The sequence below is a fragment of the Malaclemys terrapin genome, chromosome 18 (genome assembly GCF_027887155.1).
Source record: "Malaclemys terrapin pileata isolate rMalTer1 chromosome 18, rMalTer1.hap1, whole genome shotgun sequence".
NCBI classification, from domain to species: Eukaryota; Metazoa; Chordata; order Testudines; family Emydidae; genus Malaclemys; species Malaclemys terrapin.
The window spans coordinates 1,517,264-1,637,327 of record NC_071522.1 but is presented as its reverse complement, the minus strand read 5'-3'; the positions used below and the strand labels follow the sequence as shown (position 1 = coordinate 1,637,327).

General features: G+C 57.9%; 6 protein-coding genes across 8 annotated transcripts; all 6 read left to right on the top strand.

The window, feature by feature from the left end:
- Window positions 1-5,821: 5,821 nt before the first annotated feature.
- On the top strand, window positions 5,822-30,498 carry BLTP2 (bridge-like lipid transfer protein family member 2). The gene is made up of 39 exons (XM_054008433.1): window positions 5,822-5,919; window positions 6,804-6,933; window positions 8,629-8,678; window positions 8,993-9,155; window positions 9,251-9,369; window positions 9,873-9,933; window positions 10,329-10,539; window positions 10,791-10,914; window positions 11,303-11,427; window positions 11,616-11,683; window positions 11,838-11,986; window positions 12,818-12,936; window positions 14,684-14,847; window positions 15,060-15,324; window positions 15,758-15,963; window positions 16,397-17,483; window positions 17,772-17,963; window positions 18,490-18,692; window positions 18,772-18,890; window positions 18,970-19,190; window positions 19,466-19,656; window positions 19,989-20,088; window positions 20,173-20,375; window positions 20,678-20,960; window positions 21,477-21,634; window positions 21,829-22,035; window positions 22,337-22,436; window positions 22,784-22,966; window positions 23,502-23,623; window positions 23,704-23,859; window positions 23,957-24,078; window positions 24,316-24,496; window positions 24,595-24,681; window positions 24,822-24,932; window positions 25,124-25,259; window positions 26,301-26,425; window positions 26,818-26,919; window positions 27,687-27,821; window positions 29,850-30,498. The coding sequence occupies exons 1-39, from the start codon at window positions 5,861-5,863 to the stop codon at window positions 30,036-30,038; spliced, it is 6,726 nt and encodes a 2,241-aa protein (XP_053864408.1). The 5' UTR covers window positions 5,822-5,860; the 3' UTR covers window positions 30,039-30,498.
- A 1,530-nt stretch (window positions 30,499-32,028) lies between these two features.
- RSKR (ribosomal protein S6 kinase related) lies at window positions 32,029-37,382 on the top strand. Of its 2 annotated transcripts, XM_054008653.1 has the most exons (12): window positions 32,029-32,180; window positions 32,329-32,580; window positions 33,082-33,165; window positions 33,256-33,324; window positions 33,829-33,898; window positions 34,454-34,561; window positions 34,829-34,869; window positions 35,387-35,414; window positions 35,637-35,726; window positions 35,816-35,904; window positions 36,520-36,630; window positions 36,761-37,382. In XM_054008653.1, the coding sequence occupies exons 1-12, from the start codon at window positions 32,133-32,135 to the stop codon at window positions 36,974-36,976; spliced, it is 1,206 nt and encodes a 401-aa protein (XP_053864628.1). In that variant the 5' UTR covers window positions 32,029-32,132; the 3' UTR covers window positions 36,977-37,382. The 2 variants fall into 2 exon arrangements, with proteins under 2 accessions (XP_053864628.1, XP_053864627.1); XM_054008652.1 differs by lacking the exon at window positions 32,029-32,180 and having other exon boundaries at window positions 32,239-32,580.
- A 209-nt stretch (window positions 37,383-37,591) lies between these two features.
- SPAG5 (sperm associated antigen 5) lies at window positions 37,592-59,018 on the top strand. 2 transcript variants are annotated; one of them, XM_054008649.1, is made up of 24 exons: window positions 37,592-37,699; window positions 37,800-37,946; window positions 43,038-44,272; window positions 45,257-45,449; window positions 46,653-46,772; window positions 47,617-47,709; window positions 48,121-48,255; window positions 48,924-49,043; window positions 49,419-49,511; window positions 49,923-50,057; window positions 50,845-50,959; window positions 51,418-51,511; window positions 51,759-51,840; window positions 53,087-53,220; window positions 53,629-53,794; window positions 53,944-54,037; window positions 54,973-55,047; window positions 55,510-55,633; window positions 56,191-56,302; window positions 56,976-57,056; window positions 57,236-57,388; window positions 57,911-57,964; window positions 58,136-58,216; window positions 58,777-59,018. In XM_054008649.1, the coding sequence occupies exons 1-24, from the start codon at window positions 37,655-37,657 to the stop codon at window positions 58,891-58,893; spliced, it is 3,798 nt and encodes a 1,265-aa protein (XP_053864624.1). In that variant the 5' UTR covers window positions 37,592-37,654; the 3' UTR covers window positions 58,894-59,018. The 2 variants fall into 2 exon arrangements, with proteins under 2 accessions (XP_053864624.1, XP_053864625.1); XM_054008650.1 differs by lacking the exons at window positions 37,592-37,699; window positions 37,800-37,946 and adding an exon at window positions 40,349-40,784.
- Window positions 59,019-62,130: 3,112 nt separating this feature from the next.
- Window positions 62,131-69,812, top strand: ALDOC (aldolase, fructose-bisphosphate C). Its single transcript, XM_054008546.1, has 9 exons — window positions 62,131-62,222; window positions 64,307-64,434; window positions 65,056-65,267; window positions 65,608-65,662; window positions 65,904-66,064; window positions 66,618-66,701; window positions 67,052-67,226; window positions 67,755-67,954; window positions 68,950-69,812. Exons 2-9 carry the CDS (start codon window positions 64,323-64,325, stop codon window positions 69,043-69,045), a joined length of 1,095 nt encoding a protein of 364 aa, XP_053864521.1. The 5' UTR covers window positions 62,131-62,222; window positions 64,307-64,322; the 3' UTR covers window positions 69,046-69,812.
- A 2,157-nt stretch (window positions 69,813-71,969) lies between these two features.
- Window positions 71,970-81,606, top strand: PIGS (phosphatidylinositol glycan anchor biosynthesis class S). Its single transcript, XM_054008444.1, has 12 exons — window positions 71,970-72,043; window positions 73,026-73,165; window positions 73,801-73,912; window positions 74,877-74,966; window positions 75,545-75,636; window positions 76,253-76,463; window positions 76,896-77,038; window positions 77,132-77,246; window positions 77,654-77,799; window positions 78,222-78,322; window positions 79,007-79,217; window positions 80,084-81,606. Exons 1-12 carry the CDS (start codon window positions 72,025-72,027, stop codon window positions 80,357-80,359), a joined length of 1,656 nt encoding a protein of 551 aa, XP_053864419.1. The 5' UTR covers window positions 71,970-72,024; the 3' UTR covers window positions 80,360-81,606.
- Window positions 81,607-85,455: 3,849 nt separating this feature from the next.
- On the top strand, window positions 85,456-119,485 carry UNC119 (unc-119 lipid binding chaperone). Its single transcript, XM_054008336.1, has 5 exons — window positions 85,456-85,684; window positions 104,467-104,580; window positions 107,934-108,036; window positions 110,303-110,475; window positions 112,807-119,485. The coding sequence occupies exons 1-5, from the start codon at window positions 85,507-85,509 to the stop codon at window positions 112,917-112,919; spliced, it is 681 nt and encodes a 226-aa protein (XP_053864311.1). The 5' UTR covers window positions 85,456-85,506; the 3' UTR covers window positions 112,920-119,485.
- Window positions 119,486-120,064: the final 579 nt, after the last annotated feature.

Below are 120,064 nucleotides of genomic sequence, written 5' to 3'. Positions count from 1 at the left end.
TTCTGGGATTCCAAAGTCTGACCATGTCTTCCTCGGGGCTTTCCAACCTGTACAGGTCAGGGCAGTTCAGCACCAGCTGGGGAGGGGCTGGTCTTCACAGACTAAAGCTGTTGTGTTGCTCAGGCAGAGCCCAAGCTGCCACCAATGCCCGAGCCCCCCCATGGCAAGCCATTGGTTAGATGAACTAGGCCTAGTTGATCCCAGCAGGTGATCCACAGCCCATGCTGCAGAGGAAGGTGAAAACCGCTGTCAATCTGACCTGGGGGGAAATTCCTTCCCCACCTCCAATTAATTCCCTCGTCTCTAAAGAATTCATGCTTCTGGTGAACGGGTGGGTGCGCTTGTCCCAGCTGGAGCTATAAGTGAGCCAGAGTGTGGGTTTGTGCTCAAGACTTGCCACTGCCAAAGGCTCTGATGTGTGGGGAAAGAACTCTCTGTGTCCTGCACTAGCCTTTCCACTTTCCCTTTGCGATGGACACTCGAGTTGCTGCAGGCTTGTGAGGGGCTCGGTTTCTGCTTTTTCAAGCAGGTTCCCTCTGGCCTCTGCCTGTGCATGAGTAGAGAGGGAGGGCCCAGGGAACAGCAGAGATGTATGAAAATAAAAGAACTGCTTTGACCATGACCCTGTAACTCCCCACAGCATCACCCACCCTTTCAGGCGGGAGCTGGGGGACTCGGGTACCCCAGGGAAGTGTGCCTCAAATGGACAGGCACATTCTTAATTAAAACAGTCCAGCTCTATTGCTGTAAATCACCTTTTGAGGTGAGTTTGGATAAACAACTCCTGGGTTGTTGGTTCAGATCCCGCCTGGAGCAGTAGAAACTGAAAGGCATTCCCTTTGGATGGTGATTTCTTGGCTTGTGGGTAGGTCTCAGAGCAGTTCCTAATGCAGGGCTGTCCACAGAATAAATCCACCTCCACCAGTTCTAATTGACTTCTCAGGGGCAATCCCTGCAGAGGCCCAGAGGTGAGTGAGCCATGGACACTGACCAACCCTCCTACCCAACTAATGCTTCCTCCAGCAAAGGGCCGAGGCCCATGGGATGGTGGCAGGGCATGGAAGGGGAATTGCCCTGCTGTTCCCTGGCCTGTTCTTATAGAAATGAATGGAAGCCGCCCCCCTGCAGGGCTGTTGATCCCTCAGCTTTCACCAGCCACTCAATTCACGAAGCCATGCCCCAACCCTGGCTGTGGGGCTGGAGTTCTAGGGTGGGAGAAGTGCAGACTGTTGCAACCTGCTGTAATATTCTTTGTACTTTCTAGCCCAGGCCCTCCTGTCATTTCTCCAAGCAGCATTAGCTTGTGTTGGCTCCCCACACCCTGCCTCCATTAATAGCCAGCTGTGATTGCCTCAGGGAAAGGAGAGCTGGGAAGGGTGGAGGCAGGATGCTGCTCTAACCCCTCTTGCTTCGGTTACACAGAGTGCTGCAGACCACTTCCCTGGAGCTTTTCTAGGCACTTCCATGGTGTGGAAAGCACTGAGTGTGAACAGCCCTTCGCGGAGTCCTTGAAGGCAGCTGTTGATATTCCTAGGGCATTACCACTGTCCCATCCTCTTAGCTGGGTGTTGCTTACTTGGTCTGGTCTGGTCTGCTCTGTGAACTCAGTTGGCATTCTGAATATTCTGATGCAGAACTCGACTAGACACCGGAGAGGGAATGGAGTGATCCTCTACGCCAGTTCTCTCCCCGCTCCAAGTAAAGGCAGTTATATAACAGAGTGCGTCTCCAACTGAATAGAAACGGTGGGGATGTTGGGGGACCAGACCTGCCCCATTCTGTAGCTCAGCTTCAGCTGAGACATGCTGGCATCAAAAATGCGGAATTGTTGGGTGGACGTTTAATGAAATGGGGTTGGGGAAAAGTTCTCAGCCCAGTTCTCAATGGGCAGGTGCCAGTGTCATCAAAATCACATGTGGAATTGGCATTTATTGGTACCTGGTTGGCAGCCTCAGCAGAGGCCAAGGACTACGAATAGGGACTGAATTTCCTTCTTCCCTGAAAGATGGTTCCTCCAGGTCAGGGAGAGACGCAAGCTTGCCCTGTTCCCCAGCCTGGGTCTATTCTGTGAATAAGCAGGATTCCAGTTTTCAGCCCCAAATTCCCATGAAGTGGAGAGAGAATACATGCTCCAACTATGGGTTAGTGCACAGTTGGCCAGACACAAAATGCAGACTTTTTAAAAGGGTAGGGTCCCATCAGATTAAACCTTGAGTTTGGGTGAAAGAGGTGCCTGCATCTCATGGTAGTGGGTGCTTGGTCCTGGACAGACGCTCTATGCTCAGACCCCATGGTGACTTGGATGCCATGGTGATGGGTGTTCTGATGTCATGGTGATGGGCACTCAGATGTCACAGTGACAGATGCCTGGACATCATGAAGAGTGCTAAGATCCTGTGGGGACAGGTGCTCAGACACCTTGGCAATAGCTGTTCATATCCCATGACGATGGATGTTCAGGTACGATAGGCACTAGGACACCATGATGATAGTTGCTTGGGTGCCATGGTGATGGGTGCGGTATTGGACCTGTGCAGAGCAAAGTTGGGATCCATGCACCCTTGTTCCCGGTGCTGTGAATGCCCGGGCTGGACGGGACAGCAAGAGGGGGGCCACAGGCTGGTCTTTCCCTCCTGGGACACTGGGTTCTGGGGGGTGACATGATGAGGGAGGTGGCCGAGCTGTACTGGGGCTCACAGCCCAGGTGGTGCCCCAGGCACAGAGACCCCCCCCGCCAGCCCACAGCACCCCTCACCCTGTCAGAGCAGATCCCCATAGCCCACAGTGCTCCCAACAGCGCCCCCCTCGGAGCCAATCCCCCCAGCACCCTCCTTGGAGCCGATCCCCCCTCGGAGCCGATCCCCCCAGCACCCCCCTCGGAGCCGGTCCCCCCTCGGAGCCGATCCCCCCAGCACCCCCCTCGGAGCCGGTCCCCCCTCGGAGCCGATCCCCCCAGCACCCCCCTTGGAGCCAATCCCCCCTCGGAGCCGATCCCCCCAGCACCCCCCTCGGAGCCGGTCCCCCCCAATACCCCCCTCGGAGCCGATCCCCCCTCGGAGCCAATCCCCCCAGCACCCCCCTCGGAGCCGATCCCCCCTCGGAGCCGATCCCCCCAGCACCCCCCTCGGAGCCGATCCCCCAGCACCCCCCTCGGAGCCGATCCCCCCTCGGAGCCGATCCCCCCAGCACCCCCCTCGGAGCCGGTCCCCCCCAATACCCCCCTCGGAGCCGATCCCCCCTCGGAGCCGATCCCCCCAGCACCCCCCTCGGAGCCGGTCCCCCCCAATACCCCCCTCGGAGCCGATCCCCCCTCGGAGCCGGTCCCCCCCAATACCCCCCTCGGAGCCGATCCCCCCTTGGAGCCAATCCCCCCAGCACCCCCCTTGGAGCCGATCCCCCCTCGGAGCCGATCCCCCCAGCACCCCCCTCGGAGCCGGTCCCCCCCAATACCCCCCTCGGAGCCGATCCCCCCTCGGAGCCAATCCCCCCAGCACCCCCCTCGGAGCCGATCCCCCCTCGGAGCCGATCCCCCCAGCACCCCCCTCGGAGCCGATCCCCCCTCGGAGCCGATCCCCCCAGCACCCCCCTCGGAGCCGGTCCCCCCCAATACCCCCCTCGGAGCCGATCCCCCCTCGGAGCCAATCCCCCCAGCACCCCCCTTGGAGCCGATCCCCCCTCGGAGCCGATCCCCCCAGCACCCCCCTCGGAGCCAATCCCCCCTCGGAGCCGGTCCCCCCAATACCCCCCTCGGAGCCGATCCCCCCTCGGAACCAATCCCCCCAGCACCCCCCTCGGAGCCGATCCCCCCAATACCCCCCTCGGAGCCGATCCCCCCAATACCCCCCTCGGAGCCGATCCCCCCTCGGAGCCGGTCCCCCCCAATACCCCCCTCGGAGCCGATCCCCCCTCGGAGCCGATCCCCCCAGCACCCCCCTCGGAGCCGGTCCCCCCCAATACCCCCCTCGGAGCCGATCCCCCCTCGGAGCCGGTCCCCCCCAATACCCCCCTCGGAGCCGATCCCCCCTCGGAGCCAATCCCCCCAGCACCCCCCTTGGAGCCGATCCCCCCTCGGAGCCGATCCCCCCAGCACCCCCCTCGGAGCCGGTCCCCCCCAATACCCCCCTCGGAGCCGATCCCCCCTCGGAGCCAATCCCCCCAGCACCCCCCTCGGAGCCGATCCCCCCTCGGAGCCGATCCCCCCAGCACCCCCCTCGGAGCCGATCCCCCCTCGGAGCCGATCCCCCCAGCACCCCCCTCGGAGCCGGTCCCCCCCAATACCCCCCTCGGAGCCGATCCCCCCTCGGAGCCGATCCCCCCAGCACCCCCCTTGGAGCCGATCCCCCCTCGGAGCCGATCCCCCCAGCACCCCCCTCGGAGCCAATCCCCCCTCGGAGCCGATCCCCCCAATACCCCCCTCGGAGCCGATCCCCCCTCGGAGCCAATCCCCCCAGCACCCCCCTCGGAGCCGATCCCCCCTCGGAGCCGATCCCCCCAGCACCCCCCTCGGAGCCGATCCCCCCTCGGAGCCGATCCCCCCAGCACCCCCCTCGGAGCCGGTCCCCCCCAATACCCCCCTCGGAGCCGATCCCCCCTCGGAGCCGATCCCCCCAGCACCCCCCTCGGAGCCGGTCCCCCCCAATACCCCCCTCGGAGCCGATCCCCCCTCGGAGCCAATCCCCCCAGCACCCCCCTTGGAGCCGATCCCCCCTCGGAGCCGATCCCCCCAGCACCCCCCTCGGAGCCAATCCCCCCTCGGAGCCGGTCCCCCCAATACCCCCCTCGGAGCCGATCCCCCCTCGGAACCAATCCCCCCAGCACCCCCCTCGGAGCCGATCCCCCCAATACCCCCCTCGGAGCCGATCCCCCCAATACCCCCCTCGGAGCCGATCCCCCCTCGGAGCCGGTCCCCCCCAATACCCCCCTCGGAGCCGATCCCCCCTCGGAGCCGATCCCCCCAGCACCCCCCTCGGAGCCGGTCCCCCCCAATACCCCCCTCGGAGCCGATCCCCCCTCGGAGCCGGTCCCCCCCAATACCCCCCTCGGAGCCGATCCCCCCTCGGAGCCAATCCCCCCAGCACCCCCCTTGGAGCCGATCCCCCCTCGGAGCCGATCCCCCCAGCACCCCCCTCGGAGCCGGTCCCCCCCAATACCCCCCTCGGAGCCGATCCCCCCTCGGAGCCAATCCCCCCAGCACCCCCCTCGGAGCCGATCCCCCCTCGGAGCCGATCCCCCCAGCACCCCCCTCGGAGCCGATCCCCCCTCGGAGCCGATCCCCCCAGCACCCCCCTCGGAGCCGGTCCCCCCCAATACCCCCCTCGGAGCCGATCCCCCCTCGGAGCCGATCCCCCCAGCACCCCCCTTGGAGCCGATCCCCCCTCGGAGCCGATCCCCCCAGCACCCCCCTCGGAGCCAATCCCCCCTCGGAGCCGATCCCCCCAATACCCCCCTCGGAGCCGATCCCCCCTCGGAACCAATCCCCCCAGCACCCCCCTCGGAGCCGATCCCCCCAATACCCCCCTCGGAGCCGATCCCCCCTCGGAACCAATCCCCCCAGCACCCCCCTCGGAGCCGATCCCCCCAATACCCCCCTCGGAGCCGATCCCCCCTCGGAACCAATCCCCCCAGCACCCCCCTCGGAGCCGATCCCCCCTCGGAGCCGGTCCCCCCCAATACCCCCCTCGGAGCCGATCGGGCCCGTCACTCCGGGAAGGCCGCTGTCGGCCCTGCCGCTCCGCCTTGCCGGCGCCGCCCTCCGGGTTCGCGGCAGGTCGGCCCCGCAGAGGCGGCTCCTGGCCCGGGGCGCGGACGGGGAAGGGCCGGGGCCGGGGCCGGGGCCAGGAGCCGAGGGACCGGGGCTGCGATGCTGCCGCTGCTCGCCGCGCTGCTCGCCCTGCTGCTGGGCGCGCTGGTGCTGGGCCGGTGAGCGGGGGGCCGGGGGGTGTGTGTGGGGGGGGTGAGCGGGGGGCCGGGGTGTGTGTGTGGGGGGGTGAGCGGGGGGCGGGTGAGCGGGGGGGGGTGAGCGGGGGACCGGGGTGTGTGTGTGGGGGGGTGAGCGGGGGGCCGGGGAGTGGGTGTGGGGCAAGCCCGGGGGGACAGAGGACTTGGGGAGTGAGTGGGGGGCGGTGTTAGGCACCAAGGTGAGCAGGGGCTGGCGTCTGGGTACCCCAGTCTGTAGTTGCCCCACTGGAGCCGCTGTCATTTCTAGGTGCTGGGGTGGGTCCCCTGGGGGCCCCCATCACCCCAAGAACCTGGCCCTCCAGCCTTGAGGCCCTGGCACATTTCCCCAGAGGTGCATTCGGGGCCAGGACTGTGCAGCTGGGGAGTTTCCTATTGCCCCAGACACCCTGGAGTGGGCTTTGTGTGGGCCCCCCCACAAGAGACCGATAGAGGCTCCCCCAAGCACCCTGACTGGCACTGCCCAGGCCATTGGGTGCCTGGCTCTGGGCATGGGCTTCGTGGCCCCCCTGCTTCCCCCTCTGCCTGGCACTGCCCAGGCCGTGGTGTGTTCAAAGGCAAACTCTGCCACTCCCGCATTGGCGCACAGTATTTGCTCGTTCTATGGTGGCAGGGCCCCGCTCAGGATTAGGCCCTGTGGCAGTGGGTGCTGCACAGACTCTGTGATCCAGTCCCTGCCCACGGCCTGTTCCATGGGGCTGTGACTAATCCAGCTGCTGCTGGACCTGCAGTGAATTTGAGTTGTTTCCTGAGCTGCAGGCAGAGGGTGGGACAAGTGTTTGGCTTGGGAGGCCCCCGGGTGCTCTGAGAGCAGGCATTTACCCGATCTCTCTTTGACTTGCCTGCAGGTGGCTTGTGTGCCGACTGGCCACTAACTGGTGCCGTCAGAGGCTCCGGGCAGAGCTGAAGATTGGTTCCTTCGGGTTCTTTTGGCTCCAAAATATCAGCCTTAAATTCCAGCAAGAGCAGCAGACAGTGGTGGGTACTACACTCCTGAGGACATTCTGCGCCAACAAATTCAAAATTCTGCGCACAATATTTTAAAATTCTGCAAGTTTTATTTGTCAATAAATCAGTGCAGGGGCTCCAGCATGGCAGTGGGGAGCACAGGGCACTGGCTGCATGAAGGTGGGAGATCACCCTGCAGCCTCCCCACCCCCGGGACACAGAGTCAGCGGTGAGGCTGCACCCAACCCTGACACAGCACAAGGCCTGGGCCTGCCCCAGAAACACCCTGGGGCCCTGCCCCTCTGCACCAGGCACGCCAGGTGTGGGGCAGGCAGGCTCAGCCAGGCAGGATCCAAGTGGGGGGAGGATCCAGGTGTAGGGTGAGAGGATTCTGTGTGGGACAGTCTGGGTGCAGGGAGCTCATTGGGGGGTTTAGGTGTGAGGGGATCTGGATGCACACAGGCTTGTTGGGGGGTTTCCAGGTGCAGGGGCAATGGGACTCTGCAGGAGCTTCCAGGTGAAGGTGGTTGGAAGGCTCAACAGAGGGGTCTGGGTGTGGGGGTCTCAGCAGAGAGGTCTGGATGCTGGGGGCGTGGGGTTTGGTGGGGTGGGGGGTCTGAATGCAGCTAATTGGGGGTCAGTGGTGTGGGAACTCTGGCTGTGGGGGCTCAGGGTAGTGCAGGAGGGTGGGGCTTATCAGGGTGGGGGTTTGAGTGCAGGGAGCTCAGTGCGAGGTGGTCTGGGTGCAGGGGTGGGGGTCCTGAGGCAGGGGGTCTGCGTGCAGGGGGCTTCAGATGCAGGGGTTGAGGTTCAATGGGGTGGGGTTCGGGTATGGAGGGCTAGGGGGGTTCAAGGTGTACGGGGTTAGGCTTGGCAGGAGTGTCTGAGTATGGGAGATCTGGATGCACAGGGGTTGGAAGGATGGGGGAGCAGCTCCCCGTACAGTGACCCCCTCCCCCGGCAGCTGAGGAGCAATGGGGGCAGGAAGGAGGGGAGGATGCTGAGCTTCCTGCAGCTGGGGGACGTTTCTGGGGGTGGGTCTGACACAGCCCCAGCCACTCCTTGCAGGGGAAGAGGAAGTCCCGTCCTCTTCTGTCTCCAGCCCAGCTTGGACTAGCAGTTGATCCTGGCTCAGGGTAGGAGCCACTGCCTGGGGTGTCCCCAGCCCTGTGGTGATTTACCTCTCTGCTGGCTGCTCCAGGTGCCTGAAACGATGAACCTGCTCTGCTAGGGAGTGGTGCGTGACTGCTCTTGCAGCTTCCCTTTGCTTCCCCATCAGAAAGTAATTTTTCTGTGAGGAAGCAAAGAAATCTGCGGGGGACATGAATTCTGTGCACGCCTAGTGGTGCAGAATTCCCCCAGGAGTAGTACTAGAAGTGCTTGGAGTGACGGGGATCAGCTTCTCCAAGTGCACGAGGCCTCTGCCTTCCCACCACAGTGACCCGCTGAGATCTCAGATCCCATGGCAACTGCTCATGCAGCCACTGGAGTGAACCCCCACATGACTAGTCCCTTCCACCTAGCCCCATAGCTGGCCCTAGCCCCTTCCTCCCCCCATACTAGAGCCCCGATGCTCCCCCATGTGGACAGTGTGATGCCAGCTAGCCCTTGTGTTGACAAGCTGGATGGGTGCTGGGGGTGGAAGGAGAGAACACGGGATGGGTGAGCATTACAGGGTGGGTCTAAGCTCTGTAGCTCCACTGACTTTCTTGTGTGTCCTTGCAGGAGATTGACAGCGTCTGGATCTCCAGTAAACTCCTGAGTCATGAGCTGCCGTAAGTACCTGCCCTGGCTCTTTCCTCGCTCTCCTTTCTGTGCTTGGGAGCATGGCTAGACCCTGACCCTGCCTGCTTGCCAGGATGCCCCAGCTCTGCCTGTGGGGCTTGGCCTGCTGCTTTCTGCCGTAAGGAGAGACCAGCTGTCTCTGGGCACAGGAGTGTTCTGCTCAAACTCCCCTGGCTGTGCAGACTGTGCGGGGGGCAGGACACGGGGGCACCATGGGTGGCTGGGCTGATGTAAGGGAAGGACACATGCCATCCAGGCTGTGTTGAGCAGCAGTAATGCCTCCTGTCGCTGTTCCTCTGTGCAGACGCTACCTCGCGCTGTGTTTCGGCGAGGTGCGGGTCCGCGTGGATCTCCAGAAGGCACCGGCAGCAGGGCCCCCATTCCCTGAGGCTCCAGCTGAGAGCGGCAGAGAGGAGAGTGAGGGGGACCTGCCCATTAAGCCCTCCCTGCTGAGAGTCCTGAGCCAGGTGAGTCTCTGTGTGCTGGATCCCAGGAGGAGGGTGGGCGGGGACCAGGCCTAGCTCCCGGCATACACTCCTCACTGTGGCCCCCTTGCTCCCAGCTCGTCTCGATTCACGTGGAGTCCATCAACATCATGGTTCTGCACGTGGCCACCTCCGAGTCTCTGTGGCACATCCAGGTCACCAGGACGCGCCTGCTGTTGGACAGCGACGGGAAGCGGTAACTCCACCTTGCTCTGGCCTGTGGGACCAGGGCTGGGTAACAGCCACGTATAGCTCCCTCGGCTCGGGAGAGCTTTGTTGTGGCCTTTGTCCTGGGGGACCATTCCCACCCTGTGCCTTGTATATCTGGGCTGGGGGCCTGCCACTGGGACTCCTTCCTGGCAACATCCTTTCCAGTCACTGGCACTACCCAACCCCCGTCCCAAAGGCTGTTCAAATCCTGATCTTCTACCCCCCTCTCTTGGTCAGCAGCTCTCCGTGGCCAGTGGAGGGCGCCCCAGGAGCATGGCACCCTAACCCTCTCCCTCCAGGGACTGAGACCATCCCAGCCCCTGGGTGATGCCTGGTTCTTGCAGAGGGCAGCCTCCTGCTGCATGGTCCAGCTCTAGGGTGGATGCTCTGTCTGGGAGCAGGGGCTGTAGCCCAGACCTGGCTAGGAGGGAGCAGGGCCCCTCTGGGCCTGGCAGGTGTGGTCTGAGCTTTCTTCTGCTCTCCCCCCAGCCTGGACTGTGAGCTGACCCTGTCCCAGGTGAACAGCAAAGTGCTGAAGAGCAGCCAGTTGGTGAGTATTCGGGGGGGGCCCTGCAGCAGCCAGGCCCCAGCGCCTGCTCTTGGGGAGCTCATGCTGCCTGTCGCCTGAGCCCAGCGGGCGGTGCTAGCAGGTGGGGCTGCAGCCTGGGGGGGGGCCTAGGGCACTGCAGCCTGGGGGGGAGGGCCTAGGGCACTGCAGCCTGGGGGGGGGGCGCCTAGGGCACTGCAGCCTGGGGGGGGGGGGGCTAGGGCACTGCAGCCTGGGGGGGGGGGGGGGCCTAGGGCACTGCAGCCTCCTTCTCTCTGCACTGGGACCGGGCTGCCCGTGGGCACTGCTTGGGGCTGCGCCCGATGCACATAAAGGGAGGGGCTGGAAGCTGCCCCCATCACCACCGCGCTCTCCTTGACCCTCTGTCCCCCCTACAGGATGACACGTGCCTGGCAGAGCTGGCGCTGGCTCTTGCCTTCTCCATGGAGGTCAATGTGAGCAAATGGCAGCTGGTGGGCATCACCCTGGGCGTGTGGACCCTGCACGCCGAGCTGCACGAGGGGCTGTTCTGCAGCGAGCTGCTGCGCCGGGCAGCCAACGGAGCAAGACACAGCGGTGCAGGGGACCAGCCAGGCTGCCAGGCCCCAGGTCGGCCAGCCATGTTCCCTGGGAAGTCTCTGGGGCTGTGGGGAGGGGAGAGGGTGCCCCAGGGCCCCCATGTTCCCTGCGCCCCATAGAGAGAGTCTGGCAGATTGGGCATGGGGGTGGTTTATGCTGTCTTGGGTCCCAGCCGGGGGATCCCCTTGGGCAGGGCAGGCCATTGCTGCCTCCTGCTGGGGGGAGTGGGGAGCTCTGGGGCGAGACTCCTACCTGTGACCAGGTCTGTCCCTTGCTCCCAGGCCCCGGGGAGGCCCCGAAGTCTCTGCCTCTGCTGAGCTTGCGCACTCTGCAGCTCATCCCCAGCAAGGCGAAGGTGGAGCTGGAGAACACCAACGTGGTGCTGTCTGTGAACAGCCAGCAGAGGTAATGGGGAGAGAGGGCTGGCACCATGACAGGCCCGAATGCCCAGCCCAGCTGCTCGGCCACCCCGCCCCCCGCAGGCACTCTCCTGAGGCCCAAGCCTCTCCTCTGGCTACCCTCGGCTGGGCATCCCCTCCCTGAGGGTCTCCAGGCGTGAGTGGCCCCTGGGGGAGGCAGGATTGCTGTAGGTGAGAAGGCCATGGGCCAGGCTCCGGGTGGCTCTGGAGTGAGGGCGGAATGAGCATGGCCTGGGCTCCCTTGGTCGCCCCTCCCTTCTAAGGCCGTGAGGAGTGCTCTGCCCCGGCTGGGCTTGGCAGTGTTGGGGCAGGAGGGGCTGGCTCCCTTCTGGCTGTCCTGTGACTCGGCCTGGCTCCGGTTCTTGTGGGTTCAGGCACCTCACGTGGACCCTGAAGCTGCTGCAGTTCCTGTATCAGCGAGACGAGGAGCAGATCCCGCTGCGGAGCTTCACGCCCACCTCCGACCTGGGCCAGATGAGCACAGAGCTGCTGCTGGAAGGCGAGTGCGGGGGGGCTGCTAGGGGAGGAGTGGCTCTGTCCAGGGGACCCCGGGAGGAGGAGGGGAGACCCACCCCACTCTACCCACTTGGATGGGGCTACTCCAGCTCCGCAGCATGTGCGTGGGGGTGGCTGGCTGGCTAATGCCCAGGGCCCTGCTTGGTGACTCTGCCGCCCTTCTCCCCACAGATGGCCTGCTGCTGTCCCAGAGCCGCCAGCGCATCGTGTGCCTGAACTCCCTGAAAGCCAGCGTGCAGGTGAGTGACTCCAGCCGCTGCGTCCTGGTACCTACTGCACCCGTGCCACGCCGCCCATCGGTGCCCGCAGGCCCTGAGCTGGCTGGGCCTGTTTCCGTGCAAATGGGCAGCGGGGAAGAGGTCTCGCTCACACCTCCCGCGTCCCCATCTCTAGGTCACGGCCATAGACCTGTCAGCTGTTGTGCTGCTCAATACCTGCATCGTCCACTATCGCCACCAGGAGTTCTCTCACTGGCTCACCCTGCTGGCCCAGGAGTGCCGGGCTACTGGCCTGCCGGCCCCCCTCCAGAGCCGCAGGGGAAGGTACGTGTGGGCCCCGGGAGGGGTGATGGCTGCTCTCCAGCTAGGGCACTCAGCAGCCACGGTTGCCTCCCTCAGAGCTTGGGCACAGCACACACAGTGCCCCGGTTTCAGGGTTAACTGCACCTTCCCTTCCCCGCCAGCTTCCTCCAGGGCATCCGCTTAAGGCTACAGGCTCCCAGCCACGGGGAGGCCCGGGTCTCACCCTCCAGACGGGGCTACGCTGATGTCTGCCAGTCGCCAGGCAGCCCCCACAGAGCCAACACCTTTCTTCATAGGGGAAAGCCGTGCTGAGAGAGTGTCCACCCACCCCAGGGCCTGGCCATGCGCCCGGGTCAGCCAGCAGCCTGAGGGGCCCTAGCCAAACCCTTCCCAGCCCCGCCACACTGCGGGGCCCTGGCTGGCTGCTGAGTCACAGGAAGGCCTGGGGAAAAGCGCTTTCTTTGTGTGCTGGGCTCCGGGAAGCAGTAAATGCAGCCCCCCGGGGCCTATCGCCTGAGGGACTCACCTCGCCGAGCCCCGTGGGAGGAGCCGTGGTAACTCGCCCCGCAGAGCTGCCTGCCAAGCCTGGCCAGCGGTGAGCCAGGAACCGTACCGGGCGGGCCCCAGAGGTGCTGCGCCCCGTGGAGCGTTCCTGCCCTGGCCCAGAGCACGGCCCGGCTCCCTCCACTCAGCAGGAGCTGCGCGGCTTGGCCTCTCCGCAGGCGAGAAGCAGGAGCTGGGCTGGCCGTGCGGCCTGCTGAGGCCCTGGGACAGGAGCTCCCTCCGGGGCCTGTTCTGTAGCAGGGGAACTCGGGCTCACTAATGCCATGGCCCCTCCTCACCCTCTGGCAGGAGCTGCCCCCAGATCTTGGCTCCCATCATCCTCTGTGCCTCCCTGTCCAACGTCAGCATCTCTGTGCAGCTGGGGGACACGCCGCCCTTCGCACTGGGCTTCAACACCGTCTCTGCAGGTAGGAGCCTGCGGCATGACCGGGCGAATGCCATCCCAGCCGGGGCAGAGCAGGGCCTGGGCTTTGGCTGCTGTCATGCCCAGGGGCCCCTCCTCTGCTTTGGAAAGGGCTCTGTGGCTTCTGGGGCAGTGCCAGCAGCTGCAGCTGATGGAGAAGGGGCAGGTCTGGGCTGGGGCGCTCCAGCCTGGCAGGGAGGGGCGGGAGAGGCTGGGAATGGGCGCTCCAGCCTGGCGGGGAGGGGCGGATGGGGATGGGCGCTCCAGCCTGGCGGGGAGGGGCGGGAGGGGATGGGGATGGGCGCTCCAGCCTGGCGGGGAGGGGCGGGAGAGGCTGGGAATGGGCGCTCCAGCCTGGCGGGGAGGGGCGGGAGGGGATGGGGATGGGCGCTCCAGCCTGGCGGGGAGGGGCGGGAGGGGATGGGGATGGGAATGGGCGCTCCAGCCTGGCGGGGAGGGGCGGGAGAAGCTGGGAATGGGCGCTCCAGCCTGGCGGGGAGGGGCGGGAGGGGATGGGGATGGGCGCTCCAGCCTGGCGGGGAGGGGCGGGAGGGGATGGAGATGGGTGCTCCAGTCTGGCGGGGAGGGGCTAGGGATGGGAATGGGCGCTCCAGCCTGGCGGCGAGGGGCGGGAGGGGATGGGGATGGGCGCTCCAGCCTGGCGGGGAGGGGTGGGAGGGGATGGGCGCTCCAGCCTGGCGGGGAGGGGTGAGAGGGGATGGGGATGGGCGCTCCAGCCTGGCGGGGAGGGGTGGGAGGGGATGGGCGCTCCAGCCTGGCGGGGAGGGGCGGGAGGGGATGGAGATGGGTGCTCCAGTCTGGCGGGGAGGGGCTAGGGATGGGAATGGGCGCTCCAGCCTGGCGGCGAGGGGCGGGAGGGGATGGGGATGGGTGCTCCAGCCTGGCGGGGAGGGGTGGGAGGGGATGGGCGCTCCAGCCTGGCGGGGAGGGGTGAGAGGGGATGGGGATGGGCGCTCCAGCCTGGCGGGGAGGGGTGGGAGGGGATGGGCGCTCCAGCCTGGCGGGGAGGGGCGGGAGGGGATGGGCGCTCCAGCCTGGCGGGGAGGGGCGGGAGGGGATGGGCGCTCCAGCCTGGCGGGGAGGGGCAGGAGGGGATGGGGATGGGAATGGGCGCTCCAGCCTGGCGGGGAGGGGCGGGAGGGGATGGGGATGGGCGCTCCAGCCTGGCGGGGAGGGGCGGGAGAGGCTGGGAATGGGCGCTCCAGCCTGGCGGGGAGGGGCGGGAGGGGATGGGGATGGGGATGGGTGCTCCAGCCTGGCGGGGAGGGGATGGGGGTGGGGATGGGGATGGGTGCTCCAGCCTGGCGGGGAGGGGCGGGAGGGGATGGGTGCTCCAGCCTGGCGGGGAGGGGCGGGAGGGGATGGGGATGGGCGCTCCAGCCTGGCGGGGAGGGGCGGGAGGGGATGGGGATGGGCGCTCCAGCCTGGCGGGGAGGGGCTGGGGATGGGTGCTCCAGCCTGGCGGGGAGGGGCGGGAGGGGATGGGTGTTCCAGCCTGGCGGGGAGGGGATGGGGATGGGGATGGGTGCTCCAGCCTGGTGCGGAGGCCTGGGGGGCACACCTCTGCGGCAGTTCCTCAGCTCCTGGGTTTGAGTCAGGATTGTTTCTGGGGGTGAGGTAGCAGCTTGGTCCCCAGCTCCAGGGGAGCACGGCTGGCCCCTGCCTCGCACACTGCAGCGCGGGGTCAGGAGAGCACTGGCCCATGCTCACCTCCTGCTCTGTGCCCTCAGACTACCAGCACCTGCGCCCCCAGAGCGTGCACCAGCGGGGCCTGCTGGCCATCGACCACCTGTGCTGGCGTGTGGGAAACGACTCGCATATCCAGAGGGCCCCGCACCCGCCCAACATGCATGTGTGGGGAGAGGCCCTCATCCTTGACTCCTTCAACTTGCAGGTGAGGGGGGCTGCCAGCCAGAGTGGGGGTAAGGGGGATCAGCTCTCTCCCCCCCCCCGCCCAGCAGGCATGGGGGCAGCGGGGGGCGCTTCCTTCCCCCCGAGCCCTGCAATGGGCAGTGGGGAGGGGCTCTGCCTGGGCTGGGCTGGGCTGGGCTGAGAAGGTGGCAGCTTCCGAGCTGCCAGCCAGTGACTGGACTGTGCCCCCTGCAGGGCAGCTACAACCAGCCCCTGGGCATGTCCAGCACCCAGGCGGACACGCTCTTCCTGGACTGCACCATCCAGGGGCTGCAGGTGGAGTCATCGGACACCTGCACCAAGTGCCTCTCCAGGGTTCTGTCCCTGCTGCACCCAGGGGCCAGCCAGGCAGAGGTTCCAGTGGAGCCAACCCCCTCCCCGAGGGAGTCCGCAGGCCTGCTCTGGAAGGTGGACCTGAAGGTGGAGGACGTGAACCTGTTCACGCTGTCCAGCCTGGTGGGTAAGTGACCAGGTGGGGCTTCTGGGCAGGGGCAGCACTATGGGCGGGCAGCCATCCCGCAGGATCTGCGCGCCAGCCAGACGGAGGCAGTAGCCCTCTGTGCAGGCGTCTGATGCACAAACCCACAAACTACTCCTTCCTTCCCTGGAGATCCTGAAACCCCTGGCCGGGCTCTCAGCCTCCCGCACTCCCATGCTGACTGCCTCATCCCTGCACCTGCCCCCAGCTGTCCACAGTCCCTCCCGGGGCGTCCTGCCTTCCGGACTGTCCTGGCTCTCGGCAGCCCTCGCTCCCTGGGCTCCGGGATGTCACCAGTGCTTTGCTGCAGGGGAGGGTGTCGGCAGCTGCTGGTCCTCCCTGCACTGCCCTGTGCTGGGGCCTTTGCGGGCTGTGCCCTGTCCTGCCCCCAGAGGTAACCTCCTGTCTCTGCCAGGTGCCTCGGAGGTGAGGCTGGACACACTGACTGTCCTGGGCAGTGCCGAGAGCTGCACGGTTAGCGTCCAGGGCGTGGCGCTGGCCTTGGTGAAGAACATTTCCGAGAAGATGCAGCCCTGCTGCAAAGCCCCATCCCTCCGTTGCCCCATCCTCAGACTCTCCATGCTCTCCTTCACCTACCACAGTAGCATCCACTCCCTGGAGGTAGGTGCTGGGCCCGCTGTGCTGGCATAGTGTCCTCTGGGACGGCAGTGCCAGGCAAAAGATGTGCCCGTGGGCTGAGTCCGAGGTGGCTGAGTGACCCAGCGGGTCAGGGCGCCTGCTGGCGTTCCCACTCGGACTGGGCCATCAGGTGAGGGCGAGCGATGGCCTCTCAGCCAGGCCCTGTCCATCCGTGTCACACCCTGCCTCATGGCCAGAGGCCTCTGCTGCAGCACTTAGCAGGGCTGGAGTGTGTGTGGGGGCACTGGGAGGAGGGGCTGGGGGGTCAGGAGCAAGGTGGCTGGCAGAGCAGTGGGGGGAGCTCGCTCAGCCCCTGCCTGCTCTGGCCCTTGCAGGCTCTCTCGGGCCCCGGGGCATGCTAAGGGCTGCTGGCAGAGCAGAGACCCAGGCCCGCTTGCCCTTTTCTGTGCCCTAGGTCCAGTGTGGCGAGGGCCTGACTTTGCTCTGGAGCCCACCTGACCACATGTATCTGTATGAGCACGTCCTCGCCACGCTCCAGTGCCATGAAATGCTGCAGAGCACCCTGGGCCAATGGAGTGCTCCCAGCCTCCCCCCGGAGCGCCAGGCGGCTGAGCCAGCGAGCCCCAGCGAGCCCCCCAGCCCAGCCCAGGGTCCCCCAAAGAGAGTCCTCAACCTGACGCTGGAGATGAGCTCCGCCAAGGCCACAGCCTTTGTCTCTGAGGCCAGCTACATCAGCCTGGTGGCGGAGCGGGTCTCGGTGAGCCACCACGGCAGCGCCCTCCACGCCTACTGCCCGGAACTGGCCGCCGGCTTCGACAGGCACAACATCTTCAGCTTCAAGGAGGTGGAGGTGCAGCTGCTGCCGGAGCTAGAGGAGATGATCCTGCATCGCAGCCCCTTCCCCACCCTGCGCACCCTGCGCAACCGGGTCTGGGCCTTCTCCTTCGCCAGCATTGTCATCGAGCTCCCCTACCAGTACGACTTCTCCCGCACGCTGGACGAGGCCGTGGGCGTGCAGAAGTGGCTGAAGAGCCTGCACCGGCGGGACCGCCCCCCCAGCCCGGCCCTGCCCCCGGACCTCCTGCTCAAGGTGCAGCACTTCTCCTGGGTCTTCCTGGACGACGTCTTCGAGGTGAAGCTGCGGGACAACTATGAGCTGATGAAGGACGAGAGCAAGGAGAGCGCCAAGCGGCTGCAGCTGCTGGACACCAAGGTGGTGGCTCTGCGCAAGCAGCATGGCGAGCTGCTGCCTGCCCGCAAGATTGAGGAGCTCTACGCCTCGCTGGAGAGGAAGAACATTGAGATCTACATCCAGCGCTCCCGGCGCCTGTATGCCAACATGCCTATGCGGAAGGCCCTGCTCACCTGGACCCTCTCCAGCCTGGAGCTGGTGGCCCTGGCCGACGAGTCCTTCCACGGCGTGGAGCGTGTGCTGGAGCAGATGAGGGACCTGGACAGCGTCAGCCCCTTCCCACCCGAGGGGCTGGAACTGGTCACCCAGTGGTGCCGCATGCTGAAGGGCAGCGTCAAGACCTTCTTCGGTGAGTGTGTCTGTGGGCTCCTCCTCCCCCATGGCCCCGTCAGCTCTGGGCTCTGGTTCCCTGGCATGAGGTGCTGCTGGGGGCATGAGGGGCACCCGGGCCACATGCAGTGGGAAGCACTATGGTTCCCCCCGTAGGGTCCCTCTGATCTAGCAGGGGGTGTAGCCTGCCGGCCCCCTGCCAAGAGGCTGGGGAGAGTGAGGAGACCACCCAAGCCCCCAGGGACGAGTATAAGGCTGGCTTCCCTCCGGGCCGGCAGTCAGCGCGGTCTCTGGCTCTGCCCCACAGTGCGGATCCGGGACTACCCACGCTACCTGTTTGAGATCCGGGCCTGGCAGCTCTCGGGCCGGCTGATCGGGACGGAGCAGAGTGGCCAGGCCTGCTCTCGCCGCCGCCAGCTACTGAAGCTGGGAGCGCCATGGGGGGATGCTGCTGTGCAGAGGAACATGCCTCCCTTGAAGTTCTACCACGACTTCCGCTGTAAGTGGGCTCTGGGGGCCGACCCTGCAGGCGGGCACGAGGCTGCGGTCCAGACTGGGGCTCCTTCCGGCACTTGCTGGGTGACCATGTGGGCTCCAGCTGGGACTGGAGGAGCACTGCTCTCTGCCAGGGTCACGCTGATTTGGGGGTGGCCTTATCTCTGGCAGCCTGGACCCTCAGCTTGGGCCAAGCTCAAGACACCGGGAGTTTGGGAGAGGGGTGCAGGTGCTGCCCTCCTTGGGGCTGGTCAGTGCGAAGCAGGCTTGTTCCCCTCTGAGCTGAGTACGGGGAGGATTGGACATGGGCCCAGGTTCCCCCCCGCTTCCCCCAGGGACTGGGCAGTGCCTGGGGTTTGGGATCCTGCCCCCTGGGGTCAGGATGCTGGAGTGGGGCAGTGCTGCGCTGGGTAGCTCTGGGGGTCCTGGGGCAGCGCTGTGGGGGGGGTGCAGAGGGTAACTTTGGGCCAGGCTGTATCTGGTTGGGGCAGGGACCAGGAGCTGCCCTGAGCCGCTGTCTGTGTCCCTAGCGGAGATTTTGCAGTACACCATCGTTTGGGGGCCATGCTGGGACCCGGCCTGGACCCTGATTGGCCAGTCTGTGGATCTCCTCACCAAGGCCTCGGAGGATCCCAGCCCCTCCCTGCCCTGGTGGGATAAAAGCCGCCTGCTCTTCCATGGGAATTGGCACCTGGACATCGAGCAGGCCAACCTGCACCAGCTGGCCACCGAGGTGAGACTCGCGTGGGGTCGCCCAGGGCATCCGGGCCCCCCCCAGCCTGGCGGCCTCACGCTCAGCCTGTCTCTTGCAGGATCCATACAACACCACCGAGAACATGCACTGGGAGTGGAGCCACCTGGCCTTCCTCTGGAGACCTGGTCAGTTCGTCTTCAAGGGGGACTTGGACATCAACGTCCGCACGGCCTCCAAGTGAGTGTCAGCCCTGGGGGTGGGGGGTGGGAGGGGCTCTGACCCTTGGAGAGCAACCCAGCACCTTCTCCCTGAGCAGGTACGATGACTGCTGCTTCCTCCACCTGCCCGAGCTCTGCATGACCCTGGACTTGCAGTGGCTTTGCCATGGGAACCCCCACGACCATCACAGCGTGGTGCTGCGCTCCCCAGAGTTCGTGCCCGAGGTGCCCATGGGGCAGCACCATGACTCGTACCGGGCCTTCCGCTCCGAGAACCTCAACCTCTCCATCCGGATGGACCTGAGCCGGCCGGGCGGGGGTGAGCGATGCCCCGCAGGGCACTCCAGGGCCCGGCTGCTGCTCAGCCACTGACCGGAGCGTGGCCGTTCCCGCTAGGCGCTCTGGGGGCTGCTGGGATGGGGCTCCGGGTTTGGGAGGCGGGGGGGTCCTTGGGGATCCCCGTGTCCCTCCCCCGCTGCCTCCCTTGGCCAGGTGCCGAGCTGAGTGCTCCCAGGGAGGGAGGAGGAGGGGTCGGGGGGGTCGGGCAGCGGCCGTCAAGGGCCTTGTCACAGTGCTGACGCGTGTCGCTCTCAGAGCCGTGCCAGCCCCGGATCCTGCTCTACAGCAGCACTCTGCGCTGGATGCAGAACTTCTGGGCCACCTGGAGCAGCGTGACGCGCCCCGTCTGCCGCGGGAAGCTCTTCAGCAACATGAAACCCAGCAGGAAGAAGCTGGGGCAGCACTACAAGCAGCTCTCCTACACCGCGCTCTTCCCCCAGCTGCAGGTGAGGCCGGGCCTGGGCCCTGCAGGGCTGGGCTGGGGCTGGCGAGGGCTGTCGGTCGCCTCCCTCCCCCCCACCCCCCGCGCCCCCGTCGGCTGCTGTCCTGCATCCCACCCACCCCCCGCTCAGCGTGGTGAGGTCCGTTGGGCCCCCTCCCGCGCCCCCATCGGCTGCTGTCCTGCATCCCGCTCACCCCCAGCTCAGTGTGGCGAGGTCCCTCGGCTGTCCCCTCCCTCCCGCCCCTCCCCATTGGCTGCTCTCCTGCATCCCATCCCCCCCCCCCCCCCCCCCCGCTCAGCGTGGCGGCTGGCTCAGCGTCCTGTGTGCTCCCCCAGGTGCATTACTGGGCCTCCTTCGCCCAGCAGCGGGGGATCCAGTTGGAGTGCGGCCAGGGGCACATATTCACGCGAGGGACTCAGCGGCTCATCCCCCAAGGTGAGGCTGGGGGCCTGGCCTGGGCAGGGTGGGGCGGGGGCGAGGGGCAGGGTCCCCTCGCTGATGCCTCTCCCCTGCCCCCAGCTGGCACGGTGATGCGGCGCCTCATCTCGGAGTGGAGCATCACGCAGATGGTGAGCGACCTGAGCTTCGTCACCGTGCACCTGATGGCATCGACCTGCGACGAGAGCGCTGACCACCAGCTCGGCTCGCTGGTGAAGAAAACCCACCTGCTGAGCCTGTCCTCCCTCACCTACCAGCGGCACAGCAACCGTACAGCCGAAGAGGTACCTGTCGACTCGCCAGGTGGGCGGGTGGGCGTGACTAGCTCTGCCTAGGCTGTGGGGGCACGAGCCTCTGGCTGTCTGCAGGGTGAGCCCTGGACGGGGAGCACACAGGGCCCCACTGGCTGCAGGCTCAGCACGGGCGGGGCAGCTGGCCCAGACGGATAGTGACATGACCAAGGCCACCCCACTGGGAATGGCGTCCGGGTGTCCCCAACTGGCCATGGGGCCTCCCTGCTGCTGGGCGGGTTTGAGCAGGGAGTCGCTGTGCCCTGGCCATTATCTGACCCCCGGCTCGGCTGCAGGAACTGACCATGCGGGATGGGGCTGATGCCTTCCACACGCACCAGCTGCAGCTGGTGGACCTGCGGGCATCCTGGACCACCACCAACCGGGACATCGCCTTCGGCCTCTATGACGGCTACAAGAAGGCGGCCGTGCTCAAGCGGAACCTGTCCACTGAGGCGCTAAAGGGGTTAAAGATCGACACGCAGCTGCAAGCCAAGAAGCTGAAACGGCGCCTGCTGTCTGCTACCCTTCCCCCGCAGAGGGTGACTGGGACCACCAGCGAGCGGGGCTCCTCGGGGGGTGAGTGTCCAGCCACCTGGGTGGGGCCCTCGGGATCCCGCTCGGCACACAGCCCCCTCCCCTGGATCTGCACAGCTCGTTCCACGCGTGTCCCACCTCGGTACTGACCCACTTCAGCACCCGTCATGGCCAGTTGGCCAAGGGCTGGCTCCCTCTCCCCCGACCCTGACCCTCCGTCTGCTTCCCAAGGCCTCCCCCCGACTATACTGACCCACCTCGGCACCCGTCACGGCCAGCTGGCCAAGGGCTGGCTCCCTCTCCCCTGGTCCTGACCCCTCCCTCCCCCCGTCTGCTCCCCAGGGCCTCCCCCCCCAAGATACTGACCCACCTCAGCACCTGTCACAGCTAGCTGGCCAAGGGCTGACTCCCTCTCCCCCGACCCTGACCCCCCGTCTGCTTCCCGAGGCCTCCCCCCGACTATACTGACCCACCTCAGCACCCATCATGGCCAGCTGGCCAAGGGCTGGTTCCCTCTCTCCCGTCCCTGACCCGTCCCTTCCCCCTGTCTGCTCCCAGGGGCCTACATGCTGCAGAAGCTCATTGAGGAGACTGATAAATTCGTGGTCTTCACGGAGGAGGAGTCGGGGGCCAGCGAGCAGCTGTGTGGGATCGCCGCCTGCCAGACCGACGACATCTTCACCCGCAACTGCCTCGTTGAGCTGGTCAACTGCCAGGTACCCAGCCAGAGCTCCTGCCCCACTCCCTGCAGCGCCCCTGCTGGGAGAGGTGGTGACTGAGCTGTGTCTTTCTTTCCCTGGCCCTGCCACTGGGGCAGACACTGCAGGCCCTCTGTGCCCCGGTTTATCTCCCGGCCCGGCTGCCCCATCCTGGAGTTGGCAGGGTCACTTAGGGGCCTGTTCTCCCGCAGATGGTGCTGCGTGGTGCAGAAACGGAGGGCTGTGTGATTGTGTCTGCTGCCAAGGCCCAGCTACTGCAGTGCCTGCACCACCCCGCCTGGTACGGAGACACCCTGAAGCAGAAGACCTCGTGGACCTGCCTGCTGGATGGCATGCAGTACTTCGCCACCACTGAGAGCAGCCCCACTGAGAGGGAGGACGGCCAGCTGTGGCTGGAGGTTGGTTGCTGTCGGCTGGCTGCTTGGCTGGGGTGAGCTCAGGTGGGATAGGGGGCCCGGGGCTTTTAGTTCCCATGCGGGAGGAGTTTGTCACAGCCACGGCCCCAGGGTGCTGAGAGGCAGAGGCCTGAGAGTGAAGGCAGCCCTGGAGCCCCCTAAATCCATGGCAGGGCGGGATCTCAGTGCCAGGCAGTGGGAGAGAGGGGGCCAAGCCAGCCCCGGGGACCAGCCCCCCAGCCTGCTGGCTCCGGCTGGGCTGGGCCCGAGGCCTGGGGAGTCACCAGTGTCCCTCCTGCCCCAGGTGAAGAACATCGAGGAACATCGGCAGAGGAGCCTGGACTCGGTGCAGGAGCTGATGGAGAGTGGGCAGGCCGTGGGTGGCATGGTCAGCACCACCACAGGTCAGCACGTAGAGCCCTGCTTGCCTCGGGCCCAAGAATCGTTCACCCGGGGATTGCTGGGCCCTCGGTCCTTGTGCGTCACCCAAGGGACAAGCGGAGCCAGCCCAGCTGAGAGCTTTGTCCCCCTGCTGGGATGGGCTTGGGGTCCCTGCCCAAGGAAGCATTCTGGGATGACTCTCCAGAGGACTTACGTGCATCCCCTTCCCCCACCCTGTGTTCGGATCCCAGAGGTTCCCCCTCCCTGCCCTTGCCCCGGCACCCTGAAGCCTCAGACTGTCCGAGAATCGGGGGCCCCACGCCTGGGGGTGGCAGCACCGGCCCTGACAGCTGCCCATGTTGGCCCCCAGACTGGAATCACCCCTCGGAAGCCCAGCAGACCCAGCAGGTGCAGAGGATCATCTCCCGGTGCAGCTGTCGCATGTACTACATCAGCTACAGCCACGACATTGACCCGGAACTGGCCACGCAGATCAAGCCCCCCGACGCCCCAGCCGACCAGGAGAAGGAGGACCTGCTGAAGAAACAGGAGGGTGCGGCCCTGCAGCCGGCTGAGTCATTCTGCTTTCCTCTGCGGGGGGAGGGGGAGCTCCTGGGGGACAGGCCACGACCACAGGCCTCGAGGTGCCGGATTCTCCTGTAACCTCCCTCGGATCACAGCAAGGCAGCTGCAGTTGGCTCTGTTCAATGGGGCCCTGGGGTGTCTGGCACCGGGCGTGGTCTCTGCTGTCCCTTCTGGGCGCTGATCTCTGGTTCGTTCTGCCCGGCTCTCGGAGGCCAGGGAACGGGACTCGCAGCCCTGCTCCAGCAAAGCCCGGCACACGGGGCAGAGCATTGTGGGCTGGAGAGCCGGGTTTGTCTGTGCCTGCTGGGGCCAGTAGCGTCTCTGAGCTCTCATTGCCTGGGGGGCGGGGGTGGGAGCGGACTTGATCTCCCCAGCCCTGGCCCTTGTTTGTGTGTGAGCCCCACAGGCAGTTCCCTCTGCAGCTCCCAGGGACTATCCCAGCCCCCCAGGCGCTGGCTGTCACAGGGGCTGCCCCAACGCCCGTTCCTCTCCTCTCTCCCCAGGAGCCGTCGACACTTTCACGCTGATCCACCACGACCTGGAGATCTCGACCAACCCGGCGCAATACGCCATGATCCTGGACATCGTCAACAACCTGCTGCTGCACGTGGAGCCGAAGCGCAAGGTACCGTGGGCCTGAGCGGCGCGCAGGCGCGGCGGGCTCCCCAGAGACCCCTCACCTCGCCTCTCTCTCTCTGGCCTCAGGAGCACAGCGAGAAGAAGCAGCGGGTGCGGTTCCAGCTGGAGATCTCCAGCAACCCCGAGGAGCAGCGCAGCAGCATCCTGCACCTGCAGGAGGCCGTGAGGCAGCACGTGGCCCAGATCCGCCAGCTGGAGAAGCAGATGTACTCCATCATGAAGGTGAGGCCTGGGCTGGGGGGGGCGCAGCGTGCGGACTGCAGGCCCCTGGTCCTGGCCTGCTTGGGCGGGCAGGTGCTGACTGCTGCTGGCTCTTCAGTCCCTGCAGGACGACAGTAAGAACGAGAACCTGCTTGAGCTGAACCAGAAGCTGCAGTTGCAGCTTAGCCAGGAGAAGGCCAACCTGCAGCTGGAGAGTGAGGAGTTGAACATTCTCATCAGGTACCAGCCCCCACCAGCCTGATGTGCAGAGCAGGGAGGCAGCTTGCCCGAGACCTGCTGCCCAGTCCCACCGCCTTCCAAAGCCACTGCGCCCCTGCGCCTCCACTCTGCTTCCCTGGGGCTCCCAGGCTGCCTCTCCCCCATGCTGCTCTGAGGGGCTGCCTGCCCTTCGACTGGCCCTAGCCCCGGGGCCGCCCTGGGGCTGCTCTCACGGCTTTCCCTTGCCCGCTTGGGCAGGTGTTTTAAAGATTTCCAGCTGCAGCGGGCAAACAAGATGGAGCTGCGCAAACAGCTGGAGGACGTCCGGGTGGCCCGGCGGACCGAGTTCTACTTTGCGCAGGCGCGCTGGCGCCTCACCGAGGAAGACGGGCAGCTGGGCATTGCGGAGCTGGAGCTGCAGCGCTTCCTCTACAGCAAGGTACCGGGCCCAGCGGGGGCACCTAGGCTCGGGCTCCGCCCTTGAGGAGGGGGGCAAGGGGTGCGCTGGGGACCGTGGGCTGATGGCTCTGTTTGCAGGTGAACAAGTCGGACGACACGGCAGAGCATCTCCTGGAGCTGGGCTGGGTCACCATGAACAACCTCCTGCCCAACGCCATGTACAAGGCAAGTGCCAGCCAGCGGGAGGCTGCAGTGGGGCCCTGCAGGGGGCGGGGCAGCAGCCAGCCTGTGGGTGGGGTTTTCAGAGGCGTAACCAGGCAGAGCTGGGCCCCCACCATCTCTGCATTCCCATCTCTGCCCTGCAGGTGGTGCTGCGCCCTCAGAGCTCCTGCCAGTCCGGCCGGCAGCTGGCCCTGCGCATATTCAGCAAGGTCCGTCCGCCAGTGGGAGGCATCTCTATCAAGGAGCATTTTGAGGTGAGGCTACAGGTGGATCCCAGGGGTCTGTAGGCAGGCCTGGGGCTGGTGTTCTGCTCCTCCGCGTCCCCAGTAGGAGGTGCTGTAGGCAACAGGGCAGGCGCACCCATCCGGCTTGGATATCTGGGCGATGCAGGGCCGCCCAAGGATTCCAGTGCTGGCCCCTGACGTACGTACGGCTCCTCTTGCAGGTGAACGTGGTGCCCCTGACCATCCAGCTCACGCACCAGTTCTTCCACAGGATGATGGGCTTCTTCTTCCCCGGCCGCAGCGTGGAGGAGGAGGAGGTGGGGGATGAGGAGGACAAATCCAAGCTGGTGACGACGGGTGAGTGTGCCCTGTGGGGAGGAAGGGAGGGGCCAGCCCGACCCCCCGATTGAACTCAGTGCAGTGATGGGGTACATGCTGGCTGGCCAAGAGACCCCCAACGGGGATCGGAAATGGGGAACCTCGTTGTGTGGGGTCCCCCGAATCCATTCTCGACCCAACGCTACTCAGTCGTTGTCAATGGTGTGGAAGAAAATATAAAATCCCTGGGGGTGAAGTTTGGAGCTGAGGCCCAGACTGGTGCCTTGGTGGATAATGGTGGGATAGGGCAGTTCTCGAGAGCAGTGTGGATCACCAGGGAAGCTGGGCGCCCTTGGCCAACCTGCATTTTAATGCAGCCAAAGGCTCCAGCTAGGAGCCAGGAATGCAGCTCTAACTTACGGGTGGGGGCTGTGTTTTGGAAAATGGGGGCTCTGCTAGGGCCGTGGGGCCATGGTGGAAACCGGCTGAAGCGATGGGCTGGCTAAGAGGGCGAATGCAGTCCTTGGCTGTGGAGCAGGAGGAGGGAGGTGTCCCCACTGCATCCGGCCTGTGGGAGACCGTTACGGGGGTGGTGCTCAGTGCTGGTGTCCACACTTCAGAAAGGACGTGGGCCAGCTGGAAGGGCTCAGAAATGAGCTGCAGTGATTCGAGGTCTGGAAAACCTGCCTTCCGGTGAAGGGAGAGACGCTCAGCCAGTGCTAGCCAAGAGAAGAGGAAGAGGTGACTTGATCGCGGTCTGTAAATACCCACCTGGAGGAAGATCTGTGAGCGGAGAGGGCTCCTCAGTCCAGCAGACAAAGGCTGAACGAGACCCAGGGGCTGGGAGCTGAAGCTACACTGGGAATACGGTGCCCATTTTCAGCAGTGAGGGTCACTGACCATTGGACCAGCCGCAGGACCTGGTGCACTCTGTCCCATGGAGTGTCTCTGTCGGGACAGGGGGCCTGTTTCTACCAGCTCTGCCCCAGCCCAGCCAGGGTTCTGGCAGGCTGCAGGGATCAGTGCGGGGGTGCTGCAGTGGGTCGGGCAGGATAACCGCAATGCTCCCTTCTCTCTCAGGGATGCCGGTGGTGAAGCCGAGGCAGCTGATAGTGGCTGAAGACTCACTGGGCCCAGGGAAAGGAGTCGCTCAGGGACTGAACCGGACATCAGGGGTCAGGAGGTCATTCCGGAAAGCCCCCGAGGTACCCACCCCGCTGCCTTTTGGGGCGGAGTCTCCTTTAGAGCCTCCCCAGGAGCACCTGTTCCACTCGTCTCGGGGATCAGACAGTCTAGAGCCAGCGATTGCTCCCGCAGTGCCTGGGGGCAGTGGGCTGGGCTGTCCTGCCCCAGGGCAGTGAGGGATTCACCCACTTACCCGCACACGCGTCAGCAACGCTGCCCCTTGCACGCTGAGCAGCTGGTGCAGACCAGGGGGTGCCATCCTGGGTCCCCTGGCACGTGGCAGGGAAGAGAATGAGCCTTGGCTGCTCTCCTGAATGAGCAACGCCCCCTTCCCACTGGCCCAGTGCCCAGCTGTGCATCTCTTCCCCCCTTCTCTTGCTCTGCTGATTCTGTCGGGCTCCGTCCCTCCCAGCACCCCGTGGACGACATTGACAAGATGAAGGAGCGTGCGGCGATGAACAACTCCTTCATCTACATCAAGATCCCACAGGTTCCGCTCTGCGTCAGCTACAAGGTCAGTGCCTGCCTCCAGCATGGCGTCTGGGGCAGAGCCAGCCCCGAGGGTGCTGGAGAGGGAGGAGACAGCCGCAGGCGTATGCTGGGGCAGGGCTAGGGTCACCAGACAGCAAGTGTGAAAAATCGGGACGAGGGTGGGGGGTAATAGGTGCCTATATGAGACAAAGCCCCAAATATCTGGACTGTCCCTATAAAATTGGGACATCTGGTCACCCTAGGCGGAGCCGGCCCCGAGGATGCTGGGGAGGGAGGGGACCGTGTGCTCGGGCGGGGTCGGCTCCGGAGGGTGTAGGTGTAGGGGTTGTGTGTGAGGGACTGCCCTGCCCTTCAACTGGCCCTATCCCTAGGGCTGCCCAGGGGCTACTTTCACGGCTTTCCCTTGCCCGCTTGGGCTGAACTGCAGTTCATTTTCTGCCTCTCCTCTCTGTGCCCCATGGGTGCTGTAGGTTGCCTGGTACTTCTGGGGGCAGGAGGCCTGCCTTCTTCCTATGCACTGTCCCTGCCGTCTGGCTGGCATGACTCTTCTGAGCCGTGGGGCAGAGGGGAGGAGGCCATTCCTGGGTCACAGCACAGTCCCCACCACACTCCCCTCAGCAGAGGGCCTGTGTCCCCGTTTCTGCCCTGGGTCCCTGCCCCATCTCCTCTCCCCTGAACCCAGGGGTTCTGCTGCTGTGTCTTGCTCCGAGCCTGTAGGAACATGGCCAGCGGAGCAAGCCCGTGATTGGCTGGCTCTGGCCGCGGGGTCTGATACATTGTCTGGCACAGGGCGAGAAAAACAGTGTGGACTGGGGTGACCTGAACCTGGTGCTGCCGTGCCTGGAGTATCACAACAACACGTGGACGTGGCTGGACTTTGCTATGGCCGTGAAGCGGGACAGCCGCAAGGCATTGGTAGCACAGGTAAGGGCCTGGAACCTCCCCCTGCTGAGGAGCAGGGGAGAGATCTGCCCCAGGCACTTGGAGTGCTCTGGGTTTAGCTGTTAGCACTGGGGACTGAGTTATAGCCCCTCTCCTGTCAGTCATGTTGGGGAGCCCCGATGCTCTCCTCATCTTCCCCTGAGTGGTGCTGGCCCTGTGCCCGCGGTGAGTCTCTCTCTGGGAAGGGCAGAGAACATAAGAACGGCCCTACTGGATCAGACCAAAGGCCCATCTAGCCCAGTATCCTGTCTGCCGACAGTGGCCAGGGCCACGTGCCCCAGAGGGAATGAACAGGACAGGTAATCATCAACCGATCCATCCCATGTTGCCCATTCCCAGCTTCTGGCAAACAGAGGCTAGACACTATCCGTGCCCATCCTGGCTTATAGACATTGTTGGACCTATCCTCCATGAACTTATAGTTCTTTTTTGAACCCTGTTATAGTCTTGGCCTTCACAACATCCCCTGGCAAGGAGTTCCACAGGTTGACCGTGTGTTTTGTGTGGAAAAAATACTTGCTTTTGTTTGTTTTAAACCTGCTGCCTATTAATTTAATTTGGTGACCCATAGTTCTTGTGTTATGAGAAGGAGTAAATAACACTTCCTTATTTACTTTCTCCACACCAGACATGATTTTATAGATCTCTGTCATATACCCCCTTAGTTGTCTCTTTTCCAAGCCGAAAAGTCACAGTCTTATTAATCTCTCCTCAAATGGCAGCTGTTCCATATCCCTAATAATTTTTGTTGCCGTTTTTTCCAATTCCAATATATCTTTTTTGAGACTGGGTGACCACATCTGCACACAGTATTCAAGATGTGGGCATACCATGGATTTATATAGAGGCAGTATGATATTTTCTGTCTTATTAGCTATCCCTTTCTTAATGATTCCCAACATTCTGTTCACTTTTTTGACTGCCACTGCACATTGAGTGGATGTTTTCAGAGAACTATCCACAATGACTCCAAGATCTCTTTCTTGAGTGGTAACAGCTAAAATTTAGACCCCATAATTTTGTACGTATAGTTAGGATTATGTTTTCCAATTTGCATTACTTTGCATTTATCAATATTGCATTTCATCTGCCATTTTATTGCCCCGTCGCCCAGTTTTGAGAGATCCTTTTGTAACTCTTAGTTAAGTCCCAAGCACATTGCGATCTTGAGTAGTTTTGTATCATCTGCAAATTTAGTCACCTCACTGTTTACCTCTTTTCCCAGGTCATTGATGAATATGTTGAATAGCACTGGGCCCAGTACAGACCCCTGGGGGACACCACTATTTACTTCTCTCCATTCTGAAAACTGACCATTTATTCCTACCCTTTGTTTCCTGTCTTTTAACCAGTTACCAATCCATGAGAGGACCTTCCCTCTTATCCCATGACAGCTTACTTTGCTTAAGAGCCTTTAGTGAGGGATCTTGTCAAAGGCTTTCTGAAAATCTAAGTACACTCTATTCACTGGATCCCCCTTGTCCGCATGTTTGTTGACCCCCTCAACAAATTCTAGTAGATTGGTGAGGCATGATTTCCCTTTACTATAACCATGTTGACACCCCCCCCCCCCAAAAAAAAAAAAAAAAATCATGTTCATCTGTGTGTCTGACAATTCTTTTCTTTACTATAGTTTAAACCAATTTGCCCGGTACTGAAGTCAGGCTTCCCGGCCTGTAACTGCTGGGATTGCCTCTGGAGCCTTTTTAAAAAATCAGCATCACGTTAGCTATTCTCCAGTTGCTTGGTACAGAAGCTAATTTCAATGATAGGTTACAGGCTGCAGATGAGCGGTCTGTGGGGCTGCTGGAAATGCCTGGGCTGGAACGGGCACCGCTGTCTCTGCCAGGCTTGCCCAGATTGCTGCCAAGTCCCCGGCTCTGGGGCAGGCTGTGCAGAGGAGCCCCAGGGAATGAGCCCTAGTTAGATCTTTGGCTGAGCTGTTGCAGCCAGGGCAAGCCTTGGCCATCCCCACCCCGGCTGTCTCCTGACCCTCTCTCCGCTGCGCAGGTGATCAAGGAGAAGCTGCGCCTGAAGCCAGCTGCTGGGACTGAGGCCCGAGGGAAGCTGGAGAACAAATCGGACGGGACCATCCAGCAGCAGCAGCAGGAGGAGGATGAGAAGGCGCGGCTACTCATCGGCCTGAGTGTGGGCGAGAAGAACCCCAGCAAGAAGTCCATCTTTGGCAGGCGCAAATGAGGGCAGCACCCGGCTGGCCGGGAAGGGACTCAGGCGGCTCCTGCCACCTCTTGGGCACATGGCCCCTTTGCAGGCCTGAGCTGGCACAAACAGCCAGTGACTTGTCTAGGTGGGGGGCCCTTGGTGGCACAGCCCAGTCATGGCACAAGAACTCGATGGACCGATGGCACGGGCAGAGCCCCTGTCCAGGCAGGGAGCGGCATGGCGGTAGGGGGATGGCACGCAGTGTGAAGCAGCTCCCCAGCAGCGGGAGCTGGGGAGGCTGCGTCACCCAGGGCCAGGGCCCAGGCTGCTTTCATTTGCACAGAGCCTGGGTGGTGGTGAGCACTCGAGTTGTTATCACTGGTGTGTCCTGCGCTGGCGTCACTGGGCCAGCGACACTGTAACGCGGCTGCTCTAGTCTGGTTACTGTTGGGAAATGGGCACTGAGGAGAATTTAAATAAGAGTTTTTAATTTGGACCCATCTCTGTCCTGGTGTTACTGAGCAGTTCCCCAGCAGGGAGAGGGCCGCAGCCAGGGCCCCGCGTCCTACCAGCACCTGGGCCCAGTCTGAGCCTGCTCCCCCACCCAGAGAGCTACCAGCACTTGGTGGCTACTGGAGCCTCATGGCCCGCTGAGCTGTTTTCCCCTCACTCTCTGGTGCAGCTGGGCCTGCTCTGTCTCTCGGGGCCCCTGGCAGAGCTCTGCTGTGCAGTACAAGGTCTGTGAGTCTCAGCTCCCAGGACAACGTGGGGGCTGCTGGGGCTGAGATGCAGCTGGAGGTGACGGAGCTGATCTGTTCCCCCTCCACAACACATACACTTTCATGGATTGTTTATCCAGCCCAGGTCCAGATTATTGCCTAGGGGTAGGAACCTTTCCTGGGAGCTGCCCCCTCCCCCTGGTTAGGTGCCATGAACACCCCTTGGCTTCACCCTGTTCTGCGTGTAACTTCTCCGTGCTTCCAGCTGTGGTGCTCTCCCCACCACCTGCCTCTGCTCCGGTGGCTTTTTTTCAGTCCATGCCCCCCGCTCTGGGCTGGGCCGGTCAGTGCTGTTCTGGCTAGGGAAGCCCCATGCTGCACTGTGGGGCTGGGTCCCGGCTGAGATGAGGTCCAGCAGCAGACCTTGCTGGGCCTTTTTCAGTGGCACCGGCACTGCGGTAGTCAGAGGCCCTCCTTCCCCCTGTATCTTCCTGGCAGCAGGCGCCCAGGAGAGAACATGAGAGCCCGAGGCTGGTTAGTGTCTGTGGGCCGGGGGCCCTGGCTGGGTCCTTTGTCCACAGGGGCTGAGACCCTCGCTGAGATGAGCAGCGGCAGCTGCTGGCTGAGGGAGGAGGATGAACCATGGAACTAACTCCGGCCAGCATGACCTGAGCAACGTCCCAGGGCCTTGCTTGCTGCGGTGCTTGGGGCAGCTACCGGCAGAGCCAGCAGGGCCCGTGTCTGCCCTGGGGCCCATCACTCCGGGGCCCCTTACGGCCCTGCTGGGCCTGGCTCCTGATCGATATCCAGGAGGTGGGCGTAACCTAGGACAAATTGTCCTGAATAAAGCAGCATTTGGGTGTGTCCTATGAGGAGGAGCAAACAAGCAAATGGGCGGGACTTGCATGGCACTGAGGGAGTGGGGGGTTATTTGCATTCTGCATGAGGGGGCGGGGCTCGCGTGGCAATGAGGGGGTGGGGTTATTTGCATTCTGCATGAGGGGGCGGGGCTCGCGTGGCAATGAGGGGGTGGGGTTAGTTGTTAGGCATGAGGGGGCGGGGCTCGCGTAGCAATGAGGGGGTGGGGTTCGTTGTTAGGCATGAGGGGGCGGGGCTCGCGTAGCAATGAGGGGGTGGGGTTATTTGCATTAGGCATGAGAGGGCGGGGCTCGCGTGGCAATGAGGGGGTGGGGTTATTTGCATTAGGCATGAGCGGGGCGGGACTCGCATGGCAATGAGGGGGTGGGGTTATTTGTTAGGCATGAAGGGGCGGGGCTCGCGGGGCAATGAAGCGGGGACGGGATCGAGCCTGTTTATGTAACCGGCCCAGAGGGGGATTAGCCGGGCCGGGCGCAGCGGGTTCTGCTGCCGGGACGCGATGGGGCCGGGGCTGCCGTAGGAAGGAGACGCGATGGGAGCTGCCAGCAGCGAGCCCGAGCCCCCGCCGGGCCCCCTCAAGGTGCGTACCGGGGGTGGGGCCGCAGGGGGGCGCCCGGGTCTCGCTGTGATGCGGGTCCATGGGCCCGTTCCACACAGCTGGTTTCTGTGCCCTGCCCCAGAGCTGGCTGCAGCCGGGCCAGGGGCTCATGCTTCTGCTGGCTCTGCAGGGCGGTGGCTTCGCAACCGAGGTCTCCTGGGTCCGGAGCTGGAAGAGGGTCTTGGCTGGCATTGGGGTGACGGTGTCCGGGCTGGAGCGCAACTTGGCCACGAGGAGGCGCCTCCAGCAGCGGCGAGGCCCGGGCGAGAAGCTGCCCCGGCTGGGCGAGAAGGTGGTGACAGGGTGGCCAGTCCCGCAGTTCGTCTCGCTCTTCCTCCCGGAGTTCCCCATCCGGCCCACCCTGGGCCAGCCGCAGCTCAAGGTGCAATGCCCAGCACCAAGCCGTTGGGGGGTGGCGGGGGCGGGGAACAAGCCATGACCAGGGCCCATGGGTGTGGACAGGCCTCTTGTGGCCTGCATGGTCCTTTGGGAGCCCCAGGGCTGAGTCGGAGTCAAGGAGCCCAGCAGTGCTGGCGCACGATCCCGCGTGCAGGAGTGTCGCCAAGCTCCGCTCTCCAGCTGGGACTCGGGCAGCATCTGTTCCCTGGCCTCCAGCTCTCCCCCCGGCCCTGTGACTACTTGCCTTTCCTCTCTGACAACCAGAACGCTGGGGAGAGGAACGCCCCTGGGCTGGGAGTCACCCCCCATCCTTTGGGAGCAGGGGGCAGGAGGCTGGGATGGTTCCCCCCACGCTCTGTCCAGCCTGGCCAGGAGACACTGCCCTGGGTAGTCCCTGCTGAGTCCCGTGCTGCTCTCGCGGGTCCTGGCTCTGCTGGTGGGCGCAGTCACACCCTGGCCACACTTACTGCTTCCTTCCTTTTAGATTCTGGGCTTTGTTGCTAAAGGCTCGTTTGGGACAGTCCTGAAGGTGCTGGACTGCGGGCGGGAGAAGGTCTTTGCTATGAAGGTGGGTGCCTGTCTGACTACCCCCCTTGCCCAGGGCGCTGCCTCGTTCTCCTGTGCTGACTCACTGGGGCCATGGCTCCTTCTCTTGTAGGTGGTCCCCAAAGTGGAGGTGCTGCGGCGTGACACCCTGAAGCAGTGCAAGGAGGAGGTCAGCATCCAGGTAGCTGCCGCTCTCCTTGGGGGCATGGGGCGCATTGGAGGGGTAGGGGGAATCCCCTAAGGGAGGGGTGGCTTGGGGAAGAGACTAGACTCTGGAAGCTGCCCCGCCCCAGGGGCCTGGCCAGCTGCCCTGAGCTCGTTCTATCACCAACCTTCCTGGCTCAGAGACCCACGCAGGCCGTACTGGCCACGTCGGCTCAGTGCCCTAGGAGCACCGTCCCTTCCTTGGCACCACAGCTTCAGCATCTGGTTTGCAGATGTGCCTCTTAGCCAAGTTGCCGCCAGCCCCATTGGGGATCTGGGTGCAGCTGGCTCTCCTGAGATGCCATGAGGTTGGGGCCTGCCCCGGGTGAGGGCTGTATCCCAGGGAGGGTTAGGGCATGTTGGCAAGAGGGACGTCCTGAGCCTTCCTGCTCCTCCCCTTCTCCTCCTCCCCGATTTCTCCCCGTGAGTGTCCCCATCCCCATCTCAGATACTCATGAGTCCTGTTTTTCTTTGTCCCCAGAGGCAGGTCAGCCACCCATTTGTTCACTGCTTAGGGGACAGCTGGCAGGGACAGCGGCATCTCTTCATTAGTGAGTCACCATCTGCCCCCGGCGTCTCCCTAGAGTAGGGGCCCCGCCCGCCATGTGCGCGTACATGGCTCTGTGCATCTGACCGACATTAAACCTCTTGTCCGCCCGCCCTCAGAGCTCTGGCAGCTGGAGTGCAGCCTGGCTCTGCCGCCCGCAATCCCCTGTGGATTAGGAGCTGCTTTGCGGCTCGCTCCCCTCCCCTATGGCCACCCATGGCTGGGTCATGTGAGCAGGATAAAGGCAGTTCCCTCTTGCAGGCCTGGCTGGCTCCCCTACCCTGGGCTGGCACAGTTCTCTTGGCCCTTGGGCAATGAAGGGATCAGCAGCAAAGGGAAGCAACCCCACTGCAAATATCAGCCCGGGGGCCATGCCCACTCTATGCCCTGTCTCTCCAGCAGGCCCCTTGGAGGCAGGGTCTGTAGAGGGTCTCTGAGATGTGATCTGTGGGGAGGGAATCACATTTGCCTGGAGTCCTGGCTCTCCCCCTGGACTGACTGTGTGTGCTGGGCCCCCCTAAGCTGTAATGTCTGTCTGTCTGTCCTGCTCCCTCTGCAGTGTGCACATACTGCAGCACCGGAGACCTGCACACACTTTGGGCCTCTTCGGGGCGCTTCGCGGAAGCCACCATTCGCCTGTTTGCAGCCGAGCTGGTTCTGGCGCTGAGTGAGTGACCTGCTGAGGGGCACTTGCATAGGGACCTGTGCTGGGGCAGAGTCCCTGTGGGTTCCCTGGAGCCGTGTGGCTGATGCTGCCAGCATCCTGGGCCCTGGGGAGGAGGCTGTGTGTGGGGCAGAGGGGCCAGGTGTGGGCTTCTCCCTGCCTGCCAGGAGCTGATGGTCAGACAGCGTCCCCTGTACTGGGGCAGGTCTATGATCCTCCTCAGCATGCCTGGTGGGGCTCTGGTGACCCTCCTCCTTTCTCCCCTTCCAGGTTATCTCCATGACCTGGGCATTGTGCACCGAGATGTGAAGGTATGAGTGCCCTGGGAAAGGGGGTCTGACCTGCCCTGCCCCTCGCTGGACCGAGTCAGTGACACGCTCGGGGTGATGAGCTGTCCTGCTGCCGGCTGCGAGTCAGTGTTGGCTGTCAGGAGCGGGGGGGTGGCAAGTTCCTCTGTGATGGGGGGACCTCACCTCCCCCCAGGCCCCAAACTCACATCCAGTGGGGTGGGAGCTGGATTCAGCTGCTCCGCTCAGTGAAGGGAGTGGGCAGCTGCTCTTTCCCCCACTAGTTTGGGCGAGTCCTGCCCAAGGCCTGATCCAGCCCATTGTGGACCCTGGGCGGCTCTTAGAGGAGGGACTGGTCTCCTCACACAGGCAGACATGTTCGGTGTGAGGCGCAGGGGGGCCTCGCGACCAGCCTGATGGGAATATGGCCCTTTCCAGGCCTGCGAGGCCAGCTGGTGTGTCCTGGACAGGTGGCCTCGCTTGGCTGAGTACACCCTGGACAAGGAGGTAATGTGAGTTCTGACCTCTCTCTCCTTTTCAGATGGAGAACATACTCCTGGACGAACGCGGTACGTGCAGCGCTGCCCCCTCCACACTAGGCTTGAGCCGCTGTTCCCTGGGTGGGGGGAATGCTGGGCTGGCAGTGTAGGGTGCGGGGGGGAATGCTGGGCTGGCAGCATCGGGGGTAGGGTGCGGGGGGGAATGCTGGGCTGGCAGTCTGGGGGCAGTGGGCTGACTCCATGTGGGCAGGGCTCTTGCAGAGGAGTGATACAGTGTGTGTCTGTGCACAGGGCACCTCAAGCTGACAGACTTTGGCCTTTCCCGCCACCTGCGCCGAGGGGAGCGGGCTTACACCATCTGTGGGACCCTGCAGTACATGGGTAAGGCTGGCCCAGGCTGCCGCTGGGCAATGGGGCTGGGGGTCGGGCACTGCACAAACCCTGACTCTGCTTTCTCTTGGGATTGACAGCCCCAGAAGTGCTGAGCGGAGGCCCCTACAGCCATTCTGCTGACTGGTGGTCTCTGGGCATCCTGCTCTTTACCCTCGCTACTGGGAAGGTGAGGTGACGGGGCCAGGGGAGATGCTATGGGATCAGATTCTCTATCACTGGGAGGCGAGGGGCTGGGGCAGCATCCCTATTGGTCTGGGCACACAGCCCTACTATCCCATGGAGCCACACTGGCGAGTGGGAGAGTCCGGGGGCAGAGGAGACACCTGTGTTCTCCGTCTCTCCCAGATCACATGTGAATGGGTCACTGGGCCACCCTTCTCTTTGTTCTGAGGCTGCCTCCACTCGGCAGCACTTCCGCCAGCACTACCGGAGTCTGCTAGCGGGTTCCCGGCTTCCCATCACCTGCACGATGCATTGGAGCCTCCGCCCGGGCCATGGTCTGGATTGTGGCTCTTGTGCAATAGATCAGGGAAGGGCTTGAGCCCAGAGGGCTGTGGCCTGCTGAGGGCTGGAAGAGGGTCTGTCTGATGGGTACCTGCAACCAACCTGTGGTGCTCACGCTGCAGTCTGGCTCCTCCCCTAAGCTGCTCCAGCCTGGACCTTGGGCTGGGCTCCTGCTGCAGCTGCTGGGCCTGCGCAGAGGCAGTGGTCAGTGGGAGGCAGCATCCTTTTCGGGAATGCTTCCTTCCGGGGGACTAACAGCCCTCTCCTGTCTCCCCAGTTCCCAGTTCCTCCAGAGCGAGACCACCTGGCCATGCTGGCGAGCGTGAACCGCTGCAGCTACGAGAGCCCAGGCTCCCTGAGCCGGGGGTTGTCCCTCCTGCTCAGCGAGGTAACTCCTTCTAATCCCTCCTGCGCCCCCTTCCCTGGTCCCAGCCATCCCCTCTCCAGCAGGGCCGTGCTGGCTGAGTGTGTCCCCTGTACACGTAGCCCGTTCTCACGGTCAGGCTCTCCCTCCCCAGCTCCTGTGCCGAAACCCCCTGCGGCGCCTGCGCTACCTCCACCACTTCAAGAGCCACCTTTTCTTTCGGGGCGTGACCTTTGACGCCGAGCTCCTGCAGAAGCACCCGGTGGACGTCGTCGTGGCTGCGCGGCAAGCGGAGGCGGCGGCCCTGGAATCGTCCGTCACCTTTACAGACTTTGACTGTGACCTCCTGGCCTGGCTGCGGCAGAGCTGACCCGCTCCTCTGGCCCTGCTGCGGCCCTGGACCCATTTGCGGCTCTATCTCGTCACCGTTTGCAGGCTGTGACCAGGACCCCCATGGCCAGCCAGGAGCACCATTCGATCTGCTCAGGAACCCCCTCTCCTGCACCCCTCCAGCCACCTCAGGGAGAGCAGCAGCGGGCACCGGCCCCCGCCCCAGCAGTGGCTCTTGCCTGGGCCGGTAGATAGGAAGCGGCTCCCCACATTGGCACCCCCTATTCCCAGGCCAGGCTGGGCCCCCCCCCGTTAGACTCAGGCCGCCCCGCTGCAGAGGCTGCCCTGGCTGGGCCAGGTCCCGGCAGGACCCCCCCGTCTGTACGGGAGCCGCGCGGAACGGGACTACGCAATAAATGGCATGTCCAGTGCTCGGCGTGGCGTGGCCGTGGGCTGCGTGGGGCGGGCGCGGGCTGGGGGGATCCAGAGCGAACCGCTAGGGGGCGCCCCAGGCTCTGAGCGCCGGGATTGGCGATCGGGGGGATCCCGATCCCGCCCACACGGCTACGTCAGCCGGGGGGGGTTTGGGACACGGCGTCGCCCCGCCCCCTCACGTAACGACGCCGCTGGCGGCTGCAGCCAATGGCATTCGCGCGCTCTGTTCAAATGGCGGGTGCGGCGGCGGGCGGCGCGCGGTAGCGGAGCAGGTCGGGTCCCCATGGAGACCGCCGGGCCCCCCGCGGAGAGCGCGGCCGCGCGCGAGGTGAGGGGGGCCCCGGGGGAGGGCACCTGGGCGGGCGGGGCCCCGCATCCCCCGCCCCCGCGCCGCCTGCCCGGGTCACACGCGGTGTTTTTGTGTCCAGCCCCGGAAGGCCGCCGGCCGGGCCCCGCTCCAGGACCTGTCGCTGCAGCCGCCGGCGGCGCCCCCGAAGCCGACGTTCCCCGGGAGCCGGATGGAGCCTGTGACGTGCTCGAGTCTCACGCCGCTGTTCCGCCGGCTGCGGCTGCAGGTGCGGGGGCGGGGGCGCGCGGGGCCCGGGGGGGCCGGTCCCGCTGGGTGGAGCGGGGGGGGCGCGACCCCCAACCCTGCCGCGCTCGCCTGGGACGGGCGAGGTGTCCCCACTCCGGGCGCGCCGCACTGGGCACCTCCCTGACCCCTGGGTGACGGGTCATGTCCTACCACGTAAAACAAATACAAGTTGTTTAATCAACAATTAGTTTTCAACAGAAGACGGAGAACCCGTCACCCGGCCCTGTGACAGGGAACCTCACAAACCGTGGCTGGCACGTCGGGGCACTTCGCACTCAGTTCCTTGTAGGTCCCCGGCCTCCTGCTCAGGCCCTGGCCAGGCTGCAGGGATGCTGCCGGTTGGACACTTGCAATGGTGGTGGCCACTCACCTCTGGGCTTTGGGTGGTGGGACCCTTCTTCCAGCGTCAGCCCCCCGTTGGGTTAAGATCCCCCTCCCAGCCTGGCCAGCAAGGACCCTTGGCTGGGGGCATAGGTGCCAACTCTGGGGGTGCTCCAGGGCGGGAGGGTTCTTTTCCCACGGGGAAAAATTAGTGGGTGCTCTGCACCCACTGGCACCAGTCAACTGTTTACTGCCCCTGGCCCCATCAGCTGTTCGGCGGGGCTCGAAGGGCCTATCCGCAGTTTTTTGCAGAGCCCGGAGCCACCGCCGATCAGCTGTATCGGGCTCTGAGCTGCTGTGCTGATCAGCGTGGCCAAAACAGCTCTTTTGGGCCGTGCTTTTTAGCTGTTTTTGGCCACCAGCCAATCAGTGATGGGGACTCTCCTCCTGGGGCAGGGGCTGAGTGACCCCACCCCCACCGGTGCTGTGCCCCCTTCCTTCTCCTATCTGCTTCTTATGGGCAGCAGGCTGCTTTCTGTGCAGGGCCGGCTCCAGGCACCAGCCCACCAAGCATGTGCTTGGGGCGGCACCTGGAGGGGGGCGGCACGGCGCGGCGCTCCAGCCCGAGAGCTGGGCCGCGGCTGGGCTCAGCCGCCCTCCCCCCTGGCGCTCTGGCCCGTCGGGATGAGCGGAGCCACTTCGGGCTCACCGCCCTCCCCCCGGCGCTCCGGCCCATTGGGGAGAGCGGAACCCCGGCTGGACTCTCCGCTCCCTCCCGGTGCTCCTGCCGGTCCGGGAGAGCGGGCCCGCGGCCAGGCTCCGTGCCCTCCCCTGCTGCGCTTGCGGGGGCAGCGGGAGGCTTTTTTGCCTGGGGCAGCAAAAAAAGCTAGAGCCGGCCCTGTTTCTGTGGCTCTGCAGCTCCCAACCTCGCTTCAGCCAACTAAAGGCAGCAGCAGGTAAGTGTATTTCAAAGAGGGTCTTGGGGTGAGGGTGGCGGGGGAACGGGACTGAAACCTCTTCCCAGCCCCAGGTGGCTGTACTGAGAGCTGGCACGTGGCTGTCTGCATGGGGGGGCACCGACTACAGCCCAGCTCTCTGCATTTGGCAGGGGGCTCAGTCAGAGGCGTCTCCAAAAACATCCCCTGGGCCCCCGCAGCACAGAGAGACTGAGAGCACCAGCCCCCGCTGGGCAGCTGGACCGGGATGGGCATGGGGGGGGAAACGACGCGTCTCCTGGGTTGCTGCGGGGTGTGGCGCTCCCTGCTTGCCCAGGCAGAGACGCCTGCCTCTTGGAGACAGTGGCCACATGTCCATGTAGTGTGTTTGGTCCCCCTCCCTGGCATCTGGGTGACTGCCTCTTCCCGGGGTGGGGGATAGAAGGGAAAGGGGGAGGCAAGGGGCTGCGGGGGGGGGGGAGAAACTCAAGTTATCAGGGGAAACCTTCCAAGCAGTGCAATCTCTGCCTTGGGGTGTGGCTGGAATAGTCTCCCAAGGGAAGGACTAGTGTGTGACCCCTGGGATACAACCTGGGCTGGCACTGTCTCCTGTCTAGTCCATGTGTTCTGGAAAACACATGTCCAAGCATCATGTTGGGGGGAGGGGGGATTGCTGAGTCCCAGGGTTGAGTAATTCTCTGGTGATGGTCATTGAATTGCTAATTGTCATTCACTTGCTGCACAATGGCTGGTGATGGTTGTGTAACATCCACCCAGCCATTTGGTCAAGTGCCTTGTTGTTTCTGGGGAGTTGCCTTCTGGGCTACTCCCAAATTTGCAGCCTATTTCAGTAACACCATGCAGCACAATCTCATAATTTCATACACTTTAATGATATGCTGTGACGAAGAGGGACTGTCCTTAATGTTTCCTCTGAATACTGTGTGGGTGCCTCAGTGTCCCCTATGTCTTAAGTCTCCAGTGTGCATAAATGGCCAACAATCTGTCTCCTAGCAACTAATGGCCAGGGCCGCCCCCCCCCCCCCCCCCATAGCTAAAGGTGAACAAAAAGATCAGGTGACTTCCTGGCCCGGGAAAGAGACAAAGGCCAAAAAGGAGGGGCTGGAGAGGGTTTCAGTTTGGGCCGGGATGGGGAAGTGAGGGCAGACGGAGTTATCTGGCTCGCTGGGCCCCAGAATGGACCCTGCTGAGGGATCCGGTTCTCTGGACCTACAAGCTCTGTTTTAGACCGTGTTCCTGTCATCTAATAAACCTCTGTTTTACTGGCTGGCTGAGAGTCTCGTCTGCCTGAAAAGTGGGAGTGCAGGACCCTCTGGCTCCCCAGGAGCCCGCCTGGGGGGATTCGCTGTGGGAAGCGCACGGAGGGACATATGATGAATGCTCCAAGGTCTGACCCGGGAGGTGAAGCCGTGTGAGCTTCTTGCCCTGAAGACAGTCTGCTCCGAGGGAGAGGAGGCTCCCCAAAGTCCTGACTGGCTTTGTGAGGAGCAGTTCCAGAGCATCGCCCGGGGACTCCGTGACATACATATTTTGACAGAACAGTGGGTTTCAGCAAATCAGAACCTTTCCCATGATACCTTACACGGCATGCTTTATATGAGCTATAAAGAATATATACAAATGATGAATATGGGGCTTACAGAGCACAGCACGCTACTCCCCTGAGGTATAGAGCAGTGGCTCTCAAACTTTTTTACTGGTGACCCCTTTCACAGAGCAAGCCTCTGAGTGCGACCCCCCCGCCCCCTTATACATTAAAACCAGTTTTTTATATATTCACCACCACTATAAATGCTGGAGGCAAAGCAGGGTTTGGGGTGGAGGTTGACAGCTCGCGACCCCCCATGTAATAACCTCGCGACCCCCTGAGGGGTCCCGACCCCCAGTTTGAGAACCCCTGGTATAGAGTGTCCCAGCTAGAAACTCTAAGGCTTGGGACTTTTAAAAGGAGACTGGACAAAACATGCAGTAAGGATCAGCCCTGCGTTGGCAGGGAGATGGACTGAGCCAGGATGATCAGAGGGCTTTTTCCCCTGTAACTTCTATCATTCCATCCCACTCTCCCGGGAGTACAAATTCTGGTACTAAAGACCTGGTGCCTGGATCCCATATTGCCTTGCACTGGGATTGGGATTAGTGCCCTGATGTGCAACTCCTCCTATTGGGCCAGTGTCGATCCTGCTGTTAGTACAGGTGTTTCCAGGTGCCCTTGTGTTTAGCTGAACTCTTGGACTCAGTCCCTGAGTGTATCCATACTAAACTGAGCGCTAAGCTGACACCACTCTCCTGCTGTGTGGATCCCTGTGTGCCTGTACTGTGAAGTTTTGGCATGCACACGTGGCTGTATTTATCTCAATGTGCTGGTAGTGCTACTTCCTTGGTGTGATGATGATGTTCTGCTAAGATGAATCCTGACAATAGTGCCCTGGTGTGATGGTCACTCTGTGCTGTTCATGTGGGTCCTGCATTTTTGTATCTGTGTTGGTGGAGCCCTGTTGTTCCCAGGACATTAGAGACACCAGGTGGGTGAGGTCATAGCTTTTATTGGAGCAACTTTTGTTGGTGAGAGACAAGCTTTGGAGCTTTCATAGAGTTCTTCTTCCTGAAGCAGAGTTCTGTGAAAGCTCAGAAGTGTCTCTCTCCCCAGCAGACTCTGGTCCAATAGAAGATATGACCTCACCCCCTTGTCTCTCTGTGAACAGCCTCCCTCCAAAACTGGCAGAGGGGGCGGAGAGGAGAGAGCGGTGGGAAGGGGTGGAGTGGGGGTGGGGCCTCAGGAGGGCACCCACCTGCAAAACCAAAAGTCAGCACCGCTGGCTGGGGGTGTCTTCCTGTGCTGGGCCCTTTGCCCAGAATCCCCCCTTGGCTGGTCCCAGTTGCTCACCACACCTGGCTCTGTGGCTGCAGCTCTCTCCCCCACCCCCACCCCGGACACGTCTGCTCTGTGGCTGCAGCTCTCCCCCCCCCCAAGGACACGTCTGCTCTGTGGCTGCAGCTCCTCCCCCCCAAGGACACGTCTGCTCTGTGGGCTGGCTGCTTCTGTGACTCTGCTCCCAGCTCTGACCTGTTCCCTGGGCTGCTTGTCTGGCCCCTCCGGCTGGCACAGCTCTGTCCCCTAGCTCAGCTCCACTCTGTCTGACCCAGGCAATTCCAGCTCACAGGGAGGACGGGACCCCCCTGGCCTTCTGATTCCCTGATTAGCCTGCCCGCCCTGTCAATCAGGCTGACCTGGAGCACTGGCCTCTTCCCATTGTCCGTGGGGACTGTCAGTCTCAGGGTCCTGATTTCCCATTGACCCCTCCCCTTTCTTTTGGCACTGGGAGCTAGCCGGCCAAAACACCCCCCTGAATGTTAGTAAGGGCACAACAGTCCCCTTGCATTGGCACTGATCCCACTTGCGAAGGGAGTCTTCTCCTGAGTCAGGCTGGCTAGTTTGAACCTGTCTGAGCCGTGGGTCAGACTCCATGACTCCTGCTGACTGGCGCTTGCCTCTTGAGTGCAGGAGAGGGAGAAACAGCGGGGGTAGCCTGACTGCAGTTGAGGGGGTTGGTGTCTTGCCGTGGAAGAACGCAAGGGGGTTCCTCCACATAAGAGAGCCCCACAGCTCTCTAGGGTACCCTCCCTTCTGCACTGAATGCAAGCATGTTCCCTATATGCTGGGAAAGGGGCCTTCTGGGTCAAGCTAGTCAAAGCCCGACATGCAGGATAGGCGTCTGCATGTGTCGAAGGGGTGGAACAGCAGTGGGCAGGGGTTCTGCAGTTCTTGACCTTGTTATTTTTCCCTCTCTGTGCAGGATGGCAGAAGCACGTTGCCTGGCTCAGAGATGTCACCAGCTATAAAAATCTGGGCAGACTCCCTGCCAAGCACAATGTTCAGCCCCAAAACTGTGGAGGAAAACAAAGCTTGGCCCAATACAAAAGAGCAACAGCTGGATCTGGCTCCAAATAGCTCCACGCCGAAGGCTTCTGAGGCCGCTGGTAGCTCCCAGCAAATGGGCCAGGGGGAAAGTGCCATATCTGCCGGTTCTCTTCCTGGGGCTGAGTCTGGGGAGGAGCTCTGGGCCCTGCCGGACAATTTTGGGGGGAGGAGGGCAGACGCTGCAGACTCTTCCCCGTTGGAGAGAGAGGTGGAGAAGGATGATGCAGACGGGCCATGTGCACCTGAGACATCTCAGGTTTCTAAAGTAACAGTGAGGATGGATGAGGCTCACACCCACGTGACAATGGCCGAGAACGAGCCCTGCCTGGACAGTGACCCTTTGGACACCAGGGCCATCCAAGACACTGCTGCTGAGCTGGGGGTGCAGGAGAAGCAGAGCCATGCTGCTGTAGCAATGGTCTCATTGGTCCCTTCTCTGTGCTCTCCTGAGAGGCCGGGCCTGCTCCTAATGGGCTCTGCAGAGGGGTGTGACCCTGAGCAGGTGTCCGCGACACAGGTGCTTGGAAGCCCGCCTCCATCTGAGGAGACGGGCATCTGGGCCGTGATTCCAGAGCCTGATTCTCTGGAGCCTCCCAGCAGCCTGGCCACCCTGAAGGAAATGGAAGGACATAGTAGTGCCATGCCTATCCCGGGGGGAGCAGTGTCGGGAAGTTGCCCCCTGCCTTTTGCTGGTGACCAGCCCAGCTTGCTGGTGACTGAAGAGGGCTCCCCTCAGGCTTCTGTCTGGAAGGATGTGGCTTCAAGTTCTGCTCAGAAGCCTTCCCTGCAGGGAGGAGCAACAGCTCTCACAACCCCAGTGCCCTCTTGTGAGGTTGGGTGCAACGTGGCCGGTACCATCTCCTGGATGACCCCACTGGCATGGCTGGAGAAGAACATGGGCACCTCTGCTGTGATGGAGTCCTTGAGGCAAAGCCTGCCGCTGCCAGCTCTGCAGCAAGATGCAGGCACAAGTGTCACCCCAGTCTCCGCCTGCTCTGCGGGGACCTGGATGACTCCCCGAGCGCTGCTTGAGAAGAGCATGAACACCTCTGTGGAGTGGCCTGCCTGCGCAAAGGACAGTGCTGCAGAAACAGATTCTCTGCTCTGGCAGTAAGTTTCCCTGTTACCCACACAATTCTCTGTTACTCTCTCACTCCAGGGGCACCCACCCGTACCCAATTCCTAGGGCTCAGGGTGTACTCTTTGTGGGTTTGCAGGACATTTTAGCAGTGAAAGAGCCTTACACGGTCATACCCTTATCCTCTAGTTATTAACAATAACCAAGGCGAATACACATGCTAAGCATACAGTGCTAGACTCACCAATCCTGATCAGGTAGGCAGACTTTCTCTGTTGACCAGGCAAGGTCAGGCTCACCTGGATTCTGGTTGCTGCATGTCGTGGTCGTGCAGAGGATTCTTAGCAGCTTTGATCTTAGGCTGAGTCTTAGAGGTGAGTTCTTCTTCCAGGTCTTTCCTTCTTTTTCTTCTGTTCTTTCTCTGCTGGTTTCCTTGGACCCCAGTTTATATAGTGAAACTTGAGTCCTGCTTAGCTAGACCTTAACCAATCGTTTTACTAACCAATCCTAACATATTGTAACACAATTCTCTAACCTAATCATACCCCACCACCTTAATTTTGCTAGGTGTAAATTAATTATGTAACAGACAGAGATTATGCAGACAAACAATAGAGAAGAGGGGACCATAAAGATAAAACAATGAAGAAATGAGGATTTCACAACCACAACTGTTAAATGATTTCTTGCCAGACAGGCTGCTATCAAACTAAGTTTTCTTTAACCATCGTAAGATTTGTTTCTGTATCTGGTGATGGTGGGGGCCATTAGTACAGGAGTCTTCTGAACAGCCTGATCTGACAGTGTTTTAATGTAATGTAGATGGAATGTGAGGATGTGACTTCCTGCTTCTCAGCTAACGGCTGCTTCTCTCCTAACATGGCTGCAGGAAAAGGCCTGATCCTGACATCGCCAGGTCCTTGGGGTTAGTCGGCGTTCCTAAGCTGGGAGCCGTTTCTGTAGTTCACAGGGGGTCTGTGCTCCTGAAGCCCCTCACAAATATCTTCTCCCACCAGCTGTTCCCGAGAGCACCTGAGCACCCTGTCCCGGGCGGAGCTGGAGGGGCGGCTGGAGAGCACGCTTATCATCATTGAAGCCCTCTCGTGCCAGCTGCGGGATTGGCAGCAGAACCAGTGGCCAGTTCCTCGTCTGGGGCCGGCAGACCAGAGAGACGTGCTCACGCAGACTGACGTCACCCACCCCAAAGCAGTAAGAGGCCCACTGTAGTGATGAGACCACGTGCGTCTGGGGTTGCAGTGGGATGGTCCCAAGCAGAGGAGGAGGGCAGGTGTGGCCATGAGTTGTGCCCGCCTCCCCTCTGGCTGAGTAGATCAGAAACTTCCCCAGTTGCCTACCAGTTAATTGCACTAGATAGTGGAGCCCGTGACTGCAGTCAGGCAAAGGGATGCTTGGCAGCCCCCCGTATGCAGTGCCAGGCAAGATGGGTGGAAGGGCGCTAGCCTAGAACTCTGGAGACCCAGGTTCTATTCCCTTTCTGCTGGACTTCCTGTGTGACCTTGGGCGAGTCACTTACCCTCTCCGTGCCTCTGATTTCTAGCTGTGCCATGGGGACAATAGCCCTGCCTGCCTTCCAGGAGAGACCTGCTAAAGGTTTGGAGGGGCTCAGATGCTGCAGCGGTAGGGGCCGTAGAAATCCTAGCTAGCTAGTGGGTCTGCAGTACTGGGGTGTGTCCAGAACTTCCGCTAGGTATGCAGCGGGGCAGTGCTGCGCTCTCCCTGGCCAGCGCTGCAGCTAGCGCTTGGACTCCAATGCTCCAGATCAACAGGCCCCTCAAAGTACATAGGTCCCACTGGGGGTAAGTGGAGCAGAAGTGATGTGGGCTGAATGGGGATTGTTGAGTTCAGAGCTGATGAAACCTGGTCCCATGGTCGCCTGCTGCTACAGCACGGGCTAATCAAATCATGCGCATGGCTGGGCTGGCTCTCGCCAAGTTGGAGAGCTGCAGCAGTCCTTGCTGTTCCTGGCCTCCTGGTTACACTCGCCTGACTGCACCACTGACCACCAGCTCGTCAAGGAAGGAAGCTGCAAGCGAGCATGTCTGCAGCCAGTGGGTGGGGGAGTGGCCGCATCCCTTGGCATGCGGGGCAGGGGGGTCTGGGGAGGGGCAGCACCTGGGGGACGCTTGCAGCTGTTAAAACTAATGGTGATGCAAATGTCATGGCAACTGCTTAAATCTAGCCCTGCTGGGCAGAGATGCTGCCCCAGGCGCCCCTTCTCAGGCTGAACCTGGTTCACGTGTCCCTGGGGGAAGAAGATGAGGTGTTCAGCCTGTCTGGCTCTGCTGAGCCCCAGGCATGGGCAGAGTTGGCTCAAGCCCTGCCCACCGTACCCCGTGAGAGACAATTCTCCTAGCCCTGTGAGTGATGGCTTGGGGATGGAATATCTTCCAGGAGGAGCAGCTTTATCATGACTTGTACATGGCAACCAGAGAGAGACTCAAGGCCCTGCAGCGGACCCGGGAGGACGAGCGGGCTCTGAAAGAGGAGCTAGAACAGGCCAGGGAGGCAATGGTAGGCCCTGGAGGGGTTTGTGTTCAGGGAGGGTAAAGTGCCTTCAAGGGGATGGGTGCTTCCACGGCTGGTTGTCCAAGTGTGGCTTCCAGTGAGAACAGCTGGAGCTGGTTAAATGTCCAGGACCATCTCTCAGGCTACGTCTTCACTACCCGCCTGAAATCGCTCTCTCGGGGATTGAATTATCGTGTCTCGTTGGGACGCGACAATCGATTCCCGAATCGATGCTCGTACTCCACCAGCATAGGTAGGAGTAAGCGCCGTTGAGGGGGGAGCCGCGGAGGTCGATTTGCCGCCGTCCTCACAGCGGGGTAAGTCGGCTCGGATACGTCGAATTCAGCTGCGCTATTCGTGTAGCTGAATTTGCGTATCTTAAATCGACCCTCTTCCCCCCCCCCCCCCGGTAGTGAGGACGTAGCCTCAGAGGTTAAGCAAAATGGACTCCTGACTCCTCCTTGTGCTCCCCAACGAGTCACCCGCTAAAGGGAGGCAGGGCCAGACCACAGGGGGGACGTTCTGCTCCCCATCCCAGGTGTTGTAACAAGCGGGCCCCCCGCTTTAGGTATCGATTCCATGTACAGTGGGTCCTCTGCGAATGGCCACTCTAGGGACAGATGGCTCATCTACACATGCAGACGCTTGGGCCTGTCTCTGAAGGCAGGAGGCTGCCTAACAAGGGTCATCACTTATACAGGTTCCTCTGCTACGCTGGTGGCAATTTGGTTACACCACCAGATGGCCAGTGGGTCCTGGACCCTTGGCTGGTGCCCAAGTCCCAGCGGTGGCCTTTTGATAGGGTTCACAAAGCCACATCTGCGGTGTGAATGCTCCTCTTGTCTTGCAGAGATCCTGGACTGTGGAGTCTCAGTCGTTCCTGGACACTGCAAATACTTCCCTGCAGAATCTGCAGGAAGACCAAGGAACCCTAAACCAGCAGGTGAGATTGTCCGGCTCTGCGACGCTCTGTGGCTGAGCCTCTGAGCGCTAGCACGTGTATGTCGGCCCTCGGAATGTGCCTTCGATTCTTCCGACAGCCTCTGGAGAGGGCCGGGCCTGGCTCGCGGGGCCCTGGGTTCGTTGGAGCACTCAGCGGCTGGGATGTCAGATGGCTCTAATTTGTGAGACTTGTCCCTGAGGAGCTGGTCACACATGCGTTGCCAAGGCTCTGGGTGGGGTGGGTCCCCCAGGGAGGTGGCCCAGCCTGGTGACCTTGGTCCCCAATGCACGGGCTGGGTGAGCGGCACCTCTGGAGGAGCATGGGGCAGTCCTGCGTTGGGCTGGAACCTCTGGGATTCCGTGGGGACTCCAGGCTGTCCTCAGGGGCACTCTCCTCCTCCTCCTCTTGTAGCAAGACCAGATGAGGGCCCTGCTCTCCAGGAACCGGAGCTCGCTGGACAAAGTGGCGGCCAAACTGAAGAGCTGCCTGGCAGAGCGGGATGAGATGCGGAGCCGAGCCGCCGAGGCCCTCAAGGCTAAAGACACGGTAAGAGGCTGACCCCTGTGGGATGCTGTTCAGAGGGCAGGGCTGGGCTGTGGTGGTGCTGGGCCCAGAGCGTGACCTGCCCCACTAGTGGGGTAGGAGTGAGAGCAGCTGGCAGCACTGCCTACCCTGGGACTGGTGGTCGGGGCTCTGCATGCCAGGGCTGACTTCAGCCCCACTCTCGCTGCTAGCTCTGCAGTGCTGGGGGTGCTGCTGGTGTCTCCGGGGGGCGGGTGCCTCACAGCTCAGCGGCAGCCATGCCAGTGGATAGGTGGGGTTGCCTGTCTCTGCGGGAGCCCTGGACAGCCCCCCTCAGCCAGTCCCACTGGCACTCGAAGAGGGTGCTGGATGACCTGTCGGCAGGGAACTGCGCCCTGGGCCAGCGAATACAAGGGGGTGGGATTAAGGACTCGGCTGAGGCCTCCCCAGTGCTTCAGCAGAGGGGCACGAGGGAGAGCCCTGCCCTGCAGCTTGAGTGTAGCACTGGTGCTTCCTCTGTGACCTCAACAGCTGAATCTCCCACGTGTGGGTCCTGCTGCTGCTGTGTGCTGGGGCTGTGCCGTCCCTCGGCAGTGGGGATATCAGGGCTCCCTGGGGCACCTGGCAATGGTGGCACTAGGCTGGTGGGTCACTGCTAAAATCCCCACATGCACGTGTCTCCCCCTCCCCAGAGTGATCTGGTTCTGGAGGCCTTCCGTGTCCATGCCAGCGCTCGGATCGGGGCCCTAGAGCAGGGATTGGAGTCCCAGCGGGAGCTCTGCACCCTTATTGAGGAGGCTCGTGAGCACCAGGTAAGGAAGGGTAGTGGGCTCTGCGTGCGTGTCTGGCCCTGCTCTTGACCCTGTGGGCCCAGCCAGCTTGCTGGAAACCTCGTGTTCTGCCCACTGCACAGGCTCAGCCTGGGGACTGCTGAACTTGTGATTCAGTCCGATCTGCTGCAGCTTGGGGCAGCGTTCTCCTGTCTCTGCCATTAGTGATGTGGGGAGTTCCCCTGCCAATACTTAAGCAGCCTCATGCCTTGAGACCAGGCCAAAGACCGGTTCCTCTGCACTTCCATTGGGGGCGACTGACTACACCCTCAGCTCTCCAGAAGGTCTTGGACTCTTGGCCGCTGCCCACGTCCCAGCACCCGCATCGGCAATGCGAGCGCTCCTCTTGTCTTGCAGAGATCCTGGACTGTGGAGTCTCAGTCGTTCCTGGACACTGCAAATACTTCCCTGCGGAATCTGCAGGAAGACCAAGGAACCCTAAACCAGCAGGTGAGATTGTCCGGCTCTGCGACGCTCTGTGGCTGAGCCTCTGAGCGCTAGCACGTGTATGTCGGCCCTCGGAATGTGCCTTCGATTCTTCCGACAGCCTCTGGAGAGGGCCGGGCCTGGCTCGCGGGGCCCTGGGTTCGTTGGAGCACTCAGCGGCTGGGATGTCAGATGGCTCTAATTTGTGAGACTTGTCCCTGAGGAGCTGGTCACACATGCGTTGCCAAGGCTCTGGGTGGGGTGGGTCCCCCAGGGAGGTGGCCCAGCCTGGTGACCTTGGTCCCCAATGCACGGGCTGGGTGAGCGGCACCTCTGGAGGAGCATGGGGCAGTCCTGCGTTGGGCTGGAACCTCTGGGATTCCGTGGGGACTCCAGGCTGTCCTCAGGGGCACTCTCCTCCTCCTCCTCTTGTAGCAAGACCAGATGAGGGTCCTGCTCTCCAGGAACCGGAGCTCGCTGGACAAAGTGGCGGCCAAACTGAAGAGCTGCCTGGCAGAGCGGGATGAGATGCGGAGCCGAGCCGCCGAGGCCCTCAAGGCTAAAGACACGGTAAGAGGCTGACCCCTGTGGGATGCTGTTCAGAGGGCAGGGCTGGGCTGTGGTGGTGCTGGGCCCAGAGCGTGACCTGCCCCACTAGTGGGGTAGGAGTGAGAGCAGCTGGCAGCACTGCCTAGCCTGGGACTGGTGGTCGGGGCTCTGCATGCAAGGGCTGACTTCAGCCCCACTCTCGCTGCTAGCTCTGCAGTGCTGGGGGTGCTGCTGGTGTCTCCGGGGGGCGGGTGCCTCACAGCTCAGCGGCAGCCACGCCACATCAACAGCTGAATCCCCCATGTATGGGGGGTGCTGCTGCTGTGTGCTAGGGCTGTCAGGGCTCCCTGGGGCACCTGGCAAGGGTGGTGCTAGGCTGGTGCTCAGCAAAGGCCGAGGAGCTGAGAGTGAGTCAGCACCTCCTTCCTCCAGGATGGCCCTGGTGCAAGATGGCCATGTGAGCAGTGCCATGCTTAGCGGCCAATGGCTGGAGTGTAGCTGCAAGGAGGCCTGTCCCCCAGATGTCTGGCGCAGACCCGAGGATGCCAAGAGGCAGACGATTTGAGCACAGTGGGCGTTTGCCATCCAGGGGTCAGAACACGGCCCCTTTTCCAGCATTGCCATCTGGTGCGGAACTGCTGCCCTGCCCCCTCCTGTATCTTTGGCAGGGCATTAGAACCCCTGAGCACTCGTCCCATTTGGGATGTGGGTGCCAGCAGTGTCCAGCTTTTGGTCCCGTTGGGCTGGGCCAGAGAAGCCCCCAAGGGGCAGGACTGAGCAGTGAGCCGGGTGCTGTGGTCTGTTGCAGGCTGCCAGGGAGCTGGAGGCGGTTTCTGGGAGGCTGGAGGAAGTGACTGCAGAGCTGCAGGGTTCTGTAGCCCAGGTGGATCAGCTGACTGTGGCAAACTCCCGGCTGGGAGCAGGTATGTCTGCATGTGAGGCTGGGTCTCTCGCTGTCTTGTGTGGATGTGCAAAGGCCCAAGCGGTGGAAGCTGCTGGCCCTTCCTGGGGTGAGAGCCTGGGAGACGCTGTCTGCTGGTCACATGCTGGGGTACAAAGCCCAAACCATGTCTTGCTATGCCAAGGACTGAGCTGAGCATCCGGCGCCTCTCACGTTGGCTAGAGGGCCCCGCCTGTAGCAGTAGCTGCCTGTTCCGTTGGCATGTCAGTACCCTGGAGATTGCTTGGAGGGCATCTTGCTGACAGCTCCAACGGCTGGATAAGACTGATGTGCCCCCCCCCCCTCTACTCCAGTATCTGGGCGGCTGCTTAAGACCTGCTCTGGGGGGTGGGCAGGCAAGGGCTCCTCTACTGTCTCAGCTTTGCACATCCACTGATGCCAGCTGTGCAGCTAACCTCCGTGCTGTGCTCCGTGCCCTAGATCTCAGCACACTGTTGAGAGACCTGGCCAGCCTGCAGTGTGAGCGGGATGAGCTGCAAGAGACGCGTGCAGACCTGTCGGAGGAGACGGCACGGTGAGTCTCCAGCCTCCGGGTGCTGACGCTGGGGGGCGTGGGCGGGGCCACAGAAGCAGAGCGCTGCGCAGTCCAGTGACTGAATAATGAGGAACAAACTGATGCCCTAAGGGAGGCTCTTGGACAATCCTGGTTCTCCTGCTTCCGCTCCCCTGAAATTCACTTCTGTTCTGAGTGGGTCTCTTGGGCAGAGCCTGCAGCTGGCAGCCAAGCGACACACTCATTGCTTCCTTCCTTCCTGTCTCAGGTTGACCAGGGAGCAGGAGCTTCTCCGGCAGCAGCACGACAGGGTGCATCAGGAGCTGCGTGAGATGACCGAGAGCCGCGAGGTAGAGGCTGGGTGGGGTGGGCTAACCCTTCTGTTAGGGGCACAGGACACTCGCTGTGCTAATGGCCCCTATGGCAGCCTGCACAGACCAGGACAAGTTAACGTCGCCTCCTCCCTGCACGTAGGCCCGGAACTGGAGCTGCCAGGCCCCACTGACTGCTCAAATGTCCTTTCCAAAACCCCTCCCATGCCCCAGAGCAGCACTGAGGGACACCGAAAATGCTGGGCATCCTAACTGTGCAGGTGCAAATCCTACTGGCCCTGGGCTTGCCATATGTGGTGCCAGACCCGTGCCATAAAACCTCCTGTCAGCCAAGGGGCCAGTGTCCACTTGGCAGCTAAATCTCTCCAAGGAACTCTCTCTCTGCCTTGGGTCCTAGCCCTCCTCACTACTCTGAAGGGCTGCGATGGCCCATCCTTCCCTTGCTTCCACTCCTTAACCTTCTGGCATCTGATACTCAAAGTGCATCAGTTAGAGAACGATGCTGTTGTAGCCTGTGGAGGCTGGAATCCCAAGGCAGACGTCCCGCTCCAGTAGTTCTTGAGGAAAGCCATGGCTGAAGTCACGTAAGAACTGGCTGAGCGTGGAGAGCAAGATGGGTATTGGAAGGTCTGGTATTTCACAAGCTGCAAGGGCTGAACAAGTTCATAAATGCCGTGGGGAGCAGTTGCCTGTTGCTGACCCTGTGCTCGGTCTTTTGATCCCTGTGATCAGCTCTTCCCCAGCCATCTCTGTGCAGTTACCCCTGGGCGTGAGACTTGGGTGGGCCTTTCCATGCACTTGAATGCCTGACTGGTCCAATCCCCCGGGAATCGGACTGGCTGCCGCAGCTCTGGCCTTTGCACGCCCCAGTGCAGTGAGTCATCCCATCCCGTACTTCCCAGCAGAGTCTGCTGGCAGATGAGGACCTGGGGGCGGAGCGAGGTGTGAGGGTGGGACTCTGATTTTTCCAAGCACTCTGAGAAGGGGGGAAGACTACCGAGCTGTTGCTGGGCTCTGAGGCCTGTTAGATGAAAGATCCCCTGATACTGGGGGCAGGCCTCACCAGTCCCTCAAGTGAGAATGGGGTGAGGGAGGAGTCTCAGCTTGGGCTCCTGCAGGAAGGTAGAGTGGGAATTGAGCTCCTGGTATGAACATGGCCCTCCTTAGCCGTTCCTGGCCTGCATGCGCTGAGGATCCCAGGCTGTACCAGCTCCCGCTCCTCACTAGTAAATGTTCACAGGCGTGTCTCTTCCCTCCGCTCCAGTTCATTGACCAGGAGAACCGTGTGTCCCGGGAGCAGCTGACCGAGACAGAAAATGAGCTGAGAGCCACCCTTGCAGTCCTGCGAGAGCGCAGCATGCAGTACGAGGACCTGAAGGATGCCTACCAGCACCTCCAGTGAGCCAGCAGCTCCGCTCTGCCCCTCTGAGCCCTTTGTGTGTGTCGTGCCCAATGAACAGAGAGCCTGTGCCGGGGGAAGGAGCTTGGCATGTCTCTGGTCAGCTGGCGTGCAGGGTCCCCTCCCAACTTCACTCACGGCTGGGAGGCAAAGGGCGCCAGTGAACGAGCCCCTCAGTGCACCCTAGTACATCCCTGTGGGAAACCCATGGGCACTCTGGCTGGGCACAGCTGGTCTCATCCTCTGCTTATTCAAATGGCACCTCCACATGTCCCTCTGTTCTCTGGCCATTGAACCCAGCCGTGCCACGAGGCTGCCTTGACGTGCCTCCCATCTCTCCCCTCCCCACTCTGAGAGGATGGGACCTGGGTGAGCACTGAGCGAGCTGACTCCCCTGTTCTCCCCAGGAAGGAACGGGACACCCTCTGTGAGGAGCTCGACTGCAGCAAGGCAGAAGCCCTGGGCTTGCAGCTCATCAGGGACAAACTCCTGAAGTCCTCCCTGGAGCTTGCTCAGACCAAGGAGAGGCTGCTGGACCTCACGGACGTTCTCCAAGCTGCCCTGCCAGGAGAGGTAGGAGCCCAGGGAACTGCCCTCTAGCTGTTGATCACAGCAGCATGGGTTTCTCCAGCCCATCTGCCCTGGGGAAGCAGAGCAATGTCTGTAATGCTGCCTTGGCATCTGTGTGGTCCAGCCACTCAGACATTCTCTTGTCATTGAAGGCTGCTGATGCTGCATCATGGAGCAGAGTGTGTACCCCTCGCAGCGGGCCCAGCTCCTTCGTGGGCAGCGTCTTGAAAGCTGTGGCAGGGAAAGGTAGGATGTGGCTGCCAGAAATTGCTTATTGGCTCTGGTTCTTGTCTGCTGCTCCAGAAACCCTGCCTGTGTGGTGGGGGCTGGGTTAGTGCTTCACAGATCAGGAGGGGCGTGAAGTGCTCTGTACACCAGGGCCGAGTCTCCCTCTGCAGGCCTGTCATGCAGGGACCCTCCCCTCGGTATTGGAGATGTCGCCATTGCAGTGAGTGGGGTGCACCTTCCCACAAGGCTTTGCTCTGCCGCTTGCTCAGAAGTCACATGGTGACACTGAAGCAAGGCGGAGGTGGTTACAGCTGCCCAGCCTGCTCCCATGTCTGGGAAGGAGCCATCAAGCTCCCAGTGCCCCCGGCTCTACCGCCGAATCCTGCGGCTCTGCTCTCCCTTCCCGTGACGGGTCGGGCTGCATTAGGCTTTGGCCAGGGTGGTGGATGAATTCTGATGAACCTGCCACAGAAAACCAGCTCTGCTTGAGACCCAGAACACCACAGCCGTGGGCTGCCTCTGACCCCAGAGACAGATTGCTCCAGTGAGGAGCATCGGTGCTTCTGTGGCAAACAGGCCCCTCGATGCCCAGGGCTTCCTGCCTGGGGTTAGGCCTCCTTCCCACGCTGCCTGCAGACGGGATGGTTCAGCTCTTCAAGGCTGGTGCCGTTCCTCTCCAGGGCTGCCAGGATCACCCACCACAGGGGTCACAGCCAGAAAGCCCAGAACCATCGCTGCCTTGGGATGGCCTGGTTCTAGGACTCCTCGCATGGGGCGCGGTGAGGGGGTGCTGTGAATGGGGCCTCAGCACCAGCCCCAGGGACTCCCCAGAGGAGAAGGGAAGTTCCCGGATCTGTGCAGGCACCATGGCCTAACAGTGGGTCAGGGTCATAGAAAGGGGTAACCTGTGCTGATCACCCAGCACCAAGCCCCTCTGACCTGCTTTGTTACAGGCATTGATGAAGTAGCTGCTGGAGGCTCGACCGCATTCACCAAGGTTGAACCTGCTACTCCTCCGATGCCAGCAGGTAACGGCCTGGTGTCTGCCCTCTCCTCCCTTGCCAATAGGCATGGCCTTGCTGGGCCCCAGTGTAAAGGGCGCTGGTCTGGTCACAGGAGGGGTCCTGGAGCAGGGCCGTGCACTAGGCTTTCCCAGGGAGCCAGGCCTGTTCCTTCATCCAGGTTTGACTCTGCGACTGGTTCCCTCTGGTAACTGCTCAGCACCATGAGGCAAAGGGGCTGGGGGGTGGGCTGGGGGCCTTGGCTATGCAGGCGGGCTAACACTGCCTGCTGTTCCAGGCATAGCATCTGGTGTCTGTTCCTGGCCTGGCGCTGCCCCAGAGCTTGCTGGGTAATTAGAACCTGAGCAGGGTATAACACATGGGTTTGTTTCCTTTCTGCTTGCGAGGGGTTCTCTGTTAACCCTGGCATTGAGGGCTAGCTCCGTGCACTGTGAGCCATTGCTCGCCTGCCGTCTGCTCTGCCCCCAGAGATCGAGGAGAGTCTCCAGGAGATGGTCTTGGAGCTGAGAGCTGCTGTGTCTCATCTCATCACACTGAGCTTCCAGAGCCAGAAGGCGGCACAGCACGAGGCTCAGGAGCTGCAGGCTAAAATGTAAGTTCAGCATCTGGCCCTCGAGTCAAAGGAGAAGTGATGGGGGTGCCCAGCGGGCTCTAGGCAGTACCACTGCTACTTGCTGGCCTGTCGCTCCCCCTCTGCCATTGGCCATGGAGCAACGCCTCTAGGACTGTGACCCCCAGGAGCTAACCCGGTCAACCTCCAGCCCGAACATTACCCTGGGTGGCAATTCCATACACAGAGTCCTTTCCCTGCCCAGCTGGCACCCCTCAGCAGGACTGGCGGGTCCTCTTGTCATGGCCCCAGATGCCAGGCAGAGCTGGTGTTGATTGATTACTCTCCCCTCATGTCCAGTCCTGAGGCCAGGTCCTTGGAGGGGGCAGATTGGAGCAGCGGGTGCATGAGCTGAGCCCAGTGGCTGCTGGGCAGTGTCAGCCAGAGAGCAGCACTTGGCTCCCCAGGGAGGCAGGTTGACCCCTGTGGTGGGTGATCCTGGCAGCCCTGGAGAGGAACGGCGGCAGCCTTGAAGAGCTGAACCATCCCGTCTGCTTTGTGCCCTCTGAGGAGACTCAGTTCGGCTCTTCCTCTCATAGCTGTGACCATCAGCACCAGCTGGAGAGCCTGGAATCCAGGCTCCAGGCAGAGATCGATGCCCGGGATGCAAACCTTGCCAAGCTAAACAAGACCCTGGGAGTCAGGTTTCAGGTGAGCAGGCGCCAGAACTGGGTTAGGTGTGAACTCCAGGGCAGAGCTGATCTGGGACGTGGACCAGGCAGGCTCAGATTCTAGGGCATGGGAGAATCTGGGTAACTGTTTTTTTCCATCCCCTGCAGCCGCTCGCTAGCCTGATCTAACGTGGCACTTGTGTGGCTCCCCAGCGTCCCTGTCTGGGGGCCTGTTACTGGCTGGGTCTGGAGTATTCCTGGGTCAGGACTTGGCAGAGCACAGGGAGCCTGGCACAGGACTGCTCCAGCCTAAGAACTACCCTGGTCTGGCTGTGCAGGGCCAACTGTAATGTCTGCATTGGGGCAGGCTGGGATCCTGGTGTGACTGACCCCTCGCTACCTGTGGAGATGGGGCAAGATAACCCTGGTGGCAGGGGAATGGTGTTGGGATTCACCTGACTGAAGCTGCTGGTGAACTGAGGGCTTGTGCCTAGCCCGTTGCCCGCCTCTGACCTGTGCTGAGTGTCTGCTAGCAACTTTGTCACAGTGACTGCAACAGACACAAACCCACAAGCTGCCTCCCCTCAGGCCTGGGCCCGGGCCCCCTCTTTGCCTGCTCCTTTCCTGGGAGAGTGGCATGTCCAAGACTCTGCTGCAAGGGAGGTGCCACTCAGGGAGACCCTATCCTAAATGCTGCCACCGTCTCTCCTCAGACCGAGAAGGAGCTGCAGGACATTGTGCGCCAACAGGAGGAGAAGATGCTGCAGCTCATTGACCGGAGTGGAGAAGTCACGGTACCCGCCTCTGCAGGCTGGGGGCATGTTGGGTTAGATCCTGGAATGGGCTCGGCCCTGCTGCCCGCTGCTGTCCTGTACATGGCACCATACTGAGCAGCAGCCCTGTGGGCACCTAGAGGCTGGGGCTGAGTCCTTTGCCCCACTCCCCAGCATCTCATTGGCTTCTCTCCCCTTAGAGTCTGAAGGCAGAGGTCTCTCACCTGAAGCACCTGCTCCGGCGTGCGGAGACGGAGGCTGAGGTGCTGTGGGAGGAGGTGAGGGGACGGGAGCCCGACACAACACCACTGGATGCTGACGCTGTCCAGGAGAAAGTCTGGCTACGGCAGGAGGTGAAACCAGCGGTGCTCGGGCAGGGCCAGATTCTGGTGCAGGATAGAAGGGGCTCGGGGGAGGCGGGAGAGCTTGCTCTTGGCCTAGGGCACTTGCATAGCATGGGGCTGACTGCCAAGAGACAGGCGCCCCAGGGCTGTTGGCATTCATTTGCCCCCTACCATGTGCCCTTTCTTGCTACGTTGCGGCTCCTTTCTATTCATGCTCTGGAGAGGGAACAGGGAGATGCCCCACAGCCCTGATGGGGGTTAGACAGTGGGTGCTCCCAGCCTGGCCGTGGGAGGGGGAGAGCTGGGCATGGCTAGGCCCTAGATGGTCAGCATGCTGGGCATGGGCTGGCCAATGGCAGAGAAGGGGAGGCAGTACGTGCCCTGGTTGGGAGCGGCTGGCACAAGGAGAGAGCCAGCTCTTCGGGGGCTGGTGGGGTCTGTTCTCTCCCCAGCCCCGAGTCAGGCTCAACTCTTGGCTGTGGGCATCCAGCTGCATCGTGCCCCTGCACCAAGACTTGGCTTGTCTTGCAGGTGAACAAGCTGAGGGAGCTACTCCTGGAGACGCAGCGTGACTACCAGGACCAAGTAAGGGCAGGGCCTAGGTGGCTCATCTGCGATTTTGGGGGGGGGGGGGGGGGGAGTGTGTGTCTGGCTGCTGGTTCTCCTGCCCAGCTGCTAAGCCGTTAAATTGCAGCTCTGGGGTTTGCTCTGCCCCCCCTCCCTCACTTCTGCACAGCTCTGTGTTCTCCTTTGCAGAGGAGAATCCTGGAGGGGAAACTCCATCATGCCCAGATGGTGCTAAGGAGCCGGGAGGAGATGCAGGAGAAGATCAAAGAGGTGAGGCCCTTTAGGGAGGAGCTCTCCCTACAGCGGTATGATCTGGCTGATCAGGCTCCTGGCATGGCTAACTGACAAACAGCCAGGGCTCCCCTCCCCCCCATCACACTGCCTATTTCCACACTGCCAGCACAAAGCCCTCTGGAGAACAGCTGCATCTTGGGGAGGGGCCCAGCATCGCAGGTGAGGCTGCCTTCAGAAGGGCCTGGTCTGGCAAAGGACCATCCCCTCCATCCTATTCTGCTGCTGTCCCTGAGGGGCTCCCCACCTGCTACCCCATGCTGAGGGCAGGAAGTGGCTTGTGTGCCGTCACTGCAATGACCACGGCTGCTCCGTGTCCTGCCTTCTGTAGTCAGGAAGGTTCTGGGGCCTGCCCAGGCCTATATGCTGCCCCAGCTGGCAGGCCGGAACCGTTCACACAGTTGCCTGGTGTTAAGCTTGAAGGCTATTGATGGAGACCTCACTCGGTGTGGCCTGCCTGTCCCATTCCTAGCTGCTGGAGTCCTGCTCCCCCACCTCCAGCTTGGCTGCAGCTCCTCAAACTCTTCCTCCTTTCCCAGATACTCTCCTCCATCCCGGATGTGGTGACTGCCGGCTCCCGGGAGGTCCAGAACCTGCTGCGCTACCTCGGGCTGAAGCTGGCGGATGGCGACAGATGCTCTGGGGACGCACTGTAGCCATGAGCTGTGATTCGCTCCGTGTTTGGAAGCCCCTTTGCTTAGCGCCCCCTGTATTTTAACTGAGCCCGGTTGTGTTACTGTTCCTGTCTGGAACACAAGTGGCCTGGGGTGTGTGTGTGTGTGTGTGTAAATTAAAGTTTTGACACCCTGTAGTGCTCTGCCTCTTGCCTGATCCGAGCTTGGGGCTCACTAACGGCCCAGGTAGGTGCTGTGCTGCCTCTGACTGGCTGGAGTTCATTCCTTGGGTTCTCTGCTGCCTGCTAGGGGCGCACCTGGCATGACCCCCTGCCCCTGGTCAGAGCAGCCTGACTCCCCAGCCCCATTCCTTTGGACTTAGCATGGGGAAGGTGCCTGCTCCTCCTGGAGAGGAAGTGGGATCCCTGTCAGAGCAGGGCCCGCTGCCTTCCCCACCACCGCCTCCTCTCCCTGCGTTGACAGCCCCCCTTCCTTGGCAGGAGAGCACTTCCCTGCCTGGGGTTCCGTAGCTAGTACGCAGCCTTGCTGATCTTAGCATTCCCAGGGCTCCTGCTAACTGCGCATGCATGAACCCAGCGAGGCTGGGCTGACCTAGTTTCCCCTCAGAGGCAGCTCCCGCTCTTGGTGTCCTAGATTCTCAGTTCCTTGCTCCTCAGATCTAACTTCCAGTGCTCCTTTCTGAGGGTGAGAGCCTCCTGTAGAGCCGGTAGCCTGAGGCCGCTTTCTCCTTGGCCACCCTGGCTCTTGGGGGTGGTGTGAGAGATTCCCAGGGCCAAGCAGTAGTGGGGTGATGTGGAAATGCAGCCTGGCCTGGGTGAGAAGGGGAAGTAGTCTGGGGGTGGGAGCATGCAGTACAGATAGACCACACAGCTGGGACTAATCTCCTGTCACTGTCCCTCTGGCCAGCAAATGGTCTTGCAGAGCCTCCTGCCCTGTCCCCAGCAATGCTGCTGGGGTGTGGGGGAGCTCATGGGGGGAGCATGCATGCTGGGCCTTCCCTGAGCACAGATCTGCGAGAAAGGGCTTACTTTGAAAACCTCTTTCTATTTCATTCAAAAGTTGATTCCTCCCCTCTCTGTCAAACATCTGCAGGATCTCCCTGCCTTGCAAGCTTGAGGGAGGCCCTGAGTTGGACATAACCTCATGCTGGCTCCTATGGGCCATGCTACCCTCTGCCCTGGAGACATGGGTTGTAGCTGCAGGGGTCTATTGATTTCCTCTCAGGGCAGAGCTGTGACTTCACTTCCCATAATGTGCCCAAAAGCATCTGTATGGAAACAAACCCCTGCTCTGGTTTTTAATGGCTTCACTCCCTGGGGCTGTCCCCACCTCTGGGCTAGGTGGCAGGGTCACCTTGCCTGTCTCTTCAGCCGTAGAACAGCTGCAGCTAGGGGAATATGTGAGGTGCTCACTTCCCTATCCTCCCCCTACTGTATTCAGCTTAAAGGACAGGTCTGATAAACAGCAGCGGCTGAGCAACTGCGCTCTAGTGCCTAGACCCCCTGCCTCGGAGACTAGTACGTGCTGCACCCACCACTTCTGCTGCTCCTCAGCCCCCTCTCCTGGAAAATTAACCCTGCTGTGTCCATTTGAGCTGCAGTGTGGGGTACAGAGCTGATGGCCTGGTCCCTATCCCATGCCCAGACCTCTTCTGCTGCTTAGGGAGACAGAGCAGGGAGGTAGGATTTCACTCTCTGTAAAGGCTGAGTGGCCTTCAAGGGCACGGTGGCAGCCTGCCCCTCCACCACCTCTACCTCCCTCTCAGAATTGTACTCTCCTTCTGACCCACCTCTGTGCCCCATGGTGCTGCACACTACCAAGGGCCCCACAGAGCCCCTTCTGCCCTACCTAGGACAGCAAGTAGAGACCCATTTTCATCTTCGAGCCTAGGAGCTGCTGTAGGGCACCGGCTGCAGCTCTAGAGGAAGGTGGAGGCCCCATGCTGCATGTGGGGCCGTGAGATGCCCGACTGGCCAATGGCTGGCTCCTGGCTCAGGTCTGCAGCATCAGGGAGAAGCTGTGAATCTTGGTGGGGAAGAGCTCTTCTCCCCCCCAGCTAAGCTGCGCTGGGCAGTGCGTGCCAGGCAGGGCGTACACCTCTAAACTTCCCATTTGCTAAGAGGAGCCATTCAGGGCTGAACAATGGGAGACAAGCTTGGCAGTGGTTCCTGGAAGGGGGGAAGGCAGGGTCGGCCTGGCAGCTACTGAGGGGGGCCCACTGGGGGCCTGGCCAGCAAAGGACACAGTGAGTGCCTGGCCTCCCGGCCTTGAGTGCCAGGGCCCTTTGAGTGCGAGGGCCTCAGGCCTCCCCGTGGGTATTCTGCAGAGATGCCCTGGCAGCCAGGCCCCGTACTCCCTCCCTGCTTGTCACGTACTGGGTCATGTGCTTTGGCCTGCCAGGGTGCTGGAGCCCAAAAGTGTTCTCCAGCCAGGCCCTGGCTCTCCCAGTGGGTGCAGCAGTGCCTGAGACCCTGCACCCCCAGCCATGGCACAGGTACCAGCGCAGGGAATGCCTGAGATGGCCCTCTGCTCCCAACTTGGGCATGGCCCCCTGCTCCCCCTTGGGCACTGCCCCATGGCCCCCTGCCCCCCCCTTGGGCACTGCCCCATTGCTCCCTTGGTCACTGCCCCATGGCCCCCTGCTCCCCCCCTTGGGCACTGCCCCATTGCTCCCTTGGGCATGGCCCCCTGCCCCCCCCTTGGGCATGCCCCATGGCCCCCTGCTCCTCCCTTGGGCACTGCCCCATTGCTCCCTTGGGCACAGCCCCATGGCCCCCTGCCCCCCCCTTGGGCACTGCCCCATTGCTCCCTTGGGCACGGCCCCCTGTCCCCCCTTGGGCACAGCCCCATGGCCCCCTGCCCCCCCCTTGGGCACTGCCCCATTGCTCCCTTGGGCACTGCCCCATGGCCCCCTGCTCCCCCCCTTGGGCACTGCCCCATTGCTCCCTTGGGCATGGCCCCCTGCCCCCCCTTGGGCATGCCCCATGGCCCCCTGCTCCTCCCTTGGGCACGGCCCCCTGTCCCCCCTTGGGCACAGCCCCATGGCCCCCCGCCCCCCCCTTGGGCACTGCCCCATTGCTCCCTTGGGCACAGCCCCATGGCCCCCTGCCCCCCCCTTGGGCACTGCCCCATTGCTCCCTTGGGCACTGCCCCATGGCCCCCTGCTCCTCCCTTGGGAGCCCCCCGGCGCTGCGGGCCGGGCCGGGCGGGGCGGGGCTGAGTCACCGGGCCCCGCCCGCCGGAGTCACGTAGCTCTGCGGCACTTGCTCCAGCCTCATTTACCGGCGCCCGAGCCGCGCAGCCCGTAGAGCCGCAGCGCCAGCACCGGAGAGAGCCGAGCCCAGCTGCCGGTAAGGGCCGCCCAGGACCCGGCCCCGGCGATGGGGCGGCTCGAGGAGCGGGGCTGCGGGGTTGGGGGGGTACGGGCGAGATGCTTGGGAGGGTTGCTGGGGGAGACAGTGCAGGGAAGGAGGCTGGGGAGGCTGGTTGTTTGGGGGGGCCAGTGGCTTGGGGAGGCTGGGGGGGTTGCTGGGGGGGCAGTGCGGGGAAGGAGGCTGGGGGGGGCTGGTTGTTTGGGGGGGCCAGTGGCTTGGGGAGGCTGGGGGGGTTGCTGGGGGGGCAGTGCGGGGAAGGAGGCTGGGGGGGCCGGTGGCTCTCAGGGCCAGGGGGTTGCTGGGGGCCTTTGCTCAGAGGCCACCTGCTGACACCAGCGGAGTGCACCCAGATGCCCAGAAGGTACCAGGGTCCGTGGTGACTCCCAAGCGGCCGAGTTCCATGCTTGGCATGTGCTGTCCCCCTGGCAAACCCTGGTGCCAGGCTCAGCGGACAGGCTGGGGACCCTGGCTCTTGCCGCTCTCTGGAGGGTCCATCCGGCTCCGGGAGCAGGGGGCTTGGCCCCAGCTGGCTGCAGAGTGACACCCCAGCATGAGCTTAGCCGCAGAGCCCAGCTGACAAGCCTGCCTGGGCGCTGGGAGGGAGCAGACTGGCTCGTGGCATTAACCGGCCTTAGCTGGCTTATGTGGTGCATTGCAGGCTTGTGCCGACCAGCCAGTCCCCGCTCGCAGGGTTCCTATGGGCCGCACGTGGGCTTCATGGGCGCCAGCGAAGGGCTGCTCTGCTGGAGCAGCATTTCTGGGGGTTGCAGGGGAAGGCGGCTGCATGCCCTGGGGCCCCTGTAACCCCGTGACTGGGCCTCCATGCGGATTACAGGGACCTTGAACTGGACTCATGCTATTACGCTCCCTTCTCCCCGGGATTTGAGCTCTGGGCTCCTGTTTCTGGCTCTGCCTCAGTCTGGCTTTGTGTGTGAGCGAATGGCTGTCCCCGGCCGGCTGATACGCGGCCCCTGGCCTGGAGCACAAGAGCTGGTGCGAGGGCTGGGCTGGGGCTTTCCCGCACCTGCTCTGATTGTGGTGACCCAGGGCTGCGACCAGAGACTGCCCAGTGCTCTGTGCAGGGGCGGGGGTGGCCCATCTCCCCTGCTTGTCGTGCCAGGAGCACCGTGGGCCGGTCTCTAGTGCTGGCTCTAGACGTGCGCAGCAGAGCCCTGAGATGGCTGCGGGGAGGGGGAGGAGGAGGCTGGTGCTACACGAGGCTGGGCCCGTGCCGTGGTGGCAGCACTGCACGCTGGGGCCTGCGTGCCTGCCTGTTATGTAACGGGCCCCATGCGGGTTAGGACAATCGGTGGATGGGTTCGGCCTTTTGTCTGGGGGACAATTCAGAGAGAAGCCTCTGGCCAGACGGCTGCTGACGGAGGCAGGGTGGCAAGCGGCTGCTTCCCCGTGCTTGGTGTGCAGACCCAGCTGTACCACAGCCGCGGCGGAAGGGGATGGGACGGGCTTTCCCCCCGCCCTCCCCTGCTCCCAAGGATGCCAGGCTGGGGGTCTCAGCTGGTTTTGGGAGCCCGGATGGGCTCAATTCCCTGACTGGTGGGGGGAGAGGGTAGCCAAGGGGTCACTCCAGACTTGGTGCCCCTGCATTGGGGGGGGGCACTGGGTTTAGCAAATGACCTTGGAGTTTTGGAAGCAGCAACACTGCAGTGTTTGGGCGGCAGCCTTCTGCGGTGGCTTGAGATGGGGCGGGCAGGTGCTCCCAGCCAGCTCTCTGTCCACGCTGCTCCCTACACAGCGCCTCTGGGGGAAGGCTGGGACTGGCACAAACATACCCCCCACCCCCCCAACACTCCTGCATGGAGAGCCGGGCCTGGAGTAGGTGAGCTGTGGCAGTGCCTCCTGGTGGGCAAGTGGGTGTATTACAGCAGGGAAGCTACTGAAGAGGGTCATGGCACATACTGACCAGTGGGGAAGGCAGTTGAGTGCTCTCAGTCCTGGGTGGGGGAACCAGGACTCTGCCTTAGTGGCAGAGGTGAAGACTTCCATCTGTCCCTGCTCCCTAGAGCAGGGGGAGGGCTAACTTCTTCCTCGCCCTGGTTCAGGAGACTATCCGTAACGATGACGCACCAGTATCCCGCGCTCTCAGCTGAGCAGAAGAAGGAGCTGTCTGACATCGCGCTGCGAATCGTGGCCCCGGGCAAGGGGATCCTGGCAGCGGATGAGTCCGTAGGTTGGTCTGAATAAGTCATTGTTGGGCAGAATGACCCCGTTGGGCTCCTGCAATCCCCAGGGCTGGTCTCGGGTCCAGCTGGGAGTTTGGCCTCGCACATCAGTGACGGGTGGCGCCGAGGTTCTAGAAATGGCGCTGAGCTGGCAGCTCCACCGCTGACATCCCAGGCTCGAGCACAGCTGGCTCAGGAAGAAAACCGTGTGTGTTGTGCTGCGCTGGCTCCCTCTGTGCAGCTCCTGCTGCAATCTCTGGCCCCAACGACGTTCGTGATCCCAGAGTCCAAGGGTCACGACAAGGGGTCCTGGATTGGGGTGGCCCAGGGATCACTGGGGGGTTGTTTATCTCCCCTCCCCAAATGGTGATGTTCCCTTCAGAACCACGACAGCCTTTGCGCCTGCTGCTCCTTCCTGGCTGTTCGCAGAGCTACAGCCTGAAAGTTGTTCCCTGCTCTGGTGTCCCAGGCAGCTGCTGCCCCCACGTGCCACTTGCTCCCCTGGCATCAGGTGTGGGTGGTGGCTGGCACTCGGTGGCTCAACGGCAAATCCTATGTTCCTCTGGGCTCCCCTTTCCCCCAGGAAAACTCATCCCATGTATCATCCATGCTCCCCTCTGTCCCTGCAGGAAGCATGGCCAAGCGCCTGAACCAGATTGGGGTGGAGAACACAGAGGAGAACCGCCGGCTCTACCGCCAGATCTTGTTCAGTGCCGACAACCGGGTGAAGAAGTGCATCGGAGGTGTCATCTTCTTCCACGAGACCATGTACCAGCAGGGGGATGACGGCACCCCCTTCGTCAGGATGATCAAAGACAAGGGCATCGTGGTGGGCATCAAGGTGAGTGGCTGGGGGCTGCCAGGTGGGTGGTGCCGGGGCCCCTGTGCCCCACGGTAGCCGATGCCGTAGTGCAGCAGGCCCTGTGTGCCGGGACGTTGCTGCCCTGGGGGTGTCTGGACTCAGCAGGGAGGTGCACTAGCTGCTCACGCTGACAGCTCAGAGGCTCTGCTCCCGTTGTCATGGCTTCCTGCTGGTTGCCATGACTTCCCTCAGCTCAGGCAGGGGCTGCTTTCCCAGACACTGAGGCTCCTGTCCTGTTCCCGGGCATGTGTCTGGGTTTCCAGCCAGTCCCAGGGCTCTGCGGTCTCGCCTCACCTGTGCCCTGCCGTTCCCTTTGCAGGTGGACAAGGGCGTTGTGCCTCTGGCTGGGACTGACGGAGAAACCACGACCCAAGGTATGCGACGGCTGCTCCGTGAGTGGGCTGGGGGAGCTGAGCTCTGTAATGCTGAACAAACCCTCTGGCCTGTCTGAAAACGGTGGCGATTCCCCACCTTGGTGGGTGGAGCTGGGGCAGCTGCCACGTGCCCTCAGCATGGGGATTCCCACCTGCCCAGGGAATGGCTGGCACTAGAGGGCGGGTGGGGTCCGTAGGCCGCAGCTGAGCCTGGCTGAGGGTAACTGTGTGTTGGGGGCAGGTCTGGACGGGCTGTCCGAGCGCTGTGCCCAGTACAAGAAGGACGGTGCGGACTTTGCCAAGTGGCGCTGTGTGCTGAAGATCAGTGAGAACACCCCCTCGGCCCTCGCCATCATGGAGAACGCCAACGTCCTGGCCCGCTACGCCAGCATCTGCCAGCAGGTGAGGGCAGCGCGGTGGGGCACCGGCCTGAGGCTCTGTGCGGTGGAGCCGAGTGTTGCACTGACTGTGCCAACAGTACGCGCTGTGCAGTGCAGGGCCGTGCCCCAGGTAGCTTCCACTCGGGTCACACGCGGACCCCATCCCCCCTGCGGGCTCTTCTCCCCCCATGTTCAGCACTGAGCAGCCCCTGTGGCGCAGGGGCTTGCCCGGGGGAGTCAGGAGGCCTCTGGCTGGCTGGCAGGCCAGGCGCTCAGTCCCTAGGGCAGTGAGGGGTCCCCGGCACCAGCTGAGGGGTGGTTTTGGATGGCATCTTTCCCATGGATCCCAGGGCCCAGTTGCGTTACGCGCTCCATGGCTCTGCTAGACCCAGCTGCGGGGCCCCTCTCTGACCAGGGAACGTGTGCGTTGGTGTCAGGGGGTGAAACCTTGGCGAGGCCGTTGTCCTGCTCTCCCCATCGTCCCCTGCAGAGCACCCTTGGGTGGGGAGGCCTGTCTGGCACGTCCTTCCCGCTCTGCCACGCAGGGTGCTACCCGTAACACCTTCCCATTGCAGAACGGCATCGTGCCCATTGTGGAACCAGAGATCCTGCCCGATGGAGACCATGACCTGAAGCGCTGCCAGTATGTGACCGAGAAGGTGAGCCCTGTCCCAGCAGTGCCAGGGGCGTTAGGGGGCATGGCACACAGCGAGACCAGGGGAAGGGTACCCACCCCAGCCGCTGTTCTGCGTGCCCCGTTATCCCCCATGCAGGCCGCCCGGCACTCAGAGGGCTCTGCAGTCTTAACTGCCACCCTGATGGGCAGAAGGCGCCATGCTGGGATGTCACCACAGCACTCCAGGCCCTGCCCTGCACCTGGCACTGGGGCACGTGGGATGTCCCCAGCAGCTTCTTGGGCTCCGGGCAGGGCTGGGGGGAGACCTGGGGGCTGGGCTCCCCGGGGTGCAGAGCAGATGTGAGAGCTCAGCGCTTGCTGCCTTGCTTTCAGGTGCTGGCGGCCGTGTACAAGGCCCTGAGCGACCATCACATCTACCTGGAGGGCACGCTACTGAAACCCAACATGGTCACTCCGGGGCACGCCTGCCCAACCAAGTACAGCGCCGAGGAGATTGCCATGGCCACGGTGACAGCGCTGCGCCGCACCGTGCCTCCCGCCGTCCCAGGTAGCCAGGGCACAGAGCTGCCTTTGAGCTCCCCACCCCCAGGTGCTGGAGTCTAGCTGGGCTGACGTGTGTCGCTTGGTCCCGGGGTGTCCCTGCCTGGGGAGGGAACTCTCTGCATCCCGGCCACTGCTGGGACAGCCACGCTCAAGCTGTAGCACCCTCGTCCGCTGGCAGAGCAGGGTGTGTGAGGCTGTCTACACTGCAGCGGCACAGCTGCACCCATGGAGCACTGTGTGGACAGAAGCAGTGTCTGTTGCTGTGGTAAATGGCCCCCTTGAGGCGGTTGCTCGGGCGAGCCCCGGGCGTGACACTGGCGGTGCCCTGGGCGACGGAGCTAGGTCGATCTGATTTGCAAGCGTAGGCCAGGCCCGGCTCTCTCAGCTTGTGGGTGCTGCACAGTCTGCTCTGCAGTGGAGGTTCGGGCTGTGCAGGAAGTGGGGTGTGGGGGGCTCTAGGTGTCCACACATCTGGGTTTGAGCCTAGGATGGGCGCTGAACCCCTCCCTCAATGTCCTGGCCTTGTTTTCAGGTGTCACCTTCCTTTCTGGGGGGCAGAGTGAGGAGGAAGCTTCCATTAACCTGAACGCCATCAACAACTGTCCCCTGGCCCGGCCCTGGGCTCTGACCTTCTCCTACGGACGTGCCCTGCAAGCCTCGGCACTCAACGCCTGGCGCGGCCAGAGGGAGAACGAGAGCTCTGCCACCGATGCGTTTATGAAGCGTGCCGAGGTACTGAGCTGGAGGTCGGGGTGTGCTGCGAAGGGTCCTTTCCCCGGTTCCCTGCCCTGGAAACTCCTGGGCAGCAAGGACCAGGAAGTGCCCTGCCCCAAGCCTGAGGGCGTCGCGGTGAAAGATCTGCTTGGCCACTTTCAATCTAAAGCTTCCTGAAATTGTCCATTCAAGCCCCTGTGTCCAGGAAAGTGTTGGGATGAGCCCCGTGTGTCCTGGCAGGGCTGGCCAGAGCCAGCCCTGGCTGCTGGGAGATACCAGCAGGGAGTACATGTGTATTGCGTGCCTGGAATCTCCAGTTGTCACCGAGTGGGGGGAGACCAGGCCCTGCACCCCCGGCTTACTGCAATTCACCGTGACTCTCAGCCAGCCAGTAAAACAGAAGGCTTATTTAGATGCCAGGGACACAGTCCGAGACAGGTCTTGCAGGTACAGACAACAGGATCCCCTCAGTCAGGTCAATCTTGGGGGGGCCAGGGAGGCCAGAACCCTGTCTGGGCTCGCCTTCATTTTCCCAGCCAGCTCCAAACTCTGCAGCCCCTCCTCTGGCCTTTGTCTCTTTCCCGGGCCAGGAGGTCACCTGATCTTTGTTCCCCAACACCTTCAGTTGGCACCTTTGCAGAGGAAGGGCCCAGGCCATCAGTTGCCAGGAGACAGGGTGTCGGCAATTCTCTGTGCAGACAGTATCACACTGGCCCCCTAGGGCTCTGCAACAATCACACACCCCTAGACACTGGAGAAATGCATAGGGGAAACTGAGGCACTCACAGCACTCACAGAAAATATTAAGAACATTCCCACTTCGTCACACCACGTCTAGGCTAAAATGGCATCTGGCGCACGTGGTGAAGAGAGCAGTGACTACGGGAATGGTGTGGCACTTGGTATGATTCCTAGCCAGTCTCCTGTTGTGCTGGGGGGTGGAGGGTGCCAGGGCCATGGCTGGGGGCACAGCCAGTGACGAGGATGCTAACTGGTCTCTCCCTGTGTCGTAGGTGAACAGTCTGGCTGCTCTTGGCAAGTACGAGGGCAGCGGAGACGACTCTGATGCTGCTGGGCAGTCTCTCTACGTGGCTAACCATGCCTACTGAGCCCTGGCTCGGAGCCCCGGGCGGGCTTTCCAGCCCCACTGACCAACCAGTCTCCCACTCTGCCACGTTCCATATCAGCCACAAGTCACCCCCAGCTTTCTACTGTAGCCACCGACAGGAGCCAAGTAGTCGCCTCTGGTGCAGGGGAGAAGAAGGGAGGAACAAGCCCCACCTGGATGTACTGCCCCAGTCTCGTGTTTTCTTTCAATTGCTGCTGACTTTGTGCCTGTGAAAGAGGAGGGAGAGGTGCCCCGACAGAGGCTCCCGGGAGGGACTGGCCAGACAGTGCAGGCTGCAGACCCCATCCCTTCCCCTTTAATTCTCCAGTTCTCCTTAAAGGGTATTGTTTAGAGGTGGAAGAGGAGCTAGGCTGGCAGGAGGTGGGGAGGGGCGATGTCCCCTGGGCCCATGCCTGGCTCTGGGGCAGGAGGCCCCTGTTCCCAAGGGGTTTTTGTGTGCAGGAAGCGTTCCGTTTTGTTGGTGCCCCAGTGCCTGTTCTCCGCCTGCCCTGTGTGGTCTCAAGGCCCTGGCCGTGTGGGACCCCAAGCTGCATTAGACTGCACTGTGGTGTGAAGCTGTAGCTTTGCAGTTCTGATTGTGTGCTCCCCGCCCCGTAGTGCCGCGCCTCTGCTGCCACCGCTCTGTGTCTGCTGAGTCGGGTGTGAGCAGCCGATGGTAGGGGAGCCAGTTCCTGCCGTGTGTTGTGTTCCCCATATGCACCTGATGTACCAAATAGTCTAACAAATAAATCATAGAGAAAGTGACAAGCGACTGCTACTTCCATCTGGGGGTAGGGATGGGGATTAGCTGTTTTCTCTCCCGGGGGGCGGGGGGGGAGGGAGGGAGTCTATTTAACATGGGTATTCTGAGTTGGGGTGAAGAAGACAAAGTAGCTGCTTCCAGCCACGCACTCTGGAGTGACAAACCCACATGGAGACTTCTTCCAAATCCAGCCCTTCCCCTCCCAAAGCTCCTCAGGTCCAGGTCTCTGCTGTCCATTACAAACTTCCTCTCCACATCCCCCTACTGCTTCAGCTGGACACGGGTGCTTTCCTCCCTTCCTCTGCTGAACTGTCTTATGCTGCTAAACAGCTCCCATGTTCCACCCCAGAGGTGGCTGTGCTTCAGTAGTGGGTGAAGCTCCTCCATTGATTGCCCATGACTAGCGATACCGACCTCTCGCTGTGTGCTCAGTTCAGTAGAACTTGTCCAGCCCTGTGCAAGGAAGGCAGCTGCTGCCCTCCCGTAGGGGTGGAGTGTGGCCTACTGCGGAACTGTAGTAAAACAAGACTGGGGGGTTCAGCTAAGATTCCTCTGGAGCTGTTGTGGTAGCACGTGAGCCATCCCCATTCCTACTGCAAGGCCTGCCCGTTGCATGGACTACAGGCGCGCTCCTCTGTGGTAGAGCTGTAATGTGGTCCTGTTCAGTTGGTGTTTTCCTTAGCCAACCACCCCTGTCTCTTGACCTGGCTGAAGATGACTCACTGCTCCTTAAGGGACTGAATCTTCCTGATTTCTGTCATGGGTAAAGTGCCATTTCCACCAAGGGAATTAGTGTTGACTCTCCGGTATCACAGGGCTCTTGCCAATTTCACCTGCCTACAGGAATGGTAGCTGTGTTGTACAGGTGGGGAAACGGAGGCAGAAAGGTCAAATGCCTCCTTCCTACAAGGTCTGAGTAGCAGTTACGGAGAGAAGTGGGGCCAGCCCTTGACTAGGCCTGGGTCCCCGTCCTGTGCTCTGCTCAGGTTTCCTGGACCGAGAATCCCCTTGCAGGAAAGCAGTCACTGAGGCACTGATACTGGATGATGAGTTAATTAGGAGGGTTGGGGGGAGGTGTGCAGTGCCTGATGCTGGGGGACGGAGGGGGGACACTAGCAAGGGGAGGGAGAGTTGCAGTGACCGGGTCAGGGTGAGTGTGCGGTGCCCAGGGCTTGGGGGGGAGGGGGGTGGCCAGTGCTCGGTGTGGGGGAGGGCAGTGTGTGTGCGCAGTGCCTGGGGCTGGGGTGCAGTGAAGTGACTGGTGTGGGAAGGGCACAGTATCCAATGCCAGGGAGGGTGGGGTGTGGGTGCAGTGACTGGGGCTGAGAAGGGCGCGATGCGTATGGAAGGCCTGGGGTGTGGGGGGTGTGGGTGCAGTACTGGGGCAGGGGTGCAGTGACGGGGAGGGCGGGGTGTGGTGCTGGGGGAGGGGCGCAGTGACTGGGCGCAATGCCCATGGAGGACGGGGTGTGGGTGCAGTGCCCAGGCACAGTGCTCAGGGATTGCGGGTTGTGGGTGTAGTGACCAGGGCTGGGGAGGGCAGGGTGTGGGTGCAGTGCTGGGGGAGGGGTGCAGTGCCCAATGCTGGGAAGGGTGGGGTGTGGGGTGCAGTGTTGGGGGAGGGGCGCAGTGCCCAGGGATTGCGGGTTGTGGGTGCAGTGGCGGGGGAGGGGCGCAGTGCCCGGGGAGGGCGGGGTGTGGGTGCAGTGGCGGGGGAGGGGCGCAGTGCCCGGGGAGGGCGGGGTGTGGGTGCAGTGGCGGGGGAGGGGCGCAGTGCCCGGGGAGGGCGGGGTGTGGGTGCAGTGCTGGGGGAGGGGCGCAGTGCCCGGGGAGGGCGGGGTGTGGGTGCAGTGCTGGGGGAGGGGCGCAGTGCCCGGGGAGGGCGGGGTGTGGGTGCAGTGCTGGGGGAGGGGCGCAGTGTCCGGGGAGGGCCGGGGGCCCCGCTGGCCGGGCGGAGGTGCTCTGTGTGCATGCAGCATGGACCCGCCCACACCTCTCTCTCTCGCGGGCCCCTGTACCGGACGGCCCCCTCCCCCGCCGTGTCCCTCTGAGGGACCCGTAGCGGACAGGAATCTTCGCGACCCGCCCCCGGTTCTCTTAGTCAGCGTTGATTGGTCAGCGCTGCTGTCGATCTGCGCCGATTGGCTGCTGGCTGGTTTCCCCGGCTGCGGGCAGGCCCCGCCCCTGGAGGTCCGGGAAGAGCAGCCGGGCGAGAGGATGGCGGCTGACGAGGCAGGTGCGGAGCCGGGAGCTGATGGGGCCCCATGACAGCGGGGGGCGGAACCCAGGCGTCCTGGGAGCCGGGCCGGGGGGAGCCGGGAGAGGGGCTGGTTGAGGGGAGCCGGGCCGGGGGGAGGGGAGCGAGGGGGGGCCGGGGGGAGGGGAGCGAGGGGGGGCCGGGGGGAGGGGGGCGGGGAGTGGGGGTACCGGGGGAGCCGGGGGCCTGGGGGGGAGCGAGGGGGCGGGGGTGGGGAGGGGGGAGCCGAGCCGGGGCCGGGGGGGGAGCGAGGGGGAGGCGGGCGGGGAGGGGGGAGTGAGGGAGCAGGGAGCCGGGCCGGGGGGGGGCGGGGAGTGGGGGTACCGGGGGGAGCCGGGGCGGGGAGGGGGGAGTGAGGGGGCGGGGAGCCGGGCCGGGGGGGGGCGGGGAGTGGGGGTACCGGGGGGAGCCGGGGCGGGGAGGGGGGAGTGAGGGGGCGGGGAGCCGGGCCGGGGGGGGGCGGGGAGTGGGGGTACCGGGGGGAGCCGGGGCGGGGAGCCGGGCCGGGGGGGGGCGGGGAGTGGGGGTACCGGGGGGAGCCGGGGCGGGGAGGGGGGAGTGAGGGGGCGGGGAGCCGGGCCGGGGGGGGGCGGGGAGTGGGGGTACCGGGGGCCTGGGGGGGAGCGCGGGGGTGGGGAGAGGGGAGCCGGGCCGGGGGGGAGCGGGGAGTGGGGGTACCGGGGGGAGCCGGGGCGGGGAGGGGGGAGTGAGGGGGCGGGGAGCCGGGCCGGGGGGGGGCGGGGAGTGGGGGTACCGGGGGCCTGGGGGGGAGCGCGGGGGTGGGGAGAGGGGAGCCGGGCCGGGGGGGAGCGGGGAGTGGGGGTACCGGGGGGAGCCGGGGGCCTGGGGGGGAGCGAGGGGAGCCGGGCCGGGGGGGAACGAGGGGGCGGGGGTGGGGAGAGGGGGGCCGGGGGGGAGCGGGGGTACCGGCCCCCGCCATTGCCCGTGTCTCTGCCCGCAGAGAAGGCCCGGGGGAAGCGCGCTGCTCTCTCCTTCGCCGCCGTCGCCCTGGTGCTGGGGCTGCCGCTCTGGTGGAAGACGACGGAGACGTACCGGGCCTCGCTGCCCTACGCGGGGATCAGCGCGCTGGGCTCGCTCCGGGTAGGGCGCCGGGGGGGGGAGCGGGGCGCCGGGCCCCTCCCCGGGAACCAGCTGTCCTCGCTCCCAGCGTGTGGGGGGGGGGAGACCAGGGCCGGCCTCGCTCTGCGCCCCCCCCTCGGGGCCCGGTGCGAAGACCAGCCGTGTGTTCTCCCTCCTGGCCGGCCTGTGACCGCTGCAGCCCGGGGGGAGCGGATGCTGCCTGGCTGGGCCCGGCCCGTGGCTCGGCACCGCACTGCCCTGAGGCCTCCGTGCCGAGTGGTAGTTCTGGGACCAGGATCCGGGTAGTACGGGGAGAGCTCAGGCACTGGGGTGCTTTGCTAGCCCTGAGCCTGGGGCCGGCCCACCCAGCCGGCGTTTGCTGCCCCGACGGCCGTTCCCCCTTGGGAAGGGCTGAATGTCCTACATCTGTCAGCGGTTTCTGGCACCGACTCTTGATGTAGACGCAGGAGTTTCCAGTTGGTGGCAGCAGCAATTCATGGGTCTCCCTTCACAGGGTTCAGATACTGTTGAAGTTCTAGGGGGCCCCAGGGCTCTGGGTGGTGCTGGGGCTCCCAGAAGGGCTGTGAGGAGGTGCGGAGGGTTGACGGAGGCTGGGACGGTGGTAGGGGCCGTGGCTTATGCTGCTGTTTGCTCAGTTCCAGCTGACTGTGCCCGTCTCGGTGGTCTTTGCCAAGGGGGCTCTGCCAGGAGCTCAGTGGAGGAGACTCCCTTTCGCAGACACACAGGAGGAGGAGAACCTGTTAAACTGTAAGGACCTCTGACTGCTGGGGGGTTGTGCTTTTGCTGTAACCCCTTTGTTCGCTTTAATCTCTCCCCCGACTCTCCCCACTGTCCCTGTCTCTCCCCTTGGCTGTTGCTGAGCTCACGGCCTCCTACAGATGGCTTTGAGCTAGTGCAATGAAGGCCAGCAGCCCCGTCCACCATGGTCCTGCAGGGACTAGCTCAACTAGGCAAGTGGTGTCCCCATTTCTCCCCTCCAGCTGCAGGAGCTAGGCCCACTCTGGGGCTGGGACTGTCCCCCACAGATTAGTCATGGTGGCGACTAATGACACGGGAAGTTTCTTACCTTGTTCCAAGCTGTGAAAGGCTGGAGCTGCTCTCCTCCAAGCAGGAGCCTCTTGTGACCCCAGTGCAATTAGGCAGTGAGCTAGACAGGGGCTGGCTGGTGAGATACAGGCGTGGAGGGTGAAGAGCAGGGGGCACTGACTGCTCCCCGCCTGCAGCGTTGGAGCGAGGCCGGAGGGAGCCACTGAGGAGGGACAGTTCCGAGAGCTGAGGTTAGCTGGAGCACAATGTTCCCGAGTGTCTGGGGACACACACCATGAGGTGGGAGGGGCACATGGGTGGGTAACGACAATCGGAGTAAAACGAAGGGAAGGAAGCTCCCTGCCCGTGAGGTAGGTCATGCTGAAGTTATCTTCCCAGGGAGGGGAGCCCCGTCCCTTGTGACACGTCAGACGGGGCAAACCCTAGGGACCTGTCCTGCCTGCGGGGATGGACCGACCGGGCCGGGAGGCCTTGCTCAGCTCTGGGAACTGGGGCCCAGCACTGGCCTAAGGGGAGGCTTAGGGCATGCGCACAGCTGGGAGAAGGTGCTGTGTCCCTTTCAGCCCTGGTTCCTTATCGGGGTTGCCAGAGCAGGGCCCTGGTGCTGGAGAGCACAGCACATAGGGCCAGCTGGCCTCACCTGCTCTCTCTTCCTTCCCCACAGCAAAAACAAGCGTTACAGCCCGCTATGAGACGACTTATCGGAGTGCGACCGCCACGGAGCAGGCAGCCTTGGCCATGGCCACCGTGCAAGGTACCGGGTTGCACGGTTCAGTAGGATACGCTAGGCTGCTGCCCTGGGGTAGAGCTGGCAAAGAGCAGGGAGTCCTGGCTCTCCTGGGGTGGCCGTGCAGCTGGCCATGCCCTGCGGCTGCTGCTCTCCGGTCTCGGCCCGACTAGGATGCAGGTGGTGGGGTGCCAGTTTGTTGCTGTACCTACCAGAAACACCCGGGTTGTGGGGAGCAACGGGCCGGCATTCCCAGGGTGCACATCACCCGGGTTGCTGCTTGGGATTGCTGCTGCTAACTACCATGTGCAGCTCTTGGGGCATAGGAATGGGCTGCTTCAGGGCAGGGGGGAGTTCCAGGAGCCTGGGGGGTGGGGCAGGGACCTAGGGGTGACTGTGGACATGGATTTGTGTTGTAGTGGGGGCTGCGAGGGAGCCAGGAGTCCCGGCTGGAGATGGGCTAGGAGAGAGATGAGGGATTCCCCTCTCTGGAATACGTCCTTTGGGCAACTGGTAATGCCTGCTCCATCCCCCATGGGATGCTGCCTGACACGTGCGGTGTGGGGTGAGGTTCCCAACAACACTAACTCCCTTCTCTTCCCCAGAGGCAGATGCTGCGCTGCTCCCGCTGCAGGAGGACTCGGTGGGCGCTCTGACAGTATACGTGATCCCGGAAACCTCCCTTCTCCTGCCTCAGGTACAGCATCCTCTGCTGGGAGTGCCCCACCTCCTCACTCTGGGACCAGGAGTGTGGCTTGGAATGTCCTGGGGCTGCCTGCTGTGTCCCTGGAGCAAGAGAGCAGGCAGACGCCCCCCAGAGAGATTGTGCTGGACGGGGACCTGCCCAGAAAGATGCCCTATTCCCCTGTCGCTCTCTTTCCTCCAGGCATAGGACGAGGGGGAGAGTCATGTGGCTGGGTCTTGGCAGGGGCCTGGGAGGTGGGTGATCTGAGGGGGAGGGGGCACTGCTGGAAGGGACATCCTTCTGCAGAAAGAGAGACGCTTGCCACGCTGCTTGGTGCACGCCCCATAGGCAGGAGGGGGCATGGATCTCCTGTGTATTTGGTGAGCTCTCCCCTGCCCTTCAGTGACGTGGCTGCAGAACAATCCAAGACCCTCTTTGCCTGAGGCCGCTGTCCGTGGAGCTTCCCAGCCCTGTTATCCTGCGTCCAGGCACAAGACGGGGTCAGTCTGGGGCACCCCTGTCAGGGGCTGAGCATGCTGCCCTGGGAGCACTCCGGTCCCAGGAGAGGGGAGGTGTGTGCTCCTTGCCCCCCCCAGAGTCCTGGCTCACTGCCCTGCCTTCTCCACAGGGCATTGGTGTGTACGTCGGGAAGCACCGTAGCGCTGTGATGAGGCGTACGCAGGGCCCAGGGGATGTCCTGGCTGCCATTAGTGCCCGGGTGCAGCAGATTGTGCAGGCCATGTCCTTTACCACCGACTCCATCACCACCGCCTTGTCTGATCGCGTCCCCATGGACCAGCTCGGCACGGACACGAGGCGCCCGTTCAAATCCAGCCTGGGTAGGATGCGTGGGGTGCCTGCCATGAGAACTGTTCCCATGGTGCTCTGCAGCACGCTGTCTTCCTTGGACAGGGCTGGGGGCAGCACAGAGCCCAGTTGGGCCACATTCCTCTCCCCCTCCTCGAATTCCCAGGCACCCCCTTCTTTTGAGTAACCAACACTCCGGGGTCCTCTGTGCACCCCAGCAACCCAGTGCCACTGTCCGGGAGCCCCTGAGCTCAGGAACGGGAGGCTGGGTCCCACAGTTACTCCTTGGAGCGCAGCTCTGGTCTCTCTCTGGCCCACTTGGCCTCTGCTCTGCTCTGGAATCGTTGCTCATGCGCTCCTGCCCTGGGGATCCGGGGCCGTTGGCAGGTGCTGGCCTGGCATGTGCTGCTCCAGCTCCTTGCAGTGGGATGTTGGTGGCAGGCTCTGCTCTCTGCTCTTCCCAGGGTACGAGATCACCTTCAGCTTATTGAACCCAGACCCCAGGTCCCATGACGTGCACTGGGACATCGAGGCAGCTGTCAACAGCTACGTGCAGCCCTTCCTCGACAAGCTGGGCTCAGTGGCCAACTTCTCGGTGGACTCCCAGGTGAGAGGGTGGTAGGAGGACGAAGGGTGCCCCAGCCAGGCTGGCCACAGGGTGATCTTCCCACAACATCCATCTCCTTGGTGATCCCCTCAGATCCTGTACTATGCCGTCCTGGGGGTCTCGCCCCGCTTTGACAAGGCTTCCTCCAGTTTCATCCTGAGCGCGCTCAGTCTCCCCCACGTCATTAACCCGGTGGAAGCCAGGCTGGGTAAGTGCCACCTTGCTGTGGCTGCTGGGAGAGGTTAGTGGTGCGGAGGGGAACGGCGGAGACCTGTGCCAGAAGACACAGCACAGGCTCTGCCCCGCAGAGCCCTCGCTCGCAGCCCTGCGCCCCCATACTGCTGACTAGTTAGAAGGGCAGATCCCCGGTCAGAGGCATGGGCTGAGACCCAGCCGAATTCGTGCTGTTCCTGACCTGGCTGGGATCTCAACGCACGGCTCGTATTGAAAGCACCAATGTAACCCCCAGGCCGCTGACCCCTTCTCAAGAGCAGCTGGAGCCTGGCCCCAGTAACGTGCCCCACGCTGAGCTCCTGCAGGCAGCTTCCCAGGGTCCCTGTTGCCTGCCGGGGTCTGCCCCGGAAATGCCGTGATGCTCACTGTGCAATGCTGCAGGTTCCAGCGCCACTTCGCTCTACCCCGTGTTGAACTTCCTGCTGTACGTGCCAGAGCGCGTCCATTCCCCTCTCTACATCCAGGACAAGGACGGCGCCGCGGTGGGGACCAACGCCTTCCACAGCCCCCGCTGGGGTGGGATCATGGTAAGGAGGAGGGGCCCTGCCCTGTGTGCAGAAAGCACCGCTCTGCTCCCCCTGCAGGGCCTAGGCAGTCCCTTTGGTCCCCTGCCCCCGTGCTGGGGACTGTGACTGGCAGGGGCTGGCCAGCTGGAGCCCTGTGCTGTGCTTGAGAGCTCCTGGTTCAGCTCCTCCAGCCCCCGCAGTGCCCACGGCGCCCTACGGGCTTTTCCATTTGCCCCTTCCTGCGATGCAGCTGGTCTCAGCCGCTCTCCGAGATGGGAAGCCAGGCTAGGCGCGGCCTGGGCCTGAGCCCCCTGGCCGTTCCCTGAATAAGGCAGCGCTGCTCAGCACTGCGGGGTAGCCCAGAGCTGTGGGCTGACTGGAGAACAGAGACCGGGTGAGGCATAGCCTGCGTCAGGCCTGCCCTGGACACACTCTCTTGGCAGGTGTACAACATCGACCACCCAGCTCCTGACAAGGCCCCTCTCCCGCTTCGGGTGGACGTGGACATGGTGCGAGTGATGGAGGTGTTCCTGGCCCAGCTACGGTGAGGACGCTGCTGTCCCCTCCGCCCTGCCCCAGCCCTTCCATTCTCTGCATTCGTTATGTTCAGTTCCCCCAGAGCAGCGTGACGCTGTGGCCCCCGGGGCTGAGCGCAGACCCTGCCTGCCCTGGGAGGTGTGTGCCAGGGTAGAGATGCTGCCTCTGACTCCCCTGCTCTGCAGCCTGGGGCTGGTTCTGTACTTCTCCTAGACGCTCTGGCAATGTGAGGACAGGCTTCTCCCGGGTCGCTGGCTGGCTTAGGGGATCGGCAGTGGCATGTGGCTCCTGTCTCCCCTTAGCTGCTGCGTCACTCTGGCCTAGGGAGCTGGCGGCTGGAGTTGTCCTGTCTGACAGCTGTTCAGTAGCGTTGGTGGGTCTTGGACCAAGGCCCATGACCACAAAGCCCACAATCCTGTAAACTTGTCCCTTCTCGGCCACAGTGTCACGGTCCAGCCTCATTCTGCCTTAGCTCAGCAGTAATGTGTTTGGGAAGCCTGACTTGCACCTGCCCCCCTGGGCAGCAGGACTCAGACCTGCACCTTGTGTCAGGGCTGAACTCCCTGCAGGAAAGGCAGACGAGAACATTTCTGCCGCGTGCCCATTCCCCGTGCTCACCCCTCCTGCAGAAGAGTTGGCCCGGTGACCTCCCTTGCCAGCACAGACCTGATCTGCCCCTTCTCCCCCGCAGGTTGTTGTTTGGGATCTCCCAGGTGCCGCTCCCAGAGGAGTTCCTGCTGGAGAGCCCTGGGAACAAGGGGCTGACTGACTGGGAGCTGGACCGCCTGCTGTGGACCCGGACGGTGGAGAATATCGCCACGGTGTCCACCACCCTCACCTCCCTGGCCCAACTGCTAGACAAGATCGGGAACATCGTCATCAAGGATGATGTTGCTTCTGAGGTGGGTGGGTGTTGGGAGGGTCCCCATGACAGGTTGGGGGCTGCCAGCATCACATAGGAGACCCATGAGTTGCTGCTGCTGGAGACTTGGCTGCCCAGACTGGTGTATTAATTTCTCCTCTTGGGGATGGGGAAACTTTCCGAAAATTGTTGCCCTTAACCTGGAAGGCTGGACCAGGCCTGGCTGCTTGAGTCAGGTAGAGTACACAAGGGCGCTCTCTCCTGGGCTGAGAATTCTGCCTCTGCAGCATCACCGCCCCCTTGTGCCCTGGACCTAGAATTAATAGAAACTGCCACAGCCTCACTGGGGAGAGACCATCTAAATCCTCCCATCCCCCCCTCTGCTGGGCTGAGCCCCCCTTGGTGGCGTTGAGTGAAAGTTTGTGCTGAAAAGTGAGCGTACAAGTGGCAGATCCACTTCCTGGGGTGGGGTGGGGGGTGTTGTAACCTTGGAGCCAACGCAGCTCTGAGGCACTGAGTGGATTCCAGCCCTTCCTTCCTGTGCGGCGTCAATGCAGCAGTTCGCTAAGTTCCTGTTGCAGGCCCACGTCTTGCCCCAGTGACTCCGTGTGCAAGCCACTGAAGAGAATGGGACTGCACTGGTGTAGCTGAGAGCATAGAAAGCGTGTCTGGTGACGGTGTAGGAGTAGGTGGCTTGACACTTGGAGCCCCCTGGCTGTGGGGTGCTGAGAAGGGATATGTAGAGGCCAGTGTCACTTCTTAGCGCAGAGCCAGACTTGACAATCCAGGATCTGCTCGGCTTCTGGCACTCCTAGGGCCTCAAGTGTGTGAGCCTGGAGCTCCCTTGACCTGCCTGGGCCAGACAGGGAGCTGCTGGGCACTGACCCTTTGTGTGGTCCCATCTAGGTATACCATGCAGTAGCATCTGTGCAGACTGCCATGCTGGAGCTGGCCTCTGGCCGTCTGGGCTCAGCATTCCAGGCCAGTAAAGAGGCGGTCACCTCCTCGGAGCGGGCCTTCTTTGACCCTTCGCTGCTGCATCTCCTCTACTTCCCTGATGACCAGAAATTTGCCATCTACATTCCACTCTTCCTGCCGATGGCGGTGCCCATCCTGCTGTCCCTGGTGAAGATCCTCCGGGAAGCCAAACAGAGCAAGAAGGAGCCCATGAAAACTGACTGAGCCTGTCTGCAGCTGCCCCATGGGGCAGGGGAGCTCAGAGCCAGCTCGTGACAGCCTGTCTGTGTAGGAACAGTCCGGGCCCAGTTAAAGGGCTTGGACTCAGATGATTCTTCGTGAATCCTGGAAGAGTGGAAAGTCTGGCAGAAATAGGGTGTTGGGTCAGAAACCGAGGCTTAGCCCCAGCATGGCCACTTCCCAGCATGAAGCTCTTGGGTTCGCCTTTGCCTTTACCTAGGGGGTTAGCAGGGACTCCTATGCTGCTGCTAGGCCTCTACGGCTGGCCCGGGCCAGCCGACTCCGGCTAAGGGGCTGTTTCATTGCGGTGTGGCTCTTTGGGCTTGTCCTAGAGCCCGGGCTCCAGCCCCCTGCAAGGTGGGAAGGTACCAGAGCGTGGGCTCCAGTCCAAGCCCCAATGTCTACACCTCAATTAAACAGCCCCTTGGCAAGAGCCCCACAAGCCCGTCAGCTGGCCTCAGCAGATCTCCCCCAAGGAGTGCAGAGTGGCTACAGCTGCGAGTGACTGGCCGTCTGAACAAAATGCCCCTGCAGGCTGGGTCCAAGGTGGATGAGCTCGGGCCACTTCTGCTTTTTCTAGTTACTGCAGCCAGCTCCACCACCAGACAGCAGAGGAGGCACTTTGGGGCTCCCTGGGTATGAGTCAAGCTTGCACTCCCCGCACGGTGCCTGGATGAAGGGGCTTTCCTTTGAGTCGGAAGGATTGGGAGAGGCTCTGGAGACTGTCCCCTCTGAGTGCTTCAGCAGCCTGAAGTGCACCCTTCCAGCCCAGCCCTTACATGGCGTGCCCCTGGGGCTGCCTAGCTTAGCGGGAGTGAGACCTGTGAGGCACCTTCCCTTTATTCCTGTTGAGAGCCTTAGTATTGGCAGGGTCCCCTCTACGTGCACTGGACCCGGGTCCCTCCCCTTGTGAGCTGTTAATCCACAAGTGTGACCCTGCCACCTTCCCCAACGGAGGGGGCATATACAGGCCAGCCTGGGCCTGTGCATTGGGGCAGCGCTTCCTCGCAGTGTCTGCAGCAGGTGAGTGCTGCTCATCCTTCAGGGCCGTTCAGAAAGTGGCTCTTGGGTTTCTTAGCTTCCTGCCACGGCTGGCAGCCTGTGGGTCTCTGTGAGGGGAGCCTGGGGCCCTGTTTTGCAGGTGGGCTGGGGGGGGTGGGCAGACGTGAGAGTGATGCACTGATCAATGCTGAACAAAACAAGGTTTCTTTTTAATAAAAGTAAAAGCCAGACTCCGCTGAGAGGCAGCTTGCCTTTCCTGGGAATTCAAGCAGCCTGTGTCACCCTGGCCAGCTTGGAGCTTCTCAGGGTGGCCCAAGCTACTGCAGCTCTCTCACGGGATGGCTCCTGTGTGTGTCGGCCTGGGAGGGTTTCCTGTCAGATGGGCTAGGTTCTGGGAAATCAGTGTGGAGAGTGTTGTGCTGCTCACCCTGGCCATCTGCCTCGCTCCAGTCTCTCTCCCTCCCAGCATGTCTGTCTGTCCATCCATCCTTCCCAATGGGAAGGACCTTGCTGCTCTGTGCTGTGGGAGAGGGTGCTGCAGGGAGCTAGGCCCTGCTGGAAGCTGTCCAGTTCTGTCCCAGCTCAGTGGAGCAGGAGCGGAAGCATTTGCTGGGCATTGAGCTGGCTGTGGGGAAGTGCTTCCCTGGAGATGAGAGCAGGGCCCGAGAGTTTCTACACTATTTGCTTGTATCTCAGGAGCTGCAACCAGTGGTTCCAGGGACCTTGCAACAGGATGGGCCTGGTCTGTGGGCAAGAAAACCCGGGTGAAAGGACAGTCCCCTGACCTACCACAGAGCACCAGGTACCACGCAGAGTAGGCCTAGGTGCCCTGACTGTGCAGTTCTCCACATTCTACCAGGCAATGGCAAACTCCCCACCACGGCCAATCCGGGGTGGAACATGCTCAGCACTAGATTCCCTCTTGACTCCCAAAGAGTGCCTGGTTCCTCCAAAGTGTGACCATGACCTCCCTGTCCATTGATAAAATTCTGTGCCAGCATCCCACTTCTGCCTAAATACGTCAGTGCTGCTTGGCTCTCCCTCCTCTGCCGGGAGCCCCGTTATCTGTAACAGCCCCCTTCAGTACCTCTAACATAACCCTTTGCCTCCTTGCTGCGGTCTCGGGTTTTCAGGCTTTCATGTGTGAGCCTTAGCTTGCTGCCTGCCTTGGTTATATTCTCTCTGCCCTAATAGTCCGAGCTGTGTCACTCTCCTTGTCCCGAAGCCCCGCCCTTTCCTTTCCTTTCCTTTCCTTTCCTTTCCTTTCCTTTCTCTATGCCCCAGGCTGCAGGCTCTCCACCCTAACTAAAAAGAACAGGAGTACTTGTGGCACCTTAGAGACTAACAAATTTATTAGGGCATAAGCTTTCGTGGACTACAGCCCACTTCTTCGGATGCATCCGAAGAAGTGGGCTGTAGTCCACGAAAGCTTATGCCCTAATAAATTTGTTAGTCTCTAAGGTGCCACAAGTACTCCTGTTCTTTTTGCGGATACAGACTAACACGGCTGCTACTCTGAAACTCTGCACCCTAGCTAAGCGTCCTTTAAATGGGCAATCACAGCAGGCACTTCTGAGGCACTAAGCAGTGCTCTAGACTAGAGAGTCTTGTTTGGTTTGGTTTGTAGCATGAAATCCTCTTGATATGTCAGCAAGTAGATCCCTCTCCTCCTACGCTCTGACTGTAATAACCACGCTGGTCTGCTTCCCTTATCCAGCAAGTTTACCCTGAGAGTGGCAGCTGCATCAGGCAAGGTGTCTCCAAACACTGCTGTTGGGTCAGGGCTGTTACTTATCTAAGGCTGTGAATACATTGCCACTTTCAGCGCTAAAACTTCAGTCCTTCAGGGGTGTGAAAACACCCCCCTGTGAGCGACAAAAGTTTTAGCGCTGAAAAGCACCAGTCTAGACAGCGCTTTATCGCTGGGAGCTGCACCTGGTGATAAAGCTACCAGCGCTTGTTCGCGGTGGTTATTTTTTATCGTCAGGAGAGCTCGCCCCTGGTGATGAAGCATGACTGCGCTGCTGTGGCTGCTGTAATGTGGGCAGTGTAGACACCCTAAGTACCCCTGTTGAGTATGACTGTAGTAAGGTGTAATGAGGGGCACTGGGGCTTCAGCCATGGGCAGCAGCTCCTACTAGACCCCCCTCCCCCGTTACTCCACTATCCCCCACCTCAATCCACCCCCTGCTGTATCATTCTGGTCCCCTCACCCAGTTTTGCTAACACCTTGACCTGCTGTACCTCTTACTGTTCCCTCTGGACGGGGACTGAACGTCCTAGGCAGAGTGAGTTTTCATGTGTCCGCTATGTTCCAGGCTCAGACATTGCTACTTTGAGAAGCCGTGTTTCCAAAAGCCAGCCCCCCCTCTGTTTCCGTAATGGGGAAGGCTGGGAGAGGGTAGGGTGACTTGGATCAGCAGCAATTCGGTGCATTTCCATAGGTCTGAAGTGTTGGGTGTTAGTCTAGAACGGAGCTAACTCCTCTCGCCTGGGCTGACCTAGCGGCAGTATTTTAACAGACTTCTAGCTTCTTCATGCAGTTTAGCCGTTGAAAATGAGGAGCCAACGCCACGTACCCCTCACTTCAGTGCGGACCCCCAGCAAGTGCTTTTTGAACTGCAGCATGATGCTGTGTGGCCTACGCGGTCCCTGCAGCCACATTATCTAAGCCCAGGCCAAGTCCAGTGCTGGGGCTAGCTGAACTGGTAAAGGAGCCAGTGTTTGTGTGTACCTTGAAATAGTGTGAAATACCTAACCTGCACCTACCTCTTCTTTATTCTTCAAAACTTGCACCTTCTGCTAGTCTGGACTGACATGATGTATCCACCTTAATTATTCCTATTAAATCTTAGGGAATGCCTATTTCTGCTTTCAGTTTATGCTATATCCAACTTCAAATTAGGAGATGGGCCAGCATCCTTGTGGGTCTAAACAAAGCTATTTTTGAGAAATAGAAGCACAAGAAAAGTTTCTGTATTAAAAATTCCATCAACTCCACACTGCTTAAAATAAAAGCTGTGGGAGATGGGGAGATCTCAGGCACAGACTGCAAGCTGTAGCCTTTGTCTTGTTTCTGCAGCTGATTCACAGTCCTCTGAAAATTTGAGCTTAGAGGGGAAGGTGCTGTTTTGCGATAGCAATGCTCGGTGCTGCATGGAGGCTGGCTGTGAGCTGGAGAGAGCCCATCGAACCTCCCCTGTGTATAATCCGTGCTTTGCTCTATACTGATTTGCAGGGTCTCTTCTCTAAGAACGCTCCCCACAAGGCCAAATGTGATCTTTCTGCCATAGAAGAGATGGGACTAGGGTGCGCACTGGACCATTTAGGACAGGGGACTTGCACCCTGGCTTTGTGAAGGCTGCACCCAGGGCAGGTTTTAGGACCTGGTGGTGGTCGGGGTCTTCCGCAGCACTGAAGGACCCCCTGCTGCTAAAATGCCACCGAGGACCCCGGAGCGGACCCCGCTGCTGCCGCTGAAATGCTGCTGGAGCGCCGCTGGTGAGCCTAAGGCACGGGGCCCGAGTCCGGAGAATCGGCCCTGGCTGCACCCTCTAATTAAGGGGGAGCACTATGTGTTTCTTGCCCTGGGTGCCAGTGAAGTGGGTGGTCAGCGGTGGGTGTCGGGTACAGTAGCTGGTTTCTCAGGGCTTTGATGGAAGACAGACAGAAAACAGCCAGCTCTGTGCACCCACCTCACAGCCTGGGTGGCCAAACCCCACTGAGGGGGGGATGTTCCCGCTGTTGGCCAGGGCTGTAGGGTGACGGGAAGGGCCAGACCCTGTGCGGGGGGGAGGCTGCGGTTCAAACAGCCCTACACCTGTGCGGGCCCAAGGGTGCAGGCGCTGCTGGGGTTAGCTGGGTCTTGGGCTCCCTGGCAGCCGGCCCGGCTGGAGAGCTTGTCCTGGGGGCGAGGGGGGCTCAGGCAAACCCTTCCCCCGCCGTGCGGGAGGAGCCGGCGAAAGTCACGGCCTGGGGCCCCCGGCCAGCAATGACCCCGCCCTGCTGGGGGCCGGTCCCGGGGCCGGGCGGCCCCTCCCCGGCGCGGGCGGAGCCAGGCGGCCGGGCCGCAGCCGGCGGCAGCGCGGGGCTTTGCCGGCAAAGGCGCCGAGCGGGGCCGCGGGCGGGGGATGAGCGAGCCCGCTCTCCGCGCTGACACTCGCTCCGGCCGGCGGGGCAGCGGCGGGGCCGCGGCCATGAGGGTGAAGAAGGGCGGCGGGGCGGCGGCCGCGGGCCCCGAGGAGGAGCTGCTGCGGAAGCCGCTCATCGGCCCCGAGGACGTGCTGGGGCTGCAGAAAATCACGGGCGGTGAGTGCGGGCCTGACGCCGGGAGAGAGGGCCCGTGTCCTGCCGTGGGGCCCCGGCCCCCCATCTTCCCTTCCCCCATGGGGCTTCGGCCCCCCATCTTCCCTCCCCCCGTGGGGTCCCAGCTTCCCCTTGGAGAGGGGTCCCGGCCCCCCATCTTCCCTCCCCCCGTGGGGTCCCAGCCTGCCCTTGGAGAGGGGCACCAACCCCCATCTTATCTTTCCCCATGGGGCCCCGGCCCCCTATCTTCCCTTCCCTTCCCCCCCATGGGGCCTTGGCGCACCTCTTCCCTGCCCCCGTGGGGTCCCAGCCCCTCCAAGGAAGGGGCGTGCCCACCCCACAGTGGGCTGTCTGTGGCCCAGGGGTACAGCGCTTGTACAGGGCTCCCGTCCCATCGCTGCTCCCTATCTGGCTGGGGTCAGTGCTTTCTCTGCTCAGGCTCCAGTAATCCCTTGTTCCCTAAGGTCTCAGCAGCTGGGGCCTGGCCCTTCACTTTGAGATCTGCCGGCCTGGCCGGGGGGGTCTGAGTATTTCCTCTTCATCTGCCCTGGGTTCTGTGCCTGGGCTGAGCCCCTGCTTTGCCCACTTGGGGACGGGTGGAGACTGGGTGGGGGGGACTATCTGAGACCCCTTGGATTGCATGTCTGTTCTCTAGCTCCAGATCCATCCTCTGCTGCCCCTCCCCAAAGTGCAGCCCCACCAGTGGTTATTTACTGCCAGCGCCTGGCCTAGCCCTCAGGCTGTGTGGGCCGTCTGAGGACTACAGGGCTACGCAGGACAGCGCCTTCTCGAGAAGAAGTGGGCACTGACTAATATAGGCTGACAGCCTGGTGCTTGAACCCTGAAACCCCAGGGCCAGCTAGGTCTCCGAATTCAGCAGGGCCCTGGTCCTTCAGCCACTTGGCGTTGTCAGAGGAGGACAGCTCCAGCGGGACAGCAATGTGCCTCTGCCCCAGTGGACAGACTGTGGCACAGCTTGAGCTGGTGGCTTTGTGCGGCATGTTCCCTACCTCGACGCCCAGAGACACGAGCCTGGGAGACCAGACCTGGTCTGAAGCTCAGTGGTCTGGTTTCTGTGTTTGCGAGAGGCCCACGTGTGAGCGGAGTGCCCTGGGTGCTGCTGGCAGCGGTACCTCTCACCAGCGGGCCTGGCTGTGGAATCGGGGGCTTTGCTAGTCTGAGGCTAGGGACACTTCTGCAGCTTGTTATAGTGGCAGAAAAGCGTAGGCATGACAGGTCACTGGACGGGGGCAGCTGGAGTGGCTGCCCCATCTTCCACTCGGGAAGAGGGGCAGGAGCTGAAACAGAAACGTGGTTTGCTGAGCCAGGACTGTCTCTTAAAATAGATTCAGGGGGGGTTTTCTGAGCCTGCTGAATCATTTTACGGTTCTATCATAAATAGTCTGTGCTTAAATACTCCTCTCCCGCACTGCTGGCTTTGCTGGGAGCTCTCATGCTGCTGCAAGAGGAGGGGGAGGTCGAGGCTGTGAAAGGGAGTCTCTGCTGTCCCAGTTTCTGTTCCTCCATGCACCAAGAGGGGCCATGGAGCTGCTGGTCTCTCTAGCAAGGGCCTCTGCAGAGGGGAGGGGGAGTGCTTCCAGGTCTCCCCTTGCACCGTGTGGGTTCAAGGGGGAGCCAACTCTTCAGATGCTAGTAACTGTGGCAACAGATTTGCAAGGCCTCCCCCTGCCCCCAATTAGAGCTGGTGAAAGGTACTGAATTATTAGCCCTGCTGACTGACGGTTTCTCTCCGAGGAACAGGCTGTTGTGCTGTCCATCAGCGCGCCCCAAGCATGATGTGATGGGACTTGAGGGTTCGGTCTCTTGGCCTCCGCTGACTGCCTCACTGGGGCCAGCTAGTGCCAATGTGCGAGTGCTTTTATAATACAGACACCACTAGGAGCAGGACTAGGCCACCCCACACCTGTGCCTAGAATGGGGGGACACAGTGGGGCTCAGGGTGGCATTGCTGGCGGCTGATCCCGAGGGAAAGATGTGCTGTTTCCCAGCTCAGGTGGGCTTCACTCTCTTTGCAAGAAATTAAAACAATCGTTTCTCACAATTTCTACGTTGCTACTGATTCTCGGTTGTGAATTGTAATTTCAGGAATCTGCCACTTTACATTGTCGATGCCAGTTCTTGTGGCAGAGAGAAAGAAGGCGGTGGCTAGCCGAGCCCAAAGCTCTGCAGAAGCAGGGTTCCTGGTCTGCTGGCCAGTCATCGTCCCCAGAGAGGCCCCTGCTAAAGCCCATGACAGTGCTGCTCCCAAGCCTTGTACCTCTTTGGGCCCACGGGGGCAGGAGAAGGGCTCTGCAGGTATGGAAGAGGGGGGTCACTCCTGGTACTCCATGCTAAGCCTTGTGCCTGGCTGATGGCATTTGGAACAGGAGCCCCGAAGAGTCTGGCGCGAAAACAGCACCTGAGTGATGTCAGTGGATCTGGGGAAGTAGGGCTTGGGAGGCTGTGCAGGGGGGGTGTATCCCCTGTGAGTGCTCCCGGGGCAGCAGGGATGGGGCAAGGAGAGGTCCTGCCCAGATCCTTTGCTCTTGTGGGAGGAGCATTAAGGGTCTCGAGGGTCCTCTGAGGAGTGGCTGTTAACACTCTGTGGCACTAGGGGAAAGATTCCTCCCAGCGCCCAGCTAAGATACTTGGGTGGAGTGCTGTGAGTGACTTTCCGGCCTCTCACGCTGTGCACGGAGGACACGGCTCTTGCGTCCCATGGTTAGAGCAGCTATGCCATAGAGGATGAAGTACGTTGTTTGTGTGGTTTGGCAAACACCGGTATAGTTGCTCCAGATAAGTGTGCCGGTGTTTAAACAAGCATGTAAAATATTTTGTGACAGGCCATGAAACTGGCGCTGGTGCTTGGTAGCCGTGTCTGGGTGTATCTGTGGTTGACATGTCCAGACATGCTCTCTCATGTAGAGTTTTCAAGGGAATACATGTGTGTGTATATATTACAATCTGACACTAACGTAAATGATCCTTCCCACTGTGGATTGGTGCTTGTAAAGCATTCTGCTCTCCCAGATCTAGCAGCCTAGTGCAATGTTGGGAAGGTTAAATTAGTTGCCCAAGGTTGCCTATCAAGCTGGGAACAGGATGATGAACCCACACTTGTAGCCACCTTCTCTAAGTACGGGACAGCAGTTCCAGAAACAAACCATTTAGTTACGTCCTTTGATGGCCTTGTCCCTTGACGTTTCTTGAGCAGGTCCCTATGAGAGCTTGAGAGCTTTACTTCTGCAGAATGTTCCCCTGCCATCCCCATGGTGTCCACGTGCCAGGACCCTGCTTCACTGTGAGCCATGTGCACGTTCCCCGTCTCGACACCATACCTAGGTGTGTAGAGAGGGTGTATTATCCCTGTGCCCATCTGCTTCCCCCGGCTCCCCTCAGCACAGGGGTTTCCCAACCTTGCATTACCAGCCGCATGTTCCAGAGCAGACAGGCAGGGGCTGCTAACAAGCAGAGAGAGTGACTCCCCTTCCCTTGTTTGGCTCCCCATCAGTCTTGCTGTGACTGGGCAGGTGGCATGATGGATGCTCCGCTTGAGAAGAAGAGCCCAACTGCTGCAGGATCAGTCCTGTCCCTGGGACAGGCTGGCTCTGGAGGTGTTCTGTGCCTGGCAGGAGCCTCCCCTCACTCCTTCCCAGGGCCTTGTTTCTTCGTCACTGGGCTGTGCAGAATGACCCCAGTTTGTGTGACTGCTCCATTTGATCGGATGTGGGACGAGTATTGTAGCTGGCTGGTGCCAGGCCTTGCCACGGGCACCTAAGGGGTGTGCTGGGCAGTGTCTTTGCAGGGCAGGGGCTGCACTGAAGGCACATGTGGAATTTAGTGGTGTTGCAGACACAGACCATCCCCCCATGCACAGTTGATGGAGCTCATTTTGCTCAAGAGATACACAAGATCTGCGCAAGGTCCTGGTGTGTTGGTCCTGCCTACAGTTCCCATCCCTTGCCCCTGGAAGTGCAGAAGGATGGTTTTTCGAAACACGCTTTTCAGTGCCCATTCCTCTTTTGGACACCATTCGCTTTAGAGGCTGAAGGCTCCTTTTTCATTCCTACTGCATAAATAATTGAAATCCACAGAATATGTCAAATCGTACATGGCACTCAGCAAACGGGCGCAAACAGATGCTGAAAACATCCAGCCGTTCTTGCAGTTCTGTCTCTCCCTGTGCAAGGCGCTGCAGGGATGGGAAGGAGCACTGGCTGTGGGAGGGAGGCTGACATCTCCTCCAGTCTCAGCCCTTTCCTGCCGGTGGGGCGCAGAGGGTGGTTGAGGTGAGCCGGTTTGGCAGGGAAACCTACTCTAGGCTCCCCTGGCACTCTGAGGGTAAGTGTGAAATGCAAGTGCTCAGAGTTGTTTTCTGTCCTAGCTGTTCTCAAGTTCAGCTCCCCTAGGCCCATGGACCAGCCTTGTTCCTTTAGGTGCTTGTCCCAGTCCAGAGCTGACTCTAGATACTAGATGAACTCTCCTACCACAGTTTTAGTGTAAGGCTTAGAAAATCCCAAACCCAGGAAATGGGCAGCATTTGAAACAGAGTTGGTCTTTCGCCAACCCTTCTCCCTGCTCTTCGCGTGTTACATCAGCTCAGCCCTGGGAGGAAATGTGCAAAGACCCTTCTTGCTGCTGGAAAGCCTTGGTATTGCAGCAGTAAGGTTGCTTGGGGCTTTTGCCCTTCCAGGCTATGGGACAAGATCCAGCCACACTTCCCTGGCGCTGCAGTGGCTCGCGCTCTCATTCCTTCCGTCCTTCCCCCAAAGTGTCACTGTTGGAGCTGCTTTGAGTCAGCTGGTGGCGCTGGGCTGGCCGTTGGGTTGGTGAAGCTCTGTCTGCGGTATTGTCCCTGGGATCTGACTCATCGCAGCACACGCTGCTACAAATGTAGCTCGGGCTATGGCACCTTCAATGCTTTGCACGGTTTAGTTTCTTCTCATTGTTCCTAGGCAGTGGTGAGGCCCAAGGTGCGTGGGTCCTAGTGCAGGAAGTTCAGTTCAGACGTGTGGGGATGGTGACCTCTGGCTATAGCAAAAGGCTGTGCAGGCTTTTATAAGTCAAACCCTTGGACAACTGAAGTGCCTCCTCACCTGGAGCACTTCAGAGGCTTCTTTCTATTGCTGTGAATGAGCATCAGCCTTTCACCTGGGACAGAGTCATTACCAGAGTGAATAACCTGGGTTAATCGGGTCCAAGAATGGGCCTTCCATTGCGCCCTGTGGAGATTCGCTAGTCTGCTGTGCTGAGGGATCCCGGTTATGGCAGAGCAAGGCTAAGAAGTCTTCTGCTAACCCGGTTCTAATGGGTCCAGGCTCAGCATGGGCTAGACTGGCTTAGGTGCTGAGATGCTGCAGTGACATGTGCTTTAGAGACTAGGCGACATGTTTAGAATTCTGTGATCTCATTGCCAGCAATGCCCCTTCTAGTTCTCCGTGTGTTTATCTCATCCCCTGGCCACTCTGCTTTCTGCAGAGACTCGCCAGGGTTCCTGAAGCACTTGTGAAATTGGCCAGCCATGACAAAGGCTGGAAGAGGCAGTTCTCCAGGGCCCTGAGGGTTAAGGTCCTGTGATGCTGGGGGCGAGAAGCAGGCCCCAGGACTTCTCCCAGATGCTGTTTTCTGGTGTTTTGAACTCGGTATCCCTAACCCCTGGGTTGGAAAAAACGTGACTCTGAATGCAGGATGCATGGTGCTGCTCTTCCAAGCCCTCTGGCTTGAGTGTCCTTTGGACTGGCACTGAAACGCCCCCAGGAAGGGGCTGGCTTGGTGGAGCTGGCAGCTCGGGGGTGGAGCCAGCAGAACTGTGTCTAAAATGCTGTGGTTTTATGTAAGAGGAACAGCTGCTCTCTCCAATGTCCGGGCTGGTTACTCAGCAATTACCACAGTAATACCCGCTGACATTAAAAACCGGCTTAGCGCTGAGCTGTCCGCGAGTGATCTGTGGGAGCCCTGTTATGGAACCACAAGCTGGTGGAAGGAGGTCTCCGCTCCCAAAGGGGACACTGGTAGATCTAGCTCACAAGGGACTAGCCTTTTAGATGGCTCAGGGCAGCTGACTGGCTGTGGTGAGAGTGCTGTGTACAACATTTGGTGAACCCTGTGGCAAAGGAACACTTGCTTCCAATTCACGGAAGCTCCTTCTGTTTGCTGATGTATGCAGGAAGCCAGGAAAGCCAGCTGGCCTGTGTTTTCAATGTTTCCCTGCCCCTAATAAGCTTAAGGGGGGAAGATGCTGTCCAAGCTATCCTGGGTGTATTGTGTCCTCTTAATGTGACCTCCCCCAAGTTCCATTTTCTTGCCCTGCACCAGACCTGTCAAGAGCTGGCTGTGTGGAGAATGCAGGGTTGCTGTTACTAAAGCACTGTCTCCTCCACGAGCTCACCTCTGGCATTGCTCCAGATGGATTAAACAGAAGGCCAGTGTAGCATTTGCTTTGCTATTAGCAGGATTTGTCACTTGCTCTTACAGCCACACTCACAACAAGAGGAAAACCTTAGAGCCTGATTAACTTGGGATTACTGGGGAGAGGGCAAAGCTAATTTCAGATTGCAGTTAATTACAAGCGCAGCTGGAGGGGAAGAAATGTCCCTCTGTAAATCTAGGGCTGACACCCGCTCTAGGAACACAGCCTGGGTTGGCCAAGGAGTCAGGAGGGCACTGCCCGCCCAGAAAGGTGTCCATGCCTGTGGGGGATACCCTCGCTCTGCTGTGCTCAGGCATGCTGGAAATAATGAAGACTGGTGGATACACAGGTTGCAGGGGCTAATGTGTATCTAGGCAGGGTGCAGTTAGATCCCTTCTGTAGCATTGTGGCATTTGGTAGCATTTCACCTTTTCCAAGTGAAGGTCTAAGGCTTTGTCTGTCTTGGGGGATCATCCATTGTTGGTGGCTGTTGTAGTTGCCATGGTGCAAACTCCAAATGTGATGAGGAAAGTCACGACTTGCGCTGGAGGAGCCCTGCCAGAAACTGGCTGCCAGTGGCTCAGTTGGGGCTAGTGCCAAGCATAGACAATGCTATTCTGCCATGATTCCAGGCCGCATGTTTGGAATGTGAAAAATGCCTAAATGCTCCAGAAACTGATGGGGCCACTGTTGTATTAATTTAGTGGAAAACATGGGCCCAGGGAGAGAGGTGTTCACATGACCCTGACACTGTCCATTGATAAACAGCGTTAAAACAGGTTTGGATTTGCTATAAAGAGACCTTGGCCTGCTTAGGGCCATGGCAAACACATTGCCTTCTGTTAAAGATGCAGAAAAGAAGGAAAAATAGTTAAAGCCTTTGAAATGTAAGATGTGAAACAAGACTGTTGTTGTAACATCCCTTTTCCTTTAGCTGAAGAATAGAAGGAAAAACCCCTCATCGGGCAGTCTCTTAATCTGATCCTGGTTCCTAAAAAGCAGAACAAGACACATGCCCGTACCGAGCAAAGAGAGGCAGTGCAGCTTCTGGCTCTGGGGCTGACTTTTACTTGAAGCCTCCCTGCTGGAAACACAGGCCCAACACGCAGTCTGACCAGCCGTCCGAGACCTGGCAACTTGTACCAGCATTGGGCTGGTTAGCGCACTGCTTTTAGCTGCCGTCTGGCCACAGGCTCACGGCAATGTTGCAAGATATTGCAGGCTTGGCTGGCTGAGCCAGACTCCTGATAGGCAGAAGGGAAAAGGAGAGGGATAGGAAAGAAGAAATAAGGTGGGAAGGTAAGGTGTGGGGGAGACAGTCTCACCTCCCAGGGGGCAGTAGGGATATAGCTAGCGCTGGGGAGGTGGTGCTGTCATTTGGGTCCCTTTCTGGCCCCATCTGGTCAGGATTAAGATGAAGAAGGTCTCGGGTCTCAGGAGAGACTAAGGGTGGCAGCCATAATGGTGAAGTTTACTCCTTCTCTGTCTCTTGCCTTTCAGCCAGCCAATGTAGTGGTAGCCAGCTTTCCCCCCACAGAAAGGCAGGGATGGGTGGAATAGTCTATTTCCTCATTATTTGTCCACCAATTAGGCCTAATTTCCAATTCAGCAATTTTGGTTCATTGACTTCTGCTCTTACACTGTTCTTGTTTACCAGGCATGATTTTCACACAGTCCTTCAGTTTGGAGGTCTTTTTGTTTAGACTAATTCCGTTTTTCTGTCTTCCTTTTGCACTGTTTCACATCTTCATTTATTGTTAGAGGTCACGGTGACAGCTGGTGAATGTTTACTCACTTCTTACAGTTAAGTTCCCAGGCAGGGTAAAATCATAGGTCTAATTATGACACTGCTACCAAAGAAGTGCTGGGGAGTTGGTTTGCCAAATAGTGCCTGAGTCCAATCCATGAACCCCCCTCGGCAAGAGGGGCTCTAAGGAATGGATAGGCGAACTCATGTCTCCGCCTGTCTGGTCTCTGCTGGCAGGTTTATGGTCAGTTTAGCAAACGTAGCTTGCCCAGGATGAATTGATTGGGCTGACTGACTGCAGCCCTGAAGGGCACTTAGAAGGTTGTCCGACTCTTCAGTTTAGTGAAATGGATTCTCTGTTGTCTTAGTAGAATATCATCATCTCCGTTCTTGTGTCACATTGGAGGCTGTTCGAGCTGCTTCTCCATTTTGCAGCAACTTTTCTGGCAAACCTGGTCAATGGCAGTGGTGGCGGTAGGGGACAGTTGTATTTCCAACATGATGAGTTGCTTTCATACAGTTGGTTTTTGTTATTAATCTATCTTTGCTTCCCAATAAGCCATGTCTGTGTAAGGGGCTTGTGGTCTAGCCTGGCTTGGCAGCGTTTTCCTGGGAGAGGCGATTTGACCTCTAGGGAGCCTGTAACAGAGGCCCACTTGCATGCCGGTGGGCAGCTAATACAGGGGGGTGGCGTCAGGCCAGTCTGACCATTGGCAGTGAAGGTTAGTTTGTCAGAGAGGCCCTTTTGCAGTGGCTGGGGCACTGCGGGAGAGCCCTTGGAGGACTGCTATACCTTGCTTGGCGTAGCATGAGCCTGAACTCTATCCACAACATCCTCCGCCACAGCACTAGTGACGCACTGTGGGGTCCCTTCAGATTTACCCTCGGGGGAAGCCGAGCAGAGTCAGTAGGGCTCGGAGTGTGACTGGGGCATGATTTAGGGACTCCTGGGTTGAGATGTAGGGTTGGTTAGTCGCTGTTTTTCTAGTGAAGATGAGCCCTAAGTGGTAGCAAAGGGCAGTGCATGCAGCCTTGCTCTCTTGGGAATCCTTGGTCCACAGGGACAGAAGAGGTGATGGGGGAGGGGCCCCGGGTGGGGCTGTGGAGTCTGGTTGGTTGGGGCTGTCTCCTGCATGTTCTTTTCACTAGTAATCCAGGGCTTGTCTGTTCTCTAGCCTGGAAGACTCCAAGGAAGCTGGCAGGACTAAGACATTACAGGTCTCAAGCTATGAATTCAGGGGAAGGGATTTTTATTCAGACAGTTTTAAACTGTAACGAATATTGAACATACCATCCAAGTGGTGTGTGAGGCTTGGCTACGCGGTGTGTAGTGTGTTAGTGCGCACCAGCGCGTCTCCTCCACAAAACCTTCCCTAGGCCCGGTTCACTCCACCTGGCGTGCACTAGCACACTGCCTGGGCAAGGCCTTGCTGCTTAAATGATTGGACTAGAAATGCCACAACGCACGTTTCCATGGCCTCCATCGAAACCAGCGTAGGTGGGATTGGCATGTCCTGCTGTGTCCACAGTCCAATATACGTAGCTGTAAGGCCAGCAAAGCCTTTTGCGGAGGTTGGAGCGGGGGGGCCTCTTGGGCTGTAGAAGGGCTGAGAACCCCAAAGAGGACTGAGTGCAGCAGGAACGTTAGTAGAAGTGCAGGCCCAAGAGTGCACTCAAGCAGGTAATGCCACGAAACATGCAGCCACAGGAAGCCTTCAGGAGCTGCTCTGCTCTGGTGGAGCCTGGGTGAGGATTTGGTGCCCCTGGGAAACCATGATGCCACCTCCTTACCATGGTGCTAGCTGGGACACATCACTGATTCTCCTTCCTCTCAAAAGCCTCTTGTTGAGCAGGTGACCTCCATCCCCTTTCCCCCTCAGTTACTGTTCCCTCACGCTCCCCTCCCCATGTGGGACTGAGACATGCCCCTCCCTGGGCTGCTATGGGCTTGGGGTAGGGCGGAGAGCGTGAGATAACCATACAGGGCAGTGTTTATGCACTTGTCTACAAGACAATAAACTTGAGTAATCAAGTGGCCGGGCAGCCTTCAGCCCAGCCCAGCCCAAGAGGCGTTGGAACCACCTAGGACTTGCTATTTTGCTCCAATACGGTATGTTTTGTTCGGATCCTGCTTCTTGGTCTCCCCTGCCCTCTTCTCTAGGGGGTTTTAATGTTGCTGTATCTGGTGAGTCTTCTTTCCTCTTCCTTTTGCTGCATTGCTCTGGATGCCAGGAGTAATGCCCCGGTGCTGTCACCCCCTTCCCGCAGAGGGGTATTCTGGGCTGGGGAGACAGAAGGTGCCTTTCCCTGTGTCACCAGCCTGCATGTTCAGTGTGTCTGGGCTATGTTTGCCCCCTTCCTCTCTCCCCCCTTCCCCCCCCCCCCCCCGCCTGAGCATCTCCAATCTGATAATCTCCTAATCGCCAGCTCCTAGGAGGTCAGTGTCAGCGTCTGCGTCTTACACCTGGCTTACCTCTCGGGAGCAGGTTTCAAAATAGCCTCTGACCTGGTTTCTTAAAGCATGTTAGGAAACAGCCATGTGCTACCCAGGGGGTTCTTGCCTCTTCTTAATTTCCTGTTCCAGCGCCTGCTGGCAAGACACGCTCACCCCAGTTGAGTGCTGCTGCCTCCCTTGTCTGTATGGCCAAGGGCCGTTCTCAGATTCTAAGATCTTCCTCCTCCTTTTGGCACTCTGCTTCCCCTCCCCCACCCCCGGACAATTAAAGGCTTAGAATAAAATCTGCCAAAGCTGAGATCAGATGCTCTAATGATGAGATTCCTATAAATAAGTGTGGGTGGGGCTAGAGGATTTTCCCTTTACCCCCATGGAGGGTGCTGTAAATTCATAGGGCTGGGGGGCCCTGAGCTTAATGGGGAGGTTGCAGGGAGCATTCTCTCTCTCACCCACCTGATCCCCCATTAATTCCTTGAAGCTGCCCCAATAAAGCTGCCAAAGTCCAGTTTGGCCTTTCACCGGGCTGGGAATAGAGGTGGTCTGCCGGTGTGCTCTGGTGATCTGCAGGGCTTTATGGGGGAATTGCATCCATTTGGCTGAACTTGAGGTCCCAGGTTGGTTCTGTGCTCTCCCTGATTATTGGCACTGAATGCTGTGTAATCTCATCCCTCTCCCATTGCAGAACTGGCACTTGACTAAAATGGGTAGTTACTAAAGGAACAAATCTCATAGCGGATGTAGAAGTGCCTTCCTCAGGGCTCTTAGCGTGTCTCTTGAAATGAGAACAGGAGCGAGGTTACCATTGCCCTGCCCAGGGGCGGTGAGGACAGGCAGTGCTAGTGTAGCTGCATGTACTAACTTGTCTATTGCCATTTTGTTCTTAGCTACTTAGGGATAGGAGGAAGCTGTTCCTGGCTGTGGCAGTGAGATGTATGCATTCTGATGGGCATGAGGCTGCCCCTCTGATGGGACCAAGTGGGAACCGGCAGCATTCCCAAGCAGATGCTCCAGCCACCTGCTTATCTATCTCTTCCTGCTTTTTTGCTTCTGCCATGGGGCCGTTTCATCCAAGCCCCCTCCCTGGAGTTCCCATACTCAGCTCGCCCATGGGAGAGGGGTCATTCAAGTTTAGGCTGCTCTGAGGGTGGTTTGTAGGGCTTTTACTCACCCCTGGTGGACCATCTCATTGACAGTATGGGTCTCTGTGTGTAAAGCACTTGGAATGCCCTTACATTTGACCAGTGCTTCTCCACCTACCACCCAGCCTACTGAGCTCCCTCCAGAGCCAGGCGTGCCCCCTGGGGCTCTAAGGCTTCTCTAGCGCCAGTCACTGGGATGTGCAGACATGCCAGGTAGCCTGTCCTATGTGCACTGTCCTCAGCCACCTTTTTTTCTGCACCTGCAACCTAGGCGAGCGTGATGATGGTGGTCCTGCTCAGCGTGTAGCAGGAGGCCATCACTTTCTCGGTGCAATGAGGCTGTGACTCACCAGTCTTGCACGTGCACCATTTGGGGAATTGAGTCTTTCTGAAGAAATAGAAGTAAAACAATACACACTCTCCTCCCGTGCACTCGCTTCAGGCTCGCAAGGGTTCCAAGTCCCAACTTGGCTGGTTCCCTGAGCTGGACAGTGTCTGCTGGTGAGGTGGGGAAGGAGTAACAAGTTCATTTCCTTGGGATGGGCAGTGATATGTCCCTCCTCTGCTTGCTGCAGCGCTTTGACTGAGTGGGGACCCAGAAACTGTGCCCTGCTCGGCTTCACAATGTGTGTGCTTCATTGAACTGCTGTTGTGAAACTGGCTTATCTCCTTCCACCAAGCCAGGGTTGCACCCCGGCCCTGAAATTTCATGCTGCTCTGGGGGTTTTCTGGATCCAGGCAAGGCTTCTCATCTGCCAGCAGTTCTGATGCAGCCTTGGGCTTTCCTGCAGAATACCCTCTTCTAGCATCTTCTGCGCAGGTGAACTCTGGTTCACAAGTGCTTTGTGCTTCTCCCTTTCTCGTTCCAGAGGGACCCAGTAATTGAGCAAATCTGGTTGAACTGTTGAGCAGCAGCTGCTATTGCTGTCCTGCACATCTTCTCAGCGCAGACGGAACCAACCAACAATCAAGACAAACACTCACATGAGATCAAGAAGAGATCCCCAAATTTAATCTCACTTGTGACCTGTGTTGGATTTTATAACTCGGGCCTCAAGGGGTGGTATTCGTGTTTGACTTGTGGTGACTGGTTGCCAGCATGGATGGGGACAGAGAGGGACAATGGCACCAGACACCCTTCATTCAGGTCAGAGGGATTGTTTTGTTTCCCTTCTCAAAGATGCAAGAGCTCTCTCAGTATTAAATTTACACCAGAGTCTGTATGTTACAGACTACAGCGCTTGTCCTCTGCTGGTGTTTCCTAGACAGAAAGCAATTTTTCAGTCCTGCCCTGCTCCCAAGGGAAGTGGGGCGGACTGCAAAGTCACTGAACTTCTCTTTTGGTGATTTATTTATTTGCTGATCTGTAGAAGGAAGGAGAGGAGCTTGCAGCTGGAAGTTTGATGGTGGCTGGGCTATCTTGTGTATCTAGCCATTCATCTGTTACATGTAGCAAAGACTTAGTGAGTTGTCTTGCAGATAAGATTGGAAGCTCTCATCTTGTGTAAAGACACCAGTTAACTTGATGCATGAGCAGTCCCGTCCTTCTGTGTGTTACCCGATCTGCATTTATTGCTAAACCATTATAATTTTGTGGCTTTGAGCTTATCTACTGATCATGAAGCCAGCAGATCTTGTATAATGTATTGTAGAGAAAGGAGCTTGCAAATTCTGCAGGTGACGGCCTGGGGATTTGTAAGCCTCGCAAGCTGACAAGCTCAGGATTTATCCTCTTTCAGAAAGAAAGCTGGGAATTTAGGTGCAAAAACCTGCTAATGCAATGTTAAGTTGGTACAGTTAGAATGGCAGTGCAGCGAGCAGCATTAGCCCAGCTATACTGCACATATGCAATGTCTGATTCTTTTCTTGTTAAATATGCAGCTCAATATATTGGGGTCATAAAATGCATCCTGCAAAACGTGTAGGACCTGCAACATGGCCAACCTATCACTGTTGCTGGGGCCTTGTCTCTAGTATTTCCTGGCTGTCTGCAACCTTCAAGTTGCAGTATGCAGGTTCTTGTGCTGTGTGCACATGCAAATGCTCAGAGTTGTGGGCTGATTCCCTATGACTTTGTGTGAAAACGCCATCTTCTCCTGATAGCCAGCCATGGCCTCCTGTTGTGTCAACACTTGACATCAGAATGAAATCCCATGGAAGTGGTGAGGATGCTGACACCGGTCTGGGCTGCCACAGGGATTTTCCCCTTTGGATTTGGGCATACAGAGACACTGTCTTTAAGGAGTCAAAGCCTTTTATTTTGGTGGGGGGCACTGAAGCCTCCAATTAGATATTTTGGCTCTGAAGTTTGTGAGGAGCTGTGTGAAGAATTCCTGGATCGGGGCTCTTCCTCTCTGACAAGATGGGATTCTGTTTTCCGGAGACCCTGATATCATGTGGATTGCCAGCTGAAGAGAAGCTTCTGGATGCCTGCGTTCCTGCCCTGTCTTTCCAAGGACACGTGTCTCACCCTTATGGGGGGCTCTGGAGAGGCAAAGTCATGAATGAAAAACATTTTTCTGTTTTACCTGAGTTTATATAAAGCTTATTCTTATAAAACCTCCGTGTGGGGCTGTCTGGTCTGCTGGCGTCCCTTCACCTTGACACTTGTTGTTTTGGGCTTTGGGGCTGGCTCAGCACCACGCCCCTTCTGGTGCAGTTTGATCATTTTACCCTCGTCCTCAGATGTGGGGGGTTGGGACATACTTAATTCTGCTCCCCAGAGGAGTGGATTTTCCTCTCCCACCAGGTCTGGCCGTTGATTGAACCATGCTGCAGGGGTTGAGCTGTAGTTCTAGTGGCGCTGACAGCCACTAGGCTGCCTCCAATTGTACAGTGTGGTCTTGTACTCTGAGCATGGTTCTAGCCATGGTCCTTCTGCCTTAACCCATGGACAGCACTCAGCAGTGAGACTGCAGGTATTTCTCTCTGACTGTCTGTAAATGGAAGCCCCTGATTCTGGTCAGTTTGTGATGCTTCCCCCTGTAGAGCCACACAGGTCAATGTGGAGCTGGTTCAAGTGACTAAGTAGGAAGGAGAAGATTCAGAGCCAGCACCCTACAGCTTGGGTGTCAGAGTGTAGGCCAAATACAGAGTAGGGTGTTCTTCCAAGTTGCCTGTAGCTATTTCTCCCCCTTCAATGTGGAGGTGCAGCCATCTAGTGAAGGTGGAGCAGGCCAGGTTGGAGCCTGTACTCCTCAGTTCTATCTCTGTAGAGAGGAGGCTGGCTTTAACCTGCTCTGTCCTAGGCTAGTTAGATATGACTTCTGCTTTCTGGCACCCTGAGACTTCTGCTTGCAAGTGAGCAAAGCTCACGCACCATGGCTGCAGGCTGTGGACAGGGCTTGTGCTGGTTCTCTAGGAATATTTATTTGTAAAAAAGATCTGTGGGTCAGGGTAGGGTCCCACCAGTGGTTTACATGAGCTGCTGGATTCCTTCTCTTACAAAATGTCTGAGGTGGTTCTTAAACACAGCAGGCTTTGGGAGAGGAGGTAGGGGCGGCTGGCAGTTAGCAAGTGTCTCCATCATTAATAATGGGAGCTGCTCAGAAAGAGCCTGTTTTTAAACAGGACTTGGAGGAAGCAAATATCTCAGTACAGACTCTGAGAGGAGCTGGGTTGATACCACATCAAGCGTGTCCCTCTCTCTCTCTCTCTCTCCTGCTAGGAGACTGGACAATGCCATTCTAGGGGGTAGAGAAGAAAAGCTGTTACTAATTGCATCAAATCCTACCTTCTCCCTGGCAGCTAACCTGGCGGGGGGTCCAGCTAGGTACCAGAGTACTGGTAAAGATGAGGATGTTTCAAAGACTTCCCTCAGCAGAGCTGGAAAAGATGGTGAAGGTTTTTCAATGTCAGAGAGAGAGATTGGCCAGCCCTCTGCCTTCTGTGAAGCTCTTTGCCCATAGCTCTGCTCTCTCGTTTGGATGATCCACTGACAGTTACTATAGCAACCACTGCTGCCTAGGATGGGGATAACTGTTGCCATGGTGCTAGCTGGGGAAGAATTCTGCAGAAGAAAAACATTTAATTATTAACTTGTGGACAAACATGACTTGCGGAGATGCACACCACCCGCCTCCCCAGCCAAATAGTTCACTTGTCTGGAACATGTGGTCTGATCATGTTACTGACTGTCGCTCTTACGCTTTTCAGATGCAGCTGCCTCTCTTTGCAATTAGGTGCACAGCCACCTGATCAAGGCCTTTGATAGTGGGCAGCAGGTGAAGCAGAAGCCTCTGGAAGTGATGTTAATTTGTGCCCGTGGGGCACAAATTAACGTATGTAATTATCCTAGAATGTTCCAGCCAGATCAGACTTGCTAACAGTTTGGCCTGGCCCTGCGCTGACCCTTAACCCTCATGTATCTTCACATGACACGTTCCCCGTAGCAAGTTTAGGGTTTTCTTGTTGGAGTTCAGAGTGGAGTGTTGCTTTAAATGCCTGGGCTATCTCTGCCTCAAGTGTCACCAGGAAATGTGGGGTTTTATGCAGCTGAAAGAATGCTTTGCTTTAATAGGTTTCTTCCCTCAGCAATGGGCTTCAGCTAGACTTGTGATGACTGACATAGCTGAGCTTCTGCACAGGTCTCGGATAGGAAGAAAATTATTTTGGCCAAACCAACAATCAAAGAGCTGCTCTTAGTGTTTCTGCTTGTTCTGTACTGATACTCTGAGAGGGAAATGTCACTGCCACATGCCAACAGAAAGCTTTGTGCTTAATAGCATCCCTAACAAACTCCATTTCCTATGAACTTTCACTATCTGCTGGTGATGGCACCCTGCAGTAAAATCCTGTGGAGCGTAAGTCTAATGCTTCTGTTCTTGATGCTGTTGAGTGCTCAAACAGTTCTCTGGTTAAGAGCATCTGCAAAGAGGCTCCTGGAAGAGGAAAGGCACAGGATGTGCAGTTAACTTTCAGTAACACAGCACAGTACAGGCTAGCAACATGGTAATGATCAAACACATGTCTTTGTTTCTGCTCTAGAGTGCTGGGATCTGGTTCCTGTGATTGCACATCTCAGCCTGAGGGCTTTGCGGTTTGGCTCCTGGTACAGTTCGTTGTGCAGCGATCATAGGATATCTTTTTCTCTATCCTGCTAGTCACAATGTGCAGGATTTAAGATATATTCTTAATGTACTGGGGCAATCTTGAATCACACGAGTGATGTTCTATCCAAGGATTTGCCCAACACCGTAGTTGGTATAAGCACTTCATTTGTGCTTCCTCTAAAGCACGCTCCTCCTATCTGGAACCTACAGTAATTCCCTCGCACGTGTTAGGCTTGGTCTACACTACACTACAAACTTATGTCGGTATAACTACGTCCACTCCCTTGTGCGACGTAGTTATATTGAACTAACCTCCAGTGTAGACCATGGTATGTCAATGGGAGGGCTTCTCCCGTCAACATAGGTATGACCTCTCTGGGAGGTGGAGTACCAGTGCCAACAGGAGAAGCTCTCCCATGGACATAGACATAGTCTCCACTATGCACTAGTGTGCAGCTGCAGCACTCGGAAGAATCATAGAATATCAGGGTTGGAAGAGACCTCAGGAGGTCATCTAGTCCAACCCCCTGCTCAAAGCAGGACCAACCCCAACTAAATCATCCCAGCCAGGGCTCTGTCAAGCCGGGCCTTATAAACCTCTAAGGATGGAGATTCCACCACTTTCCTAGGTAACCCATTCCAGTGCTTCACCACCCTCTTAATGAAATAGTGTTTCCTAATATCAAACCTAGACCTCTCAGTGTAAGTGTAGACAAGTCCTTAGCTACACTTGACCCTTGTTGACCCTTACCACACCCTTGGGAGGTGGATATCATCCCAATTTTAGAAGTGGGGAAGCAGGCACAGCCGTTAAGTGATTGACCCAAGGCCATAGTAGGGTTGGTGGCAGAGGATGAACTGGGATTAGAACTCAGGAATTCTAGATTCCAGTTGTGCTCAAACCTCAGAGCAGTGGTGCCCAAATTTTTCCTGTCACTCCCCCCTTAATGGAATCTGTCTGTGCCATTACTGCACAGTTGGCTCAGCAGAGGAGCTGGGGCTAAAGGTGGAGCTGGCCTGGGGGTGGAGAACATTCCTCCACACTCCTCAGTTTGGGGACCACTGGTCTAGAGCAAGTCTCTCAGAAATGCCCCACACACTGTTCTTCACTCATGCATTTGCAAGCTAAGTTCACTTACGTATATTGGAGGTCCAATATTTATTAATTTTGCCAGCATAAAATAGGTTTTCAGAGCTGCTTTTACTCTGTGCCTCTGTAACATGGAGAGTAACCACAAGGACTACTGATCTCCCCTCCTGCACAAAGGTAGAGTTGCTGTCTAGTGGCAGGGAATTGGAATTGGTCCCAAGACAAAGCAAGACCAGGGTTGGAAAGAGTGGTGTTCAGGCACAGAATTTAGCAGTGGTTGACTCAGCAAAGGGCCCCATTAACAGACCACGGTCTAGTCAAGATCCACCTCTAGTTAAAAATAGCTGCAGGCAAGTTCCTATTAGCTTCCATGAGTGCTGAAGAAAAGGTAGCAGAACTTACCCCCCAGACTAGTGTGAACAGAGAGGTGAGGCAATATTGTGTCTTGGGAATATTTGTTCTATTTTGGTGAAGTCTGCTTAATGGCTTCAAAGCTGCTTGGCATTTGGATTCTGCCAGAGGGAGGTTTTTAAAAAAAAAAAACAGGCAAAACTTCTTAAACTGAAAAGGCCAGAGCTTTATTGAATGCTGACTGCTTTTCTGTGCCCTAGAAGAAAAGGGATCCAGAAGGTGTAGGGCCAGGGTCAGGACATGGTAATGAGTCCTCCATGTCTTGGGAGAAGGCATTTTTCCATCTTTTCATCTTTCCATTTGGATCAACATGGAGCACTGCAAGCTGGGAATTGTAGCCTCTGTAGGCTGCAGCTCTGTATTAAAGAAAAGGGGTTTTTGGGGTGCATTTGGCCACCCCCACTGTTGGTTGTGATCCCAGAGAGCAGTCTGAAGTCCAAGGCCACACACGCTTTCCTTACTGAATTTGTTTTCCTTCCACAGATTATTTGTGCACTCCTGAGGAAAACGTGTACAAGATAGATTTCACCAGGTTTAAAATCCGAGACATGGAGTCTGGCACGGTACTGTTTGAAATCACCAAACCACCTGCCTCAGGTGAGTGCAGAGAGTGTTGTCACTATTAAACAAATGCCACTTCACATCTCTCTTCTTACGAAATAACCTTTGCCTTTCTCCAGCCCCTTTCACTCCAAGCACTTCCCAAATAGCAAAGGGACCCTGTCAACTTGAAATCTAGTCACTTAAAAAAAATTATATTCCTATCGAAGTTGGGCCTCTAGGCCAGGGGTGGGCAAACTTTTTGGCCCGAGGGCCACATCTGGGTGGGGAAATTGTATGTAGGGCTGGGGCAGAGGGTTGGGGAGTCGGAGGGGGCTCAGGGCAGGGGGTTGGGGTGTGGCAGGGGGTTGAGGTGCAGGAGGGCTTTGGGGTGCAGGCTCTGGCCCGGCGCCACTTACCTCAAGCAGCTCCAGGGTGGCAGCGGTGCACAGCCAGGCTAAGGCAGGCTCCCTGCCTGCCAGATCCGGACAGTCAGGGCGCTCAATGCAGCCCGCAGGATCGCCAGCCCCGTGGCACAGCGGGGCTAAGGCAGGCTCCCTGCCTGCCTTGGCCCCACACTGCTTCCGGAAGAGGCCAGTATGTCCAGCAGTGGCTCCTGGGGTGGGGGAGCAGCAGGCAGCTCTGCCACGTGCGCTGCCCTTGCCCCCGAAGCTCCCATTGGCCGCGGTTCCCCATTCCCAGCCAGTGGGAGCTGTGGGGGGCGGTGCCTGCAGGTGAGGTTAGCGCACGGAGCCCTCCTCCCCCCTAGGGGCCGCAGAGACATGGTGCCAGCCGCTTCCGGGAGCAGGGCCAGGGCAGGCAGGAAGCCTGCCTTAGCCCCGCTGCACCACGGGGCTGGCGATCCTGCGGGCCGCATTGAGCGCCCTGACTGTCCGGATATGGCCTGCAGGCTGTAGACACTAGCCTGCATCAGTGTCCGTTGTGCCAATACGGACATGTGATAAAAAAGCAAGTCCCTTCCCCAGTGTTTTTAATTCGCTACATGTGACAAGAAGCAACAGGTGGATACTGCACATAAAAGGGAGAGCAGCGGTATGAGGTCATGGTGAAACTGGTTAGTGTCATTGGAAGCAGCAGTCTCAGATTTGACACCAGCTTCTCAGTGCCCCTGCCAATTTCTGTGGTTTCACAATCCTGTTTTCCTATCGCTTAAAATGTCTTTCACGCAGCAGCAGGGAAGAGACACTTCTCCAAAGGGAGACTCTGTCTGTAGAGGAGGAACTGAGTATATGTGAAGTACTATCAAAGACACAAAGTAAACAAACTGAAACACATAGGGTTTGTTTAATCTCTGTTAAATCGTTGGTGTTACTTGTAACCATGATGATGACAATTCAGACAGAAGCATGACTTATATTTTTAGTTAAGTGTCCCTTTGAACCTCTATCTCCCTGCACAGGAAATGGAGTTTTCTTCATGTTACAGATGGAGAAACTGAAGCACAAAGCTGAAATGGCTCGTTCAGTGTCCCGCAATCAAAAGTATAACTGGGTTCAAAAAAGAATTAGACAGGTTCATGGAGGATAGGTTCATCAATGGCTTTTAGCCAAGATAGTCAGGGACACAACCCATGCTCCAGATGTCCCTAAACCTCTGATTGCCACAAGCTGGGACTGGACGATGGGATGGATCACTTGATATTTGCCATGTTCTGTTCTTTCCCTCTGAAGCATCTGGCATTGGTCACTGTTAGCCTAGCATCCTGTCTTCCATGTGGACCACTAGTCTGACCCAGTGTGGCCATTTTTATCTTCTCCAGGAGACAGCAGAGTGACTCCAAACACTCTAGAATCTTTACTGACACAGAAGTGCAAGAGTTGAGACACTTAACTGGGTAGCAGCATGACTTTGCAGCTGGGATTGAGATCAACATTTACATTTGAGGAATACATCCTTTATATTTCAGTCATATAAATAACTTAAAATATTGTTCCCCGAATGTAAAGCTCTTGCCTGCTCAGTGATAGAGAATGAAAGTAGCCTGTAAACAGTTTCCCCAGCAGCCAGTGAATAGAAGGAGGTGTGCAGAAGTAGCAGGCAGACCCTTTGCTGTGCTCTGCTGCAGGGCAGTCTTAATGCTGTAAGTGACAGACTAAACAGCAGATATGGCAGAAGTGGCAAGTCTGTGCCAGAGGTCCCACTCAGAAGGAAAATGGGAGTTGGGAAATCTAGCATTTCTAGACTTTTCTGCATGTCAGCTCCCATTATGTGTGTTTGTTGATTCTCCCTCAACCCCTCAAAATGTTACTGAATTTGATGCCATGGAAAGTAATAGGTTTCTTATGTCTGTTCTAGTCAGGGATAGTGAGGGTAGGTGCTGTGCAAGCTTCCCATATGTATCTTTGCTAGCACATTTCCAGCACCAGTGGATCTTCCAGTTCTGGGCCTCACTTTCCACTGTTAAATCACCTGTGCCCTTGCCTTCAACTCTCTTGCCATTCCAGCAGTGAGTCTCCATTGAGCGGAGGTTGCCAGTCATTCCAAACTGTATGCCTGTCTTATATTTGTGAGCCAACTCCTGAGATAGTGGGAGAGAGAAGCTAGTGACCTGGCCTCCACTGTCTAGCTAATTCTGCAAACATTTACTTTGTATAACTGTTTTCAGATTCTTCCATGTTTATAGAGGTGGAATCCAGTGTGTGCATTACCACTTTCTGCTAGGGGATGCTATCCCCATGGAATGGCATGAGGAAAAGGACAGAGCTGAAGAGCCAAACTTTATGGCTCTGAAGCAACACTACAGCCCCACACTGATTTGTGGACAGTGATAGCCACATGATAAAATCAGCTCTGAAGAACCAAAATAAAATAATGAGAATGTGTTGAGGAGATCCAGAGAGAGGCCCACCTTATTCTCTACTGCCACAGCTGACTTGATTCCTTCACAAAGAAATTGCTGCTGCAAAGTTGGACTGTGCTATCTCTATCACTACATTTCCTTCAAGAAGCAGGCAGGTGGTAGATCTGTCTTTAGTTTTCTGGAAGTATTCATACTCGTTAGGGATACAAACAAGCAAATAGATTAGCTGACATAGCATCAGTGACTGGAACTGTTTGGGGTGGAGGTGTAATACTGTACTTTTATATTACCTTCCACCTGAGGATATCCAAGCTCTTTACGGACAATACACAGCGCAGCACCCCTGGTAGATAAGTAAACGTTAGCCACTTTCTGCAGATAGTTAACTTCTCAGTGCCTGAGTTTGCCTGACTTGTTCACAAACATCTTATGCAATCTTTGGCTGGGCCTTCAAACTGAGGAGACAGGCAGTATCAGGAATGGAGGATCTCTGAAGGGGAAGGGGGGACTTCAAGGTACCAGTTAAAGGTGCTCTCCTTAGGTTCCCATTTCTCAGTCCACAATGATGATTTGATTTGTGCCATTCCAGAACGTGAACATGGTGATAAAAAGGATGTTGACCCTAATGCCGGACGGTTTGTACGCTATCAGTTCACCCCAGCTTTCCTTAGACTTCGGCAAGTTGGAGCCACGTAAGTACCTGGGGTATTGTGCTGCTCTTTGTAGTACTGAAATCGGTTGCACACTTACTGGTTGGGGTGAAAGTGTCTTTAGTTTGCTGTAGGTACCAGATAGCTTTGCAACTTAAGTCAGTTTAGTAGAGGCTTTTTGTTGATTGTGAAGAGGATCTCCTAACACCTTGAGGTTTGAACATTGAACCTGCCCAGTGCTTGTACCGTATCGAGAAATCCAAGAGACTAATGCTAGGGTCTCATGTGGCGGTGCAGAACCAACAGGCTACACACAGGTATCCCAGCTCCTATTCGGAGAAGTGTGGCTTGGCAGTTGCTGTCCCAGTTGCTCAGATTTTGCAAGAAGGATCTGCAGCCTCCCTCATTCCCAGCATCACTCCACGGATGTGAATGGAACAATGAATTACAATGTGAACACTTAAAGCACATCAAAATTTGCACCATTGCATCACCTTTGGTGTGTTTGGTAGTACCTGGTGCATGTCAATAAATGATGCTAAAGTGCAGCACCAATAAAACAGATTTTTCTGTAAAACTTCAGTCCAAGAATATTGCCACTGACTTTTAAATTGTAAAATGCAGATGTGCATATATTGGGGGGAAGCATATCCTGAAAAATGAAAACACTAACTGGTTCAGGGAATTTGTTGTTTATTCCAGGTGAGCCTAGCTCGCTCTAAACGTGTTCTTCCCTTCCAGGTAGCAATGTATCTATGGTGGGGTGTTGTGGGTAGAGAGGTGCAAGTTTTGGCTGAGATGCCCATACCTTCCCTTCTAGGTTGGGTGGGAGGGCCCTTTCTGCTCTCCTCAGAGATTGCCTGCAGGATATTGGATCAGGTTGTGTCTGATCCTTTTGTTTTCTCCACGTTCACTTATGTATAAATTATTACAGCAGATTAAATGCTTCATGCCCATCAGTATTATAGGATCACATCCACAATACTTTAATTAAACAAACATCAGCTGCTGTTTCAGTACCAATCCCATTTTTCAGGTGTGTAGAAGTCACTAGTTTGGATTCATGTCAGACTGGAATTTGGGAAACTGTTTCAGTTTCAAAGCAGGGCTATTCTTAAAAAGAGGTTTGCATTAGTCTAACTTTTAAAGAAGACAAACAGCATTTTTGGATGTCTGATTACATCCTAATTAAAGGTTGAATTTTAAAGACTGAGAACTTGTGGGCAGAATGTTTAGGAACAAAGTGAAGGTTTCTGCCTCTAGAGTCTTAAAACAAGCACCCCTAACGTTGTGCTTTGGTTGGGAATCCACATCCTTACTGTTTGGGACAAAGAATCCAAGTTGCATGCCAGCCTCTTCATCCTATTGCCTGCTACTCTGTTCAAGCAATAAATATTCACTTTCATTTGGGGTGGTTGAAGCATGAAGGGACATGTGAATCTTTAGTGCATCTGGCACGTAAATATCTTGTGATGCCAGCTACAACAATGCCATGAGAACACCTGTTCTCACTTTCAGGTGACATTGTAAATAAGAATCCGGCAGCATTCTCTCCCATAAATGTAAACAAATTTGTTTGTCTGAGTGATTGGCTGAACAAGAAGTAGGACTGGGTGGACTTGCAGACTTTAAAATTTTACATTTTATTTTTGAATGCAAGTTTTTTTTGTACATAATTCTACATTTGTAAGTTCAACTTTCATGATAAAGAGATTGCACTACAGTACTCATATTAGGTGAATTGAAAAATACTATTTCTTTTACAGTGCAAATACTTATCAAAAATAAATATTAAGTGAGCACTGTACACTTTGTATTCTGTGTTGTAATTGAAATAAGTATATTTGAAAATGTGGAAAACATCCCAAAATATTTAAATAAATGGTATTCTATTATTATTTTAGAGTGCGATTAATTGCAATTCATTTTTTTAATCGCTTGACAGCCCTAATTAAAATAGCTTTTGAAAAAATCCACCTATACTAAGGAAGCAGTGCTGAATGCTCTGCTCTTTATGCAATATGTTTGAGCAGCTTTTCCTCTACTGATGGTGATTTAAACTGGTGAAATTCACACTCGTATTTCACTTTTGTGCAGGAAAAATAATTGTGTGAATTGTGTAATCCTGATTGCTTTGCTTCCTGGCTGATTTGTAGCATCACATTGTGTGCCTTTATACAAGCATGCTTAGGAGCAGTTGCTTTAAAATTTTCAGCATTGTTTAAAAGGACTGTTGTGTGTGGTGAGCAAAAACTTTTGGCCAGGAACAAAACTCCTTGTTTCAATCTTCCTTTCTTCTCCATTGCAGGGTAGAGTTCACAGTGGGAGACAAGCCCATTAATAACTTCCGCATGATTGAGAGGCACTACTTCCGGGATCAGCTGCTCAAGAGTTTTGATTTTGAATTTGGGTTCTGCATCCCCAGCAGTAAAAACACTTGTGAACACATCTATGAATTCCCACAGCTCTCGGAGGATCTCAGTAAGTTCTTCCAGTCAATGGGTTGCCAGGGAGGGACGATAAACGGAGGTATTTTGGAGGGCTCCATCCCAAATGGAGCTATGTATTTATTGTTAAGTGGGAATGGGAGAGTACAAAAACTATTTGGAAGCATCTGTGTTAATAGAGAAATCACATTCTTGTGCCAGATGTACAACCACCGCTGAAATGGCTGTGCTTGTCTCTTACCAACAGAAGTTGGTCCAATGAAAAATATTACTTCACCCATCTTGTGTCTCTAATATCGTGGGATTGATGCGGCTACAACATTTCATTTTGTGGTGCATTTTTAGAATTATTTCTATCTAACTGTGAAGACCCAAGTTATTTTGTAATCAATTAACATTGCTGTATAACTTAGTGCCGCTGAGCTGCAGAAATTAGGATTGTTGCATATTAGATATAAATGATTTGGCCCAAGTCCCTGGGGCCTTGGCTATCAGCAGAAGAATAACTCTGTGCTGATGATGGGGGTGGGGTGAGGGGGGTTGTACCTTCATGTTTATTCTTTCAACAGCAGTCATGTCAAATATGCCAAGTTTTGAGTTTTTCTGCCTAAATGCCAGCTCTGCAAACTACCTAGGACTCAGAAAAAAAAAAATACAGCTCAATTTTTACCTCCTTCTTCAGAGATAAGATTCTGCACTCAGAATTTACCATAGGTGACAATGGTCAATAGAGAGAGCTCTCACTCTTCAGTAGATGTATTGATCACACTATATTAATTTCATTTATAAACAGCCTGTGCAGGGTCAAATGATTAATAGATGTTATAAGCATGTAACAGGCCTGAGTAGTATGTTATATAGGTAGTTATAAGCACTTTCCGCTGATGTGCTTATAGGTGATTATAAGCAACCTGTTGGACACTAATAATTGATTACCCATTTATTAAAACATCTACCAATCATTTATTAAACAGTTTATAAGTGGGAACCCTAATATGAAGAGATTTTTGTATTGCCTGTGCAATGGAATTAACTTTAGAGTGTCAGACGTAATCACAGGAAGCAGATTCTGAGTAAGAATGGCATGTCCCTAGTCACTTTTTGAGCGCAGCGCCCCTCTGCTCACCTCACCCCCAGCTCCCTTTTAAACCTTATGCTTAGAAAGGAAGGCTTTATGGTTAAAGCACTAGATTGGAACCCAGGAGATCTTGGTTCACTTCCTGCCCTGTCACAGACTTCATGTGTGATCTTGAGCAAATCACTTTGCTTTTTTGTGCTTCGCTTGCAAGGAGAAGCTCATTAATGTTTATTAATAGGGCCCTGAGAAAATACAATTTCATGGACTGCAGAAATCACAAAAGTAATCCAGTACTGCGATTTTTCCAACAGCAGAGAGGGGGCCTCTGCATATGCAGTTTTGTGCTTGGCGCAGCTCATGGTGTGTGGCAGCCTCATGTCGGGGCAGCAGTGCTGCCTTGTGTAAAACCATCTGCTAAATCGCTTCTCCCCCCCGAACTGCTTTGATTTACTCTGGCAGATGCAGACTTTTTTTTTTTCTCCCTTTCTTCCGCCTGGTGGTGGGTGGGCACCAATCTGGCTCATCTGCTGCACACTTGGTAGCTGGTTTTATGCCAGGCCACTGCTTGGAACATAAACGGCCTGAGTGGGGAGCTGGGAACATATACCAGCCACTGAATCTCCCCAAACTACTGTTCTGATGTGGTACTGCTGTGCGCTACAAGTCACACTGAGCATGAGACCAGTGTCTGCTGATGGGAAAATTGCAGCAGTCTGGGGGGACTTGGCAGCTGGGGTACACTTCATCTCCCCACTGAGGCTGTGGCTGCTCATGTTCCAGAAAACCATCTGCTAAGTCTGCAGGTGAGCCAGCTAAGCGGATGGGTCGGCACCAGATAGGGGAGAGGGAGATAATAGTTTGCAGCTGCCAGAATAAATTGCAGCAATTCATGAGGGACTGAGTGGCTGGTTTTATATAAAGGAATGCAGTAGTGACTTTTTGCTGATTGTATCCCATGCATATCTCATGAAAATCACTACTGTACCCATGACACTGCCGTGAACTTTCTTTAACAAATCCTTGATTTTTTCCCAGTGCCCTACGCATGAGGTGCTTAGATACTATAGAGATGGGGGGGGGGGGGAAAGAGAGGGCAGGTAAGTACCTAGACAGTACAATTTCTCATGGTCACTTGCTTCAGGATGGCTATTAGTTGTGACTAGAACAACCATGTAAACTGTATCTTTACACATCCTGGTATAACTGCTGAAAAAAACACCAGATTTACAGTCTATCGTTTGTGTGAGGTAAAAACAAAAATTTACCAATGTGCAACTTCTTTTGCAGTTCGAGAGATGATCCTTCACCCCTATGAGACACAGTCGGACAGTTTCTACTTTGTAGACAACAAGCTGGTGATGCACAACAAGGCAGATTATTCGTACAGTGGAGGACCATGAGTACCGAGTGGACAGCAGAGTTGTGCTGGCCTTTCCTTTCCTGTAGAAATTGTCAGGGATTCTACCACCTTCCTGCAGTTGACTTCCCAGGTCAGCTGAGCACAGGTCCATGAACCAAGGACTCTTTGCTGTAGTAGGAGTTTCATGACTAAACTTGTTAAAGTCTTTCATCTTCCCTGAGCTTTGAAGCAGAACCCAGTCCTTCAAGAACTCTAAACACAGTTTTCCACTCCAGTGAGTGATCTTTGGTCACCAGAGTCTGAGGCTCTTTAAAAGCTCTGTGTAAAAATGGCCTGATATATCATCCAGTTATTATCAACCCAGGAATTCTGTGCCCAAATTCTCCAGATCCATGTTTTCATTATTAAGCATCTCTTTGCACAATTGCTGTCTCTTAGAATGTGGGGTGGGAGAGCCTGTGAACAGGCAGAAGTCTAATGCAAATACAGAGATGCATATCTTTATCTGATTCTGTTTATGAATGCTTCAAAGTTTTAATCCTAACTTCGTTTCTACATCCACCTAAAAATGTCTTTCATCCTGAGAAGCAAAATCTAAGTGTGATTTTTAGAGAGAGAGAGCGCGCCTCTCTAAATCTAGAACTCAGCACATGTTTTACCTCCACATAACATTTCCTGTAAGATATCTTGGAAACAATGAAACTCACACTGAAGGACAGTAATTCAATGACGGGTCTGTCTTCAACCACCCTTTTTTTCTCCCACTGTTAGAAACCTAGTATTGAGGGTCTGCAAGTCCCCACAAGCGTTGTCCTCTTTCATTTCAGCTTCTGTGTTCTTTGCTGAATCATCCAGTCAAGAAGTAGATATGTTTTTAGTTTAGCTTGGCATTATCAGGCAGTTAATGTTCAGCCTATACCTGGTGTAAGCTTTTCTTCCCTGAATCTAATTTCTTCTTTAGCTGCCTGTATAGAGAAGTGTACCAAGACAAGATGCTTCAGTATGGGTTGTCAGAGGGAAGTAGTTTCATTTGTCCAAAGTGATTAGAGTGAATGGACTTCCTGCTTTTTCTTTTGTGTCTGAATTTGAAGCATTTTATGGTCAAGTGTGTTTATTTTTTCTTTTGTCCAGAATTTTTTGGATCAGCTATTAATTCCTCAGAGACCATAAGTTTGACACTGTGCATCTACGGTCAGTGTACAACGCACGTTATCCAAAATGATGGCTCCACTTCCAGTCCAGTATAAGGAGTTTAAGAACTGTTTTGCACAAGTTTCTCATAGTATGCTGCTCTTTGGAGCAGGGAAGTGGAGGGGAGAGGCAAAAGCAAGCTAATAAATCACAGAGAAAATCTGCTGTACTGTACATTAGAATAAATGAAAATCAATGAAAAGGTCCAAAATGAATAGAAGCAAAGGACAAAAGCTTTCTTCCTTTTATTTGCAGGTGACTTATGGTCATGAAACCCTCACTCAAAGAATTTGGTTCACTGGTATCAGAAAAATTAAGCTTTGCAGGTTATAGCTATTTCTATAAATACGTTGTCTTCATGTCTAATTCTGTGAGTTAAATGGAACATTATACGTTAGCCTCAGACAAGTGTGATTGTAATTTTTTAAAATACCATTTCCAGTTGTTACTAATACATTTCCTCCAGTCCCAGCCTAATCAACCAAGAAAATTGCAAACCATTCCAAATGTAGCCATCCATCATCTGAAAAGGGAGGCCTTCACTGTTTGCACTTGGTTGGCTTGTTTTTTACGTTTGACAGTTGATTGTTTTCTGAGGCAACTGCAGCAGGTTGGGACACAACACAGATTATTTTTAGTTTAAAAAATTAACTGTAGCCAAAGTGTGTGAACACAGTTCACTGCTATAACAAAACAGCAAATACTACCCAGATGAGACCTGTCGTCATCACTACTTTTTTGTACTGTATCTAACTACAAAATCAGCCCAGGGCTGACTTGTCCATTTTAAGATGGTTACAAGGAGTTTTTCCCAATTATTTTTATATTCGTCTAGTCAACCATGTATCATAGCACAATGAATCATCCAAAAATGATAAATAGTTTACAAAAAAAGACAAGTTAAAATTGTTTTGTTTTTGTTTTGTTTTTTGCATCAGGGCTGTTAAACTGTTTTGCAAATCAAGAGACTTTCCAAACTCATGGAAATATTGAACAGCTTTTGAAATAGTCAATATGTATTAATATATAAGAAAATACATCATTATTTGGAGACCGTAGAGTGTTTTTAGCCATTACGCCATATACTTTCCCTTGTACTAATATCTTCCATCGCTCATTCATTGTCCATATTAACCACTTTTGTGCTTAATAATTATAACAGCTACATTCGGCAAGTGTGCCTGCCCAGCATTGCCAGACATGCATGTTCCAGGAGCAGTGAGTTAAACTGTCACTATCTTATAACATCTCAGTCCAATGCTGTGAGAGTGGTATCAGTTCCATGTCCTCTTTTAGCCCATCTTTTCATTTATTGGGTTGCCATCTCAAGGATCCTCTTGGTATGTGATTTTGTAACAAGACAATTGGGAAACACTCAAATTCATTAGTCCCCAGTTCCTTTTTACACTTTTTGTTCTACCTCTTGTTGCTGTTTTTAAAGATTCCCTTGAAGTGTTAGTTGATTATAGGATTAAAGATATTATATCTTTTGAAATGGGAAGTGGCTAAACAAAGTATGCTGGAGAAAAGGTACTTCGTTCCCAGAAGTGCAATAAGTTACAGAATGAGATTCTTGGTACACTGCATTTTATTGCAAGTGGAAGTTAAGCATAAAAAAGAATGAAATATTCACAACTGGATTCTGGGACTAGTTTGGCAAACTGTGATCACGACCCGTATTCGGGGGGAGTTATATTTTCAGACTAGAAAAAAAATCCAATCATGATTTATGTAGAAATGTTTAACAGCTAGTTAGTTTGTCCAGTCCTATAAATAAAAATGCTGATATCCTTTAAAACAGAAGAGAGAAATTTTCAGCCATTTAATGGAGTAATTTACTAGATCATCTTTTGGCTTTGTGTTTTCAGTGGCTGCTTTATAAGTTATTCTTTTCAAAAATTAAATGTAGAAAAAAACTGTCAAAGTGCTAATATTACAAGACAGCCTGTGATGCATTTATGAACTCTTTAGACCAGTATGAAGCTTTCTCTAAAAGTGTTATGAAGACAGAATTTTATAGTCCATTGTAACTGTCATTCTGTAGTTGCAGTTTTTCATCTAGAGAGCTGTATGCTGTCATAAATTGTTTCCAACTTTTAAATCTAAGTTTAATACAAAAAGAAAAAGGAAGGCCTTGGATAATGGACAGGTTCCATTTCTACTCTGGCTGCTCATGCAGAAATATGCTGTGTAATATTGATGCAACATCCATTGAATCATACTGCACATGATATCTGTGAAATACGCATGAAAAATCTCATAGGAACTTTTCCAATATATTCATAGTTTTAGTGCCATTTCATGAGGAAATTAATTTTTTCCTTCTTCTGGGGCTTATTTTGTAACAAACGTCTAATGTTTCCTCTGATCTTAAGATGGGTCACTTTTTTGAGATATGAAGGAGCAGAGTTACCCATGAAAGAAACTGGCTATAAGAGACCATTTTAAAACCAAATGCTTATAAAATGCCTTCAACTACCATTGGTTTGAATGGGAATTAAAAGCACTTGGCACCCTTCTAGAATCAGGCCCATGACTTCGTTTTAAAATTGGTACCTTATTTTTGGCAAAAGGTAGAATTGCAATTAAAAAAAATTTTCATTCTTGTTCCCAGAAGGCTCTTAGTTACTTTCCATGTAGCTGTTACTCTGGGTTTACCTTTGTGTCCAGGCTCTGAAATCCTAGCTTTCCCGATGGGTATTGCATTCACTTTACACCCAGCAGGTCAAGCCAAGACAGTACACGTTAAAATTGGGGTGTTCTTGTTACCCTCTTGCACCCTCTTCCCCCAGCCCCACATATGATTTTAATAGCCATTGTCTCGAGAATTCCATATATGCCTGTACCATTTGAGAGTCTGGGACCCTAGTCTGCAATGGTATAAAGGATTATCTCTAACGTTTATTGATTTGTAAGCCACTGGCTATTAAATGTTGGAACTGAAGTGAGATGAAAAGAGCAAGAGGGTAATCAAGATGACCAACTTTTAGAGATTAGATGTTCCTTATTACTAATATATTTATCATGTCTTTTATTATTTGTTGAATTAACTTTGTAAAACCCTTAGTACTCTCTGGGAACACGTTATTATTTTACCTCCACGATGGTTCACTTAAGTGAAGTTTGATGCTGTTGGAGTTGCTAACATTCATAGACTTTAAGGCCAGAAGGGACCCTCAATCGTCTAATCAGACCTCCACTGACACAACTCTTCTTTAATAAGGAAATAAATTGTCTCAATGTAGTTATTGTAAGTGGACAAAACATTGGACTTTATCTCTTTTCTAGGTCTTTATAATTTAAGTTCCTTGGAAATATAGGGAGATTTTCAAATAGTTAATTCAACAGCAAAAATAACTTAATTTAATACCTATACTGTATGGTCCAATATTTCACAGATAGCTATACTAGAAACATATTGTTGGAACAGGACAAATGCTTTCAAGACCAATACATTTTTACATGCTCTGGCCTTGGACCAATGATCATAAAGAGAAAAGATTCCTGCAGATATAGTATATGTCCTTTATGTAGTGAGATGGTTTGTGCACTAATTGACTATTCCATTATTATCGTGGACTGGGGAGGATTTTTGAGTCTGATTAAATGTAGGTAGTCTCTTCATTTCAAGATTAAAAACAAGATGTTAAGTTAATGTTCTTGTTCACAATCTCTTTTGTAATAAAGTTTTGTTGTATGAACAGATCAGTAAGATGGAACTGCTTGGCTGGTCTGTCAGCCATTTGGGTCACATTGAAAATGCTCGTACAGGGTAGCAAAAGTACAAACTGCAGCTGCACATATCTTTAATATAGAGATACAGGCTAAAAGTCCCAACATGCAAAGCTTCATCTTAATCCATACTATCTACTCACTTGCATCAAGGATGGAGCACTGTGCGTCAGTACCTGGTCTCCATGGGTCAAACCTTTGTTAAAGAAGAAAGCAAGTGCAACATGCTCCAGGTTATGTTGGTTAAATGCAACCCTTGGGCTCAGGGAAGTGGCCAGTGCTGCCCTTGGTTGTAAAGTTTGAACACCCTGTACTATTATAAAAGACTGTTGAAGGGTGTGTGTGTCTATTAAACTATCCTCTTAGATTGTGAACACTTGGGGGTAGGAACTGTTTGTTTTGTTTGAACAGCACCTGTCATTTAGTTGGTGCTCCTGACATTCAACCTCCATGCCTCGTGTGTATTGTAAGACTAACCTGTTAATAAATATGTCATCTCTGTGAGAAGTTGTTGGCAAATAGCTCCAGTTAACCAGGTCTGACTAGGAGCTGGATTCCAGGAACAAGTGCTACCACTTGAAAGAAACAGAAGTGGAACAACTGAGAAACTACATGGTAGATTTTGGTTAACTGGGGCTAAGAACTATAAAGTCCTGACAGCTTTAAATGTTTTTCTGTTAAATGAAAACCTTAGCTCATAGCTTCTGTTAGCAATTGTTTTTCTAAACCCCAAATGTAAGTACTAGTGAAGTTTACATAAATGTTTTAATTTTAAAATCAGATTTATTCTTAAAATTCTGACAGCTATATATCAACATGCAAACACAAGAGTGATATGATGGTCATGAAATGCCAGATGCATTATCTTCTGAATCATGGCATAGTCTAAACAGATGGTACTGTATATTTGTAGATCCATTTATATGATTTAGTGAACTTCCCTAGAATCACTGTGCTAATGCCTACTGTAATGTCTGCTTTTACTTTAATGCTACACTGAGAATACCTATCTGAATGTGACTTTTCTGCATAAAATCAGATTGGATTGTCTGTATTAAAATATATGTATTTATAAAATAAAAATATATTTTTGGTGGAAGGAAAGTAAAAATCTAGGGATAATTCCATTGGGATAACCTTAGCAACATTTTTATCAAGTTTTATTTTATAAATGTTTGTATCTTGTTAGTTGTCTAACTTCAGTTTCCAGTAAGAACATCCACTGTAGCTCACTTAGTGGAAATACATTGCACTGCCATGCAGAGAACCTGGGGTTGGAAGAATTAGGATTGTTTTTCCTTCTGGAATTGAGGGAAACTGAGCAAGTTGCCATGGAGAACATAAACCCTGGCAGTCAATCCATCTGACTGGCATTGGTTTGAGCACTTGGTTTGCTTTATTTGGTCTCTCTATAGGGGGTAGGAGTGTAGATGTTAAAAGTAATGAACACAAGGAGTCCAAATAGTGAGTACATACACTCACGCAAAACTATTTAATATTGCCGGTCCAGTCATCAGTATTTACAGGTTAGGGAATATGCTTAAATATTTCCATTATTTTGGAAAAGGGGTTAAAATATGTATCTTTCATTAGCAAGTATTTTGTTTCCTGTAACAAACTGCAAAATGTTTAAAAAAATTAAAAGTAAATTATTGATCCTAAAAATGGTGGTTTGTTTGTTTGCATTGAATGTTGGTATTTTGTATGATTAATGTATTATTCCACTTTACAGCAAATTGTCCACTAGAAGCATTTTAATGAAGAGCTGTCTTGTTCAAATTTAAACATTGTTACAGTATTAGCAGCCCAGTCTTCTGTTAGTGTATAACTACCAGAAAATTAAACTAATGTTGGAAGCATAACAAAGAACAAAAGAAAAGTATAGTGAAAAGTAAATTAAAAACTGAGTTTTAATAATCTCAGATGGTGATAGTGTAGTAACATAGGTAAGGACACTGGCTTTTTAAAACTTTATTTCAAAGCATTATAACATTGCTTCAATATTTAGTCCTTGTATTAAATACTTAAGCCTTAGAATTAACCTGGGGATCTCATTTGCCTATTAATGTGTACGGTTTATACAAAGGGAAGTAGGTCCGACACTAGTACACTATAAACAAACCCTCTACTTCACCACACAGCACAACTGAAAAAAGGGTAGTGAACCCAAAAAATCAGTAACCTGGAAAATGACATAGGTGTCAGGTTGGTGGGAGTATTTTGAGGCATAGATTATTCTGAGTGTATTGTACAGAACTGGGA

What these genes read in the sequence shown, in the direction of transcription:
- BLTP2 (XM_054008433.1), top strand. Translation starts at nt 5,861, where the DNA reads ATGCTGCCGCTGCTCGCCGCGCTGCTCGCCCTGCTGCTGGGCGCGCTG. An exon ending in CGAGCGGGGCTCCTCGGGGG is followed by an intron (nt 20,961 to 21,476) that starts GTGAGTGTCCAG and finishes GTCTGCTCCCAG; the next exon opens with GGGCCTACATGCTGCAGAAG. An exon ending in CCTGCTGAAGAAACAGGAGG is followed by an intron (nt 22,967 to 23,501) that starts GTGCGGCCCTGC and finishes CTCTCTCCCCAG; the next exon opens with GAGCCGTCGACACTTTCACG.
- RSKR (XM_054008652.1), top strand. Translation starts at nt 32,239, where the DNA reads ATGGGCCCGTTCCACACAGCTGGTTTCTGTGCCCTGCCCCAGAGCTGG. An exon ending in AGAAGGTCTTTGCTATGAAG is followed by an intron (nt 33,166 to 33,255) that starts GTGGGTGCCTGT and finishes CTTCTCTTGTAG; the next exon opens with GTGGTCCCCAAAGTGGAGGT. An exon ending in ACAGCGGCATCTCTTCATTA is followed by an intron (nt 33,899 to 34,453) that starts GTGAGTCACCAT and finishes CTCCCTCTGCAG; the next exon opens with TGTGCACATACTGCAGCACC.
- SPAG5 (XM_054008649.1), top strand. Translation starts at nt 37,655, where the DNA reads ATGGAGACCGCCGGGCCCCCCGCGGAGAGCGCGGCCGCGCGCGAG. An exon ending in AGAGCGCGGCCGCGCGCGAG is followed by an intron (nt 37,700 to 37,799) that starts GTGAGGGGGGCC and finishes TTTTGTGTCCAG; the next exon opens with CCCCGGAAGGCCGCCGGCCG. An exon ending in ACAGATTCTCTGCTCTGGCA is followed by an intron (nt 44,273 to 45,256) that starts GTAAGTTTCCCT and finishes TTCTCCCACCAG; the next exon opens with CTGTTCCCGAGAGCACCTGA.
- ALDOC (XM_054008546.1), top strand. Translation starts at nt 64,323, where the DNA reads ATGACGCACCAGTATCCCGCGCTCTCAGCTGAGCAGAAGAAGGAGCTG. An exon ending in CGGAGAAACCACGACCCAAG is followed by an intron (nt 65,663 to 65,903) that starts GTATGCGACGGC and finishes TGTTGGGGGCAG; the next exon opens with GTCTGGACGGGCTGTCCGAG. An exon ending in GCCAGTATGTGACCGAGAAG is followed by an intron (nt 66,702 to 67,051) that starts GTGAGCCCTGTC and finishes CCTTGCTTTCAG; the next exon opens with GTGCTGGCGGCCGTGTACAA.
- PIGS (XM_054008444.1), top strand. An exon ending in GGCCATGGCCACCGTGCAAG is followed by an intron (nt 74,967 to 75,544) that starts GTACCGGGTTGC and finishes TCTCTTCCCCAG; the next exon opens with AGGCAGATGCTGCGCTGCTC. An exon ending in CCCGGTGGAAGCCAGGCTGG is followed by an intron (nt 77,247 to 77,653) that starts GTAAGTGCCACC and finishes GCAATGCTGCAG; the next exon opens with GTTCCAGCGCCACTTCGCTC.
- UNC119 (XM_054008336.1), top strand. Translation starts at nt 85,507, where the DNA reads ATGAGCGAGCCCGCTCTCCGCGCTGACACTCGCTCCGGCCGGCGGGGC. An exon ending in GCTGCAGAAAATCACGGGCG is followed by an intron (nt 85,685 to 104,466) that starts GTGAGTGCGGGC and finishes TTCCTTCCACAG; the next exon opens with ATTATTTGTGCACTCCTGAG. An exon ending in ACAGCTCTCGGAGGATCTCA is followed by an intron (nt 110,476 to 112,806) that starts GTAAGTTCTTCC and finishes CTTCTTTTGCAG; the next exon opens with TTCGAGAGATGATCCTTCAC.